This window comes from Mangifera indica, chromosome 5 (assembly GCF_011075055.1).
Source record: "Mangifera indica cultivar Alphonso chromosome 5, CATAS_Mindica_2.1, whole genome shotgun sequence".
NCBI classification, from domain to species: Eukaryota; Viridiplantae; Streptophyta; class Magnoliopsida; order Sapindales; family Anacardiaceae; genus Mangifera; species Mangifera indica.
The window spans coordinates 916,299-1,038,558 of NC_058141.1; the positions used below are offsets into that span (position 1 = coordinate 916,299).

At 31.9% G+C, this 122,260-nt stretch overlaps 10 protein-coding genes, 1 long non-coding RNA gene and 1 pseudogene across 20 annotated transcripts; 4 read left to right on the top strand and 8 right to left on the bottom strand.

Moving 5' to 3' along the window:
• Positions 1-1,690: 1,690 nt before the first annotated feature.
• Positions 1,691-4,266, bottom strand: LOC123217033 (rust resistance kinase Lr10-like). The gene is made up of 2 exons (XM_044637770.1): positions 3,462-4,266; positions 1,691-2,956 (listed from the first exon to the last, which is right to left on the bottom strand). The coding sequence occupies exons 1-2, from the start codon at positions 4,180-4,182 to the stop codon at positions 1,848-1,850; spliced, it is 1,830 nt and encodes a 609-aa protein (XP_044493705.1). The 5' UTR covers positions 4,183-4,266; the 3' UTR covers positions 1,691-1,847.
• Positions 4,267-20,830: 16,564 nt separating this feature from the next.
• Positions 20,831-25,415, bottom strand: LOC123215332 (2-oxoglutarate and iron-dependent oxygenase domain-containing protein CP2-like). Its single transcript, XM_044635377.1, has 10 exons — positions 25,051-25,415; positions 24,282-24,329; positions 23,854-24,030; positions 23,611-23,761; positions 23,434-23,520; positions 23,164-23,288; positions 22,626-22,744; positions 21,260-21,371; positions 21,134-21,173; positions 20,831-21,065 (listed from the first exon to the last, which is right to left on the bottom strand). Exons 1-9 carry the CDS (start codon positions 25,360-25,362, stop codon positions 21,138-21,140), a joined length of 1,167 nt encoding a protein of 388 aa, XP_044491312.1. The 5' UTR covers positions 25,363-25,415; the 3' UTR covers positions 20,831-21,065; positions 21,134-21,137.
• A 2,237-nt stretch (positions 25,416-27,652) lies between these two features.
• Positions 27,653-34,987, bottom strand: LOC123217282 (protein PHYTOCHROME-DEPENDENT LATE-FLOWERING-like). Of its 7 annotated transcripts, XM_044638207.1 has the most exons (13): positions 34,716-34,987; positions 33,024-33,105; positions 32,885-32,949; positions 32,708-32,770; positions 32,369-32,449; positions 31,583-31,738; positions 31,403-31,501; positions 30,793-31,029; positions 29,906-30,690; positions 29,608-29,810; positions 29,372-29,520; positions 29,057-29,095; positions 27,653-28,977 (listed from the first exon to the last, which is right to left on the bottom strand). In XM_044638207.1, the coding sequence occupies exons 1-13, from the start codon at positions 34,839-34,841 to the stop codon at positions 27,799-27,801; spliced, it is 3,264 nt and encodes a 1,087-aa protein (XP_044494142.1). In that variant the 5' UTR covers positions 34,842-34,987; the 3' UTR covers positions 27,653-27,798. The 7 variants fall into 7 exon arrangements, with proteins under 7 accessions (XP_044494142.1, XP_044494141.1, XP_044494140.1 ...); XM_044638206.1 differs by having other exon boundaries at positions 29,906-31,029; positions 34,740-34,987; XM_044638205.1 differs by having other exon boundaries at positions 29,906-31,029.
• An 11,292-nt stretch (positions 34,988-46,279) lies between these two features.
• LOC123217582 lies at positions 46,280-48,365 on the top strand (annotated as a pseudogene).
• A 13,492-nt stretch (positions 48,366-61,857) lies between these two features.
• LOC123215340 (CDP-diacylglycerol--serine O-phosphatidyltransferase 1-like) lies at positions 61,858-70,405 on the top strand. Of its 3 annotated transcripts, none has more exons than XM_044635392.1 (14): positions 61,858-62,265; positions 62,984-63,035; positions 64,989-65,184; positions 66,106-66,171; positions 66,268-66,327; positions 66,772-66,862; positions 67,675-67,729; positions 67,910-67,989; positions 68,126-68,242; positions 68,675-68,759; positions 68,914-69,005; positions 69,361-69,614; positions 69,707-69,795; positions 70,027-70,405. In XM_044635392.1, exons 3-14 carry the CDS (start codon positions 65,012-65,014, stop codon positions 70,143-70,145), a joined length of 1,281 nt encoding a protein of 426 aa, XP_044491327.1. In that variant the 5' UTR covers positions 61,858-62,265; positions 62,984-63,035; positions 64,989-65,011; the 3' UTR covers positions 70,146-70,405. The 3 variants fall into 3 exon arrangements, with proteins under 3 accessions (XP_044491327.1, XP_044491328.1, XP_044491326.1); XM_044635393.1 differs by having other exon boundaries at positions 62,993-63,035; XM_044635391.1 differs by lacking the exon at positions 62,984-63,035.
• Positions 70,406-71,059: 654 nt separating this feature from the next.
• LOC123215341 (palmitoyl-acyl carrier protein thioesterase, chloroplastic-like) lies at positions 71,060-73,857 on the bottom strand. The gene is made up of 6 exons (XM_044635394.1): positions 73,069-73,857; positions 72,841-72,974; positions 72,356-72,469; positions 72,110-72,278; positions 71,952-72,020; positions 71,060-71,850 (listed from the first exon to the last, which is right to left on the bottom strand). The coding sequence occupies exons 1-6, from the start codon at positions 73,432-73,434 to the stop codon at positions 71,542-71,544; spliced, it is 1,161 nt and encodes a 386-aa protein (XP_044491329.1). The 5' UTR covers positions 73,435-73,857; the 3' UTR covers positions 71,060-71,541.
• A 2,107-nt stretch (positions 73,858-75,964) lies between these two features.
• On the bottom strand, positions 75,965-76,614 carry LOC123215342. The gene is made up of 2 exons (XR_006502010.1): positions 76,280-76,614; positions 75,965-76,157 (listed from the first exon to the last, which is right to left on the bottom strand). It is a non-coding gene; the product is annotated as an uncharacterized LOC123215342 (long non-coding RNA).
• A 1,423-nt stretch (positions 76,615-78,037) lies between these two features.
• Positions 78,038-82,420, bottom strand: LOC123217343. Its single transcript, XM_044638325.1, has 4 exons — positions 82,278-82,420; positions 82,098-82,191; positions 81,315-81,524; positions 78,038-78,817 (listed from the first exon to the last, which is right to left on the bottom strand). Exons 1-4 carry the CDS (start codon positions 82,356-82,358, stop codon positions 78,105-78,107), a joined length of 1,098 nt encoding a protein of 365 aa, XP_044494260.1. The 5' UTR covers positions 82,359-82,420; the 3' UTR covers positions 78,038-78,104.
• Positions 82,421-85,459: 3,039 nt separating this feature from the next.
• LOC123215962 (probable histone chaperone ASF1A) lies at positions 85,460-89,303 on the bottom strand. Its single transcript, XM_044636288.1, has 3 exons — positions 88,966-89,303; positions 86,211-86,326; positions 85,460-86,119 (listed from the first exon to the last, which is right to left on the bottom strand). The coding sequence occupies exons 1-3, from the start codon at positions 89,072-89,074 to the stop codon at positions 85,691-85,693; spliced, it is 654 nt and encodes a 217-aa protein (XP_044492223.1). The 5' UTR covers positions 89,075-89,303; the 3' UTR covers positions 85,460-85,690.
• Positions 89,304-93,748: 4,445 nt separating this feature from the next.
• LOC123217261 (ATP synthase subunit beta, mitochondrial) lies at positions 93,749-97,059 on the top strand. The gene is made up of 9 exons (XM_044638165.1): positions 93,749-94,302; positions 94,589-94,664; positions 94,766-94,854; positions 95,022-95,139; positions 95,228-95,331; positions 95,433-95,591; positions 95,692-95,916; positions 95,998-96,309; positions 96,612-97,059. The coding sequence occupies exons 1-9, from the start codon at positions 93,820-93,822 to the stop codon at positions 96,723-96,725; spliced, it is 1,680 nt and encodes a 559-aa protein (XP_044494100.1). The 5' UTR covers positions 93,749-93,819; the 3' UTR covers positions 96,726-97,059.
• Positions 97,060-103,033: 5,974 nt separating this feature from the next.
• On the bottom strand, positions 103,034-106,768 carry LOC123217370 (sarcoplasmic reticulum histidine-rich calcium-binding protein-like). Of its 2 annotated transcripts, none has more exons than XM_044638371.1 (3): positions 106,634-106,768; positions 105,439-105,522; positions 103,034-104,270 (listed from the first exon to the last, which is right to left on the bottom strand). In XM_044638371.1, the coding sequence occupies exon 3, from the start codon at positions 104,243-104,245 to the stop codon at positions 103,307-103,309; it is 939 nt and encodes a 312-aa protein (XP_044494306.1). In that variant the 5' UTR covers positions 104,246-104,270; positions 105,439-105,522; positions 106,634-106,768; the 3' UTR covers positions 103,034-103,306. The 2 variants fall into 2 exon arrangements, with proteins under 2 accessions (XP_044494306.1, XP_044494305.1); XM_044638370.1 differs by having other exon boundaries at positions 103,034-104,304.
• Positions 106,769-108,845: 2,077 nt separating this feature from the next.
• Positions 108,846-115,404, top strand: LOC123216918 (vacuolar-sorting protein BRO1-like). The gene is made up of 8 exons (XM_044637577.1): positions 108,846-109,654; positions 111,071-112,021; positions 112,428-112,517; positions 112,761-112,829; positions 113,223-113,363; positions 113,744-113,792; positions 114,001-114,104; positions 114,724-115,404. Exons 1-8 carry the CDS (start codon positions 108,965-108,967, stop codon positions 115,249-115,251), a joined length of 2,622 nt encoding a protein of 873 aa, XP_044493512.1. The 5' UTR covers positions 108,846-108,964; the 3' UTR covers positions 115,252-115,404.
• The last annotated feature ends 6,856 nt before the right edge of the window (positions 115,405-122,260 follow it).

Sequence of the window (122,260 nt, forward strand, 5' to 3'; positions counted from 1 at the left end):
AATAAAAATAATAATTAAAAAATTTGTAAAAGTAAAATAAAAACTAAATTGTTAATAGATATTAACGAAATAATGACAGTAGCAATTATAAAAAAATGTGAGAGACACTATCAGACAACCATTCACACGAGTTATTTGGTTTCTTTAAGCGGTTGAGAGTATGAAAAATAGTTGTCATGACTCAAGTACTAGGTAAATCAAGAAAACGTAATTAGAGAAAGCAAATCCGTTGCAGCATCACCGATAAAATAAAGAGATTTATTTAATTAGATATAACAATTAGTAATAGAAAATAGTTTTACATAATTTGAAAATGTAAACAAAATGTGATTTGATGGATTAACTTGCAATTTATAAGCTTCAATTGTATTAATTTGAAAAAAAAATTATATTGGTAAATTTAAATTTTTTTTATTGATATTAAAATGTGCCGACTTGAAACCCACTATTATGCAGGTCTTAGGTTTGACATGACCCATTGACACCTCTATATATAAGCGTAGGTAAAAAAATATATACAAAGCAATTGTGATGCAAAATAGAGAGAATAAAGATAATTACTTAATCTTTTTTTATCCATAATGAAATTTTTTCCTTCGCCTGTGATTTCATAATAGACTACTAAAAATGTAAAAAGAATAATTAGTTCATTTAAAAGAAAGATGCTTGATTAAAACTTAATATTTGTGTATTTTTTTCACCATTTCTGTTCAAAATTTAGTAGCTCCTGTACATGCATATTAGATATACAATAAAATTATATATATATATTTTTAATACATAATTAGATACACAGATGATATATTATTAAGTGATTAGATAATTTTAAATTAAAGATAAAAGAAACGTCTAATCATATAATAATAAATCATTTATAAATTTAAAAATATTTACATGTAGCATAGTTGATTTCTTATATATATATATATTCAAATGCACACAGGAAAACCTTGAGATGTGAACTTAACATCAAAGATTTGAAGTTATGAGCAGGTTTGTCTTTCTATTGATTGTATCATGATAATGCTCACCTTTTCTCATGCTATACATGCGTGCATAAATATCATCGAATAAAAAATAGAGAACCATTAACGGGGTATTATTTATTGAGCCTTCTGTGGAACTTGAAATTAATAGTACAGATGAAATTTCTAACCAAACTGGCTTACAATTAATGAACGAAAAAGCCTACAATGATGGCCACTGAATTTGGCAAGCCAGTCCCACAACTACTCCCCCACTCCAATATTATCAAGTTGATTGCATTTAAGTAGCCGAAAATTTCTAAGAGATTCCCCCCTAAAATGTAAATTTCGAGCCGAAGAAAGGCCGGCTTGAGCTTAACAACACAATACAAAACGTCCAGTTTGAGCTAGAGGTGAGTTGTTAGACAAACCGTTGTAGAAAAAGAATAAAGGTTACTAAAAATAAAGAAGAAAATAAATAGCTAATAAAAAAGTTGAACAAAATAGATCTATTGTCATTGTTAATAAAAAATAATCTTAAAAAATGAAAGTTCCAAGAAAAGATGAATACGTCAAAAAATTCTCACAATTTGATAAAATGAAACTGCCTCGATCAGAACACATGATCAGAAGTGCAAGAAACTCCAATAAGAAATTGTTGTAACAAAATCAATTACTCCGGTCTCAATCTGCATTTGGTTTCAATTGTCATAACAAGTAATTCCTCTCAAATATTTTCTTCAATATAACTATGGACAGTTACAATGAGTATTAAATTAGATAATTTTAAATAAAAAATTAAATAATATTTAATTATATGATGATGATCAATTTTATGCATATATTACATGTACATAGCATTGCTAATATTTCTTTACCACATCAAATTGTATCTGTTTCAGCATCAGAAGAAACAAAGGGCTTTGGAGGCATTTCCAGGCTTTGCAAATCCCCTTCAAGCATTTGAATTACCATTGACATGGAAGGCCTCTCTGCAGGATTCCACTGAATGCACCACAGTGCCACAATCGAAAGCTTCTTGGCGGTCTCCTCATCTCCATGATCTGCCTCAATTTCGAATCCGAATTCTTCTCCTCGTCTCACTTTGTTATAAATCCACTCAGGAAAATATATCTGGCTTTGATTTTCAATTGAAATATCAATATTTTCCCTGCAACCCACCATCTCTAACAGCATCATTCCATAGCTAAAGACATCGGACTTGTAAGAAACCTCCCCAAAGTTCCTCGAGAAGAGCTCCGGGGCTGCATAGCCTGGAGTTCCTCTGGCTGCTGTCATTGATATGATACTTTGATCCCTGGAACATAATTTTGCAAGCCCGAAATCTGAAATCTTCGGACGAAAATTGTGGTCTAGTAGTATATTATGAGGCTTAATATCAAAGTGAAGAATTCTATGATTGCATCCCTGGTGAAGATACTCTATGCCTCGCGCAACGCCAATGGCAATGGCTTGTAGCTGCTCCCAGCTCAATGGACGATGAGTTGAATCGTTATTCTTCAAAAAGATAAACTTTTCAAGAGATCCATTGGGCATGTACTCATATAGAAGCCCACGACGAGTTCCTTCAGAGCAAAATCCCAGAAGACGGGCAATGTTGAAATGGTGTATTCTGCCAATAGTGGCCACTTCATTGATGAATTCTTCGCCATTTCCTTTTGAATTTTCCAGCATCTTAACAGCCACCGGAATTCCGTTAGAGAGTTTGCCCTTAAAGACACTTCCATAGCCGCCTTGGCCCAATCTGTGCTTGAATTTACTGGTTATTTTCTTAAGTTCACTGTAAGTATATCTTGTTGGGTTCAGAGTCTTGTAGTCTTCCAGGAACTTCTCTACCTTTACCTGAATTTCCTTTTCCTTTTCAGATTTCCGAGATCTGTAAATAAGAAATATCACCATTGCAAAAACAAGAAGCCCCCCAATACTTGTGGATGTGAATACAGCAATTTTTACTCTGCGACCACGAGGATCTGCATTTCAAAAAAAAAAAATTGAGATAATAACATCTTAAGCAATTGAATTCTCAGATTTTTTTATTGAATTCGAACTTCTAAGAAGTCATCCAACTTTCAACAAACAATTCTAATAATTTCTGTTTGGTACCTTCAATCAAATTATCCTCAAAGTTTGCGCTTTTATATAAGAAAATGTGAAAGATTGGTTTATTTAATATAAAAATATTAAACTGAAAGTTTGATATCAAGTATTGTTATCCCTCAAAGTTTGGGATTATAACATTTGGAATAAGAGAACTTTATTTTTTATTAAAATGATTAAAATCTCCTATTTTTTTATTAAGCCAACTAAACTTTTAAATTTTATTATAGAATGACCAAATTTTCAATCTAATCTAATTAAAATACAGATAAATACAATTGGAATTATTTATTTTTATTTTGTTTTAAGACAATAATTTAAAAAAGGAGGGTAATAGTTGGACATCGAGTAGAAAGTACAATTTTGAAGATGACTCACCTGGTTGTTTCAAGCAGATTGTTGAGTTGCTTGTAATATTGAAACTACAGATATCTCCAGATTGCTCGCAGTCATGGCAGCCATATTCAAAATCATTCCAGCCCAAGACGATTCTTGGTGCGATCGAGTCCCTCATGATAGCCTTCACCAGATCTAACTCAGTCGAAACACGAAACGATTTGTAAGTTCTGCAAGCTAAAGGAAGCTGATCCATGCCCGCATCTGAATTCATAACATAAACAAAATTTTTATCCCCACTTACACACTCAACCGGGCCAATAGCTCCATTTAAATCAACCATCTCGCCGCAGTTCACTAAAGTTTTCCCTGCCCAAAAAGGGAAGAAGAAAAATTTGGAGTCTGTGATATTAAAAGAGAGAAGATTTTGTATTGGGCATGAGGTGGTCTCTTGCCCATCTCTAATGGCGATGGTGCTGTCATGATATGAGATTTCTAGCACATGGAAATCACTGGAAGATGAAGGAAGATGCAAGATAGTGTTGCTGTTTGAGCATGACAATTCAAAGCCGTCATGGCCGCAGAAGATTGGTTGAGTATTGAGCCTGAAAGGGAACCTGATGGATGGGCCATTTTCGCTGCACTTTGTGATTGGACAGAGATCAGATGAAATGTTTTCGGATGAAGATTTGGATTCTGTGAAAGGTGAGAGAAGGAAGAGGATTAAGAGAGACAAGAAGGAAAAGATTGAGAGTTTTTGCATCACTGAAATTTATATTGACTGAAAAAGCAATGCAATAATTTTATTTCAGCTTCATATATTAAAAAATAATAATAATAATTTCCTTCAGTCAACTGATAATAACCCCAGAAGATTGAATAATAAATATCTTTTGAATATTCAACACGAATTATTGGACTATAAAATATGAAATAATTTTTATGCGAAACCAGAAATCAATCTATGGATTCTATATTTGCATCCGAAGTTGACCCAATAAAAGGGTTGGTCGGCCTAAGTCAATTAACAGTTTGACTGATGGGTAATCAGGCCTTAACAATTTAAGTTTTGTAATATAAAACCTATCTTAACAATTTAAGAAGCTCACAAACAATTTAATCATTTTAATCTTTTCATCCTCAAACGATGTGAAATGTATAGACAAACTCAATATCTCTCTTATACTTTATCAATGTCTCAAATAGTTTAAAGTTGGTAATCTAACCTATGATTTTAATATTTATTAGTGTGACAATTTCCGAAAGTGTTATAAGGTATCTCTCGTCTCAAAAGTTAACTCAAGCATTTAGATTTTTTCTCTTACACTTTCATAGGCACACTCAACTTAATTAACCAGACCAATCGGTCTATCAACTAGGCCTCCAAAGGGATTTTAACAAAATTTAAAGCTTGGGCTTTGGACATACTCATTTGAGAGCACGGTTAGACCCCTCTATTAAATTGTTAGATATGTAAATTTTCTTCTATATTTATAACCACTTTCAGATATATTGAATAGATAATAATATATGAAATTATCAAATTATAAATTTGTTTTAATTAAAAAGATTAAACTTTATTTTTATTCTATCAAAGAGCTGAACTCTCAAATTTATTTATTTAGGTTGAATTAAATAAGCAAAATAGTGGCAAGTTAGAAAGTGGAATGTTTCAGGCTTAGAAGCCCAGTCCATTTACAGGATTTTCAGCCAGACTGGAAGCTCTCAGTCTGTCCATACATAAATGCTGGCCCAAAAGTTTCTACAATTACAAAGTGTATTATTATGGGTTAGAAAAAAAATGGCCCCCTAGTTTTCAGGGTAGAGTCTTTGATTGTTATACCTTTTTTGGCTCATTATTTTATAGATAAACAATTTATAATCATCAATCATATTAATTATTAAAATAAATAAAAAAAACATTTACACATAATATAAATTTTTTCATATAAAAAATAAACTATGTATAATTTATGTACTCATAATAATAGATCATTATATGATTTAATAATTTTAAATTATAGATAAAATAACATATATTAATAATAACATATTAGTATACAAATTAAAATTCTCACATGAACTTACTTATAAAATAACATATTGATACTTGTGCATTGGACTTATGAAAAACCAAAGGAGAGGTACACTAACCCCTTAATAGTGTTATAGATAGGGCTAGAAATGAGTCAAGCCAAATCCAAATAGGGCCCGACTCGTTTTTGGCTCATTTTGAATTGGGCTCGATTTGGATTTGGGTTCAGGTTCAAGCTTAGGCTTGTCAAGCTCGCTCAATCACATATTTGTGATCAAGTTTGTATTCGTTGTCTCAAACTCATGTTTGAACTCATTTGAGCTAAACTCATTTCATTTGCTAAAAGTTCAAGTGAATTGAATTTGACCCTATCTTTAGATAGGGCTAAAAACGACATCGTTTACTAAGAGTTTAAGCAAGTCAGGTTTGGCTCGTGAGCCAAGCATGGTTATATTTTGGGTTAGATTCAGGTTCGTTTATGGTTTTACTTCTCAGCTTATACTCAGGTTCATGTTTGTTGTATTAGACTCATGTTTTGACTTGTTTTTGTTAGAATATGCTCTAAAAACCAATCACTTTGTTGGTTTCAAAGGTTGTATATCTTATATATACATTATTAATAAAAAAAGAGTTTTGTCATACTTCACATGTTTTTTGCATTACTTTTATATTTATGTTGTAGTTGTATATTACATCTATATTAGCTACATGCATATGACATGTGAAAAGTCCCGATGAGTTTTAATAAACGTCATCAAATCGTTCTGTGCATTGGCAATCTATTTGGGCAACAGATAAATAATAGGACCATTTGATGATTAGAGAATTTATCAAAGGTTATTATATTATATTGTTTATCGAACGTGACGGCTGAACGATGATCATATGGGCATTAATATGTAGTCAATGATACATCATAAATTATACTAATGTATAAATCTTTTGACTTGAGATATCACGGTTTTGCTTCGTTCTGAAACATATGGTTCATATGGTGTATACCACAAGGTTAATCATGTCTCGTTCAAAAGCCACTTTTATCATATGTTGCTTGAGCGAGAGGACAAGTGATGATCATATAGGGATCCGTCAGCTCGACTGCTCCCAAGTTTTCATACGAATATCGAGAAACATAAAAATCTAAGACACTGGCAAATGTAGATAAAAGTCCACATGAAAAGAGTTTCGATATGACACATTCTAAGATATGACTTGATATTTGAAAAGATTAAATATTAGATTTTGACATTCCATGATCTAAGTTTAATTAGGATGTAATGACGGAGGGATTAGACTACATGGTAAGTGTGAGTAAGAAAGGTTCACTTAGTATTATATGAAGTTTGTACTTTATTGTGATGTATGGGTTATAGGACATTGCTAGATGACACCACATGATCAGTGGGAGCTTCATTTTGTAGCAAAAAATGAAATATATCGGTTAACGACAGTTTTAGGTTATATAGTGATATAATAAAACGTATCATCCGATATGAGATCCACAATTACGTCACTATGAACCTTGAAGGTCACACCCATATTTCAAGGAAGAAAATGGTATTATGAAACTGAAAATATTTATCCATAGTCGGCTAGCACTTTCTGCGGATAAAAATAGTACTTTTCGAATAAGATTCGAAAAAGGAGCAAAATTGTCATTTTGAACTTTTTAAATTGTTAAGAAGTTGAATGAATAATTTTAGACACAAATTATTCAACATGTGTCAAACTATAATTTACTTTTAATTATCAACCAATGAGAAATAGACACATGATTTAACTTGATAAATATCAAGTTTTAGTTTAATAAATTAGAGAAAAAAGAAGAATAGATAGAGATTTTTCTTCTTCTTCTTCTTCCTTTTGCCAGGAAAAGCTTCTATTTTTCTTCTTTTTTCTTCCTTTTTCTTCTTTGAAGGATGTAAGTCAAAAGATCACTTATTGTAGTGATTCAAGCTTCTTAACTTCAAATCAAATTACAAGGTACAAAGTAGTTTACATGTTTCTATGTTTTATTTCTTGAAACAATATGTAAATTTTATATTACCATTGTTATATATGATGTGAACATGATCTAAAAATTTTAATTTTTTTGTCGAAATCTTACAATTTCAAGTTCGAATAAGCTTGTTTCAAATTCAACCCTCATTATAGGCCTAGAATTTCAATACAATAAAATGGCTTGTGTTTATTTTTACTCATACAAGAAAATAATACTTCTATAATTAAGATTCATATGGACCTGTAAAAGAAACTCTAATATTTTTATTTCTAAAACAAATCCCACTAAAATTCTCATATCTAAGAAAATTTTGAAACAATACTTCATGGACCAAAACCGTTTTCAGGCTTGTGGGCACAACCTTCGCCCCGCCAACAACCCAAGCTTATGTCAAATATAAATATTTTATTTCTCATGTTTCATGTTGGTAGCCGGCATTGGAATAATAAGCTCATTTAAAATATGCTATTGTCTCTGAAATATTAATAAAATATCTATAATGGAAGGAAAAAAAAGGGGGAGAAAGCAAAGGAAAAACAGTATCCTGGATAACACTTCGAATCTTAACCGGGCATTTAAAAAGGGAAGTACTTCATACTAATGATTCAAGCTCCCAACAATTTCATAACGAAACAAATTAAGGGAACTTAATCCTTCATTTCAATCCACAACAAGGTTATCTTGGGGGTGGATCTGATCTTGAACTAGCTGCCAACTTAGTTTGAGATTAGTTTATTCATCCATTTGATAATATTGTTTATTTTATTGGATAATACTATTCACATCTCAGATGACATTGTTCATTCTTTCAGTAATACTATTCATCAATTTGAACAAGTTTAAACTTGATTTTGATATTATGAATTTGACGCAAGCTTGATTTTGATTTGGGCCTAGGTTCCGTAAAGAGCTATGGGAGCCTGATTTTGTGAGCATGGAGAATTAGTCTAGGGATGAAGATTCAGCAGTCAAGTAACATTTCCAAGTGATTGTTAGGAAGGTAAAGGGGCTTTGATTTTGTGATTCTGTTGACAGAAGATAGAGAGCACATAGATAAAATGCCATGAAGCAATATTGCATTTCAAGTCTTTGTGCTCTCTATGTTCTGTCAACATGATTGACCTCTCAAAATCCTGGTACTATTTCTTTGGAACTTTGATTTTGTTCATCTAAATCATTCTCTGCACATTTTATCTTCGTAGAGCAACTTTAATGTCTTAGAGAGGAGCATTTCTAGTTTGAGTAATGCTATTTATATCCTCTTTAAATATTCAATTAGATATATAGATTATGTGACATTATATCATTTAATATTATTTTATTATTAATTTATGATTATATAATTATATAATAAAATATTATATAAGTATTTAATCGAGTATTTAAAACTAAATATACAGTTTTATTGTTACAGTTTTTAACTCTTAGGGAATTGGAAAATTATTGGGCTTGATGATTTTTTTTTTTTTTTTTAGGTTTTAAGGCTGTGTCTTAGCTAATCAATGTTTTCCCACAAGCCCATTTCTTAACTGTGCTCATCTTTCATACCTAGAGAAAATAGGGGTCAAACTTGCCTCCATATTGAAGGTTGAATTTAAATTAAGTTGTTTCAGCTTGTATTAAATGAGTCAATTTTGAACTTAAAATCAAGTTTATTTTTATAAAATAAATCAAATTTGAATCGATTCAAACATCAAGTTTAAATCAGTTGATAACTTAACATCATAACAATTTCATCTTCAATAGATTTGTCATGCGTCAATCTCATCTCCACAACTTCATCTCATGTTGATCTCATCCCTATAGCTCCTTTCCACTTGTCGTGCCATTCTCACCTTGAGCAATTCCATCCTATGTCGTTTTTCTTATTTTCAACCGTGTCTATCGTTTTTTATTCATTTTAACTCATAGTTTAATTGTGAACTAATATAACTCAACTAGTTCAATTACAAATCAGAACAAGTCAAGTGTTAAACCTCTTTTTTTTTGTTTAATTTGAATCGAAAATGTTCTTGAGTCCCAATCGACTTGTTGAACCAACTAATCAAATCTAGATTTCAAAACCATGCTCAGAGAAAGACAAGTCAGCAAATACTTCAAATAATTATCCTGATTAAGGTATTAAAGTCCAAGAAGGGACTACAACATTTGTTAGGTAGGATGAGATTACTTGTAGAAATTAACAAAGTTATAATTAGCTTCATCAAAACTGTCCTGAAAGCAACTAATAAAAACTACAAATATTAAGAATTGACGGCAACACTCTCAAATATTAAATCAGAATTTTGAAATTAAATTAGATGTAGAATTCCATTTTTGGTCATAGAATATATTTTAAAAGGGTAATTTTTCCATTCTTTAGGGAGGTTAAATTTGGTAGAATTTGAATAAACCCTATATTGATTTATTATAATAGGTTACTCTTGAACTTTTTACAAATATATTATGAGTTTATTTCATCATTTTTGGCCCTCTATGAAAAATGTTGATTTTATTTTGCTATAATAAAAATTTCATTCCTTCCATTTGATCATACCGACTTGAATTAGAGCTAAGCTGTAGAGAGACACAACCTTGATTGGATTGATCAAAACCCAAACCAATCATCTAATCGAGTTAACATTCAATTTTCAAACTAAAGTTGCATTGTGGGGAGACACAAGCTTGATTGGATTGATCAAAGTCCAAACCAACCATCTAATCGAGTTAACGTTTAATTTGAATCTAAACACATTATTTTACACCTTGATTTGAAAAGGAAAAAAAAAAAAAAAGCAAATAATTATTGTGAAAAGAGTGTTTACACAAGAGAACCCACTTATTATAAACACTAAAATAAAAGTGATAAATTTACAAATAAAAAAAAAAAAAGAGAGAGAGAACCCCATATACTATGGAGGCCCTTAAAAAAACCCAAAAATATTAAAACTATAAATTCCTAAAAAAATAAAAACCCTGAAAAAATAAAAAAGAAATCTATCCTTTAAAAATAAAAATTAATTCCAAAAATTACGGAATTATATAATATACGATCATGACCATCATCCATGATGTACATGTACGCAGGCACCATAAAAATCAATACCAATCTCATCTCATCGAAAATCCTCCGCCACGCCCGCACACGCGCCGACTCGGGGGCCCAGAACCGAGTGGCGATCTGCAGAGAGGGCAGTTGAAATTCTGGTGATTTAACCACCCATCAAAGCAATCCTTATGGAACACGTGACAGCAATCTAGCCTCCTCACCTGTTCTCCATCTCTCAGCATGCTTAAACACACCACACACTCCTTCCTCCCGCCTCCGTCGCAAGAATACTCGTAGGAAGACCGACCGTTCATCTTCAACTGCTCGGTCAGAATTATCAGTCCCGACAGACCCGCCTCGAATTCGTCGGTGTGGAGGCGGGTCAGGCCCAAGAAGTTGAGAAAACCGTTCCAGAGAGACCAAACGGCGGCAACGAAGTTCGCTAAGAATGAAAGCAATAACATCGGGAAGGAATCAGTGGCGAAGTCAGTCAAGTCTTGATGCAAACCCATGATGATGATGGTGATGAAATCAGAAGCTTTGATTATATAGGGTTGTATAACTTCTATTTGTTGAAAAGAGAGAGTGAAATTTATAAGGGAAGGAAGGAGAAAGGAGGAGGGAGAGTTGAGAAGCAGGCAAGGCCGTGTGTGTTGGACAAAAGAGAGAAGGATTACTTTATTATATAGAGATTATGAGCTTCTTATTGGTTGTCAATTTTTACATCTTTGGGTTAGATAAAGTGTTTAGAGAAATAATTATACTTCCTATACAAATAGGATAACAAAAATTTAGATATTACCGTAAATTTTTTTGATTTTAAATTAAAAATATAAATAACGTCAAATCAAACTATGCGATATCAACATTTGTAATTGATTCATACTCATTGTTATTAGTGTATCCAAGTTAATTCAACTTAGTCTAGATTCGATATTAAGCGCAAAACAAATCGAACTTAAGCTATGGTAGCCCCAGCTTGAGTTCAAGTTAAATCAACTTGAATTCAAAGATTTTTCATTTGTTCTAGCAATTTTTTATCTTCTTCAACGATTCTTTATCATCATCTCCAACAATCCTTCTTATTCTTTATTGGCATTCTCTGATAGCTTCTCCAATGACTTCATTGTCAGCTTGAGCTAAACTTCCTAGATTAGAGTCAAACTCAAACTAAAATTTATTTAGGCTAGACTTCCTTCGAATTCACCCATAATTCTTAATGCATGTAACATTGCTTAAAAAATTATATTTATAAATTCAATAAAAGTATGTGTACACACTTTTAAATATATAATTAGGTACATAAATTATGTGTAAGCATATGAGTGAGTGATTTTGAATTAAAGATAAGATAACATTCGATCAAATAATAACACATTATATATGTATCCAATTATATACTAAAAATATACACACATAACATTATTTTTATAAATTATATGTGATGACAAGGAATTCTTATACCTCCCACATGAAGCATTTCTCTCCCTTCCCCCTCCCCTTTCCGTCCTCTTTTTACATAAAATAATAAAATATTTATTAAATATCAAGACATACTCATTATATCTATCTTTGTCTCTAACTATGGATATTTTAGTTGTTCTCGTCCTTATTTTACAAGAGAATCCAAGGATCCATTTTAGAGGACTTAATTATCATCCCAAAATTTAGTTAGGTGCATGGTGGCCAATGAGTTACAAGACTACTTGTTGAGTGAACATTTCAAATTTGGCATAGGTGGGTTTCAATGGAATAATTATTCATCAATTTCTTAGCACTTTTCTACCTAATTGAAGTCTTGTCTACGACACATTATGAACTTTTCACCTTTCTTGTTGCAAAAGCAAACCAATAAGATAAAAAAGAGAAGAAAATAAGAATATGGTTCAATCATCTTTGCCTTTCTTATTCATTAAAATCCATTAAAATCCAACTTATACTACAAGGAAAGAACAAATCTTAGACTATTCAGTGACTAAAGAAATTTACTTTTAAGAATTTATCAGTTAACTTTGAGATTGGTTAAACTTTCCAGTCATGTCTTTCTAGTTATTTTTATATTCATTATCTTGATGTGAAATACGTAACCTAAAAATACACAAAATAGATATGTCAATAAAAAAATATATGATCATATCGTCTTTTTTTTTTAAGGTAAAATATAAGTGCAAACAAAATGTATTAATTGAATAAGTAACATATTATGTTGTGTCAAATCAATGCTAAAATGGGATTTCATGTTATTACAATAGCAGAACATATGATTTTAGGTCAAAAAAGTTTGACCCATCTAGAGAACAAGGGTGAATACCCTTTACGTGAAGGGTTTGTGAGAGAAGAGACACTTCTTTTACACCATACAAGCGTATTTCACTATTTAACTTGTAGTCATGTGAAGAGGATACATTTTTGTTATTAACAAAATTATGTGTACTGACAATGAGTAATAATTTGTATACTAATAATAAAATATTATTATACAATTTGATAATTTTAAATTATGGATAAAGTAATACTCAATCACATGATGATAAATAACACATTATTATTTGTATATAAATTATTATTCATTGTGTGTTGAAATGACAATATTTAGAAGCTTGCAGGGTTATCGATCTCATTTTAAGCATTATCTATATCGGTTCAATAATATTACTTGAAAAAAAGAAAAAAGCCCATATTATCATATATCTTAGATTTATAAAAAATTGTTTAAAATTGTAAAAATAACATAATATAGACCCATCAGCATCATGGATAAAACAATTAGTTAAGGTGTGAAATCTCAAGTGTGAAAGTCAATTAATATAAGTTCAACTCTATAATCTTGTAAATAGATTTAAGTATACCCATTAACCTTTTTTTATATGATTTTATTGAAGTAGTTGGTTCTATGGATCGTTAGGTTAGTTTTTTTGAAATTTATCAACTTAGTTGTCGGACTTGCTAAATGATGAACCTCGAGAAAAACTTAATAAATCAATCTATGTTATCATGATTTAGGTCAAAGTGAAAGTAGACCTACCTGCATAAACTGAATAAATAAACCCAAGATGATTCATTAATTTCCTTTTACTTTCTCTTGTATTTCTTGGTAAACCACGTGAACACATTATTACTTTGAAAATTCATGTGTTTTCTTGGGGATGTTGCCATTGATCTAAACAAAGCAAAGTGTGATATCCTCTTTGCTATAACAATAAATACCTTATCAAACAATTGAAAAAGAAGGGAAATTTACAAAAGAGAAGTGCCAAATGTATTTAAAAAAAAAAAAAGTATATATAGATAGATTCGAGTTCAATTGAAAATAAACAAATGTCAGCTCAAAATCGACTCAAATCCTAAATAACTAGTGTGAGTTGTTGAATAGTAACACTAACAAAGTGAACAATAATATTATAGAATGAAAAGAATCATAAAAAAAGAAAGAGTATACCTTAAAAAAATAATAATAATAATTGGTAAAATAAGTGTTAATGTTGAACTCATATTGAATTCAAACTCAACAAATTAATATTATTATAACATGGGTTTGGTTTATTCAAATTAAACATAAATTTAAGTCTAAGTTAACCTAATTTGAATCTACCCCAATTGCTAGAAGATGAAGGAGAAGGAACGAGAAGAGATGATTGTCACCAGAATCCCCAGCATGACTGATAAAATAATTAATTAGTTAATTAATTAGTTGGTTAATGACAGTGAAAGTCGTGATGGGCGGTGGAAGACAGCGACCATTTCTGATTAAGAGAGATTTTGTCCATGATCTTCGGTCACAAATATTCTAATTTATTTATTTAATTAATTAAAAAATTTGAATCACATAATTAATTAGGAATATCATGATGCAATCTGGACCGTCCAAAAAGATCTCCGAATCACCGACAATGTTCTTGATCACTATTCGAAATATTTCATTTTTGCAACTTGTGTCTACTCAACTAACTAATTAAGCAATTTTAATGCATGAATGCATGGCTTATTATCTTTAATTTTAATTTAATTTTTAAAAATTGATTGCCAGCTTCCTACTGCAATTTATATCTCAATTTATATTTTGAAACTTAATTTTCTATTTCATATATTCTATATCGTATCATATAATACATTTATTTAAATAATAAAAAATTTATAATTATTATATCATCAATTTAAAAAATATCACAACTACTCTCTAAAATTTTAAAATTCTCATATTCATCCCATATCATGTTATCACTTCTCTAAAAATATATCGATTTATATCGATAATTATATAATATTATACGATACGATCATTGAATCGCACCATTTTTTATATATTTGTTATACATTTTATTTTTCACTTGTATCGTATTATATTGTATGATACACAATGGGTATTGTTGATATGATTTCTTATCATTAGCAATTTATATACGCAATTTCTTAGTATTGCATAAAATAGACTACGATAGTGTCAATTAGAATAAGTTATACGACTTGTTATTCACTATTATGAAAATAATTGAAAGTGTGTTTGAGTTGGATACAGAGAAGTTTTTTATATATTTCTGTCCACTATATGAGAGTCTATGTCTACAGTTATATTATTAATGACTCTAAAAAAGTGTTATGGCATACAGTGCAAATATAGTGTTTACAAAAAAAATGTCACAAGAAAATCTTGATTTTAAAAGGATGTCTAGTATGCACCTTTGTTAATGTTACCATATGAGTCTGATCAATAAACAGTTTTACCTTACGTGTATTAATAGGTATAAACAAATTAACATATTTATCATCATATAATTAAGTAATATAATTATTCACTTTAATCTAATTTGAAATTACATAATCTAAGCTTGTTTATTTAAATTAAATTTCATATCTATATTTCTCCTACGGATATGCTAGTTATAAAATTTGGATGACAACTCTTATTAAATATAAAAATTGCCGAGCTTGTCTCTTCGGCAAACATCTTGATTCCGTGTAAAAGTTGCCTAATTTTTAATCTCACATAATATAAATAATTAAATCATGCGATCACATATCACTTTTAATATTTTTTATTTTGTTTAATATATGCATTATTTACTAGGAGGATGTGTTTTTAAATAGAGTAAATAGGTTTTTTTTTTTTTAACTTACCGCAAATTAAAATTCTATCTTTGACCATACAAAAATCCCAAAATACAGATAACCACCAATACTTACCAACTTTCTTCGTATTTTCTTCAAGTTAGACTAATTTACATAAAAAATTGGATTTGATTTAAGTTATTTGAGCTCGAACTAAATGAGCTAAGTTTTAGGATTTGGTTTATTTTTATAAACGAATTGAGTTTGAATTGATCTAGATATTTGAGATTGAGTTGGTCTAGATCAAATTTAAAATTAAATTATTTTCAAGTCAAATTCAAGTCTTAATTTGTGAATCTCAAACTAATTTTTTTAAATTCAAACTGATTTTAAATTATGTCTTATTTTAGTTCGTTTCGAATTTAATCCAACCATTTCTAGGTATAAAAGGCATGAAATTAAGAAATAATCATTTAGATGAGGACGAATTATACCTATATTTTATGAAAGTTAAAGCTATTACGTGTTACGGTAAGCAATACCGTGTTGAATATGAAAAGGGAAATTATCAAAGCTCACATTATTGGATGGTTGTAATATATACGCCTAACTATATATTCATCCAATGTGGTGCTAGTTTTTCCCAACTTTTATTTTTTTTTTTTTATTCTAACAAACGAATCGTTTTAAATTAAGGGGGCATTTAGTTTGAGAAATATTTTATTACCAAAATAGAAAGATTACCTTGAAGATAGATTACTTAGAATATTACTTTGTATAAATGATTACTATGTTTGATAAAATTAGGTAGGTATAAATAATTATTGTGTTTGGTTAAAGATAATAAAATATTACTAGTAAATTATTTTACTTAAATGCCCTTGAATATAATTATTTTTATATTATTTATCATATTAATTAAAAATAAATTTATTTTTATCTCAAAAAATTAATGAATAATAATATAATTATAATAAAATCAAGATTATCTCGATAATATTTAAATACCTAAAGTGAAAGTGGTAATCAGATTACCACATATATTACCTGCTATGTCAGCATTGGTAATAGAAGATTACTGTAATATTTTATTACTGACAAACCAAACAAGAAGATAGATTATTAAGGTAATCTTAAAAAACTTCAACCAAACGCCCCCTAAATGTAATGTTTTGTGCTTGAACTTATTGTTTTGTTTTGACAAAACTTGTCTTTAAATATCAAAACATGTTATTTCATAACAAATCATGTTATAAGATATTATGTGTTGACATAACATTGTTTGTTACATAATTTGGGTTTTATCTAATCAACTATCAATTTTAAATTTTCGATTAGGATTAAATGTCTTTGTCCTAAAACCCGAACTTAACACGATATAAATCTAAATTGATAATGGGAACTATCCGGTCTAATTATGTGTCACAAGAAAAATAATGACAAATTGCAAGGATGCTAAACGAGGTAAGCTCATTCCAACAAGGGAAGAGGAAGAATGTTGCAAAAAAAAAAAAGTTGAAAAACAAAGTGGTCCAAAGGCTTCTAGCGTGATTCACACTCCTACATAATATTTATTATTTTGACAAGTCTCTATCCCATTTTCATAGCTCCTTTATTTAAGTATATGAATAATCAATACACACAATAGAAATGTTAAAATATATATATATATTCTTGGAAGTGTCTAGAGATGGATTTTGGTACATGATAATTGTGATAAAGAGACTGACTAAGACAACCATAATGAAATTGAGTAACATCAAAAAGGGTTTAATTTGATTTTCTCACAAAATTTCAACAAATAAACTTCATTTCTTGATATTAGATACAATCAATGTTTTAGACTCAAATCAAGCGTTAACTTAATGAAATGGTCAATTGAATTAATTAGGTGACATCAGTATTATAGTCAAAACAATTTAACCTAGTGATTGAACTATGTTTTGATATTATTCATCTGATTCAACCTCAAGTCGATTTGAGTAAATGGATAACATAGGTTTAACTCATAGCCGAAGCTAGACTTTGACATTGGTTTCTAGTTAGATCAACTAGTCTGATCTAAGTTTTAAAACAATAGAATTGATACAATAATTTATCTCATGACTTTTAGTGTTTCATTAGGGATTTTGTCATCTAACTAATACATAAATATTGTTCATCAATTAAATTAAACGAAAAAACCTTCATGAAACATTGACAATGATAGGTAAATCATATTTCCTCAAAGTTTCTTTTAATAAATTTCCCCGCTCTAGGCATCTACTACATGTATATTACCATTAACCTGTAAAGTTAAACATCAAAAATCTAATACTAATTATTATGATTGGATACAATCCAAATCACTCAAACTCGAATCGAACAAGTTGAGTTTGAGCAAAGGATTGAATTTATTTTCATAAAACAATTCAAGTTCAAATTAGTTAAAACATTCGAGATTGAGTAAACTCATATCAAATCTAAAGTAAAGTTGTTTTCCAACTAAGTTCAAGCCTCAGCTTATGAGCTCAAATCAATCTCAAATTAACCTCTTTGGATTCGACTTAATCTCAAATTAGAACTAAGTTCAACCCAAATTGAATCCAACCTATGGGTAATAAGGGGCATATTATTATTTCAGATAATGGAGAAGGAAATTTGTTACTCAAAGAACTTTAGAGGGGTGAGTTGTGGTAAACCCTAATGTTTATTTATAGTTTAATTAGCTAGATTTTGACAAGAGAGCATGAATAATTTATTACAAACTTTAGAAATATATCAAAGCTTTATAGGTAGAGTCAAAAAGGTTTAGAAAGTAGACTGTTTTAGGTGCATTGCTAAAGAATTTATTTTATTTTATAAGTCCCGAAGATTCCTAAACAATTAGGATTCGAAGACTTTGGGAAAATCATGCACATTCATTGTACTAGAAACTCATATAAAAATGGAAAACAATTACCAGAATTTGTACCAAAATTAGGAATATATATGCCTAAAAGCAACAATAGCAGTGGCATATATTGACTTTTAAAATTTGGCCAACTTAATGATAAAATTAGATAACTGTTGACTTGCGTTTGATTTGGAGAAATTTATTTTTTCATTATAGACATTATTATATTTGATTTGTCAAATAAAAAAAAAGATAAATTTGGTTCAAATAACTTCTACTATCTTTATTAATATCACCGATCTAATTGGCTAGTCAAATCCACAAACCGACATTAGACGGAAACATTCAGGTCTTAAAGCCTTGCAATTATGAACCATACCATAAACTCGGTATCAAGGGGTGGGTTTTCCTACTTACACAAAAAAAATATGATTTTCCTATCATCTTTTTTAACAATTAAGGGGTACATGTAATACTTTCAAATATTTGTAGGTAAATTTCAAATTAATCAATTATACAATAATACATTACAATAACACATGAATGGGGTATCTTGATAACAAAAATGTCTATCAATTATGGTGATAATAAGTAGGGAACCAAGACAACTCTGTTCGATTTGATTCAAACTAAATTCAACTTGAAATTTCAACTCAATAAATCAATTCGAGCCTCTTTCTAACAATATTGTTCATCTTATCGACGATATTACTAATCAATTTAAAGTAATAATTATAGATTGAAACCAAACTTGAATTCTCCTATATTCAGATCAGGCTAGGCTGGAATCCAACAATAATACTAGGTATATGGTCTCAAGCTCTGATTGGAGTCACAAACAGTATAATTCGAACTAATTAGTATAGATTCAATCCAAACTTGAATTCGCCTATGTTTGGCCAAGCTAAGCTGGATTCCAACAATAATAGTAGCCGTACGGTCTCAAGCATGCTCCACAAAGGAAACAGTCGAAACTCTGAATGGAGTCACAGACTTGACAATGTCTTAGTCTAGTCTAGTTTCCTAGTAAAGAGACTCTTCAACAACAGCTTATCAAATAAGCAGAAGCAGAGAGCAAAAGTTGAAGAAGTACTTTTGAATATGCACAATTTTTCACTGTCCATCTTCAGGTTTCAGGATAAGGAATATTATTATTAAATTATTCACATGCATTGCACTGGCAGGCCCCGCTTTACTTGCTTCTGCTTCCAACAATTTATTGCAGCAAAAGTACTCACAACAACAAAAACAAAAACACTCCAACATTCACCCTTTTTCTTTTCTTATGGTTGTCTTGTTACATGTGCTTTGTTCAGGCAAAAGCTGGTCACAAACAAATGCAAAAGCCCGTACTTGGGCATTTTTGCTTCGAATAATTAATTAATTAATTAATATATAAAAGCTAGTCAGAATTACATTTTTGTCCCATCATCCAATAACATGTCAATTTATTAGTACAAACCACTTGATAATCTAGACAGAATTACATTTTAATCCCTCCCATTTAAAAAAAAAAAATACTATGCTAAAATGATGAATAATTCTCCTAAAAATTACATTGAAAAAAATAAAATTAAAAATTTTCCTCCTTTCAGTATACTTTTTGACTAAAGTAATGATAGACTAATAGCTTGGTAAGTCAAAAGATTAAAATGTTATAATAGAATATGCACTAAGAGTAACCATAAATATGGGTGCAAAAATCTCATTGTTAGTGCATTAATAGAGCATCATTCCTCATTAGAATATTAAATCAAAGGCACAAGAATGGATTTGTCTCCTAAACAAACAAGTCAGGGTCATTGGTTGAGGTTCACCTGTTACTGTTTTGGCGTAAACATGGGGGCATCCGAATTTCCCGAGAAAATTTGACAGGTTTATGCACTCAACTTTATGCAATTACATCAAACTCCTTAAATTTCAAAAAATAATCACACACCCTTTCTGAAAACGAAAAAAAAAAAAAAAAGACTCACATTAGGGTGTGTGTTTCTGAAAAAAAAAACTCAAGCTAGGGCTACCCTAACTTAAGTTCGACTTGCTCAAGCAAACTCAATTCGAATCCATCCATCCTCTAGTCCACTACTGACTCGATCAACTCCTCCATATTGTAATTTTTTTGGGCAGGTAAGGAAAATACTACAGTATGATACTTCTCATGTCAACCATTAGATCACGATTAATTCATGTATCAACTCTTACATCACAGCCCTGAAGTCAATTCTTCGATCATGGTTGTGTTACTTCTCAGGTCAACTCTTAAATCATGATTTTATGTTGATCACTAGCTCATGAACGGTTGACATCCAATATCAAGTCAACCGTGGCAGGATTTTGTTCTAAAATAATGACTAAAAAATGAAGAAGAGGATTTACTGCAATTTTTTAAAGTAGCATAACAATTTTCTGAAAAATTACTAACTAGTTGAGAGTAATTGCACTATTTTCATTCGCAGAAAAATCATCTTACATTTATGATACATCACAAAAGAACATAATGGCCATAGCAGCACCGAAGATGTTCCATTTTTTTATCAAAATAACCAACAATGTAAGATGATAATCAACTTGAGTAGACTAAACTGTATAGCTAACCTGAAAAAGAAACACGGTGACAGATGTAGAATCTTCGCTCACTCCTCCTACCCCACAAACAAGGCCTAACAAAATGGTTATCGAGAAGAATTTGGTATTATACAAGTTCACCAGAAAAACTTGAGGGCAAAACCTGCTCAAGAAGTGGAAGTTCCTTCCCTCTTCAGAAGTTCCTGAATGTAGCAACGGAATTATTATATCTAAGGAGAAGAATAAAATTCTAGTTATTTTTCTTCTTTTCCCTAATGATGTCACATACCTGTTTGGTTGCAACAATTGACAGACGCTGCCTTTCTTTCTTTTCACGTTGGCACTCTGCACACCAGCTTGAACAATCTTTCTGATATTTCTTTAGCTCACGAAAGACAGAACTGGTAGAAGATTGTAATGCGTTTCAAAAAAAACCAAAAGTACATTAGATATTAATTTTACACTAAAACTATATATACACACTTTTGAATACATAAATGATGTATCATTACGTGATTGAATGATTTTGAATTAAGGATAAAGTAATACTCAATCATTTGATAACACAATATCTATATATCCAATTATATACTCAAAAGTGTGCATATAGCATTGCTCTTAATTTTAATCTCTGCTTTTAAAACTGATGAGCATCATTGTATAAACAACAGAATTACATCAACCATTCCAAGCCAAAATCACCATCCCTTACAAAAGCACACACAAAGCATTCACAAATCTTCACGTATGATTTTATTTCTGTGCCACTTATAACTTAATCAAACTGGTTATGTTCACATGGACAAGATGCTATTGCAAACTTTCAGGTTTAATACAAAAAAAGCACTTGCTAAGAATTTTATACTCCAGAAGCATAACCTCATGCATCAAGCAAAATTTTACTTTTATTTTTCTATCCATACTAATTGAGGGCAACACATCAAAAATTCATTTCCCATTAGTAAGAAGGGTTATAACCGTACATTATAATGTACAGCTGACAAGACTCCTACAAATTTCAAACAACTGAAACACAAAATACCACAAAATAACAAAAAGGCTGCTGTGAAATTGAAAGCATAAGGATATATACAAATTAACTTTTGGAAAATATCTTCAGTGTTCTAACAGACATAATATTAGTTTAGTTGATACAACTAATGGAAAATTATCAGCAGATTAGATGTTTAGATGACACTTGCTAGTATCTGAGATTTCCTATGTCTAAGGGAATTTCTATTTTTTTCACTTTCTGAAATTTTAGTTGTATTTCCAGGCTAGGCCACGTGTTGGACTTTTTAGTCTCAAAATGTGATCCAGGCCAGTGATTTGATTCTTGTACAACAGGGCCAGTATGGCCCAAGTTTTGCCTCTAGCCAGAAGCTTAGAACATTACATAAAGTACAGCTGTCCACTCTTATGAGCATGCAAAACCAAAGTTGAATTTTCTTCATTCCACAAACCAGCTGATTTAAACAACAAAGCAATCAAAGTTACTATGGACCCAATCTACTTTTGTGCTATGCAATTCCATTAAATCAACAAGTGTACTGAACTACATATTTTTCACCAACTGGAACTGACACCTAGAAAAAGCCCAACACAAGATCTCCAGCACTACTTTCTGAGTTAAGGAAAATATGGAAGAAAGATACCTTCTGCACCATAATAGTAAGTTGACCCGCCAACCAGACGTTGTGGCTCTAGCACCATGTCGGTGGCGACCACGATGAAGAACTGCACGCCCTGGAACATGCGAATAATCTAAAATTTCCTGTAATACATCATAGGGAAAAAGAAAATGCTCCATCATACAAATATTGTAAACTGAAAATATGACAAAAAAATTATTTTTTTCTGATAGTGGCTACAAAGTTGTATTAAGTCTAACACTTGACATCTATTAGAATCACAGGAAAGATTAATTGGACACTTATGGTTCAATCTTTTATCTATCCGTTCTTCAATGTTTGCACTTAGGGTGCAATATAGCCATGGACTGGCTTAGAAGTGAAATTATGATGAATAAACAACTACAATACCTGATAAGTGCAGAAGGACCAAAAAGGGAGAAATTCATTTGTTTACAAATGATCAAAGCGTCACTCAAAAAAACCCAAAAAAACAGATAGAGAGAGAAGAAAAGATATAGTCTGCTTCATTAAAAAGGATTCACTCATAAAATCAGCAAACCTCTGGCTGAGTTTCTGAATTCACATGGTTATCACATCGAACACCTCGAAAGAACAATTCACCACCAGTAAATTCCTTGCCCAAGCAAACATTCAAGGTGACTTCTGAGTCATCCACATGGAAACCTACAAAATTAAGGCTATTCACATTTCACCAAAGCTTATGAAGATACAAATATATTACCCAGAGTTAAAGACAAATGACAAACAAGGAAAAACAATATCAAGCAAAGAAAATGGGGGTAGCTAAAAAGGTTGGGATAAGCCATACCAAGTTCAACATCCCTATTCATTCCATATTCAACAACAAAACCATGATGAGAATCCAGTGTTGATCCACCAACTTCAGGAAAGAGTACTACAAAGCATTTTTAATGAACAAAAATGAGTGTTTCATTCTATGTACTAATACAAGGTCACTATCTCAAAATGAATACAGATATATTACCTTTGGACATAGGACGTATGAAGTCATTCATCAATTTGTCAAGCATGGTGTCTAGGCCGAAGTCATCAAGCACAGCCCCAAATTTGTTCATTGTGTTTGGTCGCATGATTTTGAATTTTGTCTCATGTACCCATCTTTCAAAGTTATCTACCTATGCAACCAGAACCTGATAAGACAATATAAAAACCAAAGGGAGGAAAAATAATAATATTACAGCCTACATACGCAAGAAAACGATGATACCTCAGATAACAACATTTCACAGAAACGTGGTTGAAACATGTCAAACGTATAAATTCCTGGAATGGGTTCAGAAATTATTCTTCTAAAACCCTCCTCAGTATTCTCGTTAATTGCCTGGAGAAAAGAGGGTCCAAAGAAATTTACAGCTTGCATAGTATACAGCTGCCGGTGGCGAGGCTGCAAAGAGAAAGGAGATAGTTAGAGAGGGGGGAAATATGTATATGGAAGCTGAGAATAGTAATTTGCATTTATAGGCTATTGTCACGGGAAAAGAACTTTGAAGTTCATGGAGCAAATGGTTGCACCTTTTCTCCATGACACCTCAAGGAGAGAGTTACCAATGTACCAAATCAAGCGACAAACATGGGAATATCTAAAACACATAATGACAAAACTTAGTGTATGAGACCTCCAAGATATTCACATACCTGATAGTTTGATATGATCTTCTGCCTGTATTCTCTATGCTTTTGAAGCTATTTGAAAAAAAAAAATTTAATAATGATTAACAATAAATTGACCAAGCCAAAAAAGACCCACCAATCAGTGTATACTGAATTGCAATAAGAAACATTGGCAAAGCTTAGCTGATATAAAAGTAGCTGGAATAAATACTTGTTAAAATGGCAAAAACAAACTTGTTCTTGCTATTCTCACTCAAACATACTCCACCTTCAGTTAATCCTAAACTAACACAACAGCAAGAGATACTATATCCTCCTACTACACCAAAATTAACGCCAAGCAAAGCATACCACATCCAAAACTTCATGTTGGCTCATAAATCATGACATTATAAATCAAATTATTCACAAATTGTAACACATCGTCTCTTGAAAATCACACAAACGTGATTAATAAGCAGTAGCACATTGGCCTTGCAACAGCTCCCTAACATACTACATCCTCTTTCTCCACATTTTCTCAACAGCAAAACAAACCCTAACCAAACTTATCAGAAACACATTTCCATTTCCCAAATAAATCACAACACAACAAGCAAACAAGCCCATACAAACACAAACTTAAAGATTTAAATACTCCAAACTCTCCTTTCTCCACATTTTCTCAGCAATCAAACAGCCGCTAAATAATCAAAACCTCATAAATTAACAACAGAACACGCAAAACCTCATATCTTTAAATGAGCAATCCAATAATTCAAAAGAACAAACATAAATGCGATGAGAATTTTACACGTGTCCGTTCACCGTCCGGCGAGTATCTGACGAGAATATCGCGCATGTACTGGAGTTTTGAATCACGTGACATGGAAAGCATATTAGGAGGCAAGTACCGTTCAAGCGAGCTAAAGAGATGAGGAGTGAACTCCAGCGCCAGGTCATCATAGCTATCGGGATTGTGGTTGGAGCTCGGGTTGAGCCTGAGCCGGTGAGTGGCCAAGACTCTACTTGGAGGCAAGGCCACTTCGGGGGAGGCGGTTGCAGCACCGTTGGCCGTGTACGGCGGCGCGTGGTTGCGGTGGTCTATGGAAGCTTCCAGAGCCATATGGCGACGGCACTTAGTGAAGAGATGGTTGAGGAGCGTTAGTTTTTTGTGTGTTTGGTGGAACAGATTATTGTGAAAGATCTGTTGGCAGTAGGGCCCATGAATGACGTGTAACATAATAAAATTTTCCAATAAATAAATTATACAAATTTATCTATATAAACTAGAGTAATTATGCCTAATTAGAAAATGTGAATTTTTCATTTTTCTCATACTTCAAAATCATTCAATAAGATTTTATGAATAAATTTGTATAATTTATTTATACATATAATATTACTCTTTCAATAAAATCCAATATTGCCATCAAAATAAGATTATCGTATAACATTATCAATTCTAGGGTTGGATTTGATTCAAATGGAGTCTGAATAAGGTTTAATTCACAATCAATTTCATTTTACACGAATCAATTCAATATTGACTTAAGAGCGATAGTTGAAACTCAAACTTAGCACAAAAATAATTTTATTTTGAATTCAATTTAAATCGATTCAAATTCGAATATTAGATTGATTCAAACTCAGTTTATTCAATCCGAGCTCAAATTCAAGTAAACAACTCAAATTAAATCTAACTCTAATGATTGGTTATTGTTTCCAATTGAACCATTAAACCTCTTTAAATGTCCAAACCTAAATCATTAAATCTCCTCAAAATATAATTTGATTCAATTTAAACCAAGCTCAAATAAGGTCCAATTCAGTATCTATTCGAATCTAAAAAACCTGCTTAAGATCGACAAATTAAGATTTAAACTTAATTTAAAAATGAATTTAGCTTTAAATTTGATCTAAACCAACTTAAATTCAAATGTTTAAATCGATTCGAATTTGATTCACTCAATTCAATCTCAAACAACTCATATCAAATCAAACCTACTTTAAATATCCTAAATGGGATAATGTCATCTTTATAACATATGGATTTTAGATTTATTATAGATACTTGCGGTAATACTTGATTGTATTAAACTATAAATTTTTTTTTAATGAAGTAATTGAACTTTAATTTTTTTATTAAAGTAATGTAACTTTCATCATTTTCAATTTAAATGGCTAAATTTGCAGTATTTCTTATGAGTTGAAAGACTTATTCCTACCCAAGGTTTAGTAGAAACTCAAACTCATACTTGTTAATTTTTGAAAGCTCAATTACTCATTTATCTGTTAAATTTTACTGTTATTATAGAGATAAAATCATTATTTAGTTAAGAATATTTAAAAACTAAAATTTTATTACATTTCTCTCTTTATTTTGAAAATTTAATAATTTCTACTCACCCAAAATTTAGAAAGTAGTCATTTTCCCCTTAGGAGTTTTTTTTCCTTCCCTTCGACGATATTTTGCCATCTCTGACAGTCCACTCTTTCCTTCTTGATCACTCTCTCTTCCCTCTGTAGTTATTTTCGTCAGAGACGAAAACAAAATCATGTTCGTCTAAGATAAAAACAACGAGTCTTCATCTCCAACGAAGACAACAAGTCTTTTTCTCTGACGAAGACGATTGAAGAGAGAAGAAAAAGTGATCGAGAGGGAGAGAGAAGCAGGAGAGAGAGAGTTGATGCCAAAGAAGATAAACGATCACCAAAGAGAAGAAGAATAGGAAACTAAGGGAAAGAGAATTGGTAAAACTAAAATTTTCTAAAAAGTTAGGAGAGATGGCATTATATGGGGAAAAAAATGAGTTTGCAACATTAGACTGGAGGGGGAGAGGGGAAGAAAAATCAATTTTTAAACCTGAAAAATATGAAGTTATGAGACATAAATAAAAATTTTAAGATTTAAGTACAATCATAAAATATGAGTTTAAATAAAAATTTTAAATGATAATTTTATTTTTAACAATAACAATAAAATTTAACAGACAAATTTATATTTGAATTTCCAAAAATTAACTAGTTTAAATTTATACTAAACCTTGGGTAGTAAGTCTTTTGGCCTTCTTGTTAAAAGGTATCAAACTAATTGGGTTTTTTTTTTACAAAACAAACATAGTAAATGTGACTTACCAAAAAAAGACGCACCATAGATGTGTTTATTAGATATCTTCAATAAGAAATATTGAAAGTTTGACCTCTTTTATATAGAAATCTAAAAATTCTATTGATTCAATAACAAAAACCAAAAGTTTAGACTCGAAGAAGAAACGAAAACAAAGTTTAATTACTTAAAAAAAAAACAAAAACACTGTGCAAATCCAACTTTGTGTATGCCATAATGTTTAGCTACAGAAAATTTAAGCTATAATTCAATGACCAGTGATTCCATTGTAAAATAACATGGGAAATGCAGACACAACACAAATAGTAAACCTTTCATTGAAAGTTTCAAGTTTGTAATTGGATTTCAGGAAAAGAATGGCCACAATACCGCACAAACTAGCTGCTACATACACAACAACCTGGTTAGAGTTAAAATGTATCATCCTGGCTATCAGGGTCTGGAAGATCTGTATACGCCCTTGTCCTTTGAAAAAACAGACAAATTACTTGACTTGCCAGAGCTGCTGTTGGCCACAGAGCTGCTGTGTGCTCGTGTGCTCAGCTCTGAGCTTTCTGGAGCAAACATCATATTCCTGTTAAACTGCCTCAGAGTTGCCCCAGAGTTCAGTTGTAGTGAGCTTATGGAGTGAACTTGAGTTTGAGGTAAACCCATGTATTCATCAACTGAGCTATTCACTTCTGTTGGCTGGAGAACTGATATCAGTCCTAGTTGCTGCTGCTGATGCTGCTGTGGCGGATACTGCTGCAGCTGCTGATACCGCCAGAACTGCTGGTTGGTTAAGAGAAATGCCATGTCTTGAAGATTTGGTGGCTGGCTTGAAATTCCACCAATGTTTCTCAGATATTGATATCCACCCATTAAGGTTTGCCCTTGCCCATTTGCTGCCCTCAGTTTTGCCAAAGCTGCAGCAGCTGTATTTGCATTATCAGAAACACCACCAAAGTGCGACTTAATATCAAGTGAACCAGGTACATTGCTACCAATATTGTTAAACTGACTCATATTGCCAATCCAAGGGAGTTGTCCTCCCATTGGAACATGATAGAGTGAGCCTCCAAGGCAGCCCATAACATTATTGAAGGAACCTCGACCAAACTTTCCAAGCCCCTGGATGCCTCCAGCTAAGTGTGGCAAATTCAGGCCACCCACAACTGCTCCCAAGTCTTCCTCCATTTTAATTTTATGAATGAGTTGTTCTCTCTGTCTATGTGACAGCTGGGACTGTGGATGATTCTGTTTATTCTGGTGCCATTGCTGTCGCACAAGGTTCCCTTGTGCAGCAATGCTGGACATTAATCTCGATGGATTACTTCCAAAGGATTGTTGAGTTAATTGAACATTTCCCGGGTGGAGCAGATGGCCTCCAGAGTAAAGAGTCTTTGGCTGTAGTTGTCCCAAGTAACTGGTTAAGGCACTGTCATTCATGGGAAGGAGCATAGAATTCGATAGCTGTGGCATCAAAGTGGGGGGTAAAAGCTGGTCAGGCACTCTGCCTGCTTGAGTAACTCCACCAGTAACAGTAGGATGCTGAGTTATTGAGAAACCTTCAGTATTCGAGAGTTGAGGCTCCACGCTTTTACTGACTACGCAGCAACCTTCACGTTCCATCTATAGAAAAAACTGTCAACGAGAGCTATGAATAAACATAATATTATTTCATGAAGTATATCCAAGGCAGTAAACCTACCAAGTCACTGAATTGTTTGGCAAATTGGTCTGCATAATGCTGCAAATGCATGTACAATAAATGTCAGAATGGTCAATCAATCTATCATGACATGGGTGTTTCATTTACATGATCAAACATCGATGAAAATGAAGTTATACAGAAACACAAATTTGAAATAAAAACATTATTTCTTCAGCAACTAACATTGGCAGACAAATTTTACATATTTTCATAATTAAAAGACAGTAGAAAACTATAAAGTATATAATCTCATGAACAAATTTTGAGTTAGAAAAGAAAGAAAGAACATTTAAATGATTGAATTAGGATTACCTTAGTGCAAGAAAGAGTTGGCAGAAGAGGAATAACAGTTCCTTCTTGCTGTCCATAAATAATGCTGGCTTCAACAAATCCTTCATCTCGTCTTTTAACCATAACCAAATTCAAGCAAGCTTTGCTGTCAATCTTAGAAATATCATCCCCTGAAATAATTGAAAAATATTCATCACTAGAAGAATCAAGAATTGCAGGTATGAATTAATCAAAAAATTGGAAACAAAGTAGCTTACCTTGATGGATATGAGATTTGTGTCCAAATCTCAATGTTAAAGTCTTTGCTGCATTGACAGTTGTGTCAGCCATATTCTCTGACTGAGGAATTTCTTCAGTCCCATCAACTTTAGAAAATTCACGAGCAAATTTGCTAATGGAGAATGATCGTTTCTCTTGCAAAGTTTCTTCCACATTGTGCCTTTTCTTTTTCAAGCCATTCCTGAAATATACAAAACAACATTTTTTGCTCTTCAAAACCAAGATAACAGAAGAAAAGTCTTTACAGAATAAGTGGTACCATAAATTGGATTTTACCTTCGAGTTATCTCATCAATCTTCAAAAACCTCTGCAGATCACCTTTAGCTCCTGAGGTTTGTGGTAAGTTAGGATTTCCATATTGAAGTCTAATCGCGCTGAGTGCATTTGGATTGTTGCATATAGAAAGTTCATCACTTATCATGTCCTTAGGACATGGATTCTTTCTTCGCTTTGCAGATATAGAAGCCTCTCTTTGCACAGACCCATTCTGATGGGAACTTACCGGTGCAATGCTCACACCAGCTGTAACGCGAGGATTTTGCAAAGCTTTCCTCTTTTGGGTGACAACATCCTTTCCAGAATTTTGGTCATGGGTAATCTGATTCCAAGATGAGCTAGAAGAAGAGATATTCATTCCAGATACTGGTGATGGATGCTGCTTTAGTTGTAAAAGATTAGATCTATTACTTCTCACATCCATACCAATGCAGCTATCCCTGATCCTTTTAACATCTAAACCAGAGAAGTTATTTGTTTCAACAGGTTCTTGCTTCACAGTAGTTGGCATTCCAGCACACAGCTTCGGGATACCTTCAAGAACTGCCTGTTGACCACTATTTTTTGATAGTGTGGGGCTTCTCCTGCCATGAAATCTTTCATATGGAACTATTCCAGCTTCAGGTTTCCAATGTGAGAAAGTATTACCTTGCTTCTGCAGTCGCTCAGTTGCGATCATGGTGTCAGACTGACTCCAAGTAGGCTGCTGTTGAGAGAAATCCAAGGGCTCTTGCTTGGGAATCCTGATGATAGGTCTCTGAATGGCATGTGTTTCACATCTGCCCTGCTCACGAAAAACCAATGAAGTGGTTTCTTTTGTAAGACTGTTATGTCCACTAAAGTGTTGCATTTCGACAGGGGAAAGATTCAATGGTGTCAGATCTACCATGGTAGATAGGCTGGAACTATCCCGCATCTGATGGTTAGATCCCCTGGTAAAACGACTGTGCTGCAGTGTGGTCTCCAACATACCACTATTCTCTTGTAAATTCAGAATTGAGCTAGAAACAGTTGGCTCTGAACATGGAGCCCCTTTGTTATTTTCACTGCTAAAAGTTGGGTTAGTAGCTAGAGCGTCAGCTAACCTTCTCCTTTTCCTACCAGAGGTGATTCCCAAATCGAGCTGCAAAACTCTCCAAGAGTTAGTTAACATCAAATGGCATTTCATTATTATGCATACTTAGAAAAGATCCATATTGCCTATATCATGAATCATCTTGTAAGAGAAGATATGTAGTCTAGGAAATTAACAGGAAATTTTAAAAAGAGTACTAGTACTGTAAAACCAATTACCTGATAAGTATTAGAAAACAAGAAATATAATCAAATTCTGTTAACCCAGAAACAATTACTAATAACTCGAGTACTTAGCAAAAAGCTTGTGTAATTTTTTTATTATACTGCACAATATTTAAAAGTAAACAAAATATGATAAATCCATTTAAGGACACGTGAAATTCTAGTCAGACTTATTAGAGTTCAGCATGCCTCCAGACCTTCTTAGTCCAGGGTTCTATGCATAATCTGTCCTCATGTGCCCCTGGGTTCAGATGGAGATCAGGTTGCAAAGCCTTCCAAATGAGGGACTCAACTGTCTGAAATAAGAACAGGGTTATATAAAATCATGGAAAAATGCTTAAAGTGCATATTAATACTTACTGATCAAGATCACTGACCAGTAGATCTTCATAGGACCAAGAATCATTTGACACCGAATATATATCCTTTATCACAATTTCCATGCACATTTTTAGGAGCACTCTATGAACAACCGGAGATTTATTCAAAGAAGCAATACCCCTTCCATTCAAACAATTGCGATAATCTTGAATCTGCAAAGAAAGCATCTCATTTATCTTGAAAGGAAAGAAAAGTAAACAAGTATAAACAAAAAAAGAAGAATTTTTTCTCCAAAATTTCAGAAGCAAACATTAAACCACCACCAGAAAACTGCAATAAAGAAAATTCAAAGATTGTGAATCCACCATGTAGCATCCTTTATTCACAATCTCAAGCAAGACGGTATAAGGACCCGTGCAGAAATCAGACCATCTGATCAACTAAATGTTCTTTCAACCATCCAAGTTTTCCAAAAATCCTCCTTTACAGATGGCAATGCAAAGAGAGGTGGAGATTTATGATGATGGCAGCATATAATTGAGACCACAAGAACACCGAAACACAAATAAACAAGTATGATTAGATCTATCAAAACATGAATACAGTAATATATCCAAAACTAGCCCGCATAATAAAGTGGTCAAATATAAGACAATCAAATAAAAGGAACTAAATAAGCATGAATAGAGTAAGTCCATATCAATGAGTCTAAAAGTTAGCTAGTTACCTTCATACAAAACAAAAATTCCAGCACCAAACAGCAAGCAACCCTTAAAAAGAACAGAAACTTTTGGACCACCACAAAAGGTCAGTACTACAGACGACTATAGTTTTTAACTCACCTCACAAAGAATTGTGCCATCTGTGAACTTGCAGGGTAAGTTATCAAAGAGATCTCCAGGCAACATACCATACTCAATTGCCTATTATGGAAAAATACAAAAGGATAGCAATCAAATTCAGAACCATGTGCAAATTGATTCAGTAACTGTGATATGAAAAATCTAGAACTAATTCTACTGCATCAAAAAGAAATGAGCACCTACATCATTCAATAAGGAGAGAGTTCAAGAAATGTACATGTATTATGCTTTCATTTTTGGGCAGAACACATGGAAGGATAAAAGTAACTGAAGCTTGCCAACACAAGTTTGAAAATTATCAAGTTCAGAAAAACTTACGATGAAAATCATTTCTGTTGCTTGATTATAAGGATACAATTTTTCCGGTACATAGTTGAGGAACTGCAATGGTGTTACAATACATAATAGCAGTTAATGGAAGAAACATGTAAAACAAATTTATTGAGGGGAAAAAGAAAAAAAGGCTCTGAAGTTTCTGTTCATTACAATGCTAACCTTAGAGGGTTCTCCAAAGCAGAAGCCATCCTTGAATAAATTCAGAGAAAAGGATACCTCCATATCTGCACCAAAATAAATTATCAAACATGAAGGACCTCTCAGAATATCATTACATCATAGAAGCGGCTCATATTACCTTCTGTAACCAAATGTCGTCCGGACTTGGCCAATACATTAGCATGTTCAGAAGACCTCTCTCCTTTCATAGTAAAATTACCCTACATTGGAACCACAATGCTTAAATTACACTTGCAGAGACAAAAACATGCGCTAAAATGCTCATGCCTAATTTTCTCAGGTTTATCAATACTTACAAAGGCAAACAGATTAGAAAAAGAAAGGGGAAAAGAAACAAGAGATTAACATTTAATAGACTTCCAGTTGTAAAATAACATATACCATAATGGACATCTACTCAAACCAGAAAACTAATACTTGCACAAGTTTACACTTTAGTAGAAAAAGGACCACAGGAACTTTTTTCTTCAAAATTTAATTAAAAAGGTTGGATCAGAGAGAATAAGAAAGAAAGGTTTTGACAAGGTAGGCTTACCCATTATCCTTTACACTGGTTAAGATAAAACATGATTGAAGTACTTTAGGAAGGAATCAAATGTTGCTTTTTTTATGAAACAAAAGACGAAAGTTAACCCTAACACAAAACTAAGAGATCTTTCACAAATATAAGGTGTGTGATTACGAGAATCAGAAACCAACAGAATAAAAAGAATATTGATGATCAAGACTAGAATGCTTTATAAGAGTTTGTAAAAATATCAAAAGCGTATTGTTCTTTGAGTAAAGCTTGGAAGCAATTAAAATAGGACTAGTTAAACATCTCTTAAACAATGATTAGAATAAAACAACGAAAGAGCATTTCGACCATGCTCAAATCCAATATAGTATTATCATTCATCAATCTGGAACAAACCTTTTAACAAATCAACTCATAAATTAACACAAAGAAGCCAAGTAGGAAAAATACCATGAATATTTGGCCTGAAAAATAATAATCACGGGTTAAAACTTTTCAGCAAAAACTTCAAAAAAATTTCAAGAAAACCAAGTTCTAGAACATGGCTTCAAAACACAATGTTTCAAGCACATAAACCACAAAAATCGACATAAAATCACAGGGCTTTTGTTCATGAAGTTCAAAAATCACACACAACCTACCCTACACTTTTATCTAAACCAAAAGCGAAAACCACCACCACAAAACAGAAAAACCCCAAAACGCCATCAGGTTTCTCAACTCACGGACTCAAGAGCACAAAACAAACTCAACCCACTACCCAAAAACTATAGCCATCTCAACTCTAACAAAACCAATTGCTGAAACATGATTTGGGAAAATTTTTAATAGATCAAAACACACTTTATAATACATCAACCACAAAAATCAACATAAAATAATGGGGCTTTTGTTCATGAAGTTGAAAACCACTTGGTTATTGACATTGTGCATTGAACCAAACATTTGGTTTCATCATGTTTACTCAAACCAATCAGTTACCATTTACCCCAAAAAAAACCAACAATCTGCAGCCCAAAATGCACACCCACTGCTTACACAACACTTTTAACTTGACGAAAAAAAGGAAAGGAAAGGAAGACAAAAAAACACACCACCACAAACACCATCCAAGTTTCTCAACTCACACTCAAAAAAAAAAAAAAAACACACACACACACACATAAACGGACTCAACCCACATCACAAAACAAAAAACCCAGCACAACTCAAGCAAAACCAAGACCAAAAATCTACCTACACAACAAAAAGACTGAGACACACACACCAAAAAAAAGGCACACCAAAGCCCACCTCCAAAACCATATACGGATATACCTCACCAACCCCAAACTCGGGCTCGGCATCCAAGACTTGGGTGTCTTCCACGTCATGGCGGTACCTCTTTCGAACCTTTCCAAGTTTAAACGACACACCCATAACTTTCAGTGAGTAATTTCAACAAACAGTTCGGATTTGTGGGTGAGTGAAGCAGGTTCGGAGAGAGCGAGAGAGAGAAGAAGAAGAAGAAGAAGAAGAAGACACAGGCCTAGATTAAGCAGCAAAGAACTGTTTAAACAAAGTTTTACGTTCTTGCTTCGCTTAGTCCCTCCCTGTTTTATAGGCTGCCAACTTTTAGCCATGAACGCTAACGCGCTTCTGTTCTTTTTTTTCTTAGGACACCCTTAACTTTTAGATTTTCATTTTAAGTACCTAAAGAGTTTTGAATTTACACACTTTAATAAAAAATACATAAAAAGTTTAATAATAAAATTAATTTTACTTTTAATTATAATATGTAGTTATATAATTTAATAATTTTAAATTAAGAATAATTTAACAATCAATTATATTATAATTTATTATTATTATTTAAATTAATAATTATGTATAATATTGTTTAAAATTGAATAGGGTTTTTAACCCACTAGACTTAACATATATATTTAAAAATAAAAATAAATATTTTGTATAAAGTTTAAAACTTTATAGAATTTTTGTTTAAGTACCTAAAGAGTTTTGAATTTACATACTTTTATAAAAAAAATTAAAAAGTTTAAGAGTGATAATATTTTCTATTTTAATATAATTGTGACATGTTTCACCTTAAATATTATATATTATTATTAGTATTTAAATTAATATTATTATAAATATAGATAAATTTATTGAAAATGTATGTTTTTACCTTTTGAGTCACATAGTATAAATTGAAAAATTAAAATTTTATATGAAGTTTAAAACTTTAAAGTTTTTACTTTTTACTTTTGAATAAATATAAATTTTGACGATGTAAAAGTTAAATAAAGGGAAAAACTTTTTTTATTCTCTTTAATACCATAAAATTCTAAAAAATTATATATTTATATATAAGTAATACTATACATATAAATGAAGAGTGCTAATACATATAAGTAGTAGATACTAATTATACTAACATATATAAATAGTAGAAACTAATAAGTACAATATGATCTAACTTTTATTTTATTTTTAATTAAAAATTATCTAATTACATGATGATACATTCTCCGAATGTTTGTACATTAAATGTTATTAAATTGAAAAAATTCTAGAGTTGTGAATTTACTATTTTACCTGCAAAGAATGATTTTTTATGGGTTTTTACATTAATGATATGATTTAATGAACTCATAATGAAAAATTGTGTAAAGTTTCAAAGTTTACTGTCAATTTTTTAGTAACATTATATATATTAATAACAATAATGTGTTAACTTGTGATTGGGTATTAATTTATATTTAATTCAAAATAATTTAATTATATAATGATACGTTATTATTATTATTATATATATCAATATATATTTTTAATGTATATAATTTTATAAAATATCAATTTAGATTATTTAGTAACCTTCTTCTATTATAAATATTATTAGTTCTTTTTTTTTTTTTGTTAATGGTTATTTAATTATATACCCTTGAAATAATTAATTTGCCTATAATTTAATTAAAAAATAAATTTTAATGGGAATTTCCCTTTTTGAGAAATAAAATGTACAAATTTGGTGATTGGTTATAAACTTGGTGATTTTTTAAATAAAAATAAAAAGAATTGTCAATTTTTTATAACACAGACAAAAACTTCTTTAATTTCTTTAAATTTTCTTTTACCTTTTTAAGGTAAGTAATTAGTGCATTTACATACCTTAGTTGGTCAGTGTACTATTTGCATTTGGGTCATTGAACTATGAAAATTTGAAAATAAGCCCCCGTAGGGTTAGGAAATTGCCAACTGGGGCTTAAGTTGACCATGAATTAGAAAAAAAAGGGATTTTGTTTGTCTAATGTTGTTTTGTGCGCTTTCTGGGGATTTGGTGGGTCTATCTGCGAGAAAAATCCAAATCCATTTTGGCACATTTATTGTGCATGAATGAAATGTGTTGAGCATTTTAAAAGAAGAGATTTTGGGATTAATTACTTGCTTTTTAATTAATTATTTTAAGATAGGAAGTGATTTGGTGATGTGGAGGTTCATTGTTTTCATACATGTTCGCCATTCTGATTTCAAGGATTTTTTGATGTGGGTATATGATTTTATGATTTTTTATGAAAATATATGGTAATATAAAAAACCAATAAAATTTCGTTAATTAATAATAAATATTAATTATGTATTAATAAACACATATTATTATAAATAAAAAATATTTAATCATACAATAATATATTATTATTAATATCTAAATTAATATTTATTATTAAAACATTTATTTTTACTTATAAATTTGTTATTATTTGTATTATTTGAGTTTATATTGCGTTTTTGAGGTTTTTTTTTTTTAAATGGGTGAATTTGTAAATTTTTTTTCAAAATTGGAATTCATCATTAGATTTTAAAGAAAAAAATTTAAGGTTAAAATTGTTTTAAAACTCAAGCCCAATGTTTGATCCAATCAAAGACTCAATTTGGATCTTTACATGTCCAAATGATTTGACCAACTAATGATGACGTCAATATAGTGTCAACAAGATAAATAAAATTATATATATTAAACTGAATTAATTGTATACAAAAAAATGAATACTGTTGAGAGGTAAATGTGGCAATCGAATGGGTCAAATTAGTTACAGGTTAAAATAAATTGCGTTATATAGATAATAATTTTTAAAACTCGTATCTAATCTTATGATTACGTGATGACTTACGGGTAATATTTTAATATTAATTTCATACCATTTTTATTTTGTTTTATTATTTTAATATATTCTTTTTATAATTTTTAATATTTTCTCTTTAATTATATAAGTATTTTATAGAAGAATAAAAATTTACCTTAAATTATAAAAATATTTTTCTTAGATTTAAAGAATTGTGCATATTATAAGTTTAATGTTAAAGTAAAAAAAATAATAGAATGAAGAAAAAATAATGAGTGCCCTACAAGCATACCCAGTGATTATCTACGAGTACAAATCTAAACATAGAAAATTTATATCTATATTTAGATGGGTTTCCTGAAGTTATACAGATAACCTATTCATTATGTCACCTTTTATTAGGGGTATAGTGTAAGCTTTGTAATTCTTATAACTTAACCTAGAATTGCAAAATTTTATTTTATACTTTTAATTTTCAATCAAGTTAAAATGGATCAAAAAAATATTTGAACATTTTATGGTAATGTCAAATTAATGTTATAACAATTGTTTAACTTGGCAATTAAATTATAATTTGATTAAGATTTATTAAATAATTGATCCGATACATTAAACATTATTTGACGAAAAGAAAGTAGAAGGTATTTTTATAAGTAAAATTTTATTAATATTTCCAAAAAATTAAAATTAAAAAAGTGGGAATTTGGAATCCGAATGGTGATGATTATGCAATGGATTGAAATGTTGAGTTATAACTTCCTCCGCCTCAATGTCTTCACTACATGATTGCAAAATGGCAGCCTTTGCTTTTCCCTTCGTACCACAATCAATAATTTTAAACTTGGATTAGAATATTCAGTTTGATCGAAAATAAGTAATAAATCTAATTAGAATCGTGATTAAAATTTATTTTAACTATTTAAATAGATTCATTCATGATGAAATTTGATAAATTGTGTTAAATTATAATTCATTTTTAAATCAAATTAATTCAATTGTTATATTAATATTATCATAATTAAAATTTATTTTAAAATTTTAATTATATCGATATTTCCAATTGCTCTTACTAATTCAAGGCTAATTAAAATTTTATTTTTTTATTAGGAAGAGTTTAATGTGAATTATTTTTGTAGACAAAACTATAGACATTAAATTATATCATTTTTTACTTTTTTTTTTATTATATTAAACAAATCATATTAAATAAATTAATTTTTAAATTCAATAATTGCTCATATCTTGAAACCCTGCATTTAACACTTCAAGGCAACAAAACAAAAAGCGCTGCATGAGACGGAAGAAATTTGGCAGAGTCGTTCCAAGACAACTTTGTGTCCCCTCAAATTAAGAATGTGTACTTATAAATGAGCTTTATTTTAAGTTTTCGGGCAAAACTTTATCTCCCACTCCCTTCATTTTGACACTGCCACCGTCTACAAGCCAACAAATTGCCCTGAATATGCAACAAGTTCCCATTCACAGACACAGCCCTTTTGGCCTCATTACATCAGCCACTCTCTCTACTCCTAGGTGGACTCCACCGAGTTACTTCAAATTTAAAAATAAATTCGGTTAGCTGTAGATTAAATTGAACCGAATTTATTTAGGTTAAATTTTAATTAAGGTTGAGATAAAAGAGTCAGATTTATTTTTTTTTAGATAGAGTTAAACTCAAATTAAAATAAATTTAGTTATATCTAATTTAATAGTTGAGTGATAATTTAATTTAATTTGAGTTTAATTTAAATTATATTAAATAATTATCAAAACGATATTATTTTATCTATTATTAGATAAAATGATATTATTAGATTAATAAATTATAAATTTGGGGTACAAATCCAAACTATAAACTCTAATCGAACTTCGAATTTGAACTTAAGGGCCGAGATAAATTCAAACTATCATTAACTTTGGCATGAAGAACTCGAACTGTCTCATTTTTATTTCATTCTCAATTGGTGGCCACCCCTCGTCTTTCTTCTAGTTAGGTTCTTATTTCATCTTTAATTACTTAATTATAAGATGATAAATTTAATTTATTTGTATTCATTAATACCTAATCGTATAACTATTTCATTAGTTTTCTTTATTAGATTCATACAATATAACAACCTCTTATATTTAGAGTTTCGATAGTGTCACAATTTCTCTCATTTGATTGAAATCTTGGATAATCATTTAGTTCATATGAATAATATTGTATAGTGGTGATCCAAATTCGAAAAAGGGTTATTTAAATTTAAGAACTATGTGTTCGACATAAAGATTTATAAAGATGAAGCCCTTGCGATATGGACCACATGATTGAACAAATGAACCTCTCATTACACTTAGTGAATACAATGGCCAAAAGTAGATGAACGTGACAAATTCTCACTGTTTGGAGTTGATTCAACAAAGCTTCTTCGTCTGTGGGCTTCGTCTAACATCATCGACGACAACAACAGAGGAAGATGCATAAAAGATTAGTCGACAATGGAACCGATTGATTGTCATTGTCATCATCACCATCGTTAGAGTTTACAACAAACCTTAGGGTTTTTTTTTCTAGAGGAGGGGTTGGGGGGGGGGGGGGGGGGGGGGGGGGGGGAGGGAGGAGGAAATTACTTTTCAAAGTTGAAACTGAGGAATGACATGTGAGTTTTCAAGACTCAAAGGAAAAATGTGATAAAATTATATATTTTTTTTTAATATTATTGATAAAACAATGATTTAACCTTTAACTCTAACAAAAAAATTTTAACAACAGATAGTTTATAGGTGAATATTTGAGTTTTTGAAACTTTACAGGTATGCATTTATCTTTGCATTAAAACTCAGGTAAAAAGTGGTCTTTTGCCCTTAAAAATAAATTAACCATAAATATATGATAACACGTTATTTAAATAGTTAATTAAATATTCTGACTTGGATGGATATAGCAATGCTTCTTTGAAATACAAGAAACAACTAAAATGCAAATGCACATCTAACTTTCTACATTTCATGTGCATTCGAATCCTTCTGACTTTGTGCTACGACAATATTTCAAAGTCACATGTCTTAAACATAAAGTATTTTATCAATTTTTTCATAATGTCATCTCAAATTTCTAGTCTCGATTCAATCAATTTGCTCGAGTTTGAGTCAAATATTAAATTTGTTTCATAAAACGACTCCAATTCAAACATTTAAGTTTAATTTTAAGTAAAATTATTTTTTATTAAGTTCAAGTCTGATCTAGTTAATTTTGAATTTATCTTAAATTAGATTTAGGAAATTTAGAGTTAGATTTTGTCTAAGTTGTGTTTGAATAAAACTCATCTTAAAATTGATTTAAATTTAAAAAATCAACTCAAAATTGATGAATTAAGGATCAAACTTAGTTTTAAAAAATAATTTTATTTAAAATTTACACAAAATTAATTAGCTTATACTCAAATTGTTTTGATCATCTCTAATTCCTTTTGTTTCATAAGAGCAAACTCAATCAATTGACTCAAATTTCTTATTCACTAAAACATTGATAATTAAAATTCCACTTACACATTGGCTCTTCAGTCTGTCTATGAAATGCAAATTTCTCTCCAAAGACACCCACCTAGATTATATAACTATTCTTTCACCCCTCATATTTTACAAATTGCTAAATAAGTATTAATACAATATTTTTAATAAATTTCCCCTTAAATTTTAGGAAATTTGTAGGCAAAACCATATTTCTTACCATATTTTATCATGGTTGATGTTGACGACATTTTTTTGTCATCAATTAAAAGTATATAATTTTAAGCACTACATAAGATAAGTTATGATAATAACAGTTAGAATTAGTTAAGTGATTCTATTATCCACTAACCTGATAATTAAACGTAATATGAAGTTTACGAGAAAATATTAAAAACAAAAGATATATTTAATGTGGTTTGATCAATTACTCATAAGCTTATAGTTATAATTATGTTATTTAATTATGAAAAAAATGTTTTTATCGAGTTTTTATAGTGATTACTGAAAGAGTATTTTGAGATTTTTGTTGTTTTTTTTTTTTAAAGGGATTTCTCACCCATTTTCATATATTTGTTATAAATACTCATTTTCATCAACTATGTGTTATGCTTATAGGATAAAAAGAAAAATTACCATTTTATTTTTCCCAATTCAAATTTAAATCTGAAAATTAGGTAATTGATATTTAAATAATTTCTATTTGTCATTTTTAGTTAAGAGACTTCTATTTATATATCAGATTGTTGGTAGCAGTTCTTGTAGTTTACTGCTTCATCGGGTGTTGTTTCATCAATTTAACCAAAGAGAGGTTTTACTATATTTTATATGTACATGATTTTATACAAATTAGTATATTTTAAAATTATTGAGTGATTTTAAATGTCTAAGATTATCATGTCAGTTTGTAGGAAATAATTTATTTGTATAATTTGTATACGTAACATTATGTTTTTGTTATTTGACAGCTCCAAAAAAAAAAACCCTCATGAACAAGACTAAAATGCTTTTATAGTTAAAATTTATCACCGATAAAGTTTTTAGAATTACTATAAGAAAGTTAATCAAAAATTTAGAAACAATTTGCCCCCTTGGATTTTATGAAATTTATAAACTTATTAACAAATTTTAAGGGTGAATTTGAGCTAAATCGAACTTAAATAAAAGTGAACTTAAATTTAAATCCGATCTAAATTAACTCAAATGATAAACAGTAACTCAAGAAAGAAGAAAAAGTGTTGCCAAATTACTAAAAGAAAAGGAATTGTTAACAAAGTTAATTGGATAAGATAAAAAACAACTTTGGTGAAAAATTTTGATGAGCTTTAAAGCTCGAGCCTAACCACTGAGATAGAACTTTAGCTAAGTTTTGTTCATTTGAATCGAATATAGTTTTAAGCCCGTGCATACTTGATTCGAACCCACGCGTGGATGGGCTTTTGAAAAAAGTGTAAAGAGAAGTGCTTCTATCATGAAGACGTTGGGTGCAGAGACTGAAAGAAAGAAGTGCTTATTGGGCATAAGTCCAAAAGTGCTTTTGAAAGAGACAGAACAGGCAGTGGATGGATAGATTTCAAAGGCGGTTGTCAATTGTTCGGTGAGGGGGCAAGTGGTCAATTCACCTCCTCTCTCCCCGTAGCGTCTCCAAACTTCGACGCCAAAAAACTTCTTGATAATTGCAGGGCAGGGGTACCCTACATTGCATATATAATGACAAAAATACCCCTTCTTGTTTTCCTTTTTAAATTTTGTTATAAATACATATAAATAAACTGATATATTATTATAAAAAAAAATTTATAATTTTATTATATTAATAATTTAAAATTATTCAATTATATATAACACATTAGTTTTTCATACTTATTAGTATTCAAATATTTATACTTAAAATATTATCGTTTTTATAAATTTAAGGTAACAATATTTGAAGATATACAATTATATTTTTTTATCTAATGAAGAAAAAGAATTTTGTCTTTTTTTAAATTAAATAGACCAAAATTTTCGATTTTTCTATTGAATTTTTTATTTTCCTATTAGATGAACCCAATTTTTATTATTTTATATTAAAGGTATCGAACTATTATTTGAGTTCAAACGATGATTAATAGGAATAATTTGATAATTTTTCTTTAAAAATGTTGGACATTTTATACATGACATAAGATTTTTTATTCATATTGTTTTTTTAGTAGAAAATTTTTAAGTTCAAAGTTGAAATTTGAAAGTTTGAAAGTTTCTTTCTTATTTGGATTTAACAAGAAACTTGTGAATAATGATAAAAAATAATTTATTTAGGTTTGAAGAAAATCATTGTTATGATTAAAAAATTTAAACAAACAAAATACACTTTAAAAACAAAATGAAGCAAGTTTTAACCGTTTGACTAAAAAAATTTTAAAAATATACAAGATGTAATTGAGAAGTTGTAAGAAAAATATAATGCATATTTAGAGGTTAAATATATTTTTGTATAATAAAATACAAGTTTGATCGTTTGAACAGAAAAATATAAAAATTCAGTCTCTTTATTAAAAAAACAAAGTTTGGTTAGTAAAAAATTATCATAACATCATTTCTAAATTAAAAAAATTAACATAATTCATTTTTAACGACGTTAGAGGTTAACCCTATTTTTTGTATGTTGAAATATACTCTGGTTTCTTCAATTAGTAAAAAAAATTGAAAAGTTTAATATCTTTAAAAGAAAAATCGATGCATTCAAGCATTGTTACCTTTCATAAATTATTATAAAAGCGTGATAAAAATAGTATAAGGTATCAAATTATTATATTTTTTTAATTAAAAAGATCAAATTGTTTTTATTGAATGGATTAAATTCACATATTTTCATATTGAAGGGATTGAAATTTCAATTTTTTTTATCAAATGAACTAAATTTTTAATATTTACTATTTAAGATACTAAACAAACATAATTAAAATTGTTTATTTTATTTTAGATAAAAAAATTATTAACATGGTTTATTCAATAGAAAATAATAAAGTTTAATCATTTTTATGAAAAATAAAAAATCTTTATTTATTAATAAAAAATTAAAATAAATTTTCAATCTTGTTTCAATTGAAACATTAAAAATCTAATGCTTTTAATTAGAAAAAATTAATTTTTATCTTTCCAATAGAAAAAATTAATTTTTATCTTTCCAATAAAAAAAATTGTAATAGTTCGATTATGTGTCGATACCCTTTAAAAAAATGATTATTTGGTTTGTCATGGAATCAAAATCCAAAAGGATAAAACGGTCATTACATTAGGGTGATTTGGTAATTTCATCAGAAACTGAGGTATGTTTGGTGTTGTCGCACGTTCATTGGAAGATCCGAAGATCCCTTCAGCGGACTCTCCGAGAAAAACGCTGTTGTATTTATAAACAACAGCGTGTGGCAATTCCCGAAACTGAAGGCCGATAAATCGCCTCCAACAGACCCCGAGAAATCGTAGTCTCGTGTCAGCCATGGCCTGTGCAAGCTTGGCCAAGCTAAACGCAGCGTCGTCTCAATGGATCGGCCAACAATCATTCACTCAACGCTCCCGATCGTCCGCCCCCACTCATTTCGCAACTCGTCGAGTTTCCCTCCCGATCCACGCCGGTTCTTACACTAATGAACTTGTTAAAACCGCCGTCAGTTCTCTACTCTTCATCTTAATGGTCCCTTTTTCGATGCTTCATATTTTATCGTTCTTGTTTGAAATTTAAATTTCCCGTGTTGATTGCTACTGTTTGATCTTTTTGAATTGTGATTTTTTTTTAATTGTTTTCAGGGTTAAAATTGGATCTTCATCAAGGTTAGTTGAAAGTAATAAAAAGATACTAAAGTGTTATTTTTATTAAATATATTAATTATTTTAAAATATTTTTTTATATTAATTCTATAAATACTTTGGTGGTTGTAATTAAACTCTTATTATATTATTTGTCATATTATTAATAATTTTTTATATTATCTGTTATATTATTATTAATAGTATAAAATTATAAAAATATTTTATTATTTGATAAATTAAATCAATTTATCTCATTGATAAAAGATAAATTATTACATTAATATTTTATACTCATGAATCAAACACACTTACCTTTGATTAAAGAGAATAAAAGATGATTTTAATAATTTATTTTTTATTAATAACATTATATTGATTGGTTTGGTTTGTCTGTTAATAAAATTTTAAAGAAATTTGAATTTTATTTTAATTTAAGATAAATTTACTTGAATATATATTAGGTATATTTAAGTAAAATAATATATTTGTATTATTTTATTATTACTTATAAAATATAATAATTATTTATATATATTAATTTATTCATATACAATATTAATTTTTGAGATAATCTATCTTTGTGTTAATTATCCAATTTTAATAATAAAATATTCCTTAAAACAAATGTATTATTAAGGTACGTTTGGATCATTAATATTATTTATTGCAAAAAAATAAAAAATAAACACAAAGATATAATATCTTGAAGATTAGTATGTATTATAACTAAGTTTGGTAAAATTGACATTATGGATTATTATTGTATTTGGTTGATAGAATACCAAATATTTTTTTAACTTATTTCCAATACATATATATATGGGAAAAGAATAATTTCTCATTCAGATTTTAGCCTAATTTCAAAATCATATCCATAACAAATGAAAAATTTAAATACCTACCCATAGGTTAACTGTCGTTCAAATTTTCAACTAGAGATAGGAGTAAAATCATCATTTTACCTATAAACTTTAAAACTTGGAAAATTTTTATCATTTCCCCTTCCAAGTTTTAAAAACTAACACTTGAACTTATCCTCAAAGTTTGAAAAGTTTAGATTTCACCTTTAGGATTTGCTTCCTTCTCCGACCACCATCATTTCGATTGACAGTTAGCGATTTCCACCGATCTTCCATCTCCAGCTATGAAGGACGACCTTTCATTGTCCAGATCGAGACGACGCTTTGTCTTCCAAATCTGGACAACAAAAGGTTGTCCTTCGTTGTCCTTTGTAGCCAAAGATGGACAATCAGTGGAAAGCATCGGTTGTCTTTCGGAATGATGGTGGCTGGAGAAGGAAACAAACCCTAAAGGTGAAATCTAAACTTTTCAAACTTTGAGAATGTGTTAAAGTATTAGTTTTTAAAATCTGGAGGGGGAAAATAATAAAAATTTCAAAGTTTTAATGTTTATAGTTAAAATGATATTTTTACCCTGCCTTTAAATGAAAATTTGGAAGACAGTTAGTCTATGGGTGAGTATTTGAGTTTTTCAACTATTATGGATAAAATTTTGAGATTAAACTAATAGTTGTTATTTTACTTGAAAATGAATGTATTTTTAATCTTAAAAAATTAATCATTAAGGATAAAATTAAGTTTATGAAAGTATTAATTAGATTATTCCCATATTACCAATCATGTAAGATTTATCAGATTTTTTTTATTACTTAACAAAATAAGATAATATCAATAATAAATAATAAAAGATAGGTTATCGAGATAACAAAAATTACCCCGAACTAAATGCTCCCATTGTAGAGTTGAAGAAATTATCCAGTATTTAATTTTATGTTTGAATTGTAACAATTGATTGGATTAGATGAATGGTTGAGATTTTATATTGGTCTATAATTCAAAATTTAAGAGTTAAAGGATCCTGTTTGAGCTTCGATTGTAAAATTTTGATGTTAGATCCATTCTTGCAGTTCTTGGCTATTTGTCATCTTTTAAATGATAAATCAAGGCGTATGGTATGATATTGTTCCCGATAAAATTACCAATTGGGTGTTTTGATGACTGAGTAGCAATGTGTTGGTTACATATACGAATGTTTTAGATATCAAATATTGATTTTTCTGTTATGATATGTTGAAATATTGTTTTATGTAACAAAATTATTGATACTTGTTATCAAATATTGGTCTGGTAATATTACCGGTTCTGGTAAAAATGAACCTTATGTTAATTGTAAAATATGCGATGCAAGCGTGACAAAGTTTTGAGATTGAATAATACTATATATACTTATAATGAGTACCAATTCGGATACCAATGAGATGTATCACAATGTGATTGGATGATTTTGAATTAATGATAAAGTAATACTTAATCGCATAATGATACATTATCATTAATACTCAAATTGATACCCATTATAAGTACACAAAGCTTTGCTCTTTGAGACTTTTATTAAAATGTTTTTGGGTTGTAATTATTATCTTGGTCGTTGTAGAAAACTGTTGCATCCCATGTGGTCCTTCTGCTCTTGCTGTTAAGGAAGCTGCCTGGGGACTTGCACGATATGCAGCCATTTCTCAGGTATACTTTAATCTTCAAGACCTTTCATTTTGTCCATTTTCTTATTGGACTGTTTATTAGAGTAACTTGTTAATACATTTTATGTTTAACGGTCTTGTACTAGTCGTGGAACCTGAAATTCTTCTGGATGGTGACCACCCAATTGAGAGGACCCTTAAAGTTGCGGAGAAGGTCTAGTCAGAAGTCTTTTTCTACTTGGCCCAAAACAATGTCATTTTCGAGGGAATCCTCCTTAAGCCCAGCGTGGTTACACCAGGAGCCGAACACAAGGAAAAGGCTTCGCCTGAGACCATTGCTAAATATACATTAACAATGCTTAAGAGAAGAGTCCCGCCAGCGGGAATCATGGTAAAAACTCAAACCGATCTCTCTTGATCAATATTTTCTCTCTTGAATACTCACAAGAGCTTACTGATAACTGTTTCTTGTTACGTTTAATTCTCAGTTTTTGTCTGGAGGACAATCCGAAGCAGAAGCAACACTGAACTTGAATGCAATGAAAGAAACTCCCAACCCATGGCATGTGTCGTTCTCGTATGCACGAGCACTGCAGAACACTGTCCTTAAGACATGGCAAGGTCGTCCTGAGAATATTGAAGCTGCACAGAAGGCACTCTTGGCTCGTGCAAAGGCAAACTCTCTGGCTCAACTCGGAAAGTACTCTGCCAAAGGTGAAAGTGAAGAAGCCAAGAAGGGAATGTTTGTTAAGGGCTATACTTACTAAGCAGCTGAAGTCCACAAAATGCTATGTTAGAATGAGCCAAAAGTTGACAGAATCGATGCCCCATGGCCTTGCATAGATGCTATTTTGATGCTGTGAGAAGAAGATGAATATTATTAAGTATAAGGTTTTTGAGTTTATTTTTGTCAAGGCTGGAGAGCTTGAATAAGACGAACTGTAACCCAGGAGAAGAAAGCAAAGGGCTAGTAAAAGCAGGAATCTATGTATTCTATCCTATGTTTTAAGCTTTATGTTATGGAGATTTTCTGGGGTTTGAAATGGTTTCTTTTTGGCATTTTGCATTAATGATTTGATGGCGGAAAAATCTGGTATGGTTGGGGACAAATCTGGCAGGTAGGATACTCAAAAAAAAAGGCGCAGGGACTATTTTCACCCGAGTTTTGACGCATTCTTAAAGTTACATTCACGAAGTTTGAAAAATACAAAATCACATATATAGATCAACTGTGGTTAAAATTTTATGTTAAAGACAAAGGTAAAATCGTTATTTTATTAATAATATTAAAAAATATATAAAATTCATTACATTTCTCTTTAAAGTTTTAAAAAATAATAATTTTAAGCTCACTTAAAGTTTTTTAACTTCAAAAAATCATATTTTCACCTCTCCTCCCAAACCTATGGTTTTTTTTTCTTCTTTTCTTCTGTCATCATCTCCAACATCAATGATCTCCTCTCTTCACCTTAAAACATTAGTCGGCGTCTCTCCTCTTCAGATCTCTTTTTTGGAGACAAAGAGATTTCCGAATCTTTTCGTCTCAAAACATTAGCTGGTGTCTCCCCTCTCTAAATCTCTTTTTTTGAGACGAAGAGATCTAAAGACAAGAGTTATTCGTGTCTTGTCACGTGTCGATCAACATTTTAGGGTAAAGAAAAGAGGTCATCAACATTAAAGATAGTAGACGGATGGGGAAAGAAAAAACTTTAGGTTTGGAGAGAAGGGGGAATTGTGATATTTCAAAATTAGACAATATTAGACATAAAAATTTCGTAAGTATAATTTTGGAATCGTATCAAAACTTGGGTGGAAGTAAATCCTTTAGCCTTGGAAAAAACTCAGGGGGAATTCAACCAAATTGACTTGAATTTAAATTTATATTCAGTTTAAATGAGTTGAAGTTGAATTAAATTTATTGTTTGATTGCTCAATTCAAAATTCTGGATTGATCATCGATTATTCACCAAAGATCTTCTCACTCTCTTTAGTGATTTTTTTGTCTATTCAAAGGTTATTGTTCATCATTCTTACTTATTCAAATTTAAACTTAAACTTGTTATTCCGAACTCGAAGTGATCTCTAGTTAACCCTTGGTTTGAATCCTCCCTGATGGGGAAAAATACGAAACTAAAAAGTGAAAAATAATCAAAGAAAATACAGAAACTGATAAAATGATACGTTCACGCCCCCTGTCAAGTTGTCACCGACTGACTCATTCAAAACTCAATTCAGTTTCAGCGTACAATGACGGAGTATGCAGGAACGCTCTGATCGGAATCTGGACACGTGACTACTACCGGTAAGTGTGATTGTATGTTGACGTTAACTGGGTTTTGATCTCAATTTCTTGTGTTTTTCGTTTCTTATGTTGTTAGCTTCAAAAGTTTTGTTAAATTTACTGAATAGAACCTCCAATCCCGATAAAGTTATCTCTAGACAGCGGCACCATGAACTCTCAAGGGGTTTGGTTAGTATTATTATTCTAACAACATAATTTTTTATTATTTATATTATTTTATTTTATTCATAAAAATTAAAATATTTAATAATATTATATTATCAATAATAATATAATAAGTAATATAAAAAATACTCTAATTATTATTTTTACTGTAAGTATTAAAAGATTATAATTATATTTTTATTTATTAATTTTTTAAATATAAAAATAATCTTATTTTTAATTAATATAATAAATAACATAAAAAATATTTTATAATAATTATATTTAAAAGTATTTAAATAAAATAATATATTAATATTATATTTACCTATTTTTATTAAATTTTATCAAATATAGTAATGATTTATATCTAGTAATTTTCAAGATAGGTAATTTTTTAATTTTAATAATAAAACATTTTTCAAATCAAACGTTCCATTAAACTATTGTAATTAGATGGTATATTTGAGTGTTTTGGTTTGTGAAAATTGTTCTTTAACTTCAATCTTTCTATTTTTGTGCATATTAAAATATCTTACATTTGCAGTTAAAAGATTTGAGCTCAGGTGAGTCGAGCCCGAAGAAGGTCATCTTAAGCTCAAGCTCGACTAACGAGATTAACAATATTGTTGTGGGGTTAACAGTATCATAGGTGGAACAAAATTGCCAAAGGGGCAAACAAACTGAACATGGATCGAACCCAAACTGACTCGTCCCAAATCCACCCCCTATTGGCAGCACAATTACTACCTGAAACTCTTTTTAGATTGACTAAGATTATTTCAATTATAGGCGTGGTTCTAACAATTTTGCAATCCATACACACAATAGTATGGTTTAGCTTTTCAAATAGTAGGTTTTAGGCATTTTGTCAGAATAATTAATTGTGAGAGTAAATTCTGTTTCCATATTTATGTTCCTTTATTAAATTCTGAATTAGTAGGCACTAATTTTATTCAGCTCAACTTTGTTCAATCAAGCAGCACTCTCAATTTTTTTTTTTCAACTAGTGGAAGATTGTATGTAAGTTCAGATGTACCCGTCTTTGTTATTTATAAATGTTCATGGTTATTAACTGTCTTTTTTGCTACATTTGTTAGCGTGCCTTCCCGTCTGATGATTTGGAGGACTGGAGGAGGAAGTTAACTGCGTTTGTATGTGACAAGTCAAAGCAAGAGCTGTTCTCAGGGGAGAAAATGGATGGATGTTATTTTGAGCAATTAGCAGCTCTGGCTTGTGGCATGGTTTTGTATAGTTATCTTTTGCTTTATCCCAGTGAATCCTTTGATCAGTGTGCCAACTTTTGCATTGATATGGGATTTTGATTTTGTATTATTTGTGACAGCGTGGTCCTGCCTATTTGTTGCTATGTGGCTGTGTTTGGACCCATATATACGTTTCTGGCAAGAAGCAAAAACCTTTGCAGGCAACAAATTGGAAGCACCGGTGGCATTTGCACAAAAATAGAGAACAGGACCACAGGAAATTGGATAGGAACATAGCATGAGTTGAGAAGGGCTGACAGTTGCAAGGAGAGAATAAAAAGGGGAAATGGAGAGAGAGAAAAGAGAACAGAAAATTGATACTGGTTATGGAAACTCTGGGAAAGAACCTGGTCTCTCAAATACCAGGCTTGGAGGAGAGAATCCGGCACCATTGAACTTGCCGGGAGATTGTGTTGAGCAGTTCAGTGGAGGTAAGTATCAGGCTGCCACTTGCTTTTTTCAGCTTTCTGCTATCTGTGCCATTCCCCCTTTTGCTTTGCATTTGTTTTCCTCTCTTGGAGGAGATGTAAACATGAGACCTAACACATTTTCAATCAGTTCCATTCATTGAATAGATTCCTTCCTTTTTTTTTTGTATGATTTATATAGTATCCAGAGAAGAGGAAGGGCTGGCCTTGTTAAACATGGAAAATGTTACCATCTTTATCCTAGGTGTGTATACGATGCTTTTGCGGAGTGTCAGGTTCCAGAAATTTTAAGGACACCTTTGCAGTCTCTGTGCTTGCAAATCAAAAGTTTAGAACTTGGGAGTATTTCTTAGTTCCCATCCAGGGTTCCTCAGTCACCTGAGTTACTAGCTGTAAGGTTTAATTTTGATATATTTTTTTTCCATCTTCATATTGTTATGTGAATGTTACTTTTTCTCACTTGAGATATATTTTGTGCTTCTGCTTGTTGCTGTACCTTTTGTTTCTGTGTGTGAAATCTTTTGCCTGACTATCTCATTCCACAACTTTGCTTAATTAAAATTTGCCCATCGGTACAAAATGCTATTGAATATTTAAAGATCATCGGGGCCTTGGACCAGAATGAAGACTTGACTGTCTTAGGTAAGGGAAAATGATGTTGGATTGGTGCTGCTATGTTTCTAGAGTATTTTGTGTCATAAAGCCTTGAGTGTCACATGACAGGACAATATTTGACCGTGAGCCTAAATTGGAAAGATGCTAATATTAGGTGCTATCTTCATATGTCGGGAACCAGTATTAACAATTGTTTCTGGCCTTGGTGTCAGGGATCCTTTCTTAGCATCAATGGACAAAAAGGATGTTAAGTGATCTTCTCGTCTCACGTTTATTGATAAAGATAATATGCTTTATGTCTGGTTCAGGATTAGGAAGAGAAATTTTGGACTTGTTTTATAGAGAATTGAAGTACAATTCTTCATTTTGAAGATAAAGGATAGAAGAAATTTTATGATTTTTCTTCGGGTTGAAAATGCTTTTAAGTTTGTAGGTACAATCCTAGATAGTTTACTTGCATTTCCTAGATAGAAGAAAGGGTTTACTTGAATAATTTATGAGTGCTAACTTATGCATATACTGAATAATGTGAAGTCCTTTTCACTAAAAACTATGAAGATGGCCAGGTGTTTCATCCTATTAATGCTCGGGAATATGAAATTCCATACCCATGGTTAGCGCTAGAGCCAAACTGAGCTGGCTCTGGTTTGAAAACTGGCTTGGTTTGATTCAAATTTGTTTTCTTCAAATGTAAACTGAGTTCGAGTTAAGAGATTTGACTCATTTTAAAACCGAATTAAATTTGAACTATTGAGAGTTTTACTCAATTTGTTTTGCGAACTGGATAGATGACTTGATTTGGTTTAAACTTGGCTCGTGGTTTGATTTGAATTATATTAAATAATTGTTAAAGGACGTCGTTTTGTCAATGAGTTAACGAATTTGAACCACATATCCAATCCAAAAATTCGAGTCAAACTCGAACTAAATTCAAACCAAATTATTTTTATTCAAATCAAATTTAAATTACTTTTAATATTAACTTAACGAATTTAAACCAAACTATTTTTTATCCAAAGTGAACTCGAGCCAAGGTATGTTCAAAGTTTGCTCGGCTCATATCCACCTTACCCATGGCTAGATTTCTACAAGATCAAAAAAGTGAACTCTCTTTTTCTTTGGGATTCAACAGCTGTCTGTGATTCAGTGCTGCTCCTATTTGGTGGTGGCATCTCTCAAGGAGACTCTGCAAGTGTTTCTTTTCCGCCCAGCAACTAAATCACTTATATAAACATTGCCCACAAGAGCAGGATATGCCACCTCCCACTTACAAAACGAGACAATTGAAGAACAACCAGTTCCAATCTACGGTAGAGTCTAATGGAATTCAAATTATTGGTCAGCCTTGCAACAATAAAAAAACTGCACTGCTGTGACCTATGTAGCACGGAAACGGAAACGAAGAAACGTGAAAACGCGGAAACGGAAACATGGAAACATATTTTTTAAAAAATATAGGAAACGAAAACGTGGGAAAACTTATAAATATAAAAAATATAAGGGTTTTTTTATAAATACTAATTTTTTTATAATAAAAATACATAAACTTGTATAATATAAAAATAAATAAATAAAAAATGAAGAGAAAAAATACTATAAAATAGAATCATAGAAACTATTGTAAATTGTTCTTAAACAAACGCATGTAGATATTTAAGAAAAAAACAACAATACACACAAATCTAAATAATATGTCAGGGAAAAGATGAGTAACACATCAAAAAGTAGAAAAAAGATGAATTCAATATGAGATTTAAAAACATTTTCAGTTTGAAAATATAAAAGATATGTGTTTAATTGATTTCACAATTTTTCTTCTAAAATAAACGTGTTTCAAAATTTTTCAAAAATTTTAAAATGACCCGAAACGTTTCCTACAAGTTTCGGGGAGTTTCGGAAACGAAAACGTTTTCGAAACGTGGAAACGCATCCTATTGTAAGTTTTCGTGCTACTTAGGTTGTGACTAATCCTAGACAGGCCTTGCATATATAAATCAAATGTTCCCGTTGTTGAAGAAAAGCAAGAAGGATTCATTTGAGCCCAAAACGAGCTGTTATGGTGTGAGCGCAAGCTCAAGGCATAAGTGTGTGTTCAATTTGATAAATTTGTAATTGGATCACCTATGCAGATAAAATGACGCCGTTTTGGTTAATTCAAAATGATATTATTTTGAAATTATGTTATTTTATTTAAGCAATGCAAAACAATATCATTTCGCTCTAAGTGTAGCAAATGAAGTATCTTTCAACTTGACGAATTTTTTTTAATCTCCACACTATTGTCTCTCTCATCTCAAACTTTCTTTGAAGGCAAAGCAACATTGTCAACTAAATTTTGAATTCATCATTTGTATCTTTCACTCATCAATAAGATACATGAATCTCAAGTTTGATTTTAGTCAAATATGTATGCATGTTGATTTGTTCATTCATTTGATTTCACTCCGTTGTGTATGCATCATCAATTTTTTGCCTTTTTATACTTGATTAGCTTTTCATAGGAGAAGAGATTAAGAAAATATGCATCACGTCAACAATATTGAGCTTGAGTTTGAATTTATGTAATACAAAACTTGTCGAGCTCAAACTCAATCTTTACTCTCTTAAAACCAACTTGAGCTTGAGCAAACCCAAACACGGGATCGGTTGGAATCCACCTTATTACGTTTTGCTCAATCAAGGTATCATGAGGTAAGGTTCAATACAATGTCGTTTTTTAGAGTCAGAAAATTATTGAAACGATAAACCCCAATCAACATGACTACATTTTGACAAATGTCACTAGATCGGGCTAAAGTCTGCCCCATTTATTTTAAAAGGTCCGACATCAGTAAATTATTGGGCTTTATTAGGCCACTTAAAATTCAATAACAGACACCAAACAGATCACATTCGGACAATTTAGACATGTCCAATGGAATAAATTTTGGACAATTTTTCAAATTCTGTCAATTTATACCGTATTATTTTAATCGATTTCCGAGACGGATTGACCCATTTCATTTGATATGTCTAATTAGTTCAACTACGTGAATGAATCTTTAGAGTAAGCGTATCCAAAATATATAAAGGTGTATTGGTCAAAGCAAATCCGTGACTAAAGTTGACTTTATGCATGTGAATGTAATTATTAAGAAAATTAGGGTGGGTTTAAGCCAAAGTTGAATCAAAATAAGAGTTAGCTTGAACTTACTCGATTTCAAAACTATTAGCTTGTGATCGAGCTTGATTCATTCCAAACAATGGAGAAGAGAAAAATGTTGACAAGAATTTTTTTGATATGGTGATCATGATTATTTGTATTTTACGATATCTCGTATGTATTGTTTAATATAATATAATGTAAAAAATTAGATGTATCCTAGAATGAATTGAATATTAATATAATATGATACATATTATCAATACATATCGAAACACTATTTAAAAAAAAAATCTAACAGAGGTGTATATAAAAAATTTTAAAATTTGAGAAGACATTTGTGATATTTTAAACATAATGATATGATAATTTGAATTTAATATTGTTTTATATTATTATTTTAAAAAAACATATCCTATAGTATGATATGATCTCCGACATATGATGCCAAACATTAGGTTTTGGATAAACAATACAATATGCAATTTAACTATCATAGTGGTGATTTTAGGGTTAATTCAAATTTAAGCTTACGCTAGCTTAAGTTCGATTCGATTTGAGAGAGTCAAACTCTAGTCTAGGCTCGAGCTCAACATACTCTTCTTATACTAAACTCGAGTTTAGTTCAACTTAGTATTATAGATTATCATATGACGTCATTTTGATGCGTATTGATTAAAATGATATTGTTTTGACTTTTGTTAATCAAATTATCTAAACTTGCAAGTTCGACAAATCAAACACCCTTAAACTTGAGTTCAGTAGTACAACACCCCTAGGCTATAACTTGAACTTGCTCAAGGGGAATTCAATTAACCCTAGTTGGTAATCAAGCTCAAACCAATTCATTTTGATTTAAATTTAGAGGGGTTTAAATTGGGCGAAATATCAATCTAAGCTTAAGTACTTCAGATGACCTCCAACCCTAATTAAAATTGGTAGACAGATCAAAAACCCAATTGTTTGTATGCGAAATTTCTTTTCCAACACAATCTTTTGTCCTCTACTAAAGGAATCAAAAGTTATAAATAAAATAAAATCTTCTCTCTGAATCTCACCACGAAAATTGGTTCCTCCTTCATTGACCATGAAGATTTTCTTGCCATGTGACCAATTTTTTATTTTTATTGGCCAAAGGACAATTTTCCATCCAAGTTTTAATGTTAAAATAAGAGTTTAAAAAGCTCAAGTCTTACCTATAAGCTAATTTTTGTTAAATTTTTTTATTAAAAATAAAGATAAAATCGTTATTTTATTGATAATATTAAAAAATATAAATTCTATTAAGTTTTCTCCTTTAGGTTTTAAAAATTAACAATTTTACTCTTATTTGAAATTTTCTAACTTTAAAAAGTAACATTTTCCCCTTAAAAACCTACGGTTTATTTTCTTACTCTCTTCAACCATCGATGACGATGTTTGAACATTATTATCTCTCTGATGCAAGGAAGAGTTGTCCGGAATCAACAAGGTTTGGTCTACAAAGTGACTAGGCTTCGTCAACTCATATGAATTGATGCGTCTTCGTCAATTCATTTGGAATTGACGAAGACGCGTCTTTGTGTCACACTAGAAAGGGTGAAAGATGTTGGTTGATGTGTCTTTAGGTAAAAAAAATCGTTATCAATGGTTGAAGATGATGATTAAAGAGGGTAAAAAAATAAACCTTAAGTTTTAAAAAGAAAATATTATTGTTTAAAGTTAAAAAATTTTAAGCAGAAATAGAGTTATTAATTTTTACAATCTAAAAGAAAAACTTAATAAAATTAATATTTTTTTAATATTATTAATAAAATAATAATTTTTATTTTTATTTTTAATAAAAAATTATAATAAAAATTACCTTATGAGTGATAATTTAGATTTTTCAAAACCTATAAATTTGTATTTATTTTGAGAAATACTCCTTCCGCCTATTTTTATTTTTTAATTTACCGTAATTTAATAACATGAATTTGATGCAACATCGATTTTCGTGATGGGGTTAGTCCAAATCGATTAGGTAAAAATTATTTTGAAAAGAGTGGAATCTGAGGCCATATGGGCATGACACAGACAGGCTGGGAAAGTATGCGCTTTCATGTCAAGATTCCTCACAAAATTATAAATAAAAATAGATTTTTAATCTCCCATTAAAAGTTTTTTTTGTTTGTCTTGTTGGTAACAAGAACGGTTATTTGAGATAGAAGTGAATATGAATCAAATCAAATATTAATATTCATTAATTTGAAATCAGTTTAAATTAAAAAAACATTAATTTGAATTTGTTAAGTCAAAATTATCGATAATTTAAATTTGACTCAACCCTTAAGTTTTTAAGTTCAAAATTTGATTAAAAATCTTAACTTAAATTTGTATCTTAAATTTGTATCTCATGATCATTAGGGTTTAGGGTGGTGTCGAAGTTATAAATAATGCAAACCCATTATGTGTTATTGTCTGGAATTTCGTTATCTTTCTTCATTCAACAAAAATTGTGGGATTAAGACTAAGTTCAAGTGTTGATGACACAATATGAGGCCAACCGTGCCACGACGGTGGATGTGCCCTCTTTGGTCGTTGCAATGTTGTACCATTGTCTGGGTGTCGGATGGATGGATTGGAATTGACCAACGTTAATACTGTCATGTTCAATTGGAATGGGCAGAAGTGCTATAGGACCTCTTTGATTCTTTATGATGTCTAATGTGTGGAATATTTGGTAAGTTGCAAAAAAGGGGCACGCCCTCTTTGGGCCACAGTTTTGTGTCAATTCCATGACAAATAAAACAGGCCAAAAAATTAAAGTTGAGGCAGTCATGTTTTGTTGGAAATTTTGTTTTTAGACCAGGAACCCTCTGGACCACTCATTTGAGGTAGAATTTGACCATCAAATTAGTAAATTGAGGAGATTAGCCTAGCAATATAATGTCAAGACTTTCCACTTCAATATGGGAGTAATAAAATGTGCTAACTTGTGCACTCAAATTCATTTATAGAAGTGTAGAGTCAAATTTGGGTCTAAAGTTGGATCTGAACTGAACCATCTTAGCTTAGTGTTATTTGATTTGAGCCAAATTCAAGTTGATGCTTTAACTCAAAAATTCCATTTGAGTTTAACTTAAATCTCCATTGATGAAACTATTTATTCTGTCGATAATACTATCTCGCCAATGACAAATTTGGTTAGTTCAAACAAATTCATGCTTAAACTCAAATTAATCATTATAAATTTGAGTCAATTTGAATTTAAACTACATTCAATTCAAATGAGTTAGAATCATAATTCAACTCAAATTTAACTTGTTTGTCCCATCAAGTTTGATAATATTATTTAGGCCAAAGGACTATTTCCCACCCAAGGTATGCTTTTTCTGTAAATTCCCACCCGTTAACTTTGAAAATTTCATTTATCTACCCATGGGCTGTTAAAAAAAAAGTTAGGTTGACGGATTCAAGGCCAAAATCATCATTTTATCTGTAATATTAAAAATAAACTTAAATTTAATATCTTTTTTACCCCCAAACCCTAACAACTAACAATTTTCTCCCAACCCAAGTTTTCAAAAACAACATTTTCTCCCATAGGGTTTCCAAACTTTCGGATTGAATTTTTCGACAATGACCGACGATCTCCAGGTGACGTCTCTTCCTCCCCGGCGTTTCCTCTTTCCGACCATGCAGCGTCTTCCCCTCCTAGGTGTCGTCGTCGAGGACAACGCCATACAACGTCTGTGTGTAGGTTGGAGATGTCGATTGTCGTCGAAGGAGGGGCCGTCGGAGAGGGAGAGTAGATGCTTGGAGATGTCGGTTGTCGTCGAAAAAATTAGATCTGAAGTTTGAAAACCCTATGGGGGAAAATGCAGTTTTTGAAAACTTGGGTTGGAGGAAAAGTATTAGTTTTTAAGGTGGGGTGGGGGGGGGGGGGGAATGATATGACCAATGGACTCAGTTAAGTTTAACAGTCTATAGATGGGTAAATAAAATTTTCAAAATTAACGAGAAAAATTTTAAAAATTCAAAATAGTTTGGGTGGAAAATCGTCCTTTGGCCTATTATTTACTTTACCAATAGTATCTTAATAATGTTATATATTAGTTCAAACAAGATCAAACTTACTTTCTTATGAGTCTAACTGAGTTCAAACTTACATTTTAATTTCAGAATTAACCGCAGGTACTGTTTTGATGGCATTGATGAGAGGATGATGTTGATTTGATAAAATAATAATGTTGAATGGTGAAATCAAATCCCAGTTAACTTTTTCATTACAGGTTAATGTAGAAATTACATATAGAGTAATTATTGAGGACAATTGATGAGACAACCATTGGATATCCTTCTAATGATTGATGTGATAATTATGATAATGATAATGTTGATTAACATCAAAATGGAATTAAAGTTAGGTTTGGACCGTGAAACCTAATTGAAATCTATAATACACATAATTTAAATTTGTTTGAATTAATATATAATATTATTAAAAAATAAATAATATTATCGATAAAATGAATTGTATTATTAAAAAATTAAATGAATTGAATTATCAAATTAAAATTTTCACTTAAACTCTTACTCAATGAAAGACTGGATTTATCCACTTAACTTAAACTTGATTTAAATCTATAATATCCAATTTAAACTTAAGTCTGATTTTGTTCATGTCGGTGTGTAATATTATCTTAAAATTATTAATGAGATGAATAATATTATCAGAGAGGTGATCAATTTTATCAATGAGATAAATGAGTTAACTTATTTAATTGAAACTCTGGTTGGAATTTCACTTGTTCAAATTCGAATTGATTTAATTTGAATTCAAGGATAAAATAACTTAATTCATTAATTGACAAAATAATAGTCAAGTGGTATTCCCTTGGCATCTAATTCCCATGATTTGTTCATCTCCACTTAGTCTATAAGCATCTTCCTTTCACCATTCTTTTGGAATTGGTCCCCCTATAGTGTCCTTTTCTATAAACATTTGGCATAAAGGAATATTTTTCAACTTATTCTTTTTTCAACCTAATATTATCTTTCATAATCCCTTTCTTATTCATAAAATGACAGACATTATTTTTACATTTTGGGTTTAGTCAACTATAAGCTTTCACTCAACATGTTCATGTCACTTTAAATATAAGTGTGTGCATCACTTTATTATTATTATTTTATGTCAATTCAGATAATTTTAATAAATATTAAAATAATTTTGTTTATCTAATCATTAAACATTAAATTTGAACCACAATTAATCAAAATTGAATATGGTTAGGTGTTAATGCACTAGGTCTTGAGTTCAAGTTCTAACGCATTAAAATTTCCTCAATTTTAACCTTAATATCAACATAGGGGTTGATTGAATTGAATCGAATCATGAATAGACGGGTTTAGACAAATTTAAATATGATTTAATTTAGTTCAAAACTTAAACCAAATTTATAACATAATTAAATCAGATTAGGTTAGGATTCCCAATTAAATCAACTAGTTTGATTCGTTGTTCAAAATATTGATTTTAAACATCGTTTTTTTATCTTTTTGTTAAGAATAAAATTACAGATAAAAATATTTTTTCTAATTTATTTATATTATTTTGTTACTGTAGCATATATAGTTTTATTACTTCACTTATTAGTTATAATATAGTAATTAGGTACATATTAAGTATATTACCAATTCAACTATTATAACATCAATCAAGATTGTTATCTTTAGAAGGTTTGAATTAAGTTGTTTTTAGAAAAAAAAAAATATAATATTGATCCAAATTGATGCATATTAATAAGACTTACACGAGACTAGGTCGAATGCATGGATATGATAGCGGTGATTAAAATTAGTAAAATAATTTATTATTTACTATGTGCAATAATGAATTGAAGAAAAAAATATAGATATGTAGGATTACGTGAGTATAAGAGTTGTTAATATGATTACGCATGTTACTCGAGAGCTTATCTTTATAGTTATTATATTTACAACTCTTGAAAGAATTTCAATGTATAATTTGTAAGAGTTTTAGAAAAAGTGCCATGTAAAGGACTATATATGTTAAGATTCAAATCTTTGTTATCATAACTTATTTTAGAAAGAAGTACGATTACATTATTATATATTATATTCAAATTTAAATTTAAATATAGTTTTTTATTATATTTTATACCAAGATAATATAAATATTTATATCTATTTGATAATAAGTTATTATTTTTTAATATATATATATATATATATATAGTATGAAAGACTTCTACGTGTTTGTTGATTAAGTATTAATTTATTCTTAATTTAAAATCAATAAAATTATATATACATATTTTTTAATATATAATTATATATATAGATAATATATTATTATATAATTATTTGATTTAAAAATAAAATAACATTAGTTTTATATTATTTAAATACTAAATTAGTTGCACATATAACATTACCGTTATTAAAATTTCAAAAAAGGCAGTCAAATCTCTAAATTTTCTCCCTTTCTTACCTTCTATAATCACACTCTCAAAAACCCCTACACCACCCATCAAAGGGGCAAATCAGTGATTTCACTTTCACCCATCATCATCTTCCCAGGGGCATTTTCGTCATTTCATTTTCCCACTTCGTCCTTTCTAAACAGACGTATCTATAAACACCTTCAAATCTCCCTTTGACCGTCGTACCTCTCGCTCCCTCTCTCTCTCTCTTGCCTTCGCCCCTTGGGAACTCCTCCTTTTCGCCGTTCCCACTGTGAACAGCCAGCAAGCAAAGCAAAAAACACAAGAAACAATCGAAACCACAGAGCCAAAAAAAGAAAGAAAAGAAAACCCGAAAAAGGAAGAAAAAGAGACTGAAAAAGTATCGACAAAGTAAGCTCAAAGAGGAAGTTCATTGTTATATCAACAAAATCATAACATTTTTAGTGTCTCTGAACATCGGCAATCCTTTAAAGATTTCAAAGCTCGAAACTTTTCGTAAACTCTCTCTCATTATTATTACAACTCCCAGTATCACTCTCTCTTAACTACTCTTTCTTTGATCCGAAACGGCCACGATCGTACGCCTACGCCTACGCCTCTTCTCAGTCTACGTAAGTTTGCCTTTTTAAGCCACATTTTTGGCTCCAAAATTTATCCGCTTCCTTTTTCCCTCTCATTTTTATTTTTATTTTCTGTATATCTTTTTGTGTTCTGTATGCATGTGTATACGTTTTTGCTGTCGCTTCTTCCTTGTGTTTGTTTGTTTGTTTGTCTTCTTCGTCTCCGTTTCTGAATCGGGTTCGGCTGCTTTTTTAGTTTTTTAAATGTTCTTTTACATATTTTTTATGGGTTTCTTTCTTTACATGCAATCAATGAGTTATTTTTGAATTAGAGGGTTTGAGATTTAGTGTTTTTTATGATAATTACTGTTTTTCTGTGTATTTAGATCAGCTTAAGCTAGTTTAAGTGATTTATCTGTTTACCAAATTTTTGTTCCAAGTGTTATTAACGTGGTGTTGGGTTTTTCCTGACGGGTAGTTTCATGATCAAGGAGTTAATTTTTATATAATTTTTGTGATTTGCATGCGAAGTAAGCTTATTCTTCTAGGATAATTTCATTTCCCTGTAGTGATTTACGTTGAGAAGGAATTGAGTTAGTTGTTGAACTTTTAGCTTTAGAGTTCATGCTTTTTCATTTCACGTTTTTGCATAGCATTTCAGTTATTTAAGGCCACGAATTTTGATTTAGGTAAGTGGGTTCCGTGAGCTTTAAGGACCGGTTTTAGCTATATTCATTGAAAGTTATGTGGGTTTCATTTTATTTTAAAGCTGTGGCAGGCAAGTTCAGCCAGGCTGGTAAAGCTATAGGGAGCATACGGAGGTAATTTATTAGCGGTGGTGGAACATTATTTGGTTTCGAATCTTGTCAAAGTTTGCATCTTTATGTTAGTTTTGCTATTTAAATTTGAAGAATGATTCGTGTGCATTGAAATAATAATTCGGAATCTGTTGTTGGAAGCCTGTAGGAAATGAATTGTCACATCGTATGGACTGATATGGATTAACGATCTCTCTTGTCGGGCAATATGTAGGGTCCTTTGATTCGTTAGGATGTGCTAGTGTTATTTTGTGGTTAATATGGTGGTACTAATTGGAGTGTTTTTGAAGTAACTCACTGAAAATGGCCATTCTGATACACACTTTGACGCAAAACATATGGTTTATTTATATGATATATTTCATTTTTGGTGATGGGACTGCTTGTGCTGGTAGACTTGGGACATAAAATTATTACCTTTGAAGCATGATGTAGCTGTTCACTTGTAATGGTGCTTCAATATTGTCCCCAGCTTTATTACTGTAATCTGTGCCTAGGAAAACTTAGTGGTATTCTATAAAGATTTAGACGGCCTCACATCAAAGTAAATTTTTAAATTTTTCTATCAAATATAAAAGGGACCAAACTTTCAACATTTTTATTGAAGGTGCTAAACCAATACAATTAATATTGTTTATTGTTTGTTATGTTTTGTTTTGAAAGTTGACAGACTTTCAAATCGTTTTATCAAATGTAGAAAAGACCAAACTTTTGACATTTTTTATTAAAGATACTAAACAAACACAATTAATGATGTTTGTTGTTTGTTTTGTTTTATTTTGTTTTACAAGTGAAATGGCTAATTTGGTACCTTAAATAGAAAATAGTGAAAGTTTAGTTTCTACAATTAAAAAAAGAAACGAAAGTTTAGTATTTTTAATAAAAAAATTTGAAGGTTCAATTCTATTAATAGAACTGTAAGTGTTGTTATCCTGAAAATTATTTAATGATATATCCCTTTTGTAGATTGTATGTATGATTTGCAATTTGTGTTGAAAACAGTTGGTATTGATTATATCATACTAGTATAGGAAGTTCTTTATCTAAAAACGTTTGGTTGCTATACTTTCGATATTAGATTATGAACTACCTCTTTAATGTATAAGATTTATAAGGTTTTTTCTTTCTAATAACTATGTAGACCATGGGACTATTTTTACTATTCATTAATTTGTTTTTATTTCATTAGGGGACAAACTTTCTCTTTGTTGATCATTTTCTGGAATTATAAATGGTTTTTTGTGTTAGTAATAATAATACTTCATGTAAAAATAGTTGATGAGTTATATATACTTGAATAATTTTAAACTAAAGAAAAAATAAGCAATTAGATCATTTAATCACATGATGACACGACAGTTTGTTTCTACCTTTCAATACCCAACCATTTGTAAATATAGTATTATTCTTTCAAGAAATAGAAAAGATAACTGTTTAGCCACATTATTGGGCATAATAGTCTTTCTTGTTCAATCTTGACAATGAATTGTATATTGTGACAATGTTTTTTTACAATGAATGTAACACCTTTAGATAAATCTCATGAATATAAAAGAGATGTTGAGTATGTTTGGATATCTTACATCGTTTAAGGATGTCAAAACAAGACTAGTTAAATAGCTTGTGGGCTCGTAAATTGTCAAAAGACATGTTTTGAGTTATAAAACCTAAAAATAAAATTTTAATGGATTGTGTGTTCAAAATAAATAATATCTTGACAATGGTCTAAACTATTATATCAGGATATTGCAATGAAAGTGTCTGCAGGCGAACCTACATACACTTTCATCATCAACAAAATAGTTGTTTACTTTTATATCTTGTTTTTGCTCAAAGAAAGTGTCTGGTTATCTATTACTTTATATGGTTTTCTTATTGGTTAGCAAATTCCAAAGTGCTTTTGTTTGTAAAAGAGCTTACATATGTTTTATTGTCATCTTCTCAATTTGTTTGCAGTTATCAATTTGTATCTCATAAAGATGGGGCTCAGCGAGCCTAATGGTCACAGAAGATTGAGGCAAAAGGATCATCCTGCCCAAGAAAATGGTGATTCTGATTTATCAAGTGTTGGTGATGATTTGGACCCATGGACAGCATGGGCATACAAACCTCGTACCATTTCTTTCTTGCTTATCGGTGCATGCTGTCTGATGTGAGTCTGATGACAATAACCAGTTTATTATGATATTGAAATGATGTATTGGGCTCTTGTTTCAGTTCTTTTATTTATATCTGTTTATATATATATATATATATATATATATATATATATATATATATATATATATATATATATATATATATATATATATATATATATATATATATATATCTACACACACCTAAAATTTTACACCGGTCTTTTTTGGATTTCATTATTTCTTAAATTGGTCTCTTTATATTTTATTTTTATTCAACTTTGACCCTATCTTTAGGTGGCGACTAGATTTGATAGTGGTTGTAATCCTTATTGGAAGATTATAGGATAAAAGTTTACCACCTTTTATGTATTCTGATATGGATATAAGAGTTTTGAATTTTGCTTTGAGTTAATGTGACTACATGATATAATCCTTTTTGAATGGTTCTAGGATCTAGTAATGATAGAAAATAGAGATAGATTCAAGCCGAACTAAGTTCAAACAAGGGTCAGTTGGCTCGAGCTTGGCTCTTATCCATGATGCTTAGCTTTAAGCTTGAGCTTGTTTGAACCAGTGCAGAATATAGTCAGAGAGCTATCAATGGGGTTAAAGGTAGTTCAAACTTGATTCATTTAAGTTAAACGTGAATTCAAGCCTGAGCTTGCTTGGCTTGAATCCACCCCTAATGGAAAAGGCGTAGCTGGTATTAAGTTTCGTGACAAAATGCATACTACCTAAATTGAATCCACTGCTAGTGGAAAAGGGTAATTAGTATTAAGTTTCTCGACAAAGTGCATAGTACCTAAGTAATTATACAAAATATGAGAAGGCTAAACCTTTTATTTTCGTCATTTGTTCTATTTTTAACATTTTTTTGGTTTTTATTTAATTACAATTATTTTCTTCTTTTTTGTTTGGAATTCAATTACCAGTTGGGCAAGTGGAGCTCTTGGTCCTGAAAGCACTGCTTCTGGAGATCTTGTTACATCTGTGAAAAGGTTTGTTCCCGTAAGCTGTATTTCTTATAGCAATTTATCTTTTAAATGCATCCAAGTAAAATAAATAAAAAACATGTCGTTGGCTGTTTCTTGCAGGGGTGTATGGGCTATGATTGCAGTTTTTCTTACTTACTGCTTGCTGCAGGCACCTTCTACGTAAGTTGTGGAATCTTAAATCTTTAGAAATAGGGTTGGATTTGAATTGAGCTCAAAACAAGTTTTCTTTAGGTGAGTTCAATAGGAGGCGTTATTCCATCGAGCTTAAGCTTGAGCCTTGGGGAATTTGATTAAAAAAAGATCAAAGCAACAATATTTTGACCTATTCACATCAAAATGGTGTTAGTTTTGACCATCTTGGTTTAGTACCATAACCAAATTGAAGCTCGGTTTGAGGGGAACTCGACTCCCTCAAGCCAAGTCAAACTCGAGCTGGGTTAAACCAAAACTCAACTCGATTCAAATCTAGCCTTATGACTTCTCTTTTTATGTCATAGTGCTATTTATCTCAAGTATGACATCCAAAATGTCTGAAGCTTTTGAGTTTCTTACATGCTGCTAGCAATGTGCTTTTAACTTGTGAAAATCAATATTTGATTACAGGGTTCTCATCAGACCACATCCTGCTGTATGGCGTTTAGTTCATGGAATGGCTGTCATTTACCTTGTAGCTCTCACTTTTTTGCTTTTCCAGGTTAGTTGTTATTTATAGCTGTCTTTCTTCATGTCTTAGTTTTTGCATGCATGGAGGGGTGGATTCAAGCTCGGCTAAAACAAGTCAATTTTGAGTTGAAGCTCGAGCTTGATAGCTCGGATCAAGATAGGCTTGTTTATTTATTCGATGACATTGTTAATCTCGTCAGTGATGCTATTCATAGGGTTGGATTTAAGCTTAAACATAGGCTAAAATGAGTTTGGCTTGATTTATTATGACGAATGTGAGCTGATCGGAGGTACAGTATCAGAGGGCATTCAAGCCAAGTTGTTGAACTAAAACTTTAGTTCAAATCCAGCCAAATGCCAATTCAAATCGAGTTGACTCGATTAAAATCTACCCTTAATTATATATCCCTTTGACGATACTATTCACTCCACTGATGGCCATCCGGTGACATTATGCATCAACTTGAACGAGTTTGAGTTCAAACCAGGTATTATGGCTACGATCCAAAACTGAACTCCGTTCAAATCAAATCCACCCCCACATGCATGCATGAGTAAGTACATCTATATGATCTGTATCTTGGAGTATAATTCTTGAATGTTCTTTTCCGTAAAATCTAAAATCACAATCAATAGGACAAACTCAGGTGCCTTTACAAATCTACACTTTTTCATACTTCCTGGATGCTCTTTCTCTTTATCTGCACCATCCTCCTTAATACATATTTAATTCATATGTGGAATCTTATGCCACTGAATGAGTTCAGCTCTGCTTATCTTTCTCTCATGCTAATTTTGAAATTGAATCACTGATCACTTACAGTAGCTTTCATTTTCTTACAGAAGCGTGATGACGCTCGTCAGTTCATGAAGTTTCTCCATCCTGATCTTGGTGTTGGTAATGCTTTGGAGCTTTAGAACAATACCCCTTTTGCCTTTTTTTTTTTTTTTATTACTTTCATTATTACAATTCTAATGCAAGTGAAATCTTTGGTAAAGGTTTCATTGTCATATTGGCTTGGCTTGTTGATTGCAAATAAGGGATTCTTAGTATTTTAATTTGCATGACTTGATGCAGAACTTCCAGAAAGGTCATATGGTGCTGATTGTCGCATTTATGTGCCCGAAAATCCCACCTGCAGGTTCAAGAATGTTTATGTATGAATTCTTTTTCTCCTTCCCTCTTTCAAAAACTATACTCTGATTCTTCTCTTTTAGCAGGTTTTATGGCGTTGGTGTTTTCATTGCAATGTATAAACAACTCAGACCTCTGATTTAGATTTGTTCTGTGTAGGAAACACTTTTTGATGAATTTGTTCCAGCACATATTTTTGGATGGTGGGGAAAGGCTATATTGATCCGTAATCAGCCACTTTTATGGGTTCTGTCTATTGGATTTGAGTTGATGGAGGTTAGTCTGTTGATCTTAACCTCATATAGTTTATTCTGGTATTCTGTTTTATGTATGAGATCGATTTTCTGTATTTGTGTGTCACACTAAGCTTGTGGGGCTGGCTTGAGCTCAGATCAAAGACATAATGCTCGATTTGAGTTTGTTTGAGCTAATGTACAGTGTTACTGAGTGCAACTAGTGGTGTGAATAGTGTCATTAAAGGCAAAACAATATTATTAACAAAATAAACAGAATCACTGGATGGAAAAATGACCAATCTTTAGTCAAGCTGTTGAACTAGAGCTCTAGTTTGAAATCAACTTGTTTGAATCAAACCATGGATTCAATCTGAATAAGCTTAGATCAGCTCCACCCCTAACCAGAGCACCATTATAAAAGTGAAGGTTGCTAATTGTTTGTCAAATTATCTTTCTTGTTATCATTTTTCAGTTTACTTTTCGCCACATGTTACCAAACTTCAATGAATGCTGGTGGGACAGTATAATTCTGGACATTTTGATCTGCAATTGGTTTGGTGAGACTGCTGTGGCCTTTCTTTTTTCATTTAAAATTATAATCACTGTTGGGTTCCTGCAGGCATCCTCTGTACTTTTCATGGTGATAAATTTTGACATGAGGGAAAAATTGTTTCTATCTACTTGACAAATTACAATTTATAAACTTTGCAGGCATCTGGGCTGGAATGCATACAGTTAGGTACTTTGATGGGAAAACGTATGAGTGGGCTGGTATAAGCCGCCAGCCTAATATATTTGGGAAGGTATGTTTTGAACTTCCTAATATTCTCTAATTATATTTGAGAATTGAGCTCAGTTCTATGTCTAGGCTTGGTATCATTATTGCAGATTACATAATAACATGGACTTCCTTAATCAGAACTGCAGACTTTCTGTAAAACTGGCTTGTGTCGGTTCATAAATAAAGCCGATGATCGCTGATCTTTTGCTAATGTAAAAAAATTTTGGCACATTTATGAACCAATTTGTTCATTTGTGTCAATTACAAAGTGATTTGACAAGATTTATTGCTCTGCACCTGTTCTGTGAAATAGCATTTGTATCTTTTTACCATTTAAATTTGTATGAAGATAATTGATGATATTGATTGTTTATCAGTTTAAACGAACGTTGGGACAATTTACACCAGCACAATGGGATAAAGATGAATGGCATCCGTTACTTGGTCCTTGGCGGTTTATCCAAGTTCTCAGTCTTTGTATCGTGTTCTTGACAGTTGAGCTTAACACCTTTTTCCTCAAATTTTGTCTTTGGATTCCTCCTCGAAACCCTGTTATCATCTATAGATTGATCTTGTGGTGGCTAATTGCAATACCAACAATTCGCGAATACAACACATACCTCCAAGACAGGTACACTTCTTCCCTGCTTCTGTTGGACAATCTTGATGCTTGAATGACTTTGAATTTAATTTGGCATTGACTAAATATTATCAAATGTCCAGAAAACCAGTGAAGAAGGTTGGAGCATTTTGTTGGCTTTCCCTTGCCATTTGCATTATTGAACTTCTAATTTGCATCAAGTTTGGACATGGTATGTTTGGTTTCAAGTTCATCTTAACTGACCAACTTCTTATGATACAACAATGTTGTGTGCACTCAGTTTTAAATACCCAATTGATCAGGTGTTATTTTATTCTTAATTTAAAATCACCTAAGCACATGATAACATACCATCTGAATACTTAAAACTGGCTGCATACAGTTTTATTGTTTATGGTATTGTTGAACTGATGCTTCAATTGTTCATTTTAATTTCTAACAGGCCTGTTCCCTAAGTCTATGCCTTTATGGTTGGTGATCTTCTGGACATCTGTTGGTGTGGCTCTAGGATTGTTCTTGATTTTGTGGTCATTCAAGAGTTTTCGAAGAAAGCGACAATGATTTCGGCAACGTGGTACATTATTCTTTGATTCCTTCAAGCTCTTATAGGTATTCATCTGGTGCTGTAATTACCTATCTCTTTATAAGTTGTAAATGGTTACTGGATCACAGTTTCTTGGGCAGAAAATATTGATTCTTTCTTGTTAGTTAGAGGGAAATACTTTTAAGTTCTAATATCAAGCTCTTCAGTTGTAGTTTGCCAACGTTATGAATTGCCCATTTTATATAGTCCAAGCATCTGCGAGCTTTTGTTCTCATAATTTACAAGTATATTTCCTTCTTCCGGTGTGGTTTATTTCATCTATATTTATTCAGTGAATGTGCCAACGATGCAATGTTATGCTGTAGCAAATGATGAAGAATGGAAGCCATTTACATGAACCTTTTTATGCTATACAACCCTGATCTTATTCTAACTTTTCATGTTGCTTAACCTGTTTCTGGAAGTTGTTTTTTTCGTATTGTTCTTTGAAGTTCAAGCGTCAGTTGGCTGTTTTATGATAGATTTTTATGCAAAAATCCATTGTGAAGGGTTGATGAAGAACACAATTCTGTTTCCTATTTTTCGTTTTTAACTCATGCTGATAGGCATTTAAATTGGCTAATTGGTGGTAGGAAATTCCAATGGAGTTATGCTTGGGCTTCACTTCTGTTCAATCAAAGTTCTGATAAAATTGTGCTAGACCTGTTCATCATGTACAACTTGAAGTTTAGGAACTGTTAATAGTGTTACTAGCAATGTTTTAAAACCCAAATCAGATTAGCTGGTTTAACCGGTTCAATTGGGACCCATCTGCAATGAAAACTTCAGCCATTGGACCATAGACAACCACAGTTTAACCGGAAAACTTGTTTGGTTTAGGGTAGAAATGAGTCATCGGAAATGATGAGATTGACACTGGGAGGAGATGAAATTGACAATAGGGGAAATTTTCACTTATCTCTAAACAAAGCAAAAGATACAATATCACCCCTAAACAGTTTACCGGTCTGACTGTCAGTTGATCCGGACTGCCCATTTCACTGGGTTGCTGTCCAGTTCAGATATGAAAACATTGGTCACTAGACTCAACTTATTACAACAAATGATTTCTATGATCCAAATTTACAGACACTGAACCAAAGGTAATCGCTAGAACTTCTCATATAGATTCATTTCTCACAATGACCACCAGCCACGCATTTGAGCCAATTATTTTGTCCACAAACCCATGACTCTTCTTCTTGTGTTCTAGAACCTTTATTTCTATCAACCTTGAAATAAATTCTGAGGACAGATGGCAAATCCACTAATGCCCTTAAAGATACAACTATTTCAGGGCACATTATAGTGGACTCCATTGCTAAGTCCCTTGTAAATTTTTTTATTAATTTGTGAATCTGAAAATGGCATGGGTTACAGCTTCTTTTTCCAGGATGTCCTTCCTCTAACAATCTCTTCATTTTCAGTCTGGAGAAGATGTGTATATCTCAATGGCCCCTTTTCAAAGGACCCGATGAGTCCAGAGCCATCAACAATTTCAGATGCCAGAGAAAATCCATTGAGAAGAGTGATACCGCTGTCTTGTTTCACCACGTCTATCAGGATCCCACCTTCATCAGGATGGCAAAGGGCTTGAACTTTATCTGAACCTCCACATTCCCTTCTGTATTCTAGTATAATACCAGATAGCTGATGAGTCTCCAGGAACAGATCAGGAATAGTCTGTCCATGGAAACAAATCAAATTTTTTTTTTTTAAAAAAAAAAAACCTCAAGTAAGGATGATCCCCGGATAACAGTACTTGAAAGGTTCCAGGTTTTTACCTCGAGCATCCATCTTACATACTTGACATTGTTGACATGCTGGTTCATATCCAAATCACTTCTCCTAGGCTGCAACAAGAGGACTTGACATTAGAAATTTGGCAACATGTGTGTTTTATTTAGCTGTGGAATTATCTGGTTATGTTAATAAACTTTACCTTCAAGTCAGAGTTTACATATTTTGCTGTATTATCCAACTTGAGGATTTTCTCTGGAACATCTTCTTTGATTGCTTGTTTATCTATAAACCAAGGTGAGATCTCAGCTCTAACTTCTTCTGGCATTTTTGAGAGGCGCCTTGTTTCCTCATTCATCATCACCCAAGTGCTGTTTCATATTTCATTTGCTAGGAAAATCATCAAAGTGTTCATTCATGAATGTGTTTAGTAGAAGTTCAAGTGTACCTTGTAGCTCGAGTGAAAATGTGACCGGTAGCTTGACTTCGGATCAACCAGTCTCGACGCATTCCATTCTTTCCCGATGCTCCAACCCATGTGTCAATTTCTACCACCTCTCCCCTGCAAGATATAGATGTTATTCCCTATCAAATGCTACAATCTTTTGAAGCTAGGAAAGCACTTAGAATGTTTGTTTTGGGCAGAAGTGTTTCTGCCCATAATCTGTTTCTATAAGCACTTTCTGTCAAATTACCGTAATTCTAAATAATTCTTTCTAACAATGGTATGGTTAGAGGTAGATTCGATCTAATCTGTGATGAGCCAAGTCAAGCTTGTTCAAGCAGGTACACAGTGTCACCAGAAGGTTGCCAGAGGAGTAAACAAAGTTTCTGAAAAGATGAGCAATGTCACCGAAGCCATCTCAGACTGGATTTACACCTAGATATGGTTTACAGCCTTATGCCTATGTGAAAATGACAAATAAGACCTACCAAAGTGGATAATGATCAACTTGAACTTGCATTCTTGAGACAACCCATATGAGATTGTTCCTCATCATTCCATGTGTTGCTCCAAATCCATTGCCTAGAAGTCCTGACATCCATACATGATTCAGTGCTGTTTCCTACATGAACAAATGCTTCTCAGAAGCCAGATAATAAAAAAGTCCACGTCGGCTGCACAAAAGAAAGACTGCAGGATAGTTGATCGTTCATTACCTGGAAAAGATTCAGGAGGCTCTCAATAGTTGCAGTTTTATCAGGGCCAACTTCATAAGACCGAATGACAACAGTCTGTCTGAAAACAACTCCTCCTTCAGTAATGAGTCCCTGACGATGAGGATCAACAAACTGCTTCGTTGTAGGAATATTCTGGCGAACATGAACTTTTGTCATGTAAGCTTCTTCAGCAACAACAGCAGCCAAAGAAGCCTTTTGCCTCAACAACTTCACTTTACTTCGAGAAATTTCCCCAAATCTCACATTGCTCAGCTTCTGCTTGTGAGGTTCATGGCTGTTGTTACTATTTGCAGAAGAAAAAGAAAAGTTAACATGATAAGAAACTATACCAGAAGAAGCAGCCATTTATTTATTTATTTTTATGTCTTTTGCTGCTTTTTATGTGCAAGGTTTGGAACAGAGAAATGGGCAGTGAGAGGGTTATATAGGTGAGAAGTGGACGGGTTTTTCAAGGTAAATGTTCAAAGCTTGGGGAGAAAATAAGGGAGTTTCTGGGAAAGTTGTATATAATCGAGAGCCATTCTTGTTGTGAAGCAAAAAATTGCGGTAAAGGGTTCTTAGTTTTGATCGATAATGGAAAGAAGAAAGCGAGAGAATGAAAAGAACAAAGAGATGGGTGAAGTGTTTTCCATGAATCATAGAAAAGGAAGAAGAGAAGTCTCCCTTTTCTGTGAATAAGAGTTTGTTAGGTTTTTGTCAAGTAGATTCTTTATCTCATCTCACTGTCTTTTGTATGCTTCAGAAGTTCCAATTCTCAGTGATTTTTCCCATGAAAGTTCTTTGGGGAGTAGCACTGTAGATAGCACGGGTAGAGTCAAGTTGAACCTAGCCCAAATAGAAACCGGCTAGAATTCAAGAAGTTTAATTCAAGTTCAAGTTTGAATTTACTTGAGCTAGTGATCAGGTCATCAAAGAAACTATCAAAAAACTTTGGAAAGGAAGAAGAAGGTAGGTTAAAAAAAAAATTTTATTAACGATTTTTTGATGATTTGTTAGATTCAAATCAAATTTAAATTGATCAAACTCAAATTAGAACTAACCCAATTCAAGTTCAACTAAACACCGAACTTGCTCAACTTGGATCTAGGCCTAGTATAGAGGTTAGTCAATGGCTATCGAGGCGCATCAAATACCATGCATTGTGCATTGCTCCGTTGAAACCTAGTCATAATTAACAGTTCTCAATCAATGATCTATAATACAATATTAATTATATGAACGAATGTTAATTGGAATTCAATATTCTTGGGAAACCCATAAATCAAACAATAATGAAATACAAACCCATCGTAGAATTTGGGTCAAAGTCAAGGCTCACTGGCACTGCTTAAGCTGTGAATTTAAGTTTCACTTATGAAACAATTTGATCATTTCCATTTTCCGAGCACTCAAGTCAAAAGGAGTGGCTGCTTTGTGTCTTTGAACAAGGTTATACCTTGGCTAGAGTGGATTCGATCTAAGTCATTTTGACTCGAATCTATCTTTCAGTTCGAACATGCCAAACTCTAATTGAAACTCTAATCTAGCTTGTTGATATATTGTTCATCATCTAGTCAACCTTTCAGAGATATTGTACAATAGTTAGAACTGAATATTATGGGTTTAAATTAAACTCAAACTGACCCTAAGCTTATGTCAGGTTGAGTCCACCCCTAATCTTGGCCTAGGTTGCTGAAAGTCTAGGCACCACTATTTATTGGCGCACGGACCATTAACATTTATGGTTGGTGATCAGAAAGTAAAAGGAATATTTTTCACTTGAGATGGGACAAATGGTAAAAATCAAAGGTATCAATGAAGGGAATTTGAATGCCTCCTCAGACTTGTCCAGTTGTTTGTGAGAAAAATTTCTGGGAGATTTTCTACTGAATAGTGAAATTGATTGTTACTCAAAAAACTTACCAAATATTGCTGCTGAATCGATGTCGATTTTTTCAATGTTGATTGAGAATTGAAGCCTAGTTATTGCCGGTGTCATACTAGAAGCTGACAAAGAGTCATTACCGGTAAAAAAATTGTCGTGAATTTATTTTGTACGTGGACTCAAAAGTAAACAAAATCTACCTTATTGGATTTACGATGTGTTGAAAATAATTAAACATGTCAGGATCAAATTATATTAATTCTATAAATAAGGATTTTACGTACCTATATTAATTTTTGATGAAGTGTTTTCGAATACTACATGAGGTATTAACGTTAGTTTATTTCTACGACGTTATTTGCCTACGTATTGATTTTCAATTGAAAGATAGGATCTGTGTATTTGTGTTGGGTGGAGAATTCTTCCATTTTCATAAAATGATGTTTATTCTTTTGGAAGACAGTTATGACTATATATAAAAATCTAACTGTCAATTACTAACCACTAATAACTGTCATTTGACAGTTAACAAAACTGGGTCAGATCAACCCGTCATAAGTGAATTCGAATCCAATAAAATGCAATAATTGGTATCAGAAAACGAACAACAAAATGCTTAAATACTTAATATATACAAGAAAAGCCACATACAACAAAAGAGAAAATTTCATTATAAATAAAAGGAGATTACAAGATAAAAAATAGATTATCAATCTCTTAGCTCTTAATTTTAACTTTTTATGTAGTAACACTATTTCTTTACATACACTTTAATATGTATTTTGAGTAATGCTATATATATCCATTTTGAATACATATTTATATGTGTTATCATGTGATTAAGTGTTTTTTTAATCTTTAATTTAAAATCATCCTATGACACACATAAATGTGTATCTATTTATATATCTAAAATAAGTATACATAATTTTATTAATATATTTTATATGTAAACCTAGGCTAATAGATATCTACCAATGGTGCAAACATAAAAAAAATATAAAGTCTAGATGGATGTAACAGTTGTATTTTATTAGGGCTTGTAGAAAAGAATTGTGAGATCTGAGAAACAAAGAAACCAGACAGATAAAATAAAGGAACAGGGGAAAGAATACAAAGTAGTAGAGTTGAAGAACCTTATGGGATTTGGAATAACAGCTTCTGGTAGTTCTCTTCTTAAAATTTTACACTAACAGCAATACCACTGGAAAAGATAGACACAGGCAATGAATATGGGATATATGTACTCAACACTCAATTTTATAACGATGAACTTCAAGAAAAAAATGACATTCGAAGCAAAAAAAAAAACCAGCATAGACTAACCGTGATTGATAAGTGATAGTCATTTAGACACAAGGCATGTTGATTGACATCGACTAACACCCTTCTATCCTTCTATCGTGGTCGACAGTGATTGACAAAACAGCGTCGATCACTATTCATTTTCAACTTCTAATCGGATTTCAACCGACTTTGACGAACCAAAACGGAAGAGAAAGCGGACCTGAAATTGCTTTCAGGAGAGACGGAGAGGAATTTTAAAATGAAATTAGGGTTACAGAGCCTATTTCGGAGTGGATTCAGCGCTTTCTCTGCTTCTGGAATCGGTGAGTTTTGTCTGATCGATGGAAGAGACAAAGAGATTGAGACCAGGGAGAGAAATGGCGGGAGAGAAGTGAGGAGTAGGGCGGGGTTGGGTTGGGCTGGACTTTAATATTGTGTTCGGCAATTACTGGGCTTTCTTTAAATTAAAAAAATTGTTGGGGTAAACCCATTGAAATAGATTGGATTCAAATCAAATTAAAACATAAACAGAATCGAGCTCAACTTAAATTCTAAATGATCAGTTTGTGTTCATTCAATCTGATCAAAAATATCATTGGAGAGTTGCTAATGAGATTAATAATGTTATCAATAGGATTAATAGTGTTAATGAAAAGAGATTCAAGTGGAGCTACCAAGCAAAAGCTCCTGCTTAAATCAAACCAAATATCAAATCCAGTTAAGCTAACCCAATTCAAATACAACCGTAATGGACACCTTACTAATGAATAAGATTAAATTTGACCCAAGCTACTCCTAAATTTGACATCATTTGTCTATTAAGTAATTGGCAATTAGCAACAGTATATCTTCTTTGACTGTATGCTGCAGGTATCAGGATATTGTGGCCTTCTTTTCAGAAGCCCTGTTATTCTCTATGAGATAATGGCCTTTCTTCTTCCTGGTCTGACGAGAGCAGAGAGAAGGCTCTTGGGGCCAATTGTTTTAGGTTCCTTAGTACTTTTCTGAACTGGTATTGTCTTCTCTTACTGGGTTCTGACTCCGGCAGCCTTAAATTCTTTGTTACTTACGCTGAAGGGGTTGTGGAATCTTTGTGGTTAATTGATCAATACTTCGAATTCGTACTTATGCTCATGTTCAGCGCAGGGTTGTCTTTCCAGGTAAAGGCTCTCCACTCCTCCTCCGGGCCCGTTTCTTACGTCCACAAAGATGACATTATACCATGTAATCAGCCAACATATTTGATATTTCCATCCAGGTATTAAAAACACTCGAAGAAATCAATTCATCACATTATACCAACTTCTTAATAAGTTGATTAGTTTAGTACTTTTAATAAAATATAATTAAATTTTAGTTTTTTCTAATAAAGAATGTAAAAATTTGATTTTTTTCATAAAATAATAATAATAATAATAATTCTCCGATACCTTTAAATGTTGTTATCTCTTTCTATCTGTAATGGTATATTTGGATTAGTGACCAATAAATCTTAGTATCACTACTGAAGTTGAAATTTCTTTCTTTCCATTTTAACCAGTGATGTGATTATTCAGGTTCCAGTCTTACAACTTCTGCTGGGACAAATGCTGTTGTTGTCGCGGTAGCTGTACTTACACCGTCAACTGATCCTCTTACTCAGATGCTTCTTGCAGCACCTCTTCAGGGTCTTTAGTGCATGGATGGTTAAGCTTACAGAACGATGAGAATATGAAGTATATGCAATTTGGAGATTCACGACGCCCCTATATTACCAGAGGAGTGTAATATAAAAGCAGAAAAATGTTCATCAACAAGTACCAAAATTGTTCTAGATTTTCAATGTTAAAATTCAGCAACATGATATGTTTCTCTCCCGCTCGCTCTAATTGCTCACAGAAACGTTCTGCAATTTTGCTTCTAAATCGGTTGTACTTGAGCAATCTAGTTCAGAATCCAATTGTTTCAAAGAATTCCTCAAACCATCACATACCTGAACGAAAGCTTCAGAGGGACTACTTAAACTTTCTACTTCCTTCTGAAGTTCATTGGTAATGCTGGATATTTTCTCTGAAACTGCCTTCATAGCTAAAACCTCTTGTGGTGGGTAAAGACAGGCTCCAAGTTCATCAATCTGTACTCCGAATCCTTGACAAAACTTCAATAATTTTTCCAGAGAATCGACAAATTTATCATTATCATCTGGATTCTCCAGCTTAAGCAAACCTGTGATCATGCGGATTAGTTCCTTGATGACAACAAGTGTCTCCAACACAATCCCAATTGCCAATTGAGCTACTTTCATCTCTTCAGGTGACAAGTCATTGCCTATATCACCCAAACTGGAATTTTCATCATCTTGAGCTCCACTGTCTGCATTAGTAGAATCATCATCGGGAGCTTCATTTGGATCAGAGGGACTGGGTTTGAGCTCCTTCATCTCACGAAGAACATCCTTCATGGAAACAGCAACTTTTGTCATAGCTCGTCCAATTGCTGTGATATTTGTGACAGGAGTCTTCTTAAGAGCAGTGCAAGCTTCCCAAACTACGCCAACGAACTGTGGCATTGCATGTGCTTGATCTTTATTGTGAGATCCTGCCAGCATTTAGTCAGATTTTGGTCGTTTTGACAGGGAAAATAAAAAATAAAAACATTTTCCTTACGAGGGCATGTAACAACACAGTAATTGTGATATAAAAGACATTAGAATAATCTATGCCAAGTGATAGAATCCCACCTGTAAACCTGCAACCAAACACAACAAACAAATACCAATGCACAACCAATTTTACAGAACACAAACAATTAAAAGAAGAGATTAATGGACCCAAGGTTTAGCAAAACTGATGAATTACTAGAACTTCAAGGGAGAAGGTCTGAGTTTGAGTCTCTGTCATGTTTGTAAAACTATAACTTACCTATTGCAGTGGTTATGTGTCCAATCACTGTGTCCTAAGGTTTGGCCATCAACCAATTCCGGGCGGGGTTCCTTGGTAACCAAAAAAAAAAAAAAAAGAGGAGATTGATGCTTATTTCTCTAACTGAGTAGGACTTAATAGAAAATCTCCCTTCCTCAATCACTTAGTTAAACAAAACTCTGGCCATTTGAGGTGCTGGTAAACTCCCTAGCCTTAGCTATCTAGAATTCTCTTTTTACTCCATTTTACAATTTTTCCTAGCTCTAGGGGTGTGGATACAAACTGAATCAAGCTCAAACACTCCTTAACTCGAGTTTAACCCGAATAAAAAATTGAACTCAAGTTCATTGAGCCAAGAGTTCAACTCAATCCTTAAGTTTGAACCTCGATTCAAGTTCATGACTCGAATTCATAGCTTAAATTTTTCACCTAAATTTGTGATTCGAGTTCTTGACTCATTAACAAAATGAAAATTTTACCCAATAATCAGTAAAACAACGTCATTTTAACAATTGTTTAACAAAACTTAAATCAGTCCACAAACCAAACTTGAACCAAATTGAGTCATCTGTCCAGCTCATCAGTTAAATCGAATTGAACTCAGCCTAACTCGAGTTTGGTTCGGTTTTAAAAACGAATTTGCCCACCTCCTGACTCGAACTTAGCTTAAATTCAACCTAAACAAATTTGAATCAAATCAACTTTCGAGACTGAGTTAGCTCGATTAGGGTCCAACCCACCCAACTCCTATCCTAACTACCAAATCATTCTCCTCCCTCTCCTCTCTTGCGGTCACGTGGATCTTCTATAAACATTTTACCCCTTAACCACTTTTCACGTGTGTGTCCCTTTCTTCTAGTATAGACCTCGAGAGGTCTATCACAATGCCAGCCTAAATTTCTTAACAACACAATGATCATTCTCAAAAAAAAGTATAATAAGAGTCTACCCAAGTCATTCACAAACCTAAGATCTTACAACTTAATCTACACAATGATTTAAGTTAATTATAACAACCCAACTCCTATCATAATTACCAAATCATTCTCCTCCCTCTCCTCTCTTGCGGTCACATGGGTCTTCTATAACCATTTTACCCCTCACCCGCTTTTCACATGTGTGTCCCTTTCCTTCTAGTATAGACCTCCAGAGGTCTATCACAAAGCCAACCTAAATTTCTTAACAAAACAATGATCATACTCAAAAAAGCATACAATAAGAGTCCACCCAAGTCATTCACAAGCCTAAGACCTTAGTACTTAATCTATGCAATGATTTAAGTTAATTATAGCTATTTCTTAATTCTATTCAGAGGAAGCTATATAGTGCCGGAATTGAAAAACCAATTTACTCTTCGAAAACATCATGGATGATTACAAACAAAAGAGAGACAACTTGAGAATAGACTAGGCATCACATGCAAATAAGCAGAAGGTAGAAACATATCTGTTTTTTTGAGGTTACGAACTCATACATAAACCACGGGGCTTTGGTCAAGGGGGCAAGTGAACCTCCTTATATATGTTTACATGCATAGACAAAACTTAGAAATGTAGTACTTTCCATGTTGTCAAACTAAGAGTTCTCTTTGCAGTCATTTTTAATACTTCTAATGCGTAGGTGTTAGGACCACAACGTATTATCCATCAAAAACAATAAATAAACTCAAAACACAATATAATAACAATGATTTTACTGATAGAAGAGATTACAAATGGATAAACCGAACAATCTGACAAGTCTAGAGCCTCCCATTTTTGGCCATTCAAGGCACTGATGGCCTCTCACAATCAACCCTAAGGCTACCCAAACTTCCTAATTCTTCTTCCCATCCCTTTGATAACCCTAACTATCCATTTTTATAATAAAGTCTAACCAATAAGATAGGGACAAGTGTCCCTCTATCCTAATAGATGACTAGATTAATAGCATATGTTTCTTCGTCTATCAGTAAAAATAATAAGCTCAGATATCTGATCTAATTAACATGAGCGGAGCAGCTTTAGAGAGGCCTTCTTATCAAGCAATCTAACATATAGTTGCATTATGACATTTCCAAAAGACTAATGTAAGTTATAGACTCATCCAAGCATCAACACACAAAAACATCATGTGATTATAAAGAAATCAGGATGTGCTGCTAGGTACAGGTGCCCAAGAGAGGGCGAGTTTACCATATAAATTGACAGATTCTTTCATCAACTTAAAACTTGAATCAACAACTTGCTGCACAGACGCATGGATGGCAGAAGAAAGAGTAGGTCCAGCACCAACTGTACTTCCATGGGTATGCAAAAGGAAACCCTGCAGGATATTAAAGTATGCTGCCATGTTCTCCTCTACTGCTTTCGCTTCTGGTGCCTCCGCAGTCCAAAGCATCCCGACTGCACCAATTAATAACACACTCAATCAAACACTTCAACCATTAAAATCAAGCCACAAAATCACCAAGAAACAAAAGAAACTACACAACCACCTCAATCAAAATTATAAACCAACCATATAAAAACAAATACACCATGAGAATTAAAGCCTCAAATAGCAAGAAATAAGAATTTCTAAAAATCTACCAACAACGATGATCTAATAGCTTAAATAAAAAAATTATACAACATAATTTCAATTAACAAGGTACAAATAACACGATACACCGATCTCAACCAAGAATTTTAATTGATTCCCCGAATCTTTACAAGCACAACAAGATCCTTGACCAAGACAAAGTGAAAGCCTTTTTCTATTTTCATGAGTCCCAAAGGGAAAAAAGGGACATGGGTATGATACAAAATTGAAACTTGCAGACCAAAAACTCAATAATTGCATTGTGAAACCCCATAAACATAACAATTATTGAACTGGGTAACCAAAACTGAATTCCTAAAAGTTCTGAAAATTGCATAAATTGAATAAGAAAAAATTTATAAAAAAAAAAAAGCAAAAGGAGAAAGTGAGAGTACCAATAGTAGCTTGCTTGGAGACTTCTTCACCCATCTTCAAAACATCGTTCCAGCTCACTTTTTCCAGCGAAGAAGCTGCTGTTTGATCCAAAGTCTTGAAAAAAAAAAAAAAACCTCTTCAATATTTTACATATAAACAGTGAAAAAGATTAAAACTATATAATATAAATGAAAAAGAACCTGTAAGGTTTCATGGATGTTGTTAAGGTGCTCATTAAGAGTTGTAATGAGTCGCCCTTTCTCTCTTTCTCGTTTCCCCATTTCTCTATGAACAAGTTGGCTTGGAGATCGGGGTTGGAGAAAACGGGCTCTAAAAGAGGTTTAAGACCAGTCGGTCATACGACGTCGTATTTATTTGTCATTAAATTGATTGAATCCTCATATTATTTTTATTAAAAAAATAATTTTTTTTATATTTACCAAAATTTTTAATTTTTAAATTTAAAATACAATCAAACATAAATAAGATTATTTATTTTATAAAGGCGAAAAAACTTGTTCCCAGCCAACGTTTGATGTAATCTTAAAGTCTCATCTGTCAACTTTAAAAAATTCAAACACCAATTCATTAATAAATTTTTGTTAAAAATTTAAGTTAAGATTAGAGGTAAACCGTTATTTAATGAAAAATTTGTAGTTTCTCTTCTTGTTGCTCCTCTGGTGAAGGGAGCTAGCCAACCTCCATATCAGTACTTCTCCCCTCTCCTAGAAGATGATGAATTATCAGCTTACTTTTGATTGACCAACAATTTATAATCGTCTAGGAGAGGGAAAAGTGTCGGTATAGAAGTTGGTTGGCTTCAATTACTAGAGGAGCAACAACAAGGGAAAACTACAAACCTTAGGGAGGAAATGTTTATTTTTCAAACCTTAGGTGAGGGAAGAAATAATAGATTTTTAAACTTAAGAGAAAAATATGATAAAATATTAGTTTTTTAAATTTTTTTTATTAAATAATAGGTTAACTCTTAACTCTAACTGAGATTTTTAATAAAAATTAATTCATTGGTGGATATTTAAATTTTTAAAAGTTGACATGTCAGACTTAGGATTACATCAAACTTTGGGTGGCAACAAGTCTTTTAGCCTTTTATAAATAATGTAATTAGTTTGTGCCAAGATTTGAATAGACTCCAAGAATAGCCAAAGAATAAAAACAAATTCTAAACCCTAACATGAGAAGCTAAACAACAAAGGAGGAGGGAAGAGAGGAAAGATTACTATAGAAGAATAGAGAGAGAAACAAATTTCATTAAAAGGGCTTGCTTAATTAAAAGTCTAGATATTTTTTCTTATTTATACTAAGTTCGAAAATCACATACTGACCCTTTGACATTTCACAACTAGTAATCGAGTCCTGCAGACTTGTAACTTCACATGGTCCTCAACATTTGATTTTGGTGCATTTTCATCCAATGTACTCTAATATCCTCTCTAAACTAAACTCTACATCCCCTCTGATTGAAACTTTTAATACGAAATAGTTAAAAAATTAGTTTAATCCTTTGAATAGGAAACCCAAAAAAAAAATAAAAAATTATATTTTATAACTGCAAAAACAAATTTGAATTTTTTAATAAAAAATAATTGTGTGATATATTTCTTTCATTAAACAAATCATATATTAAAGGTTACAATCATTAGACTTGATAGTTAGTATCATCAGATCGTATTCGTATTTTATCAATTCAAGTTTCAAGTTAGAGATATTCAACTATAACCCAATTCGAACTAGAATTGTGTCAACAATTTTAGTCATAACATAACCCTTTAATATTTGAATTAATCCAATCCGGCCTAAATTATCCAAAATTGTCTATTGTTTCACTCTCTAAAGTGTTTTGACTGTTTTAATTTATTTACCAAATTATTTCAACCTACTATTAATAAAACAAACAATATAATATTTTATTTTGTTTATAAATAGTCTAAAAATTACATACTAAGCGCTTTAAAACGCGTTAATAATCTAACTAATCAAATCATATTCTTACCACTTAATAATAATTAAATAAAAATAAAATATTATATGAGTAATTACAATTATGTAAAGATACAACTCTATGCAATCTGTAAATATTTTAACTGCTATTGATATTATTTTTTAACATTTATATAATTTATCAATAAAACTATGTATATATATTTTTGATACACAGATGATGTATCATTATATGATTGAATAATTTTGAATTAAAAATAAAATAATAATCAATCATATGATAACACATTATTTGTATACGACTCAAATTATGTATTAAAAATGTATATACATAGTATTATTCATATTTTATCCCTAAAAAATTCTATTAAAATAATAATTCTCCAAAACATTCGAGTTAATTTATGTCATATCGGTTACTTTTGTATAAACTTTAACACTATCCGATTTAATTTTGAATAGTATTGAGTTGACTCAAAATAAATTTTGTATTAGAAAAACTTACCCCTAACCTGATTTCTTTTATGTCTGTCTTATCAAGTTAATAGTTTGTGTTAAAAATTGTCAGCTCTAATAATCATGGTTTTGAAAACCAAATTGGATTGATTGGTTGAAGTGGGACTCACTAACCAAAACGATTTTCGGTTCGCTTAAAAATTGTTTTTAGAGTTAAACCATTTTCGAGTAAAGTAAACCATTTAAACCGCTCAGTTAAACTAAGTAAAAAATTAGATTTGACCTAATCAACATAAAAAATAATTTTTTTTTGTAAAAAATTCATATTCAATTGAACCTATTATCTCTTCTATCAATTTTGAACATACATAACATGCTAAAATATTTCAAATTATATATTTTAATGATAAATTATACACAATTATTTTAAAATATTATTTTTAAACCATTAACAGATCTAACCACTAGTCGACTAGACCTCTTCATCTACTAAATCAATATCTAATCTGATTATAAAAATATTAGTTATAATATCTTGATTCTGTTAGTGATATTTATAATTTTTTAAAATCATTTTCTATTGTTATTAAGACATAGTTATTGATGATATAATATTTAGAATTGGCATCGTTCCGGATTTGGTCTAGGAAATATGTTTTTAAAAATAAATGACAAGGTGGTGAGATAAAATATAAATGAAATTTTATATTTTAATGATATTATGAATTAAAATTTAATGGGTTGGCTTTTATATGAATGGTTTTAATTCAAATTCAAGCTTAAATTTAAATATTGAATTAGCCCAAGAAAACAAATGGAGACTGAGTCAATCTGAACATAAATGAATTCTTTTGGATTAAAAATTAAAATCGATCTAGAGTTAAATTTTATTCAAATTTGACCCAAATCAAATCTACCACTACACATTATATCATTGATAGAATTAATTTAAGTTGAAACAAAATTGTGAAAACATCAATTAATAATTGAATTTAATAAGTAACAAAAATTTAACTCAAAGTACAAGCAGATACAGCGATCAGAGGGCAAAAGATGCTACAGACATTTCAATCAAGACTTTACAAAAGTTCCCCTCAAAACCGAGTTACTGGAATTGTTTGTCTTCGACATTTTCAAAACCAATTCACAAGAAATGGCCACCACGGAAAAGTCATAAAAAATTGTGACCAGCAAACTACTGCTTGTGAGGTGGATGATCTGGCAAAGGGGGCGGTTCTCCATTCCCATTCGGATGATCAGGCGAAGGGGGTAGTTCTCCATTCCCATTCGAATGATCAGGCGAGGGGGGTAATTCTCCATTCCCATTTGTTTCGATAGCATTATCAGGTGTCGGAGGATTCCCTTCTGCAGGCGCATTATTCTCGGGATGAAAATTAATTGGAAATTTTGTGACTCTAGGCTTGTCTGCTAATATATTTCTTTGAACTTTATCAATCAAAACCTTTGGAGGAGGTTCCTCTCTTAGCTGCTCATCATCGTAATCATTGTTCACATAGTAGCCTACTCGGATGAATTCCTGTCCCAGGTATGAGCATGTTAATAGCAGCACTGTGACACCAATTATATCCTCTTCACGGATTTTCGATGGATCCGGAGGGTCTGCCTGTCAAGAGTCCATAATGTGATTGATAAGGAGTAAAACTAAATGCTTAGACCCTAGTTCAAGAGTATGAAAAGGTGTAACAAAAAAGTACCTGGAAAACAAAACGATAGTTCCCAACATTAACAGGGCCAACAAGCACACTTTCTAGGAGTTGGTCGTAAGTTTCATCCTCAGCAGATCCCACATAAATGAGTTTCCATTCCAAATCTGTAACAAATTAAGTGTTAAATGGGAATGCACCAAGTGGAGAAAGTAACTTCAAATATACTTTCTAATCTGAGAACAAATATATAAATACAGTTTAAAGAATCAAATAATGCTGGATTCTATCTAAGCTGCTCGAATTCAAATTCAAACTCAGATCAAACAAATCAAGTTCAAGTCAAGGGTTGGACTCATTTTTATAAAAAGAGCCAAGTTTGAATTGATCCAAACATTCAAATTCGAATGGGCTTGAATCAAATTCAAAGTTATATTGTTTTTGAACCAAGTGAACATCAACTCATCGATCTTAAACAGAGTATTTCGGATTTAAACCAATCCTAATTTGGGTTTTGTTCGGGCTTAATTTAATCAAATCTAACCCTAAAATTGTCATAAAAAATGCACACCCAGCAAAATGAGATTGTAAAACCTTCATACACATTTAATTAAATTGTAAAACCTTCATATACATTTAATTTAAAAAAAAAAAAAATAGTGCAACGCCAGAGGTACAATTCATTATAAGAAACGTTTAGTAGGAGATATATTGTTAAGATTGAGACACTTGTCTTCAATCCAACGGTCATTTTTTATTATAAATATATGTTTTGAGTTTCAAAATGGGGGAAAGAAAAAATATAATAGGGTTTGAGGGCAGCCAACTTTGGTTGATTTAGGAAGGTCTTCGGCGCCTTGAATGGTCGGAAAATAAGAGGCTCCGAACTCCTCGAAATGTTCAGTTTATCTTTATAATATTTTTATTAATGAAATAGTTTTAGTTTATTATGTTTTTGTGTTTTAATTTTGTGTTTGAGTAAAATAAGAGCTGGGTTCCTAACAAATGGTATCAGAGTATTCGATCTAGCGGAAAAGATAGATGATGGTCAGAAAAGTGAAAAGTCGCCGAAAAATGTTCATGGAGGAGGCTGACTTGAAGAAGAATCATCACACGAAGAAATGAGTCGGTGGCTACATGCTGAAAAAGTGCCCAAAAAAAAAAAAAGAAGAAGAAGAAAACAAAAACAAAAACAGAGGAAGAAGGAGATGAAAACAGAATGTCGGCAAAAGTCTGAAGAAAAAAAAATTACATTGGCAGAAAGGAAAAAACGTAGAGAAAGCAGAAGGATGAAGGAGAAGAAAGAAGGATGAAGGAGAGAAAATAAATATTAAAGAAGTAAAAAAAAAAAAAACAATTGTAAACAATGAAAAAATTAAAAAGTAAAAACAGTGGGCAACAGCTAAAAAAAAAAAACTCATCTTAAGGACAAGATGATTTTGAAAGGCAAGGAAATGTTAGGATTAGGACATTTGTTCTCAATCCAACAATCACTCTTTATTATAAATATATGTTTTGAGTTTCAAAATGAAGGGAAAAAAAAATATATTAGGGGTTTTGTTTGAAGGTAACAATCTTTGACTAATTTAGGGAGGTCTCTGGCGCCTCGAACAGTCGAAAAATGGGAGACCCCAAACTCCTCGAAATATTCGGTTTATCTTTGTAATATTTTGACAAATGAAATAGTTTTAGTTTATTATGTTTTTGTGTTTTAATTTTGTGTTTGAGTAGAATATGAGTACCTAATATATATACTGTTCATAAAAGCAAAGAATAAAGCAGATTCTTCAAATCTATCTTTCGTATAGGAAAATACAATGAAAACTTAGATTAAAGGAGGAAAATAAAATTCATCTGCCTTTCCTGCCAGGCATACAGACAGTTGGTTTCATAAATATAAAGACAGACATTCAAAGGCATATGAGACAAAAGTGTGCAGACTTGAAAGTTTATCTCAAAAATAAAGTCCCTACTTCAGGCTTAAAGATCAGGCAATTTCGTAGGATAAAACAGATTAACAGTGAAAACCACAGGAGTAAATAACTTGAATATTCATAATTGCGTACTAATACAAACTACTTCACCCAAAGCCGTCATCATTGTTCATCTTTCAACACCATAGTAAAACTTAAAATATAAGAGAAAATACTTCATGATTAAGATTAAAGATCTCACAAAATAACTCTAATCCAAACCTGCTTATTAAACTTGAACCAAAAACTAGGGCCACTTAGGGGTGGATTCCAGCTGAACCCAACCTAAATAAGGGGCAGCTTAAGCTCGGTTTGAATCCATAGACAGCTAGCTCGAATGATGAATAGTGACAGCATGAAGAAGGAGAATAATTGACAAAGAAGAAGAGTTTTGATGTGGCAAAGCCGGCAAGCCTTCAAACTCAAGCCAAGTCGTCAAGCTACAGTTTCAACTCAAGCTCAGTTCATTTGTGTCAAAACATGAATTCGAGCCCTAGCTAGCCCTAGGGCCAAACAAACCATACAATTTCCAAAATCACAAAACTTTAGCTGATTGTCAAAGTAAGTAGCCCCGAGGAATTGAATCACAGACCTTACCACTCATCTAACCGTTCAGCAGAAATTTATGACTCAGTATTCATCTCAGCTCTAAGAGCTCTTCATTTCAACTCACTAATTCCAATAATTTAAAATTACCACAAAATGCTTTATAATGCATGCAAACAACACAATTTTAACAGACCAATCATCTAAATATACAATTACATCAAACCCTAACTCAACTTCGATCACAGTAATTAAAATAAAAAAATTAGGGGTTTTGATAAAATTACCGTCTTTAAGAGGCGTCAAGCACTCGTATGAGATTTCGAACTGGAACGGGTTGAGGAAGGCAGCGGGGTTGTCCAAAACGGTGACGTTCGTGATGTTGACCGCGCTCATAGTAAAGAACAGGAATGAGATGATTCCGCCGAAAGGTTAGAGATATCGATATCCTTCATTGAAGATTAAAAAAACCCTAGAACGGGAATTTGGGAGGAGCCACCGGTGACCGGGGATTGGCAGTAAACGGGGAGGAGGAAGGTTTAGGAAGGCCGTTGACAAAGGGGGTTAAGGTTTTTTTATAGTGGCGGGTTTACCGACAGTAGCCGGTGGGTAACGTGGAGGGAAAAGGGGAATTAGAAGTTGGCGGGAGTTTTTGCCATTTGATGTGAAGGTGAATGTGTGATGGCGGTGATGATGAAATTGTTAAAAAGCCCAAATGCCTATTTACCCCAATTTCAAAAGTATATTTATGATAATTAAAAATCTCAAATATTTATCTATTTTTAAATTTTTATCGAAATTATCTTTAAATATAATAATAAAATTATTATTTTAATAATATTATTAAAAAATATATAATTTTATTTCATTTTCATAGTTTTGAAAATTAATATTTCACCTTAGACCTTAACTTTGAAAAGTGATTTTCTCTCTTAAATCCTTAAATTTTTTTCACCTCTCTGGCCATTGACAATCACTAATTTCCAACCTAAACCCGACTACTAGAATCTTCAATCCAAACTAGGGGATGAGAAAACATCATCCTTTGAAAGACAATGCTTATCATTCAGACAGAGGTTTTGATTAGATTTCAAGAGAGGGCCACGTTTGTTGAAGAAAGTAACTGGATTTTGGGATATCAAACCCTTGAAGAAAAAGTGACTTTTTCAAACGTTAATCTTAAAGAAAATTGTTAGTTTTTTAAACTAAAAAATAAAAATGAGATATAGTTTTAATTATTTTAATATTACTGGTAAAGTGATGATTTTACCTTTAACTCTAATAGAAAATTTTTATGTATATGGCAATAAACTAAACTTTGGATGGGTATTTAGGTTTTTCAACTATCGTAGATATATATTTGTCTTTTCACTAAAACTTGGATAGAAAATAGTCATTTGGTCTTGTTAAAATAATCAAAACAAAATGAAGGGTGGAGATTTGGTTTGATCAATCAAAGAGTAATGTAATGTGTAGTTATAAATTTACAATACAAAAGAATTCTACGTACCCACTTAAAATAAACAAATATATACACATTTTATATATATATCTTTATATGATTAGTTGATTTTGAATTAAAGATAAAGTAACATCAAATTATATAATACACATATAAATATGTATCTATTTGTATACTTAAAAATATTACTCTTTACAATAAGTATCGGTTTGGATATTAACAATTATATAACATTTTATAATTTAATAATATTAAATTAAATATAAAATAATGGTCAAATACATGATAATTCACTAGTACTCATAAAAAATGAGAATATACTCAAATGAATTGATATTTGATATTTAATACATATTTGTGTATGTATGATTAAATATTATTTTATCCTAAATTTAAAATCATTTTATCATATAGTGGCAGATTATCAATAATATCATTGTTAATACATATAATTTTATTAATTTATGATTGGTTGAATGAAAATGAAATTATGGATATCTATACAATATGTCATCATGTAATTGGTAATTTTGAATTAAAGATAGAATAATATTTAATCATATGATGACATATCATCTAGACACCTAATTATATACTAAAAATTGGGTATGCATATCATTATTGTCATTTAAGCTAATTTGATTATTTTCATAAATTTATACTTTTACTTCTAATACTAATGATTCTCGATAGACCTAACATAACAATCTATGTTTGTGGATCATGTTTGTGTTATGTCATTTCGAGTTAAAGATCTTTCAACCCCATTTTGAAATGGAATTGGGTAAAAACATCCAACTAACACATGACTCGACTTATGAATAAGACTTGTAATGCCCCAATCAAGAAATGGGTCATTGTTGTGTTAAAAAGAACAATTCATTTAGCTCATTCGACCTCGTTTGACCTATTTTGACTCAAAACAATATGTTTTATATATTTTTCACTTATACATGACATATCCTAACCCATTTTGAAACAAAATAGCTCAATCTGAATGCAACACAACACTTAAACATTTAAATACAATGTTGTGTATAAGTTATGAAAGAATCAGCTCAAGTATGATCCGATTCATAAAATGCTAAACCTAAATCAATTTTTTGGATGTCATATCAAAATTTGTTCACTCTAATTGTCAATGCTTATAAATGTATAAACAATTTTTAAATAAATAAATCTTATAAACTTACTTGGATATGGGAAAAATTAAAAAAAAAAAGGAAGAAAATTTATGAAGCAAAAAGAATATTTCATTTGACCAAAAGGATTATTTTCCACCGATTTTATTAAAATGATAATTTTTTATTATTTAAGTTTTAAAAAACTAAATTCTTATATATTATTAACTTTTATTAGTAAATTTTATTAAATAAAATTACAATAATCTCAATTTGTATAAATTTTTTTATTGTATTTTTCCTTTTCAAAAAAGTGTATGTTTGAGAGTGAACATAATTTTTGAAAATAATATATCTCTCAATAGTTTTTAAAAATTATAATTACACCATCAAATAACTTAACGGAATGTATGTTAAACTCTTAGGTGTTTTGATGATATTAAAAACATAAGTTTGAATATATAACATTGTCTAAGGGATGTGTGAAAAATATTACCAAGTGGACACAAATTGATAAATGCATAAACAAGACTTACATCCCATGTATCAAGTCAAAACACGAAGAAAAGTGGTCGTATATCCTTTTTGTGTAGTTTTAGGAAAAGTCAACATGGTCAAACTAGATACATGTCTGTGTGCCTTACAACACATGCCCATCTCTTTGCTTGTCTTTTTATATTTGAAACATTCAAGAATTTTGAAAGTGTAAGGTGGGACACTCATCCCTAAAGTGGTACATTTGAAAATTCGACTGTTGAGAGTTTTGGCCAAAGATTGACCAAGTGTGAAAAGTAAAAAATTAAAGGATACACACCGGTGTGCCTTAGACACATGCTCGTGTGTCTCTCAGATTTTTGCAAAAATTGTTGGTTTCGATGCTCAACAGATTTATTCTCCCAACTAATGGTCATTTAAACTATTTTAGCCATCTATGACTATAATTGAAGACTTTTTGAAGAGGAATAAGTTAGAGAATATAATGTAAAAATACTTTTTTCTTCTCCAATTCATCTCACATAAGCTCATAACTCAAAATTTTTGAGAGATACATTTGTGCTTATTATCTTGTATCAACATTGTAAAAGTATTCACAAATATTATTTTCTATATTCAAACTGTTTTCGACAAAATTCCGAATAAACTATTATTGTGGATACAATCCCAGATCAACTATAGTGTGTGGTAGAAATCTCAAATAACTATTATAAAAAGAAGATTATTTATTAGTGGAACTTTAAGTGATTTGCTCGAAAAAGTAGATGTAGGAAGCTTGGAAAAGAAAGCTTCGAACTACTATAAATCTTGAACATTTTCTTTCTTTACTTTCTTTATTTTATGTTTTATATTTGTGATAAGTTACTAAGTAAACTGTATGCTTATATATGTGTTCAATGCTTTGATAGATTATTGAATATAGTTTGTGTTTAATTATTTGAACATCTTATTGAATTTATTTGTTTGGTTGTGATTGTTTATAAATTTGCTTAAAAAAATTTTGTTTGATTAAAAGTTTTAGATAATCCAATTCAACCCCTCTAGGATTATTTGCCATTTAAGGTTTTACAATGTAATATTTTGAAGTCTGTTCAAATTTTGCCAATTTTTTTTTAAATCCAAAATTCAATCATTTCAAGAAACCTTGGGGTTAAAATATATTTAGCCTTTTCATTTTGGTTCTGCCAAACTAATCACCCACGAATGAATTTTAAAATATGATTTATAATAAGCATTGATTAACAATTAATCATAGAGTATGATATTGTTATAAAGTGATTAAGAAGAGTTTAATTTGTATAAGAAATATTAATGATAATATCATTATATGATTGAATTTTATTTTAAAATAAAATTATACAAATAAAAATAAATTTTACTAACTTAATAAAATAAACTAACTTGATATTATGAAATTACATAACTTTATTTTATTTTTTTTAATTTCAGAATAACTTAATTATTAGTCGTCATGTTAATTTATATTAATAAATTAGTAATATTGATTTATTTATGTAATATTATTCATTATTATTTTTAATTAAAAATTATTTAAATACATTCTTACATATTATTATTAGTATTAAATTTAATATTATAAATATACATATCATAGTCAATTTTTTTAAATTTAAATTAATATTTAATTAGTTTTTATTTAATTTTAACCTATACCGAATCAAATTCAATTATTCGTTGTATGGAAAATTTTGAATCTTTTGATAAAAAATTTACATCTCCTAATTTTAACATAACTTTATTTAAAAAATTTATCTTCATAATTAATAATGAAAAAAATTCCGTTAGTTTGGTCTAAAACATCGTTGACTCAGTGACTTCTTGTTACGTAACACAGCGCTAAAACACTTAAACGACACCGTATTCATTTTTCTATTCCTATTAAAACAGTTCAACAGTAAAAATAAAATTACGTTTTTACTTTTTTACCGATTTACTTCACTCTCAGAGCCTATACAAAAAGCCACTTTCACTGGAAAGCCCAAACCCTAACTGCAACTCTTTAGTCTCTGTATCTCTCATTGTCTCTATCGAAGCCCTGACAGATGGCTTCTCGCAGACTCGCCTACTCGCTTCTCCGCTCTTCTCTCCGCCGATCGTCATCTAAATCTCCGTTCTCTAATTCTTCTCTCACTTCACCTTACTCCACGCTCCGTGTCGCTGCTCCCGTCTCGAACTTCCTCCTCTCGCGCGTGGCCGAGTACTCGACTTCTTCTGCTGCCGCGGCCGCTCCGGCTCCTCCCAAATCCGACGTCAAGAAGGGTGGAGGCGGAAAGATTACCGATGAGTTCACTGGCAAGGGTGCGATCGGGAAGGTGTGTCAGGTTATCGGTGCCGTCGTCGATGTGAAATTCGATGAGGGCATTCCGCCGATCATGACGGCTCTTGAAGTCGTCGATCACTCTGTTAGGTTGGTGCTTGAAGTGGCGCAGCACTTGGGAGGAGGGACGGTTCGGACTATTGCTATGGATGGAACTGAAGGGTTGGTCAGAGGCCAGCGCGTCCTCAACACGGGATCTCCTATCACTGTGAGTATTTGCAGATCATTCGGCCGATCGTAGATCTAAGTGATGGATTATTTTTATGCGATTTTTTAGTTATTTTAGGGCGTTTGGGGACTGAAATTTTTGATTTGTTTTATATTAATTTTGCAGATTGATTTTTGTTTGGTTATTTATATGGTTTTGATTATTTGAAAGGCTTGATGTCTTTTTTTTTTTAGGTCTTAATGGGTGAAATAGTTAGAAACTTCTACATTTTAGTTTAAGTTGTAATTTGAATTGGATTTATAATTGTTTTTTATATGCATTTTAGATACCTGTGGGTAGGGCTACCCTTGGCCGAATCATGAATGTCCTCGGAGAGCCTATTGATGAGAAAGGCGAAATCAGTAAGATTCTGAAAGCTTGTTATTACCTGGTCAATTTATGATGACAGCATTGTTCTTGAATTAGATATAGGAACTTTTCTGACGGGTTTTATTTCCAACAGAAACCGACCACTTCTTGCCTATCCACAGAGAAGCTCCCACATTTGCTGAGCAAGCAACTGAACAGCAGATCCTTGTTACTGGTATCAAGGTACTTAATTCATTTGAAATTTTTGTAATACATTTGAATTTCCACTACTTATACCTGTTTTTTGTAAACAAAGAATGAAGATGTGCTTCTATTGACATGTTTGATGAACTTTCATATATGGAAGTGCGATGCAGATTCTAATTTTATTAAGTTCCGTCTTTCCACAGGTTGTCGATCTCCTAGCTCCATACCAAAAAGGAGGAAAGATTGGGCTTTTTGGTGGTGCTGGTGTCGGAAAAACTGTGCTTATCATGGAACTTATCAACAATGTTGCTAAAGCTCATGGTTTGTTTTCACAAAAGCATTTGCCAATGTCCTTGTTTAAATATTACTCTCCATGTTTTATTGAATTTTATTTGGTTTCTTTGGTCAGGTGGTTTCTCAGTGTTTGCTGGTGTTGGAGAACGTACTCGTGAGGGTAATGACTTGTACAGAGAAATGATTGAAAGTGGTGTCATTAAGCTAGGGGATAAGCAGGTCAAGATTCTACTATTATAATGTACTATTTATATATAAATATTTATCTTGTTGTTACACTTAAATCTTACTGTTTATCTTTTTTTTTTTGGCTTAATTAGGCTGAAAGTAAATGTGCTCTTGTCTATGGTCAAATGAATGAGTCCCCTGGTGCTCGTGCCCGTGTTGGTCTAACTGGGCTTACCGTCGCTGAGCACTTCCGTGATGCTGAGGGGCAGGATGTGCTTCTCTTCATTGACAATATTTTCCGTTTCACTCAGGTGAGAAGCTTGCTTGTCATGGAGTTTTGGGGGACCTCTGATTGTTCACTGCATGTTGATAATGTTCTAAAGTGTTTTTGTTCTTTATGTTGACTTGCAGGCTAACTCTGAGGTGTCTGCTTTGCTTGGTCGTATCCCATCTGCTGTTGGTTACCAACCAACTTTGGCTACAGATCTTGGAGGTCTTCAGGAGCGTATTACGACCACCAGGAAAGGTTCCATCACTTCTGTCCAAGCTATTTATGTGCCTGCTGATGACTTGACAGATCCTGCTCCGGCTACCACTTTTGCTCACTTGGATGCCACAACTGTGTTGTCACGTCAGGTATGAATAAACTGGTAACAAGTTGTTGTGGGAACAATACTGTCATCTTTCATCTAATTTACTGCACTTTTGCTTTGACAGATCTCTGAGCTTGGTATCTATCCTGCTGTTGATCCTCTTGATTCTACTTCTCGTATGCTTTCCCCTCTTGTTTTGGGTGAGGAACACTATAACACTGCTCGTGGCGTCCAGAAGGTTCTTCAGAACTACAAGAATCTGCAGGATATTATCGCCATTTTGGGTATGGATGAGCTCAGTGAAGATGACAAGTTGGTTGTTGCTCGTGCTCGTAAGATTCAACGGTTCTTGAGTCAGCCTTTCCATGTGGCAGAGGTTTTCACAGGTGCCCCTGGCAAGTATGTTGATTTGAAGGAGAGCATCTCCAGTTTCCAGGTACACTTCTTTTCTATGCTTATATTCATAATATACCATAACTACACAGTGACTTATTTCTATATGTTAAAATAGTTTCTTTGAAGGTCAAATTAAATTCCCAGTATCGATCATAATTTTATGTAATATTTATTGGTGACACAATTTGTAACCATGATAATGAGATTCTTATTCATGTGGGTCTTACCTTAAACTTCTGGTCAAGTGTTGAAATCTTTGTCAAATCACTGTCTCAATTCCATAGACTATTGGGGCTTGCCTTGATGGGCATTATGATTAATTTTATTTGTTGTTTCTCACAGGGAGTGTTGGACGGAAAATACGATGACCTCCCAGAACAGTCATTTTACATGGTTGGAGGAATTGACGAGGTGATTGCCAAGGCTGATAAGATTGCCAAGGAATCTACTGCCTAAACCAAACACCCTTCTTTCTTCAGCCCCCTTTTCCAGTTCTTGATTATTGCAAAACATCAAATAATTTTAAGTAGGTGGTGCTGGGTGATATTCCAGCAACAGGATCACGATGTTGATGATGGTGTTCATTTTTTTATGAGACCAAACTGTTTCTTCTTCTACTTCAGGAGCTTCAATTCCCTATTTCTTGTTTTGAATGTTAATGTTTTTGCCAAAAAGAGTGGAAGTGGAATAGAACTTGAGGCCCTGCCAATGTATATTTCTTTTTGGATAATTTCAGAGAACAATCGGATTGTTTTTTAATTTTAAATGATCTCAAATTTAACTTCCTTTAGACCGCCTCTAATGTTTTCATTGACATTTTGCAATGTGTTCTTGCTATTATTGACATTCAAATTTGGCACTTGGAAGTATGCTTATCGTTTATTTCATTGGTGTCAAAATGGTTGATTCATTTTTTTTTTGCATTCGAAAAATATGAAACATATCACTATACCAGTAATATTATGTATAAATAGTGATATATTATAATGTGACTAGATAATTAAAAATTAAAGGTAAAATAATATTTAATTATATTATAATATATCATTATTTGTGTACATAGTTTTATTATTATTATATTACTTCTTTTTTAGAGGTGAATTAAGTTTGTTTGGATTCGAACCCATTGTCATTTTGAACAAATCAAACTCAAATTGAAATGTTGGTTTGATAATTTGATTTGAGTTTGAAGATTAGTGACATGTAAGAGAGTTTTTTTTTTTTCTTTGGTTGATTTAAAAAAAAAATTTAGCAATTATTTTTTTTAGATTTTTTATGATACTTTCTAAAAATAATTTTTTTTTTAAAAAATAAGTGAATTTCACAAAATTTAAAATTTTAAGTTGCATGTAACAATGAACATATAGAAAATTAAGTTTTTTTTTATCAATTCGACTAACATGGATGAGAGTTTAGTTTTCCAAAGAATTGGGGGGACTGTGCTTTGCGCTAAACCTCAGGGTGCCAGAGAAACACTTCCATAAAAATTACCTATGAAAGTCACTGGAGATGCAATGCCTACGAGTCCTGGCCATGGTTCATGAACCGGTGGTTTCGATTCGAAACTGTTGGTTCATAGTTCGAAAAAATAAGGACTCTAATCGAAACCGTAATAAGACGGTTTGTAATCAGTTTGGAACTGACGGTTCCGGTTCATGACCCCGGTTCGAAACCGACATTGAACCGTCAATTCTAATACATGATCTTGATTTAATTTTTAAATTATTAATTACAATAATTGAAAATTAAAAGAAAGACTTGGATTTAATTTTTCAATTAAACTTCCTACGTATCTTCTTGAGATTTAGAATAATTAAAGCCTACGTAGTTCTTTTACTTTTGCATAATAAAAAATAATTTATATAATTAATTAGAAAAAATAATAAAAAATAAAAAATAAAATTAATTATAAGAATAAATTATATAATTAATTATGAATTGTATAATAAAAATTGAAATTGAAATTAATAAAAAATAAAGAAAGAATTTAATTAAATTTAAGAGAATTTGATTGAAAGATTGAGAGAGTATTAAAAATTGAAAGAATGAGAATGAGAGAGTTTGAAGGATTTAGTGTGGGATAGTTGAGAGATTGAATGGATATATATAGGAAAAATTTTTATAAAAAATTTTAAAAAAAGAGGGGGTGATACGGAATTTACAAAAAATATAAATCTTGGTCCCCTTCAAAAGATTTTGAAATATGCAGGGGACCCGGTCCCCTGCATATTTGTAGGGAACCAACGGTATGCAGGGAATAGTTGGTTCTTTTTTTTTTAATTTAAAAAAATCAAAAGAAATATATAATTATCAGTTCAGAAACCCTAAACCGTCGGTTCATAAACCGGATGTGAACCGGCGATTTACGATTTCAAATTATATAAATCGGAATCGAACCGTTAAAATCTGGTTTCGGTTCTTATAGTTTCGGTTTTATCCAGGCCGACTTTCATTCGGCTCACGGGCCAAACCGGCCCGTGGCCAGGTCTGCCTACGATCAACTAAAACCAAATCCTTACGACCGGAACAACTTTATTGCCACTTTTATTGGATCAAGCATCAACACGACGCGTGGATCTCAGCAAAACCCGTCACCTCATCACTCAAATCTATCCACCTAGAGACGTCAATGGGCCGGGCCGACTCCAGCATGGCCCGTTGGGCTAATGGGCCGGGCCCGAGGCCCAAACAGTAATGGGCCTTCGGGCCGGGCCGACCCTTTAAAATATAAAGGCCCAAAGCCCGGCCCATATACTAACGGGCTTTAAACGGGCCGGGCCAGGCCTTATTAAATATTTTAAAAAAAAGTGTTAATTAAAATTTTTAAACACAAATTATTTTTCAATTATTAAAATCGAGGACAGTACCCCGAATATTTTATTTATCATCCCTCACTTATGGCGGAGGAATACCGTGGTTACATGATAAAAAATATTATAAATTGTTAATAAAATACAAATAAATTAATTTACATATTGTATAAATTACAAAACATAAATAAAATTTATCTACTATATAATATTTATCTATTCATCTTCTACATCCAAATCTTTGAATTCTTCAAAGACATCTTCTGTCACACGATTCTGTAATTTAAAATCAGCTTTGATTCAATCTTTTATGCACATTATCGCTTCGACCATATTTGGATGTAAATTGGATCGTCTATCATCCAACACACATCCCCCTGCACTAAAAGCGGATTCCGATGCTACAGTTGACACCGGAGGTGTTAGTAGATCTCGAGCCATGGCTGCAAGCACAGGAAAGGTTTCTGCCTTGTCTTTCCACCATGCCAAAACATCTAGTTTTTCAGCATTATATCTTTGAACAATTTCAGGATAATGGTCAATATTTATATAATTGTAAAATTGACTATAATTTGTACTTTGACTAACAGTTTGTTTACCTTTGCGCAATAAAGACCATATGCGTGACTTTTTTTTACCTGAACTACCAGAGCTTACCTCTGGTGCAGAACTTTGTCCAGTTTTTCCATATTTTTGTTCATAAATACTATACATATCAAATAAAAATTCTTGAACATATTCAACAGAATTTGTATTGCTATTAATTGACAAATTTTCATTAATAACATCAAATAAATTTTGTAATGCATTAGTTTTTGCCCTAGGATCTAAAATAGTAGCTGCAGAATAAAGTAAAGGAATTTCACTCCAATATTTTTTAAATTTTTGTTCCATTTGCATACATATATTTTGAAAAGCATTATGAGAGTGACGATACCTATGTTCTTTAAATATATCACTTATTTCTACCATATTATATATTATAGAACAAGTTGTCGGATAATACACACCTGAGCAATGATCTATGGCTGTTTTCAATAGCTCTAACAAGTTCATTACAGCCATAGCTATTTCCCAATCTTGATCTGTCAAAAAAATAGGATCTTGCGAATCCATTGGTTGGATATTGAAGTATCGTGTTATAGGAACTTCATACCCTTCGCATGCTTTTAACATGAGATATGTTGAATTCCACCTAGTGCTAATATCTATTTTTAATTTTTTCCTTCTTAACCCCATTGATTTACATAATTGATGATATGCTTGTACCCGTGATGGGGATGATGAAATATATGCAATGGCATGTTTAATTACTTTTAAATATTTTTTTGCCAAACTCAAGCCATTTTGAGCGATTAAATTAATAATATGACATGCACACCTAACATGAAATAATTTTCCATTAAATGGAGGAGATAAATGATTATACATATATTCAATAACTTTATTATTATTTTTAGCATTATCTAAAGTAATTGAAAAAATAGAATTATTAATTTTATATTCATCAAAAATATTTGCTAATGAACGATAAATTGCAAGACCATTATGTGAATATTCTAAATTTCTAAATGCAATAACTTTTTTGCATAATTGCCAATCAGAATTAATATAATGAGCAGTTGCACAAAGATACCCTATACGTTGATTTGTAGCAATCCATAAATCAGAAGTTATTGAAATAACACCATTAAAATTACTTAATTCTCTAATAATTTTTATTTTCATTAGTTCATAATTTCTCAATATATCTGACCTAAGAGTTGACCTAAGAATTCTTCTAAATGCTGGTTGAATACTATTTTGCATCATCCATTCTAAAATTTCATCTTCTGCATAACTAAAAGGTTAATCAGAAGCAACGACATACCTGGCCATATAATCTCGAACCTTCATTTGATCGTACGTAAAAGTTGACATTTCTCCCATATGTCCAGAACCGCTCGGACCTCCTGCTGAAGTGGCACCTGGACCAACAGATCGCGATCTGGTGAATGCAATTTGTTTTTGTCCTCTAAGTTCATGTGGAATTTTTTTACAGTAATCAGTAACATGTCGGCGAAGATGTCCCGTCCCACTTGTACTTGCACATGTTAAACAAGAACCGCAATGTTTGCATACTGCTCGACGAATTAATTTCCCCTCTATTGTTTCCTCTATTCTATCAAAGTGTTCCCATACCATTGACGTTTGTTTTCTTTTTCTCTCTGTCGAACAATGCGAACCTGTACCCGTACCACTTTCACCTGTTGGTGCTCTACCTATCCCACCTTGTGCATCATCAATAATATCATCAGCGCCAGCATGATAATATTCAAATGGATTGAATTCATTTGACATTGGAGCCATTTGTAATATTTTGTAATGATAAAATTAAAATAAAATGAAATTAAAAATATAATAAATAGTTGAGATTGAGAGTTTGAGAGATTGAGAGTTTGAGAAATTTGTAATTGTAATTGAAAATGAAAATGGAAAATTGAATAGGTTTTTATAGGAAAAAATCAATTAATTAAAAAAAAAATTAAAACAAAGTTTGGCAACGGCTACTAGTGCCAGTAGCCGTTGCCAACGGCTTCTGCCTCTCCCTTGTGGCAGAAGCTACCCAACGGCTTCTGCCACAAGGCAGAAGCTAGCCAACGGCTTCTGCCAAGGCAGAAGCCGTTCTGCTAGGCAGAAGCGTTCTGCCTGGGCTTCTGCCACCAGGCAGAAGCAGCTTCTGTCATTTGGCAGAAGAAAAAATTAAAAAAAATTATATATATATATGAACAGTGTCGGGCCGGGCCAACCCATGGGTTTAATATTAAAGCCCAAAGCCCGACCCGATAAGCCCACAAGGCAGAAGCTAGCCAACGGCTTCTGCCAAGGCAGAAGCCGTTCTGCTAGGCAGAAGCGTTCTGCCTGGGCTTCTGTCATTTGGCAGAAGAAAAAATTAAAAAAAATTATATATATATATATATATATATATATATATATATATATATATATATGAACAGTGCCGAGCCGGGCCAACCCATGAGTTTAATATTAAAGCCCAAAGCCCGACCCGATAAGCCCATGGGCCCGGCCCGACACGCTACAGTATCGGGCCGGGCTTTGTCGTGCCTGGGCTTTTTTTCGTGCTTCGGGCTGGGCCTCCATTTGACTCGGCCCAATTGACGTGTCTATATCCACCTATGATAGTTACATTTAAGGGTGTTAAAGTCTCAAATAAAAAGAATGAAAGAGAGTCTAACATTTAATAAATTTGAGTAAAATGAATAATATATAAATGTGTTAATTAAATTTTAACATAATCTAATTGGTTTTATGTAATATGAGTTTTAATCTTTATATTTGTATGTCCAATAAATATTTTAGATTATGATTAAACTTTATAATTTATAAAAGAAAAATGGCATTTTAATCTTGTAATTTATATGGTCAATAAAATTTTAAAGGTGTAAAAATATTTAAAATTTTTAAGAATTTATTGATATTTTACACTAGGGCGACCATGAGTACACATACTAACTAAGTCACAAGCGATTTGTGAATGGTTTGACTTGTTTACACTCATGGTTTCGCCCATTATTTAAAATAATAAAATTATATGTACACTCTTTTGATATATAATTTAAATACAAAAATAATATGTTATTATATAATCAGATAATTTTAAATTAAAGATAAAATAACGTTATCAAAAAGTTACAATGGCAGTGTTGTCTCCTTTGCAGGAAGTAACTTCAGTTCTTGTAGGGGAAGGAGTCTCGAGTGCGAAGATGTTGAAGAACTTCTGACAAATAGTCTTTTGGGTGAGATATACAATGTTACATTATCATTGAGCTAACAGTGTTAGTGATTCTTTCTTCCGAATGCTTGAGGATCCAATTTCTCGCCCAGCTAATAAATCCAATTTTGCAGTTCTACAGCATCATTGTGTTTGCATGTCAAAACTCTTAAGCATCAAACTAGAGCAGGATACCATATCTCACAAGAATTTATAAAGAAAAATCCACAAAATAAGTGAAAAAATATTCATCACGAGAAATAGAAATTGTTCAAACTAAAAAAGAAACCCGTGAGACTAAGAGTGTTACAACATTAATCTAGAAAATAAATGGGCAAGTTCTAGTAATAATCATATCAATAATAAATCCAAACCAAAGTTTTAAGATACAAAGAAAGAAAAACAAACAATCCAGTAACTTGATGGACCATGACAAGGAATATTCCTGACTTGGTCTAACACTCAGAAGAACCATTGCCGTTGCTTTTGTCAGTGTGTTCTGTTTGGTACTTTCCATTGTATTCTGCAGAATTGGAAAGCGATTGAATGTTCTTGACATCTGAGTTGGTATGTAGAATTCTGTCTTCATTCACAGGATGGTGATGATTACTATCATCTGAGTGATTGTGATGATGTTTACGACGATGATGATGGTGATGATGCCGGCTGCTTTTGTGTCTCAGTTGCTTGTCTGCTTCTCCATTGTTGTCATCTGATGACATTCCCAGTGATCTGCTTATCTGGTCGGGCCTGTTGCCATCAGAATCGGATGATTTTGAGTCCACACTGTGCAACCGTTGGTGACGTATATGATGCTTCACACAACTTTTCCTTCGGGTTCTACCATCCTTGCTAGAAGAATCAGAAACATCAGAATTTGAACTTGAATCATTGCACCTGTGTCTTTTATGGTTTCGCTTCTTCCTCCTCCGTTCTTTAGATTCACTCTGAGAATCTGACCTTACATCGTTATGCCTGTGTCTTCTATGACTTTGTTTTTTATTCCTCTCTTCGTCGGATCCACTCTCATATTCATCACTGCTATCATCACTAGAGCTCGGGGATCGTCTCTTTGGCTTTCTTTTCGATTTTTTCTCCCTCCTCTTCTCATTGTCACCTGAATCAGAGTGGGCATGCTTTCTGTGCTTCTTGTGGCCTCTTCTTCTTCTCCTTCTACCCTCGTCACTGCTATCACTATCACTTTCAGAATCAGAATTAGACACAGATCTTCTTTTATGCTTTGCGGCCTTTGACTTCCTCTCCTTGGCTTCAGCATCAGCCTTTGCCTTTGCAGCAGCTTCTAGCTTCTGCTCCCATTTTAGAGGGGCTTCTTTCCTCTCCAAAGCTCTCTTCTTTTTCTCCTCCACCAACTGGATGAACTTCTTGCAGTCCATTTATATATAAAAACCAGCTCAATTCCTGCATTTTCGTATGATGATGACCAAATGTACATCTCACAGAAGAGAAGAAACAATGTTAGCTCTTCTATCATCAAATTAGGTCTTCATAAAATTGATAGCTGTATGTAATCCATAAGTAAACAAATTTATACATTTCTCCAAACAATCCTGTCATCAGTATGAGCTACTGTGATCAAACCAAACTTATAATTAACATGAAGCTCTACTATCATACAGATTAGGAAATTTCAACATATATGACAAATAGTAGGGGTGTAGATGTGTAATTGAGCCAAGCCAAGTTGCTTGACTCAACTCTCGAGCTGAGCTTCATGGCATTATACAAAGCTCAAACTCAGGCCCACCAAGCAGGAAAGTTATTGACTCACGCCTGAGCTCGAGAAATGAACAATTGACTCGAGCTTAGCTTGAAAAATTACATTTAAACCTATAACTTTAATATTTATCAATTATCTTTTCATATTTAAAGTCAAAAGTTAGAGATGTAAGTGAAAAATTTATAACTTTTAGAGATTTATTGATATTTTATTCAAGTCAAACTGCAAGTAACTCAGCTCAATTACACCACTCACAAAGAGTATGAAAACAAAATGCATTTAAAATTTTGACATCATAAAATAACCAAGTTATAATATTTCATCTCATAAAGTGCCAACCATTGTGTCAAATTCAATCAAATTTCTCACTGATTTAAACAACTTGGGATTTTTTTTTTTTTCTATACCCGAAGTTCTATCCTGCATAAAACTCCACTGTCATTTTGTATAAAGCTCACACAAAAGCGAAAATAATATAGAAGTTTTCCAGTTGCTTCATGAATAACTATTTTGAACTTGAAAAGAAACTGAAAGAACTCTAGCACCAATTATGAAAAAAAATAAAATTCCTTCATGTTTTCTGTTAAGAAAAATGGAATTCTAACCAATATGGGCAGGTCCCCGGTTACCAAAAAAAGAAAAATGGAATTCCATACTTGGATAAATTAAAACATAATATATATTGCCCTCATCTCAAAAGAAAAATGCTAAACTAGTCATTGCTTGAAAATAATGTGCATCTATATCCTATTTAGCTGATTAATTAGCAAAATATAAGTGAAAAGAAGAACAAAATCCGAAATATGATAAACAAACAAGATCAAACAAATTTGATTCAAACTTTCTTACCTTATATGAACTGGCACAATCTTGATATGGTAAGCCTAGCTCAAAGGTCCAAAATTGGAATTTCCCACACCGTCAAAAACAGATCTACAAATAAGAAATTCAATAATTCGTGATCAGGTGTCAGAATTTTGCATTTTTAGCTACATAACAATTATATGCCATACAGATCAAGGCAATTCCAATAGCATCAGAATACTACTAAGAGGCTCTAAATTTCCACAGTTAAAATGTAAATTGAAACACAAACTCTATCAAAATACCCTGGAACTAAAGTGAAAAATGTCCATCAAAATCATTTTTGCACACTACAAAACAAACTAAACTAAACTAAACATAAACCCTAATGAGTAAAACCTTCCAAAACAACAATAAGCTAAACCCTAAAATAGCAATCAACAAGCCAAAAGAATGGTTATCACAAAAAACAACAACAAAAAAAAAAGTCATAACAAAATAAAGCAAAGTTTTCTGATAAAAGCCTAAAGAAGGGTGTTTTCATAACAAAGACATTAATCACATAATCCCTAAACCCTAAAACCAATTGAAGTCTTAACCCTTCAAATAACATAAATAACAAATCAAACCATTATATAACGATTATAAAAATCCCCCAAGAAAAAAGAAGAAGAAGACTTAAAGTTGGGCTTTTATCACCCAGCCCACTAACAATAAACCCTCATGAGTAAAACGTTCTGAAACAACGATATGCTAAACCCTAAAATAGCAATCAACAAGCTTAAAACAAAAAAAAAAAAAATTACAATATCATAACCCTTCACATAACATGAATTACAGTCATAAAAATCCCCCCGAGAAAAAAAAGGAGAAAACTTAAAGTTGGGCATTTATCACCCAACCCATTAACACAATAAACCACAAAATATAGAGGAAGAATCAAGCTATAATAAGGTCTAACAATTAAAATCCACTAAGATCAAAAGCCTAATTATTGCATCATAAATCAACCTGAAGCCAATAACTTTGCGAAGAACATAACAAAGAAAACATACAACCTATCTTTCTACCCCAAAACCATAAACAATAGAACTCAAAACACAAATTAAACCCACCAGCAATGCAATTAAATTAGAAAGACCTAAAAATAATCAATTCACGAGCAAAAAAGTAATAACGATTACAAACTGAAATCACAACAAAACCTTTAAAAGAAAATAAAGAAAAAAAAAAACCTGACCTGGAGTACAATTGTATGGTGATAGAGATCTGACGAACTGGGGATTCTTTGCTTAAAAACTACGGCTTGTGCTTGACTTCTCTCTCTCCCAGAAACGTCTCAGGTTTAATCATAAATTTATATTAAAATTTTACATGCGCACGGATAAGTTAGAGGCTTGGAGCGCGTTTCCCTGGTACTTGGGCTGGTCCAGGCCAGGGTTTGTTGTTTCCGCTTAGCCAGGGCTGGGTTCAAGCTGGGCTCAAGCTCTCGAGCTCGGCTCGATCTATATATAATAGAGCTCGAATTCAAATTCGAGTTTGAACTCGTGAAAGCTAAACTTGAACTCAATTTGACTCATTTCAAGCTCGAATTTTTAATTATTTTGTTATTAAAACAATGTCGTTTTAATATATATTGATCAAAACGACGTCGTTTTAATACATATTAGTTTGAACTTGTGAAAGTCAAACTTAAACTTGTTTTAGTCAAACTTAAACTTGTTTTGATCAATATATATTAAAACGATGTTGTTTTAATACATATTAGTCAAAACGACATCGTTTTATATCAAAATTTTTAATTGGTAAATTTAATGAGTAGCTCGAGCTTGAATGAACTTGTATAAGATTGACTCATTTTAGACTCGTTTGAATCAAGGTTGAACTCGAACAGACTCGGTTCAAATCCAACCCTACGCTTAGCACAAATTTATAGAACATGGGTTCGAATTCAATTTGGTTCTATTATAGCTTTGTATGTATCAACCTCTTTTACACAACTTGTGATATATGATTATGAGTTTCTAAAAGCCAAGGACCTATTCCCACATAAAGTTGACCTTTTTTTCAAGTTTTTGTTTATCATATTTTAAAAACCGAAATATCCACTTACAAGTTGTTAAAGTTAACTAAATCCATTAGTTTTAGAGATAAAATTATTATTTGACCAATAATATTAAAAAAATAAAACTCTTTCTCATTTTTCTTCGTAAACCCTAAAAACTAACAATTTTTTCAAACATAAGTTTTAAAAAGTTACATATTCTCCCATAGGGTTTCAAATTTTCAATGAATTTTTTGGCAAAAGATGGCTTCTTGGATGCTCTCTCAATGATATCTCTCCTTCTCCGACACTGTCTCTCCTTCTTGGCCATCTCTCTCAGCGCTGCTCATTTTTTTGGATGATGAATGATTTATTTAGTTCATCATCTAAACAAATGAGTGGTGTTAGGAGAGATGACTGAGAAGGAGAGACAATACTGAAGAGGGAGAAATATCATTGGGAGAGTGCCAGAGAGTTGTTATTCATCAAAATATTCACTAAAAAAATGAAACTTTAAGAGGAAATTCATAACTTTTCAAAACTTAAGTATAAGAAGAAATTGTTAATTTTTAGAGTTTATAAAAAAATAAAATTTTAAAATTAACAAATGTTGGTAATTTTAATAACTCATAAATTGGTATTTAAAATTTTAAAATATAATAAATGAATAAATAAAAATTTGAAAAAAAGAGTAATATTTCAGTAGGAATAAATCCTTTGGCCTTTTCTATAAGACTAAAAGACTTATTCTCAGCCAAAGCTTAGTAACATGGCAGGCAATAGCGGCGAAACTCACCTGATGATAGAATCTCCAAATGAAACTGATAATAGGAAGTGGAATTATTGTCCTGATTTTAGTGTTGATGGGACAAAGCAAAACTTATCCTTGACATCATTTTCTTTCCTCACTTTGTGTATACATAAAAACAAAAAAAATTACCCTTTGGTTTCACATCTTTAAAACTTTGAATCCTTATAGAATTATGTTTGGATACTGGGAAAATATTTTCTTTTGTTATATTGGAAAGTGAAGAAACAAGTAGCGTTTTGAATTAATTTGATTTTTTATTTGAAGAATGAGAGGGAGAAACATCAATTTATAAGGGTGCTTTTGTAATTATACTAAAAAAATAAATAAAAAATTTATAATTAAACTGACAGAAAAAACTAACAGAACTATATGATGGGTAAGAATTCAAGTTTTAAAAGGTTCGGGTCCAAAACGTTCTTAGTCAACTGTATGGTCTTCAAACTGAAAGTGATCGTTTCCCATTGTAGGCCCAGAATCTTGGTCATTTGCGTAACTTTCTTCGGTGGCTCGAGGAAAATACATAAATAATAATGGTAATCATTTACTGATAATTCTTTAGTTTACTTCGCCAAGAAGAAAATAAAATAAAATAAAAACAAAAAAGTTAATTAAAAAAAAAATAATCCTGCGAGTCAAGGCACTCTTCATCTTCAGCTTCTTCTTCTTCTTCTTCATCAATATTCTCTTCCAAATTTCTGATTCCACTCTCTCGAATCATGTCCACGTCATCACCTTCCATTGGCTCCTCCTCTGCCTCCACGAACATCATGCTCGCCATCGTCGAAAAGAAGACGTCTTCAATTGACCTCTACCGTCCCTTGCGCAATTTCATTTCCCTCACTTACTCTGAGCGCGAAGCGATCAATCTCGAGGATGATCTCCTCGTTCTCAAGCAACTCCGCTCCGACATCGAGCGTGTACCCGACCCCACGCCCTCCACGCGCCGCGATCTCTTCATAAATTACTTCAAGGCCCTCTGCCTCGTGGAGACGCGCTTCCCTATCTCCCCTGACAAGGACCACATCAATACGCTGACGTTTTTGTGGTACGACGCGTTTAAGACCAAGCAGAAGGCCAGTCAGCAGAACATTCATCTGGAGAAGGCAGCGGTGCTGTTTAACTTGGGGGCGGTTTATAGTCAGATTGGGCTGTCGTTTGATCGCGCCACTGTGGAGGGGCGGCGGCAGGCCTCGCACGCGTTCATTTCGGCGGCCGGAGCGTTTGCTTATTTGAGAGATAATGCGTCCACGAAGGCGAGTATGGCGAGCTCCACGACGGTGGACGTAGGCCTCGAGTGCGCCGGAATGTTGGAGAGGTTGATGCTGGCCCAAGCTCAAGAGTGTGTGTTTGAGAATACGATTGCTAAAGAGAGTACGCCTGGTGTTTGCGCCAAAATTTCTAGACAAGTTAGTGCTTATTTTATTTTTAAAGCTTCGATTGATTGATTAATTAATTAATTCAATAAATGTTCTTATATATTGCATTATGATGAAATGAGAAACTGTTTTGACATAAGTTTAGATTGTGTAAATATATAGATTTTGCAGTGCTTAACTTTTAGGATTTAGGGGTATTCTAAATATATAAGAAATATATGTTTATTTGGATTTTGTATTGCCTGATTTCTGAGGTTTGAGGTTGTAATGTTATAACTGCGATGATTTAGCTGTGAATTGTGGAAGTTTTTGTTGAACTTTGATTAGTACTGTTATGAAGTTGACTTGAGTTTTGACGATGAGTTTGTTGATTTAAGAATGAAAATATTTTAGGAAGGATGAGGGATATTGGTGTTAGGTTTTTTCAGCGTGATTTTGAATGTAGAAGCTATTTAAAGGATTGCAAATTTTATGTGGATTTTTGTGATCTTTACCTTGCTAGTTTTAGTATGTTAAGATGAGAGGTAATGCTAAACTGTAGTGAATACAGAATGTGAAATTCTGCACAATTATTGTGATGTCATGGGTTTATGTATGTATATGTATGTAAGAGGAGATCACATGAAAAATGGAATTGATTCTTTTGTATCCTCGTTTAACTGGCCATTTGCCAGGAGTTTTGGGTCTAATGCCGATATTTTAGCAAAAAATCCAATAAATCTAAGTGTAGTGCTTGGTGTATTGATGTTTTTTGGATAGGGAGTATGTGCAAGTTGTTTATTTCAAGAATAGGCTGGATCCAACCAGCTGCACTTTTTTTTGTTCTAACCAGGTCTGTGTATAGTGCGATGGTTTAGCTGTTTGTGGAACTTTTTTGTTGAACAATATGAAGTTGACTTAAATTTAGATGGCATTTAAGAATGACAAGTGATTGAAAGGTGAGGGATATTGGTGTTGGGTTTTCTATGTTGTGATTTTGTATCTAAATTTAGCTATAAAAATTGCATATTTATTTGGATTTTGTAGTTGATAATTTATGAGATTTAGTGTATTGAGATGATACGGAATGCAAAGCAAATTTGAAATTCTCTATAACTAGTTATCCAAGTTTTTGTGTGATCTAAAACTTCTAATTTTTTATTTTGATTTTTATTGACTCATATTTGAGACTGCAGCCACTAGAAAAATAATGGATTTTAATCTGTAGGCAACACTTAGGAATTGAATCTGGAACTTGCCAGGGCAAACCATGGGTCTGAATGATTGACTAAAGCCCCATATTTGTGCGACTCCAAACAGTTTTGAAATTTGTTGATCATTTTGAATTTAAAAAAATTTGAAGTGATGTTGTTTGTTGGTTGTGGCCCCATAAATATTATAAGACTGTCTCTACTCAGGATTTACTTGATCACTTGTATAACTTATTTATCATGTGTTTAATTAAAGGTTGGGCTATATTATGAGGAAGCTTTAGCAGCACTGAATGTTGCGCCTCTGAAGGATCATTTGGATAAGGGATGGATTTCTCATGTACAGCTTAAAGCTGCTCTATTCTATGCTGAAGCTTGCTATAGGTATAGTTTAGAGCTGCATGAGAAAGAAGAGATTGCAGAAGAAATTGCACGGTTGAAGAGTGGTATTAGTGCTTTAACTGAGGCAAAGAAGTCCTCGAAGGGTGCTGCAGCGCAACTTTTGGATGCAATGACCAAGTTAGATGCCAATCTTAATCGCAATCTTGAGAGAGCTGTGAAGGAAAATGATAGAGTTTACCTCATGAGGGTACCTTCCCCCAGTTCTTTACCACCTCTGCCAGCATTTTCCATGGTAAAGCCAATTTCAATGAATGAGGTATTGGATGCAAGCAAGGAGAAGATGTTTTCAAGTCTTGTTCCTGATAGTAGTGCAAAAGCACTTTCCAGGTATACCGAAATGGTTGATGATGTCATCAGGACACAAGCTGAGAGACTGCAGCAAGGGAGTGAACTAACTCGGGTGAGGCTCAAGGAAATGGACCTGCCAGATTCTGTTCTTGCCTTGGAAGGGAATATGACTGTTCCTACCAATCTTAAAGAGGATGTGGAAGCCGTGCAGATCAGTGGTGGTCCAGCTGGTTTGGAAGCTGAGTTACAGCAACTTAGGGATCTGAAGAGGGTGAACCAGGAATTGCTTGTCCAAACTGAGGAACTTTTGCAGAAAGAAGCAACTGAAGATGCTCAATTTAGAAGTCAGTTTGGAACTAGATGGACTAGGCCGCAGTCCAGCACTCTGACGAAGAATTTGCAGGATAGGTTAAATAGATTTGCAGGTAACTTAAAGCAAGCTGCAGAAAGTGATACTCGAATTGAGCGTTCAGTCAGAGATAATGCTGCACTCATGTCAATCCTTGATCGTCGTCCAGTAAGCATCTCTAACCGTGTGCCCTTGTTCTAATTTGTGTAATCTAGTTGTTTTATTTCTGCTCTATCCTTATACTATAGGTCTTGCAGGGAGCAAATTATCTTTTGCCAATATTTGTGTGTCAATCTTCATTTTTATTTAATTTAAAATTTTGAACAGTGTTAGGGTGTATGATGGAACTTGCATGCTAATAAGAATCTTGAAAGCAATTGCTTTCTTTCTCTCTTGGTTACTCGCTAACCATTTTTGAATTCTTCAATTTGGATGGTTGGTCAGCTTAAGGATTTTCAAGTTGGCTGTTTTTAATTGGACATTTTCTTTATAGGTTTAAAATTTAATACAATAAATTTTCTGCCTGTTGGATTATTACATGTGCCCTTACGTATTTGGATTTCTCTCTTTTCAGATAGAATCTGCTCTTCCTACTCTGGCCAAGCCGATAATGTCTTTGGATGCAACTGAGGATGCTATTGTGGGGGCCTTGAAGCAGAGCTTGGTAATTTCTAATTTTCATTCTAATTCTTTTGTGCTCATGTTCTAAACTTGTTATGATTTCTGTACTAGTTTTTCTCCCATCTTCTCCATTTCAACCAAAAAAGAATAAAGGAAAAAAAATTAATCAGGGGGCCCAACAATTATGATCGTAGAAACCGTTCATTTTAGTCCACTAGCAATGAGCGATATCTGTTTTTTTTCTGTTTGCTGCAATTAACGCGAGGACTGTTCTTGATGTTTGCAGAGGCAATTGGAGACTCTTGGTGCTCAAAGGGCTGGCCTTGAAGACATGCTCAAAGAGATGAAAAGAAAGGTCTGCTTAATTTCTTTGGTGTTGATGTTGTAGCTAACTTCTCGATTTAATGTAGCCTTTCTCTTAATTTATTTTTTACCTGAAGTTCCTTAAACATGGGTATATTCGGTAAAATGTACATGAAGATGTAACCTTTGAATCGATGGCTTAATTTCCTATCGGTAAATTCATGTGTTGTGCCTTCCGTAATGGTACTTGGTTATTGGTGATTGTTTCTCTGTTGCAAATTAATTGTTGCATTTTTATCTATGGTACATTTCAGAGGCTTCTTTTTATGGATGAAGCAAAAATTTTCTATATTGATTTCTCTTTTTATTTATGTGTCAGTGCCAGTGATTATTGCTTCTGGTGTATACTTGGTTTGGCTTATGATATATATGTATGTGGCTTCAGGATGACATACTACCTAAATTGATGACTATCACTGGATCACATGAGGATCTATTTAGAAAGGAGATTTCGAAGTACGATCATATTTGTGAAGACATTGCCCATAACATTGAGGCACAAGAACAATTATTGTATCAAATTCAGGTTTATGTCTTGCTTCTACCATGGTTTCTAAACTCACTTAGTTCTCATTTCAGTACTTCAGAAAACCTCTACAATGTCCTACAACAAGTGCATAGCATTCTATTCCCTTTTATTTTAGAGAGCCATGCTATATGCACCCAGTTTTAGCTAGCTAGATGATGTGTTGTTATTTGATTGAGTGTTATTTTATTTTTAATTCAAAATCACCCAATTACATGATGACACATAATTTAGATACATAATTGGGTACTCAAAACTGAGTGCACATAGTTTTCTTGTTTTTAAAATGTGGATTTTTTTTTTTCACATGTTCCTTTTTAATAGAGCTAATTCTAGAATCAGTATGTGTAAACAACTGGTTTCTGTGTTCCTTTTGTCAGGCTCAAAATGAGGAGTTTTCCACCATTTTTAATCTTGAAGACTACAAAGGTAAAGTCCTTTGCTTCCTATTTGGCGGCACCATGCTTATTTTATATCTTGATTGACAATTTTGTGAGCTTCTATTTAATATTTCATTTGTTTGTGTGTTAAAACGATATTTTTTTAGTTTGCATCATCCTCATTCAAGTGCTGCATCCATTGTTAGCAAAGTATTGTTATTTTTGTTTGATTTTGTTTATTTCTTTCTTCATCTCAGCATCCCGAGAAAAGTGTTACAAGCAAATTCAAGCTGCCATAGCCAAGTATCGAGAAATCAAGGAGAACCTTAATGAGGGATTGAAGTTTTATGTTACCCTTCAGGTAAAAAATCACTCATTGCATGCTTAAGTTTGGAATATTTGAGTCATTGTATCTAATGCCTGCATTTGAGTCGAATTGGCCCGAGTTTGATTGCCAACTTAGCTTGATTGAGCTCGGATCAAATTGTGAAGGAGTGAGTTCGAGCTTTGGTAGGGTAATGAGCTTGAGGTGGAGCTAGGAGTTGTTTGGCTCGACTGACTTGCAGGCGACTCGATTTTATTGATAACTTGTTTTTTTGTTCAATTTAAAATGTTGTTGTTTTAAACTGCAGTGACAATAAGGAAGTATAGCAAAACGATATCATTTTGTTTAATTCAAAATGATGTCGTTATAAGCCACAGTTATGTTATAAGTGTAGCAAAACAACATCGTTTTTTGTATTACTTAGAGGTGAAATAACGTCATTTTGGCTAAGTGATTTGGTACTAAGTCTTATTGAGCTGAGCTCAAGCTTCACCATTGATTTCAAGCTTGACTCAACTCAAATCCAGCTAATTGTATCCTCTTTGTTATTAGTGAAGGTTATTTTATTTCTTTTTTTTTTTAATGGAAACAAGTGATTATTGTGTAGACCTGCCTACTTTCATGGATATTTCTCATGTCTTTGCATGTCAAGCAGGATGCGATCACAAATGTCAAGCAACAATGCAGTGATTTTGTTATGACCAGAAACATCCAGTGTAGAGAAATGATGGAAGATGTACAGAGAAACATGGCAGCTCTCAGTTTCCAGGACCGCAAGACCTCTAGTTCTTACGATGGCAACTACCCTCATCAAAGTCAAAGGTCAAGTGCACCGCCGCAAACAGAGCCCTCACACGGACCACCCATGCCACAGCCCCAAAGTCCGTACTACCGACCGCCAGAGCAGCCAACTATGCCCAGTTATGGCCACCCGCCTCTCCCCTATGGCACCCCGCAGCAATCATATCCTTATCATCCACCCCCTGCTCAAGCTGCTCCCTACCAACCTTCACATCCACAACAGCCACCGCCAAGCCACGAGTATGGCCAACCTGCCTACCCAGGGTGGCGGGGACCTTACTACAATGCCCATGGACAACACCCTGGACCTCAGCCACATCCCCCCTATACAATTCCGCGGCCATACACGTATCCTAACCAAGGTGGGTATTATAAGCAATAATTGTGCTGCATCAATTATGTTTTCTTTATTTCATCTTGGTACAGCTAGATTCTACATTTGTGTATGGTGGTGTTTTTTCGGCTTTTGGTATTGCTTTGTATAGCCTGAGGATTTCATATATTCAGATTTATGCAAGACAATTTTTTTTCTCAATCATTTTATAAATTCAGCAGCAGAAACCCAAATGATTTAAAAAAAATTAAAAAAATTAAAAAATGAGAAAAAATGACATGGCCTCTGGATGAAGAGAACAAATGGATGAAAGAACCATACATTGAATGAATGTAATGTTATCTCACCTTGTATCAGCTTGCTGCCCATATTATGCCTATCATATTCCTATTTCTATTTGGCCAAATGACTATTTTCCGCCCAACGTTTGTTTAAATGATAATTCTCATGTTATGTCTTTAAAAAACTATTTTCTCATCAACATCTTAAATGTAACCGTTATTTTTAACTTTTTAATTTTTAAAAAAGATTTATATTATTTTATTTATATACGCGTAATTGACTATTATTGTATCTATAAAGTTAGAAATATTACAATAATTGAATAAAAGTAATTCTTAAGAAAACAATATTTTTTTAAAAAAATTCAATTGAATTTAATTGATAATATGATAAATTAATTGATTAATTGCTTTGAATTACAAAACTTATATTCTTAACTAAATTAGGAAAACTTATTATACTAGTTTAACTAAAATTAAAAATATTAATTAATCCAAAATTTTAAGAAACTATAACTCTAGTAAATAATATTAATAGATTTTACTAAAATTAAACTTTCTTAAAAAAATATTTCTAAAAACTCTTTATTATATTTGGTAGCTTCTTAAACTTAAAATAGAACTCTTGAAATTATTAGAAAAAATAATATTAATAAAATATTCAATTAATTAAATTAGACTAGAAAACTTGTCTCTATATGATTTGCTATATAAACATGTGACATAAACACATCAGTCACGCCAAATATGTTATCATATCATCCTGGGTTGTCACATTATCTCAAAAATTGATTTTATTTGTTAAATTTAGTTCATATGTAATGTAAAGGGGATATTTGATAATAATTTAGGGGTTAAATAAAATGTTTGAAAAATGTGGGAGTCATTTTGATAGTACACAATATAAAAAGGACTGAAATAACATGTTAACAATAGATAGATACATTTTAAAATAAAACAACATACAAAGGTATTAAATGAAATGTTAAATAATTAGGTGGTAAATGTTAAAAAAATATGAGGGTATTTTGATATTAAACATTGTAATAATGTTTTAAATGGAATGTTAGGAATAAATAGATGCATTTTGATACAAGACAACATATAAAAGTGTTAAGTGAAATGTAAGATAACTAAAGGGGTTAAATAAAATTTTAAAAAAAATATAGGGGTTTTTTTTGATAATAAACATTGTAAGCTGATTTTAAATGATATGTTACAAGTAGATAGATGCATTTTTATATAAAACAACATGTGAGTGTTTTATATGAAATATTAGATAATTATAGGGGGTTAATAGGAATGTTGAAAAAAATATCGCGGTATTTTGATATTAAACATTGTAAGATGGGTTTAAATGATATGCTAAGAGTTGATAGATGTGTTTCTATAGAAAACAACATATGAGAGTGTTATATGAAATGTCGCATAATTATGGAGGTAAATAAAGTGTTAGAAAAATATGAGGGTGTTTTGATATTAAATATTGTGAGAATGTTTTAAATGAAATGTTAAGAATAAATAGATGTATTTTGATACAAGAAAACATACAAAAGTGTTAAATAAAATGTTAGATAATTATAGAGGGTTAAATCAAATGTTAAAATATGGGGGTTTTTTATATTAATCATTGTAAACCGGTTTTAAATAATATGTTATGAGTAGATAGATGTATTTTCATCCAAGATAACATGTGAGGGTGTTATATGAAATATTAGATAATTATAGGGGTTAATTAAAATGCTAAAAAAATATGAAGGTATTTTGATATTAAACATTCTAAAACGGTTTTAAATAATGTGTTATGAGTAGATTAAAACATTTTGAGAAATTGCAGGTAGCATGTATATCAATAAATGGTAATTATGGATTTTTTCTTATAAATGTTTAATTTTTCCCAAAAATTTGTCATTGTAGGATTCATAATTAAAACACATGATTATGCGTTGGTTCATTTCCAAGGATAATGAATTCAACATGATTACAACACAATGAAATATGTTGGAGGATGTAAACAACTGATTAAAATTCTCTTTGAAACAATATTCGAGGGATTTATTCAACTTTTGAAGAAACATTATGGTATTGATCTAATCAAAAACTACTTTCAACTATCTATGAAGCAAAAAAAATTAAGCTCGACTGCCCCTACAGATCCAAAATGATAAAAATGCCTAAGGTCTTATTAATATGTCTCAATATTTGCGGGAATATATTCATATTTTTATTATATATACCCCAATTGAAAGACAAGAAAAAGAAGAAAAAGGAAAAGTTAGTGAAGTGAAAAAAGAATATGATTTAAAAGACTTGATTGATTTCAGTAACAATGCATTGTATATTGTAAATTCATAGGCTCATAGAGAGAAAGATAGGGTTCCCGATTGGGATAACTTTGAATGGAATGACATGATTGATATTCCCTTTAATGAGGCAAAGTCCGAGCATATGTTACCCTATGGACAGAGAAGAAGATCAGCCGTCATGTGTCAAAGTCTACACGTTTGGAAGTTCAACCAATTACACCTTTTCGATTTCAAGTTGTTGGTTTTGGTGGATACATGGACATTGTGACTTTAATGAAATGTCTTGTACGTACAAAAATTTCAGCTTTTACGTATTTTCATAAGCATGTCGTTGTTGTTGTAAGACACATAAGACTCACAAATGTCAATGCATGAGTTCATCTATCTTTTGCATCGAATTCTACTTTGCAATATATACGTAACCTATCAACCTTTTGGAAACCAATCCAAATGGTTGCATGCATCAGAAGAAAGAGTTATCCTTACCCCCGTTCTGGATCGTCGTTTACCCGATTGCCCTTTCAATAGAAATCGACGTCCTTTATAGGGGAAAAATGTTACACCCAGAATTTGTAGTTGTTGTAAGCAACCAAGGCATGTTCGAACCTAATGTAAAACCCCATCACTGGTTTTGAGCTCCGTCTCACAAGATTCATTTAGAAAAGGTAAAGGATCGAGGTCTTGACAAACGTCAGTTTAGTTTTATTAATTATATGATTTATGATTGTTGTTCAAATCATATGTAATCGATGTATTTTTTATTAATGTTTCAAATGATTAATTGTGTTCATATGTGATGTAATATATTTATTGTGAATATTTTCTTCATTTCATATTTGTTATAATGAACATTATTATTGTATTTATTAGAATTAACTTTTTCTAATTTGATTCAATATTATTCATAAACTAATAATGTGATTAAGTCTATACAATTAATTAAAACTATCGTTCTGAAATGATATCTTAATTTATCAATTCGCTTAAAAATTTAATTGGAATAATGTTATATCAATAATTTTCATATCTAAAAAATTTCATATGTAATAATAATATTAATGTTGAAAATATTTCAACATTTCACTAATACCATAATAATGAAATCAAATGCATAACTATATATAATGATAAATAATGTATATCATACACATATGCATATACAATAAATAAATATATATAACCATATTAGTAAACTTATAAACAATGATCAAACTAAATATACATCTGTAATCTATTCGAAACAATAAAAATACAACTGCAACGCTAAATACCGATGCATAAAAGTGGACGACTCTTGGGGAACAGTCACGCTCTATGACAATGCTAAACATTATATAAAGTGTAACATATAAACGCTACAATCATCGGAGCCCTCGCCCTACTAGGGAACACCCTTTGCTTGATGTAATATTAAGGGATCACCTCGGGGTGTATGCCCGGACGTTGTCCTAAAATCCTTCGCCTCTAATAACGTTGGTATGAATGTTGTGTACGATTGCATTCATCGATTGAGCATTTGTAAACTCCCTAAATATGCTACCTCGGAGTCATATACCGTAATTTACCAATCACAAAAATTTATAACTCTGACTATCCAATATGCGCAGTCGAAGTTTATAGGGATGAAAACCTATAAACATTGAAAAATTAGAATAGATACACGTGTAGTATATAAATTAATTCAAAGTAAATTATAATGGAAATACTATTATACTATACCATGTCGACCTTCCTCTATGGTTTGTAAAACAAATTGGGGGTATAATTTGCCTCACCCATCTTTGTGAACATCTCAAAAAATCGGTACTCCTCTGTCGGTGTAGTAAGCCAACTACTGAATGCTATCCTGATATGTCTTACAAAGAAGGTGTGGTTTGTGATCCAACATTGTGAAACGATCGTTTAGTGATCATCCTGGTGCCAACATAATATAGCCAAGAAAGAATCGACGTGCTGAAATGGATATAAAAAAGTTGAATTGTGTTAGTTATTGACGAGTATATAAAATTTTTAACAAATTATATAGTAAGCATAACTTACATCATCAGTCAGCCACTTGCGCAGCTCCACGACAATCCTCCAAAAATTATTTTTGAATTTTGGTTCGATGAAATAAACTTTACACTCGTCGGATGTTGCAGCTCTGATATACCATGCAAGAAAAGATTCCTCATGCTCTGCAGCAGATGATGGAATGGTCTGAAGTTATCGTTTCACCCTCGATTTGATTGGATTTGTATACAGGGTGTGAATAAACAGACCCTTTCGGATGACCTGACCATGTGTAGTATGAACCAACTAAGAAAACAGACAACTGTTAATTAATTATTTAATCTTAAGTAACAATTACGATTTAATTAATTAATATTACTTTATCGAAGATTGCCAAAGGAGGTTGGGCGGGGGAATCCTTTATCGTACTCATGTCAACTGTCCATACCCCCTAGATGGATTGCAAAAATGATTTTATATTGTCAGTGATCAGTATATATGAATATGTACTAATTATGATAGATACAACTCATTCTGGTTTTCAACGGAAATATCCTCCCGTAAGTCCTCCACCCATGAATTAATATCTATAGCCCTTTTGTTGGAGCTGGAGATATCAGCAAGTAACCACAACCGCTCATCATGAGAGAAAAAACATTTTAAATAAATATAATAATTTGAAAAACAAATTGATCAATGACATTTCATAAAAAAATACACTACCTTTATAGTCGGAGAAGGTGTACGGGGCAAACTCTTGATCGAAAAGGCCTCACAACCAGTACTCTATAGAACGAAAAGAACAAATCGGTTAACGATATTTTATATAAAATATAATAACTACAATTATTTTCATACTTCAAGTGTGGGATCTGAAGCAACTGAAGGACCAATAGAAATAACCTCATGAGTAGGATCCTATACGAATATATAAAAGGAATTAATCAATGATAAGTAATTAAAAAATATAGTAACAACGATAAAAGACATACCTTAGATCAGAGAGTTAAAGTAACAGAAGGGCTAACCAAGACCCCCTCATAGCGACTACCCTAGGGATATAGTAATAATAACTTCATCAGTGACATTTCATATAAAATATAATAAAAATATAATAACAACATTTAATATTAAATATCTCTAAGAAATTAAATACCAACCTCAGAAGGGTGACGAGATGGAATCCCCTGTTAATAGGAGAGGTCATGTTAACACTGTCGTACGTACCCTACACAACGACAATAAAAATGTTAGAATAACAACAAAATACAATTTTTATAAGGATTAAGTGAGATGTGGTTTTGTAACCTCATCGACTGGAGCTGGGTATGTACGTGTGACGATTTTTTTCAAACGAGTCAAACGATCCTTTAATCGAATTATTTGAGAAGACACGTTATCGCGTAATCAAGTCATCTATGAAGACACCTCGTTGCAGAAACAGAAAATCTCATGCAAAATCATAATGCCCCAATGCGCCAATGCAACATCTATTGTGGATAAAGTAGGTGATGTAGACGGGAGACACTCCTATGTGACAGGATAGGTAACAAGGTCCTGAACCCTAGGAAGGTCTGTGGTCTTAGTGGCTTGGGTCTGAATAATCAGGGGACATGAGGGCTACTTCGTAATAGGGGGCTGAATAGGCTCCTTAAGTGTAACATGGCTACCAGCTGGTATATCTATTCATGGCATCGCTAGAGAAACTCCATCTCTTGTCGAGGGGTCACTGAAGACAGTGAGGAGGAATGTGGATCTGACATACTCGTATACAGAAGAATGTCCACATACCATAGTCTAGCCTCCTCAATCGGTGATGGACGAAGTAGGAATGTGATATCATCCTATTCATTAAGATATATAATTCAACATATTTGTAATATTCAAAGTATCAATTAAGTCATTAATTAACGATTACATACCTGATCACCGGTGAAAATAGTGCCTATATGACTTCAAATCGGAATATCGCGCATATGCCATCGAAAAATTCGTGGAGATGCATGAATATCGACCATATCCACCCAATCATACAAGATGTCTATTGTCTCATATATCCAATATTGAAATAGAACCTTAGAATGCCAATAATCAAAAAATTACTTAAAAATCTAAAAAGTACGAGACAATATTTTCAGAAATGACAAAAATCCAAAAAAAGAAACTGAAATTCAAATTTTATATATTTAAATACTATAAAATATCAACAATTAAAAAATCGCTCAAAAATTTGAAAAGTACAAGTTGATACTTTTTATAAATGACAAAAAACTGAAAAATGAAACTGAAATTTGAATTTTATACGTTGAAATACCTAGAATATCAACAATCAAAAAATTATTTGAAAATCTAAAATGTACGAATCAATACTTTTCAGAAATGAAAAAAACTGAAGAACAAAACTGAAATTTGAATTTTATACGTTGAAATACCTTAGAATGTCAACAATCAAAAAATTACTTGAAAAGCTGAAATATA

Excerpts from the sequence above, each read along its gene's own strand:
- LOC123215340 (XM_044635392.1), top strand. The coding sequence starts at position 65,012 with ATGGGGCTCAGCGAGCCTAATGGTCACAGAAGATTGAGGCAAAAGGAT. Across the intron at positions 68,243-68,674 it reads TTGGATTTGAGTTGATGGAG|TTTACTTTTCGCCACATGTT; the intron begins GTTAGTCTGTTG and ends ATCATTTTTCAG. Across the intron at positions 69,615-69,706 it reads AACACATACCTCCAAGACAG|AAAACCAGTGAAGAAGGTTG; the intron begins GTACACTTCTTC and ends TCAAATGTCCAG.
- LOC123217282 (XM_044638205.1), bottom strand. The coding sequence starts at position 34,841 with ATGGGTGTGTCGTTTAAACTTGGAAAGGTTCGAAAGAGGTACCGCCAT. Across the intron at positions 29,521-29,607 it reads CAAATCTCATATCCATCAAG|GGGATGATATTTCTAAGATT; the intron begins GTAAGCTACTTT and ends CAATTATTTCAG. Across the intron at positions 28,978-29,056 it reads CCAAACAATTCAGTGACTTG|ATGGAACGTGAAGGTTGCTG; the intron begins GTAGGTTTACTG and ends TTTTTTCTATAG.
- LOC123215962 (XM_044636288.1), bottom strand. The coding sequence starts at position 89,074 with ATGAGCGCGGTCAACATCACGAACGTCACCGTTTTGGACAACCCCGCT. Across the intron at positions 86,327-88,965 it reads CTTGACGCCTCTTAAAGACG|ATTTGGAATGGAAACTCATT; the intron begins GTAATTTTATCA and ends AATTTGTTACAG. Across the intron at positions 86,120-86,210 it reads ACTATCGTTTTGTTTTCCAG|GCAGACCCTCCGGATCCATC; the intron begins GTACTTTTTTGT and ends GACTCTTGACAG.
- LOC123217370 (XM_044638371.1), bottom strand. The coding sequence starts at position 104,245 with ATGGACTGCAAGAAGTTCATCCAGTTGGTGGAGGAGAAAAAGAAGAGA.
- LOC123216918 (XM_044637577.1), top strand. The coding sequence starts at position 108,965 with ATGTCCACGTCATCACCTTCCATTGGCTCCTCCTCTGCCTCCACGAAC. Across the intron at positions 112,022-112,427 it reads CAATCCTTGATCGTCGTCCA|ATAGAATCTGCTCTTCCTAC; the intron begins GTAAGCATCTCT and ends CTCTCTTTTCAG. Across the intron at positions 112,518-112,760 it reads GGGCCTTGAAGCAGAGCTTG|AGGCAATTGGAGACTCTTGG; the intron begins GTAATTTCTAAT and ends TGATGTTTGCAG.
- LOC123217343 (XM_044638325.1), bottom strand. The coding sequence starts at position 82,358 with ATGGGGAAACGAGAAAGAGAGAAAGGGCGACTCATTACAACTCTTAAT. Across the intron at positions 82,192-82,277 it reads ACATCCATGAAACCTTACAG|ACTTTGGATCAAACAGCAGC; the intron begins GTTCTTTTTCAT and ends TTTTTTTTCAAG. Across the intron at positions 81,525-82,097 it reads CTCCAAGCAAGCTACTATTG|TCGGGATGCTTTGGACTGCG; the intron begins GTACTCTCACTT and ends TAATTGGTGCAG.
- LOC123217033 (XM_044637770.1), bottom strand. The coding sequence starts at position 4,182 with ATGCAAAAACTCTCAATCTTTTCCTTCTTGTCTCTCTTAATCCTCTTC. Across the intron at positions 2,957-3,461 it reads AATCTGCTTGAAACAACCAG|ATCCTCGTGGTCGCAGAGTA; the intron begins GTGAGTCATCTT and ends TTTGAAATGCAG.
- LOC123217261 (XM_044638165.1), top strand. The coding sequence starts at position 93,820 with ATGGCTTCTCGCAGACTCGCCTACTCGCTTCTCCGCTCTTCTCTCCGC. Across the intron at positions 94,855-95,021 it reads TCCTTGTTACTGGTATCAAG|GTTGTCGATCTCCTAGCTCC; the intron begins GTACTTAATTCA and ends GTCTTTCCACAG. Across the intron at positions 95,592-95,691 it reads ATATTTTCCGTTTCACTCAG|GCTAACTCTGAGGTGTCTGC; the intron begins GTGAGAAGCTTG and ends GTTGACTTGCAG.
- LOC123215332 (XM_044635377.1), bottom strand. The coding sequence starts at position 25,362 with ATGGCTCTGGAAGCTTCCATAGACCACCGCAACCACGCGCCGCCGTAC. Across the intron at positions 23,289-23,433 it reads GAATAGGGATGTTGAACTTG|GTTTCCATGTGGATGACTCA; the intron begins GTATGGCTTATC and ends TTAATTTTGTAG. Across the intron at positions 21,372-22,625 it reads TTACTATTATGGTGCAGAAG|TTCTGTCTTTCGTGAGCTAA; the intron begins GTATCTTTCTTC and ends ATCTTCTACCAG.
- LOC123215341 (XM_044635394.1), bottom strand. The coding sequence starts at position 73,434 with ATGGCTGCTTCTTCTGGTATAGTTTCTTATCATGTTAACTTTTCTTTT. Across the intron at positions 72,975-73,068 it reads GCCTCCTGAATCTTTTCCAG|GAAACAGCACTGAATCATGT; the intron begins GTAATGAACGAT and ends TTGTTCATGTAG. Across the intron at positions 71,851-71,951 it reads ATGTAAGATGGATGCTCGAG|ACTATTCCTGATCTGTTCCT; the intron begins GTAAAAACCTGG and ends TTCCATGGACAG.